Consider the following 142,841-nt stretch of genomic DNA (forward strand, 5'->3'; position numbering starts at 1 on the left):
TCAGTCTTGCCCACTATAAGAACCATGAAGATGATTCTGTAGACACTGCTTTCCTGGTGACCTGGGAGAAACTAAAAAGTTTCCCAAACTAGTCAACCTCAGGAGGATACAAAAATGACACTGCATTTTGCCATTTGTAAAATGTGGGTCTTTTTATTTGTTGGGAGATGCTTTCCCAGGCATGGTGGCTAGGAATGGGTTCCTCTGAGTCATTTATACATGTTTGTCCAATCTCCCTTGTGATTAACTGTACCCAAATATGAATCAACTGGCCAATGGGAGGGGTATAAGCCACAACTAGGAAACACATTTTCTCTATTTAAGGCAAACCAGCGCATACATAGTTCAGACCCACAACTTTGGACATCTTAGTCTTGCTCTTACCAGCTGAGGTTCCTGAGCCCAATCCAATCTCAGCAGTTAAGGACTATTTTCTTGCTAGTCTGGAAATTACATGAGGATGAGTGGACATCCAGTCATTGTATTATGTGCCTAGCCTTGCCAGCAGATGTCACTACACCAAACCACATTTTCCAAAGATATGACTGGAAGGAAAGGACAAGCTTTAGAAAGACCGAGTCCGACCATTGTGACCCTCTTCTCCCATCTTAATGGAAGATTGGTATTATTCTTCCATTAATACCCCTGGAAAACTATCAAGGATATGTATATATCCATGGTTCCCAACAGTCCTGAGGCCTAAACTCAGCAGGTCAAGACCCAAGGCTCTGGGCAGAGTCAGAGTTCTTATCCAGGGACCTTCTCCAGATTGGGTGGGGAGCACAGCTGCTGTAGGAAGGGTGGCAGGCCATTTAAATGGGGGATACGCATGATAGAGTTATCTAGGAACAAGAGCCATAGTCTTGGAGCTGTTCCAGATGTCATGCGGAGCTGATATCTCAGGCAAAGCACTCCACCCACCCTCTGCCCTGCCCTTCTGTCCACACGGGTGGGGGCTATCCCTTGTGTAAGGGCTGTAGGCTAGGGCTGATCCATGGGTTCTGGGGTCTCCCCAGTGACAGCCAGGCATAGCCACACCATGTCAGGATGCTGGGAAAGTTCCTAGCAGCTTAGACCATCATGACTGTTCTCCTTCCAGACAACTATAAGTAGCATTAGTAATCTGGGAGAAAGAACCGTTGGCAGCTCTTCTGTAAAGACCTTCATTCCACATGCCTGTCCATGGAGGAATAAAGACAGAAAGCCTTCCCTGGCCTGCAGTGTCCTGCGTGGTCTGTCTTCTGGCTAACTCTCCAGGCCCATCTCACACAAACCTGCTTCCTTCTCAGTGCTGCAGCTTCACTGGCCTTCCTGCAATTCCTTAGGAGTGTGCAGGTTTCTTCCTTCTTTGCACATACTCTTTATTCTGCCTGGAATGTTCTTCCTCCATGTTCTTCTTGGCCTATTTTCACTAATCCTTCAGATCTCAGCTCAAATATCATTTTCTCAGGAAACCTTTTCCTGAACCCTCCAGGCTAAATCAAGCCCCCCACTGCTATGCTCTTATAGCACACTGTGCTTTTCTTCATAGCACTTGTCTCAGTTTGTAATTATACATTTATGTGTGTGATATTTGGATTCTTTACTTTCTGTCTCCCCCAACACACACCCTAGACTGTAAGTTCCATGAGGGCAGTGTCCATTTTACTTACCATTGCGTTCTCAGGACCTGGCAGAGTTCATGGCACTTAGTAGGCATTCAATAACTATCGGATGTATGCATGAATGGCAAGTGGGTAAATGAAGAAAGTTAGAAAACATAGTGTTACTCTCATACATACATTTATATAGTATTTGCATGTGAAATATAGTGCCTAATTCTGGTCACTCTACCTGCAAAGGAAGATATATCAGAGTCGGAGAAAGTCATCTAAATTGATCTAAGTGGAGACTACTATACCAGGCAAAATGTTAAAAGATTGTGAAAAGATAAAGGCTGATATCATGATCCATGTATATGAAAATATAAAGGTGATACATGCATATTTGTTTTCCAGATCCCAAAAGTCAACGCTAAGGGTCATTTTTTAAAAACCGGACTGTGGATTCCCCAGAGGAGGGACCGTGTGTTATTTATCTGCGTATCTCCAGCACCTAACATGATGCCTGGCACTTAATAGGGACTCAAGAAATGTGTTCTGAACTATTTTTGTTGTTAGCTTAAAGGAGGTAGACTTGAGTCGAAGGATAAATAAGGTAGTATGCAATTATTCACTTGGGAAACCCCAGAGGCAAAAAAAGAAAAGTATGAATAGGGTCAAGAAGGGTTCCTTTACATGTATGGACAATAGCTACACAATGGACTGTTTCAGGGACATTAGGGCTATTCAAGGCCCATCCCTTGACCTTTTGAGATCATCCTTACGAAGGGCAATTACCGTGTGCTCCCACAAAGCGCATCTTCTTCCCACCAGGAAGGACCAAATTCTAAGCTGTATAAGTCATTGGTCTCACCCTACCCCAGCGCCTCCGTGCTATCGCCTTCAGTGCCCTCCACTCTTAGGCACAGACCCTTGGTCCCTTGGCATAGTCTACTCTGTTTCCCACCAGAGAAGGGAAAATCCCAGAAGGTGGTGCCCTTCAGTCAGAAGTAAAAATGGCTGCATCTCTCAGGGCAACCAGTGCCTGGGCCTGGTATTCCTGAGCCCACAGCAGGGAGGCCATTAGCCCCGGTCCCAAGAATCCCTGCAACCAGCATCCCTGGCATTTAGCCTTCCATCCCTGGCACTTAACCCCCTGGCCCCATAAGAAGGGACATTTCAAATAGTTTTTCTTGGAGCCATGGAGGGTTCAAAAGAATTCTTGAACATTAAAAAAAAAAAAAAATCCTCCAAAAACAGCTATTGAGCTGCTTGGCCTCACTTATTTCTTCCCTCTCCCAGCAGTGTGGAGCTTAAAGAAAAGGTTAAGGATTTGGACGTGTGTCCATTAGCCTCATTCCAGCCAGTTCCACAGGTCTCATACAAGATACTACCAGAGTCCCAGGCCCCAAGGGGTAAAGGCTGCATCCTGTCCCAAAGCTAGGTCTGAAGGAATAGGCATCAGGAAAAGACATACCTTGACTCTTGTCAGTGGTGCACTGGTGCCTCGTGAAAACTAGGCTTGGGGCTTCCCTCTTTGCTTCCCACCCCTCCCCTTCCAGCAACCTATAAATCACTGAGTATTAAATACTGTCTGGAGGGCCCTGTTCCCCCACCCCTACCCTGAGGCTCCCTGCCAGGCAGAAGGCTGCAAGCTAAGCAGGGAGAAAAGAGAGAATGGGCAGCAGGCAGGGGTGCCCATCATTTATCAACCAAACACAGCGGCCAGCCACTCTTTCCAGCAGCATTCTGGCAGGCTGGGCAGGCGATGCAGCCAGTGTTTTCTGGCAATGGAGAGCACAGTCCCGCAAGAATTCCCCTTATTTGGCTGCCCCACCCAAGAGGTGGGGAGACAGAGTCAAGGAGTGAGTCCTTTTCTCTTTTGATATTTGGTAGTTTCAGAATCCAAACACACTTCTGGTCCTGCATAGATTCTTACCTCCTCTTCTACCCCCTTCCGCCAAGTCTCCCCTAGGGCCTCCTCTTGCAGCTTCACTTTTGACCCCACGAAGAGCTTTCCTACTTTCCCTGGCACGTTATTGAAGTGTCTTAGGAGTCCCGGTTCCCTAGCTCTGGCAGGCTTTCTGAAAGGGCAGTGCCAGCCTCCTCCTCCTTTAATCTTCTGGTTTCTCCTTCATGGAAACCCCCCAGCTTTCCCCATCTTGCTCTCCTCCCCCAAGGTAGGAAGCTTGGAGAAAGGGAGTAGATTTGGTCCTAGGCTAGTCTTCTGGAGGCAGAGACATAATATTAAATAATAATCCTTTCAAAGAATAGTTCAACTCCCATACCAGGAGCAGCTAGAAACCTCTAGACGTACCTCCGTAATTTCTTAGCATTATAAACAAAATCAGAGCTCTAGAGTGTTTAGGGATGGGGAAGGCGACAGAGAGGCAGGGAATGACTGGTCTGGCCTGTATTTCTCACTTATCTGGGTCTGGGTCTCTCTGACCTAGTCCACTGAGCCCCTCAGTAGTGGTTGTGCACAGTCTTTGAAAGCAGTTGGACCTGTCCCTTTTAGCTATATAACCATCAGTACATTTTTTAACCTCTCTGTGCCTCGACTTCCTCACCTGTGAAATGGGGATGATTATACCAACTGTATAGGGTAGTCATGAGGATCAAATGAGACCATGTGTGTAAACTGCTTAGCCTGTAGTCAGCACCCAGCAAGTGGAAGCCTTCTGCGCTGTAAAGCAGGGGCATGTGGCCAGTTACATCATGGCTGTTGGCTGTGTTACTTCCTTCCTGGAGCCTTGATGTTACTATCTTCACAGGCGTATGAGGAGAGGGGGTGGTGCTTTTTTGGCATTTCAAGGAATGCAAACCCACCACTGGTTCAGGAATCCCATGGTTTCTAATCAGGAGAAGAATTCAGAATTGGGTGTACAGGGCAAAGAAATCGACAGGATTGGTATCTAAACCCTAACTTGGCATTCTGGGCAAACACCCAGGAGGCCAGAGAGTTGGACTGAGCTTTTGGGTGGGACTTCCAGGGAAGGTGCCAACTTGTGTGATATTATCAGAGTGGCAAGGAAGAAGCAAGGCCAAGCTGCTTCCTACCCCAGCAGAATACAGGCTACTTTGTAGACTACCAGGCCTTTGCCAAAGTTGAATGGAAGCAGGGGTCACAGAGGCCACTAGTGGAAGGTACTGGAACATTCCAGGCCCTTCTGCTGCACAACGCAACTCCTCAAGGCATTGAACCATCAGGGGATTCCAGAATTGGGTACAAGGTCCTCATCTTCCACCATGCACAGCAGGAAAAATCACCTGCTGAAAGGAGCACTGTTCTAAGAGCCACTAAGTTACTAAGTGGGAGGAATGTCAGTCAGCCCTTTGGGATTTTTTCATCAGATAGAGAGACTTGACTGCCAAGGCCATTTTGTTGAGCCAGGGCCATCTTGTGGAGTAGATGTATTGGGGACAGGAAATCCACAGTAAAAACCAAGAATAGACACCAAATTCAGTCAGGGTTGAAGTGTTGGGTGGGATATAACTGGGCTTCATTCTTTCAGTCAGAAGTAGATTTACAGTGGCTGGGCGCAGTGGCTCATGCCTGTAATCCCAGCACTTTTGGAGGCCTAGGCAGGCAGATCACTTGAAGCCAGGGGTTTGAGATCAGTCTGGCCAACATGGCAAAACCCCGTCTCTACTAAAAATACAAAAATTAGCTGGGCATGGTGGCACATGTCTATAATCCCATCTACTCGGGAGGCTGAGGTAGGAGAATTTCTTGAAACTGGGAGGCAGAGGTTGCAGGGAGCTGAGATCGCGCCACTGCACTCCAGCCTGGGCAACAGAGGGAGGCCAGAGGGTGGGGTGAGAAGTAGATTTACAGTGATGCTAGTGAAACTTAGGGAGTCAGAGCCCCTCACTTGCACAGACCCCTTCCAAGGCACTGTACCTAATTCTATGTGTCTAATTTTTTAAACTCTTTTACTGAATGGGGAGCCCCCAAAGTGATTTTTTTTTTTTTTTTCTGAGACAGTGTCTCGCTCTGTCACCCAGGTTGGAGTGCAGTGGTGCGATCTTGGCTCACTGCAAGCTCCGCCTCCTGGGTTCACACCATTCTCCTGCCTCAGCCTCCTGAGTAGTTGGGACTACCAGGCGCCCACCACCACGCCCGGCTAATTTTTTTGTATTTTTAGTAGAGATGAGGTTTCACCTTGTTAGTCAGGATGGTCTCATCTCCTGACCTCATGATCCACCCGCCTTGGCCTCCCAAAGTGCTGGGATTACAGGCATGAGCCACCATACCTGGCTTGAACTGGATTTTGATGCTACTTTTTTTTTTTTTTTGAGGCAGAGTTTCCCTCAGTTGCCCAGGCTAGAATGTAGTGACACAATATTAGCTTGCTGCAGCCTTGATCTCCTGGGTTAAGCAATCCTCCCACCGCAGCCTCCCAAATAGCTGGGACTACAAGTACACCCCACCATACCTGGCTAATTTTTAAAATTTTTAGTAGAGACCAGGTCTCACTATGTTGTCCAGGCTGGTCTCGAACTCCTGAGCTCAAGTAATCCTCCCACTTCAGCTTCCCAAATTGCTGGGATTACAGGTGTGAGCCACTGTACCTGGCTCTTTTGATGATACTTGATGCCTGATTTGGTGCATGGTGTGAAGGGAAGCCTGTAATCCAATTACCAAGGTGCCCGGCTGATTTTTTTTTTTTCAAGACAAAACATCAGGCCTCACAAAATCTGGAGCCTTCCCCACTATCAGCCTGCAGGACCATTAGCCTCAACTTTCAGGAGGGGATCAGAAATATTAGTTGGAGAAATAGTCAAATACTTAACTAACCAACACTGACTCAACATTGCTGGATGCACTAGCTTGTGCTAGTTGCTGATAAGAAATAACAGAGTTGACTGGGCACGGTGGCTCACGCCTGTAATCCCAGCACTTTGGGAGGCTGAGGCAGGCAGATCACGAGGTCAGGAGTTTGAGACCATCCTGGCCAATGTGGTGAAACCCCGTCTCTACTAAAAATACAAAAATTAGCCAGGCATGGTGGTGCAAGCCTGTAGTCCCAGCTACTCGGGAGGCTGAGACAGGAGAATCGCTTGAACCCAGGAGGCGGAGGTTGCAGTGAGCTGAGATCGCACCATTGCCCTCCAGCCTAGATGACAGAGCGAGACTCCGTCTTAGGAGGGGAAAAAAAAAAAAAGACCAGCCTAGACAACATGAGAAAACCATGTCTTTACAAAAAATACAAAAATTAGCCAGGTGTGGTGGCAACTGCCTGTAGTCCCAGCTACTCTGGAGGCTGAGGTGGGAGGAGGATTGCTTGAGCCTGGGAAGTTGAGGCCGCAGTGAGCTATGATTGCACCGCTGCACTTCAGCCTGGGTAACAGAGAGAGAGTAAAACTATCTCAAAAAACAAAAAGGAAAAGAAAAAAAGAAATACCAGAGTTAATGAGTTCCTTTGCTTTCAGTTGGGGAGAAAAGACAACCATGTTTAAAATGAATTGGAGAAATTATAAAGCTACCTTAAGGCCGGGCGCAGTGGCTCACGCCTGTAATCCCAGCACTTTGGGAGGCTGAGGCGGGCAGATCACCTGAGGTTGGGAGTTCGAGACCAACCTGACCAACACGGAGAAACCCCGTCTACTAAAAATACAAAAATTAGTTGGGCATGGTGGCGCATGCCTGTAATCCCAGCTACTTGGGAGGCTGAGGCAGGAGAATGGCTTGAACCTGGAGGGGCGGAGGTTATGGTGAGCTGAGATTGTGCCATTGCACTGTAGCCTGGGTAACAAGAACGAAACTCTGTCTCAAAAAAAAAAAAAAAAGCTACCTTAAGCCACTACAAAATTATTCTGGGCTACAAACTGAACACCTAAGTCCTGAAAGAATTAGTGCTGGTAAGGGCAGATGAGGAACACTTGGAGAAAGTGAGGTCTAATTTGAAGCTAAAGTAAATGATGGTGAAGATGGAGTTGCAGGGCAGGGGGATATCTCTGCCCTGGCACAGAAAATAAAATTGAATAAAAATCCGTGGTGATATTTTGTAGTCATCTACAGCAATTTATAGCTACAATATAAATGATATTTTTCTTTCTTTTTTCTTTCTTTTTTTTTTTTTTTTTTTTTTTTACACAGAGTCTCGCTCTGTTGCCTAGGCTTGAATGCCGTGGTGTGATCTCGGTTCACTACAACTTCCACCTTCCGGGTTCAAGAGATTCTCCTGCCTCAGCCTCCTGAGTAGCTAGGATTACAGGCGTGTGCCACCACACCTGGCTAATTTTTTGTTTTGTTTTGAGACGGAGTCTCACTCTGTCGCCCAGGCTGGAGTGCAGTGGTGCAATCTCGGCTCACTGCAACCTCCACCTCCCAGGTTCAAGCAATTTTCTGCCTCCGCCTCCCGAGTAGCTGGGATTACAGGCGCCCGCCACCACACACACCTGGCTAATATTTTGTATTTTTTTTTTTTTAGTAGAGACAGGGTTTCACTATGTTGGTCAGGCTAGTCTTGAACTCCTGACCTCGTGATCCTCCCGCCTTGGCTTCCCAAAGTGCTGGGATTACAGGTATGAGCCACCGCACCTGGCCATAAATGATATTTTTTGACTCTGAAAATAAGCTCTGGGGCCTATGCCCCAGGTCTAAATGAAATCAGACCACAGACCACTTTTCAAATTACTCATCTCTTTTGTTATATTTTCATATCTTTGAATTGGTTTTTTTGTTTTTTGTTTGTTTGTTTGTTTGTTTTGACAGAGTCTCACTGTGTTGCCCAGGGGGAGTGCAGTGGCATGTTCTCAGCTCACTGCAGCCTCTCCCTCCCAGGTTCAAGCGATTCTCCTGCCTCAGCCTCCCAAGTATCTGGGACTATAGGGGCCCACTACCACACCCAGCTAATTTTTTTAATTTTAATTTTTATTTTTTGAGACGGAGTCTTGCTCTGTCACCCAGGCTGGAGTGCAGTGGCGCAATCTTGGCTCACCGCAAGTTTCGCCCCCCAGGTTCACGCCATTCTCCTGCCTCAGCCTCCCAAGTAGCTGGGACTACAGGTGCCCGCCACCACGCCCGGCTAATTTTCTTGTATTTTTAGTAGAAATGGGGTTTCACTGTGTTAGCCAGGATGGTCTTATTTCCTGACCTCGTGATCCGCCCACCTTGGCCTCCCAAAGTGCTGGGATTACAGGCTTGAGCCACCGCACCCAGCATGAACTGGATTTTGATGCTACTTTTTTTTTTTTTTGAGGTGGAGTTTCCCTCATTTGCCCAGGCTAGAATGTAGTGACACAATATTAGCTTGCTGCAGCCTTGATCTCCTGGGTTAAGCAATCCTCCCACCGCAGCCTCCCAAATAGCTGGGACTACAAGTACACCCCACCATACCTGGCTAATTTTTAAAATTTTTAGTAGAGACCAGGTCTCACTATGTTGTCCAGGCTGGTCTCGAACTCCTGAGCTCAAGTAATCCTCCCACTTCAGCTTCCCAAATTGCTGGGATTACAGGTGTGAGCCACCGTACCTGGCCCTTTTGATGATACTTGATGCCTGATTTGGTGCATGGTGTGAAGGAAAGGGAGAGGGAGTGGATGTAGGATCAGGTGGAGAATGTCAAAGATACTGTAGCTTATTTGCCCCTGGGAACAATTGTAGTTTTGAGGCAGACTTGAAGAAGGTAAGTGGAAACAGTGGAGAAGAAAGAAATTTAAAGTGGGGCATGAAACAGATCTTTTGGTTTATACACAGTCTCCTGGGAATGTACTCAACCAGCATCCCCTCTCCAGAGACTTTCCTCTGGGAGGGGGTGCCTAGGAAAGTCAGGTGTGGAGGATGCAAACTGTTCCCACTAAGGCACTGCTCTAGAAACCAGCTGGTTTCTCAAGATACCCACATGACACAGCAGAACTAGAGTGTACTTTAATTCACTTTTCATGAAGCACCATCTGCATGCTGGTCACAGTGCTAGGTATTATGGAGAGATGACCAAGACATACCTGCTTTCCTTAGGAAGCTTATATATTTTAGTGCAGGAGGGCTTTTTTTTTTTTTTTAAATGAGAAATACCAGCCTGGATATTCCATAGTCCAAAGAGCCATCTCTTCTGTCTCTCACAGTGACTCTTTAGGGATATCTTAAGAGCAGGTATATTTGTTTCCTGGGATATTCCCCTGAAAGATTAGCAGAGTCTCCCACACATCATCAATCTCTCAGAGATAAATTTATCTAAATCCTTTTTTGTTTTTCAAAACAGCTTGGTTGAGGTATAATTTGTAAACCATAAAATTCACCCATTACTTATGTATAATTCTATTATTTATTTATTCATTCATTGAGACAGACATCTCGCTCTGTTGCCCAGGCTGGAGTGCAGTGGCACAAGCTCAGCTCACTGCAACCTCCACCGCCCAGGTTCAAACAATTCTTCTGCCTCAGCCCCCTAGTAGCTGGGATTACAGGCACCTGCCACCACGCCCAGCTAATTTTTGTATTTTTAGTAGAGATGGGGGTGTCTCCATGTTGGCCAGGCTGGTCTCGAACTCCTGACCTCAAGTGATTCACCCACCTTGGCCACCCAAAACGCTGGGATTACAGTTGTGAGCCACCATGCCCAGCCTATTTTTATTTTTACTTTTATGGGACAGGGTCTCACTCTGTCACCCAGGGTGGAGTGCAGTGGTATGATCGTGGCTCACTGCAACCTCCACCTCCCAGGCTCAACAGATCTGCCAGCCGCAGCCTTCCGAGTAGCTGGGACTACAGGCATGCGCCACCACACTCGGCTAATTTTTGTATTTTTTGTAGAGACAGGGTTTCACCATGTTGACCAGGCTGGTCTTGAACTCCCGGGTTCAAGTGATCCTCCCACCTTGGCCTCCCAAAGTGGTGTGATTACAGGCGTGAGCCACCACGCCTGGCCGATTCTATTATTTTTAAGTATATTTATAGAATTGTGCAACTATCATAACATTCTAGCTTAGGAACATTCCCATCACCCCAAAGAGTTTGAAAAAGTGTTGATTGGCAGGTAATCCCTGCTCCCACCTCCAGTCCTAGGCAATCACAAATCTGTTTGCTCTCTCTGTAAATTTGCCTTTCTGGACATTTCATGTACATGGAATCATATAATACGTAGTTCTTTGCCCCTGGCTTCTTTCATTTAGCATAATGTTTTCAAGGTTCATTCATGCTATAGCAAATATCAGTAGCTTGTTCCTTTTTGTGGCTGAAAAGTACTCCATCTAAATTCTTTTTTTTTTTTTTTAATACGGAGTCTCACTCTGTCAACTAGGCTGGAGTGCAGTGGCGCGATCTCAGCTCATGGCAACCTCTGCCTCCTGGGTTTAAGCAATTCTCCTGCCTCAGCCTCCCGAGTTTTAGCTGGGATTACAGGCACGCACCACTATGCCCAGCTAATTTTTGTATTTTTAGTAGAGACAGGGTTTCACCATGTTGGTCAGGCTGGTCTTGAACTCCTGACCTCATGATCTGCCCACCTTGGCCTCCCAAAGTAGTGGGATTACAGGCATGAGTCACCATGCCTGGCCCTAAATTCTTTTAGAAGTTGTTTATGTTTTTTTTTGTTTGTTTGTTTGTTTTTTTTTTTTTTGAGACGGAGTCTCGCTCTGTCGCCCAGGCTGGAGTGCAGTGGCCGGATCTCAGCTCACTGCAAGCTCTGCCTCCCGGGTTCACGCCATTCTCCTGCCTCAGCCTCCCGAGTAGCTGGGACTATAGGCGCCCGCCACCACGCCTGGCTAGTTTTTTGTATTTTTTAGTAGAGACGGGGTTTCACCATGTTAGCCAGGATGGCCTCGATCTCCTGACCTCGTGATCCGCCTGTTTCGGCCTCCCAAAGTGCTGGGATTACAGGCGTGAGCCACTGCGCCCAGCCCAGTTGTTTATGTTTTGAGGCAGCACTGAACAGGATGCAGAAATCCTGGTCCTTTGCTTGTCTCTGATTTGCTGAATGGCCTCTGACAAGTCCTTCCCTTGTCTGGGCATCTGTTTCTAATGTGAGAGGCTGAATCACATATAGTTTCTAATGTTTCTTCCAATTGTTTGTTTAAAATCTACTTTGTATTTTTTTTTTTTTTTTTTTTTTGAGACGGAGTCTGGCTCTGTCGCCCAGGCTGGAGTGCAGTGGCCGGATCTCAGCTCACTGCAAGCTCTGCCTCCCGGGTTCACGCCATTCTCCTGCCTCAGCCTCCAGAGTAGCTGGGACTACAGGCGCCCGCCACCTCGCCCGGCTAGTTTTTTGTATTTTTTTAGTAGAGACGGGGTTTCACCGGGTTAGCCAGGATGGTCTCGATCTCCTGACCTTGTGATCCGCCCGTCTCGGCCTCCCAAAGTGCTGGGATTACAGGCTTGAGCCACCGCGCCCGGCCCCTACTTTGTATTTTTCTTAGAGTGCCATTAAGTCCAATATTCTAGAGTTTTATTTTATTATTATTTATTTGTTTATTTATTTATTTATTTTGAGACGAAGTCTTGCTCTGTCACCCCGGCTGGAGTGCTGTGGCTCACTGCAAGCACCGCCTCCTGGGTTCATACCATTCTGCTGCCTCAGCCTCCCGAGTAGAGTAGCTGGGACTACAGGCGCCTACCACCACGCCCGGCTAATTTTTTTTGTATTTTTAGTAGAGAGGGGTTTCACCGTGTTAGCTAGGATGGTCTCGATCTCCTGACCTTGTGATCCACCTACCTTGGCCTCCCAAAGTGCTAGGATTACAGGCGTGAGCCACCGCGCCTGGCCTATTCTAGAGTTTTAATGTCTCTGATCCTACGTTTACCCTTTACCTGTTTGAAAACTTACACCATATCATTTATTGTCAAGGACGAGAATCTTCATTTTATTTATTTATTTATTTAATTTATTTTTGAGATGGAGTATCATTCTATCACCCAGGCTGGAGTGCAGTGGCACGGTCTCGGCTCACTGCAGCCTCCGCCTTCCAGGTTCAAGGGATTCTTCTACCTCAGCCTCCCAAGTAGCTGGGACTACAGGCGCACGCCACCATGGTCAGCTAATTTTTGTATTTTAGAAGAGACGGGGTTTCACCATGTTGGCTAGGCCGGTCTTGAACTCCTGGCCTCAGGTGATCTGCCTGCCTCAGCCTCCCAAAGTGCTGGGGTTACAGGCATGAGCCACCACACCCAGCCAAGAATCTTCATTTTAAAAGGGCTGCCATTTAGCAAGGAAAGTAGATGCCCACTGAGAGCAAAAGGAGACTGAAGGGGTGAATGTCAGCCAGTCTGAATGAAGAAGGAACAAGTGAGAGAACTAAGAAAGAAGACAGCATGTGGTGGGCCACAGCAAGGGACAAAATGAGTCAGAGAAAGTACTGAAGGTCAAAATCCAGGCCATCTGGCTACCCTGAGAGTAAGAGGGAAGGGATGCAGGGAGAGGGAGGCACCAGAGTGGGAAGAGATGCTGAGGGCTAGGACCCCCCCCTCCCTACTCTGTTCCCATAACCTCATTCATTCCCTCAACCCTCCTTCCCAATCCCTCTCAGGCTGCTTTGCTCCTTCAGTTCTGACCCCATTTCCTCAGGATCTTGTTCCCTGAGGAGCCAGTCCTGACATTTCAGACACAGGCTGAGTAAAGGAGGTAGGTCGGAAAGAGACACAGTGTATCTGCGTCATCTTATTTTCTGTTTTATTATTTTGGAACTTGGAGGGGGGAGCAAAGACGTAAGCATTTAGAATTTACTAGGAAGTTCAGAGACTGTCTTCCAGGTACCAAGGAATACCAAGACTTCTCTAGTCTGCTGAATAATTGCTACTGGGTATCATATTTTGAAGGGTAAAAATAGTGATTTGAAACTCCCATTCTTGTTGGTTATTGCGGCATAAATGGAGGCACAGGGTGGAATTCAAGGTGCCCTGGATGTAGGCCCAGCGAGGTCCTTCAGGAGTGGAAAGTTCCTCTCGATTCAGTAGCCAGCAGGGTAAGGCTTCCCTGCTGATCCTCTGATCTGCCAAAAGTTGCCACAGCCTTTTGCCCTTGGTAGTATCTTAGACTCTTGCAACTTTTAAGACTTGAAACCTCATAGGGACTGCTTGGGGAATGGCTATATCTCTGACTTACACCTGTAGGAAAAATAATGCCAATTCCTTGAGTCCTCATTTATTTCTGACATTTAGCTGTGGAAATCCCAAGAGCATGCTGCAGTCATGGGCCTAAGCATTTGCTGTTGGAAACCCATAAAGCAAATAAGTCTCTTATAGATTAAAAAAAATTATTGATGCACTTAGTATCTTTAATCCTCTGCTTTTTTTTGTTGTTGTTGTTAGACAGTCTTGCTCTGTTGCCCAGGCTGGAGCACAGTGGTACGATCTTGGCTCACTGCAGCCTCCGCCTCCTGGGTTCAAGCAATTCTCTGCCTCAGCCTCCCTAGTAGCTGGGATTACAGGCGCCTGCCACCATGCCCGGCTGATTTTTTGTATTTTTAGTAGAGATGGGGTTTCACCATCTTGGCCAGGCTGGTCTTGAACTCCTTACATGGTGACCCACCCGCCTCAGCCTCCCAAAGCGCTGGGATTACAGGCGTGAGCCACGATGCCCGGCCAGTCCTCTACTTTTGATGTTTTTAGTGTGATCCTCTGACCCAAAGTCTCTGAAAGCAGGAACCAGGTCATGTATCCCAAATGAACTAGCATCTAGCCCAGGGCCACTTCTGCATACAGGCTTCACGGCCTGCTGGCTTGTGAACTTCAGCACAGGGACAATGTCTCTGAACATTATTGTCATTCAGAGCTTAGTGCCTAGCTCAGTGTCTGGCACATAATGGTCATTTCAATAAACTTGTGATGAGCTAATTAATTAATGGCAATGATGTTGATAAGGGTGACAGTAAGGGCAGTAGCAAAGTTTTGTTGCAAGTTAGATGCTTTGTAATGAATGCAAGGCATCTCCCCTTAGCAGCACACAGCCTCCCCAAAGCCAAGGCTTCTTTCATTGGAGGAAGCAGACAGGGGTTCATCTTCAGAGGTAGTCCTTATCCTCCCATCATGCCCATGCCAGGAGAAGCTATTAGTGATAGAGAAGAGAATAAGAGACAGCTGGTTGAGCATGATACCTAGTAAGGAGAGGACCAAATTCTTCTATGCATGCCTCCCTTGTCACTCCTCCAGCTAAGATCAACTTTAGTGTCTTGCCAGCAACTTATCAAGAAAGACCATGACTTTCTGGACTCAGAAGATCCATTTCTTCAGCTTTACCACCTCCACTGGCTCTTTTTCTACTGTCCAGGTTCTTAATTTCTGGTACCTTGGCTTTGGAATAAAGTTTAAACACAGTATCCATGGAACCATGCATATTACTTCTCTCTCTGAGGGAAGAAAGCATCTGTACAATAATGTGTCACCTTATTTTTAGAACAAGTCTGTGAGGTTGATGGAGCAGGGGTGATTCTGGCACAGAGAGAGGAAGCCACTTACCCAAAGTGTTTCAAGATCCTCATCCTAGGGCTTTACTTCTAAACACACATTGTCTGGCTCAGCTAATAAATACCACTCATCATCTCCTAAGACTGAGAATTTACATGTTGAGGGGTCCTAACATAGTATAAGTTGTCAGACAAGAAAAGCTTTCAAAAGACCAACTAGTCTACCTTTTGCCTCTCAGGCAGGACCAGTGGTCTAGAAGTTGAGTGTTGGTTGGGAAAGCATTGAATCTGGAGTCAAAAGACCAAGGATGTAAGTCCTAGGTCTGCCATTTACTAAGATGATCTTGGGCAAGTCACCTAGCCTCTGTAGAACTTAACCTCCCGAAGAATGAGGACAATAATATCTGCATTTTCTGCCTTACATGCCTATTGTGATAATTAAATGAGATAATGTATGTGAAAGCTATAAAACACTAGACAGATGTTAATTTTAGCATCTTAATCAGATTTGCATCTTTGGAGACTCTTTATGTAAGATATAAACAGTAATTCTGTGTTCTTAAGAAAATTTTACACTCATAGAGATCAGGAACTCAGCTCTGGAGTCAGGCTACCTGGGTAACCTTGGGCATGTTACTGTACTTCTCCCTGAAGTTTCAGTGAAGAGGAAATAATACCCATTTCACAAGTGTGATCTTGAGCATTAAATAAGATAAGGTATGCATGGTACTTAACATGTACCTAGCATGGAGAGAGGAATTCAATGAATATTCGTTGCTAGCATTACTGATTTTATTAATGAAGATGTGAGGCAGGGTGGTTCAATATGATTGATGTGTTAGAGATTTGAGCTAGAAATCAAAAGGACTCACTTCTTTGGACTTCTGTTTCACTACTTGCACCATGGTAAGAATCCACGTTTTTCCTTTTCCAGATTGTCATGAGGATTTTTTAAAAGTATATGAAGACTTTGAACTACTTGAAATTGAGGAACAATATAAATGCAAGATATCTTTTTTCAACTGAGTTAATTAAGCTTATAAAGACTGAGTTTTTAATCAGTTCATCAATTTTTGTTTATTACAGTCTTTGATTAGGTTGTCCTCTTCATGGAAAAGTAGTACAGCAATTCTTCAATCAATAAAACAGTTCAAATGTCAGATCTTGAGGTAAATCCTTCAAAACTGCAAAAGTACACTCTTTGCAAAGAAAACCTTTCTTCAGGATGTTCCATTGCCTTAATTCATTCACTATATGTAGGCTACTTTTAATATTCAACCCACTCTTGAATTTCCACTTTGGGTATTATCTACTTTCAATATTTAATCCCAGAATGACCTCGCCTTGCCTCACAGCAGGCTCCCAGATTACCTCTTTTTCTCTGATTAGTTAGTATGGCTTCAGGGAATATCTTCTTTTTAACATTAAACTGGGCAAAAACAGAAATAGAAAGAAAAATCTGTAGCAAGATCAAAAATAGAATTCACAGCTAAATATAAATCTGGAGGGAATTATTCAATTATTTGGATGGTCCCTAATCACAGACAATCCAGGGTTGATTGACTTTTGCTTTTTCCATATGTAGAACAAAATGATTAACAAATACCAAGAGTAATTTTTTTTTTCTTTTGAAGCATAATGCTTTTCAATAGTATCTTAAATGTTATTTTCTTTCCCAAATCCCTTTATATATATTGCAGCATGTGCTTTTCACAACTGCGTGCATTCTCTTTGGGGACCTTCCACTCTCATTTTGACTTGTAGGTCAGAGAGCATTGATCTGGGAAGACCAGGATTTGTTAACGGAGTCACGGTGCAAACTTGGGCAAGTTTTTTAGTCGCTTTGTTCCTTTCACTCTGCTGAGCTAGACTTGGAGTGGACGACTCTGAAGGGAAATTCCCTGCTTCTTTTCAGAGTCCCAATTTAATTTACAGGCTAGCAATTGTTTTTTTAAGGTTGGATCAACACCAAGTAGGGACTTGGAAATGTGGAGAAAGACAGATGTGAGTGTCACATGAGGCAAGGTCGCCATTAAATGCACAAATATAATGCAAATCACATGTAAATAATATGCAAACCTTGCATTAATTTGTAGGCTCTTAGTTTGGAGGTTGTAAGTAGCACTGAGATCCTATAAGGATTTAAAACTAATGTTTTTTAGGTTAAATTAAATGTAATACTTTTTGAAGGTATCGCTTTCTGGGTGATTCAGGGACTCAACTGTTTAAAGTTTGACACTGCTCCCTACTCCCGCCCCCAAAAATTATTTCACTAGTGTTTGATTCCAACCTACACCCAGCGCCGCCCCCACTCTCCAGCTCAGCCTGACGTCACGTGACATTATATTTGCATACTACCTGGGACTGGGTGTGACGCTCCCCTATTCCGCGTCTTCTCATTGGTGGCGTTGGAGAACCAGCCCTCTTCTGTACAGGCCAATCAGCATCTCCTGGGATGTTGGAAAGCCGAAGGGGGCGGTGTGAGGGTGGGGTCTTGGCTTGGATCGCTAGGCACATCGACCAATCGTCCTCGGAAAGGGAAGGCTAAGCCGTGGATTGGTTGGGGTGGAAGGTCTGGGTTTTCGCAGTCCAATGACAGCTCTAGGATGAGGGGGCCGGTCCCCGCCCCGTAGAGCAGATAAGCAGCGGCAGCGGGGGTTGGGGGGCTGTGTGGGGCTCGCTGTGGGGCTGAGGCAGGCAGCCGGGCGGGCCATGGCAGGGGCCGCAGCGGGCGGCAGAGGCGGAGGTGCCTGGGGGCCGGGGCGCGGAGGGTCGGGGGGGCTCCGACGGGGCTGCTCTCCCCCAGCCCCCGCCGGCTCCCCCCGGGCTGGGCTGCAGCCGCTCAGGGCCACGATCCCCTTCCAGCTGCAGCAGCCGCACCAGCGCCGGGACGGGGGTGGCCGTGCAGGTGAGCCGGGCCTGGAGCGGGTGCCGTGGGAGGAGCCGTTGGGGGAGGGGGGGGGCGCGTGACCGGGGGAAGGGGACGGGGAGAAGTGTGAGGGGAAAGTGGATGGGGGCGAGGGAAGAGAAAGGGGGCGTTCAGAGTCTATGAGGGCGGAGGGAGCGAGAGCGAGGAGCCTTGAAACGTGGGGAGCACCGCTGGGACGGAGTGTGCGGGGAGTCGGGTCCCGGAGGTGAGGGGAGGGACCTGGCAGATGGAGGCTGGCTTTGGGGGCGTAACCGAAAAGTGGGCAGAGGTGTCGTGTGGGGTGAGTGGAAGATGCAGGGGGTGGGAGCGAGGCGTGAGGAGGAGTGGCGGGCGGTGGGGGCGCCCCGTGCGGAGGGCTGGCGCTGGGAGCAGGAGTCGGTGGGCGCTGGACGCCTGCACGGGGAGGGGGAGGGGCATGGAGCAGAGCCCCGTGCAGCCATGTGTTACTTCTCCAGCTTGAGTTTGGCCCCAGCATCCCTCTCTACTGCGCTGGAGTTCCATTCTCCACCGCTTCACGTGCGCTTCCCTTTATGCCACCTCCTGGAGCTGATTTCTTCTCAGCCCTTTGGAATAAGTTAGTTTAACGGCTTTTACCGTGGTGCAAATGCCACGCTCCCTACATTCTTCTCCCTGTGTCCCAGAAGTTGTATGTTCCCAGATTGTTGACCTGCTTAATATGGCTGTCTCATTCCAACCATCGTTTGTGTGCGAGCGTGTGTGTGTGTGTGTGTGTGTGTGTGTGTAGCGGGGAGAGACCTGGGCAGTTTTGCCCCCTGCCTTTCTACTCCCTTCATCCCCCTACCCACCAAGGCTGTTTTGTCCTGGGCATTGCAGCCAACGTGGCAGTGGGGTGAGGGCTACAGTCAAGTGCACGGTGGCAAGTACCCCACTTTCTGAACAGCACTGAAATGGGTTCTTAATAACAGCTTGATGTGGTGGCTGTGGGGAAACTAGGGAGAAGCAAACTTAACCTTGCTTTCATACTCCAATCTGTGACGGATCCCACAAATGCAAGTACTTAGGAACGGGAAAAGGAACCTACTTGCATGAGGAGGTTGGCAATAAGTTGAAAGTGAGGCTTGTATTTGATTCACACCAGATGTGAAAAGATCATTGCACACTTCCAAAGCCGGAGCCTCTACCAAATGTACAAAAGTCATGATCCCTGCCATCTTAACGGTTAATGACATTCTCTAAACCAGAGTCTCTTGAGCTTCTGATGATTACTAAGCCTAGTTACTGCACATCTTCCTGCTTCTGCGGGGCTATTACAGAGTAGTAGCTACTACAGGGCTACTCCTTGCTAGGTAGGAATGGGATTAAGAGGATCTCAGGTAGAAAGCCCCCAAGTCTTTCTGGACTTTTCACTGTATATGTTAGCATCACATCTTGGGATGCAGAAACTTGGTCAAATCCGGTAGCAAGATGGTGACCAAGTAGTAAAAGTATGTTTAGAATCTGGTGGTGCAGAGTAAGGCAATGCCCAGACTAACTCATGCCTATCATGAGTTATAAAGCAAACCACACGACTACAAACTTGTTGGTTTTGTTTGGGCTTCCTTGAAACCCCGGGAAGTTGGTAGAACAAGAACCAGAACCTTAGTCACTTTTAGTGGAAAACAACAGAAAGCCTACCTGTATAGCAGCTGGAAACTGATTAGCAATCATATTTTAAGATCAGTTATTTTGTGTCTACTATAGAACTAATATTAAAAGGACAATTGCTGGTGGATGCTGTGGAAGGGAGAAGAATGTAGGTTTGGATGTCTGGGTTCATTACACGGCCTGCTCCTTTTATAGAGCCAGAGGCCCTGGGATACTGGTAGAAATGTAGGAAGCTAGAGCTCTGCATAACTTGTCAGGTGATTTAGGGTAAGTTGGGTGGACTCTTGCTTATAGATTGTGCTGATCAATAATTTATCCACTTATTAATATCCCAGAAGCTTTAATAAGGCATTTGCCTAGTTGGTAGTGGGGGGGATTATTTGTAGATTTTCGGTATGGCAGGAGAGGGGAAAAAATAGGAGGAGGAGAGAGTAGCCAGAGCATATGGCCTTCTTTGTGGCCAGGCATTAGGGGAATATACCTGGCCTCTGTTTTGGAGGCACATCAGGGCTTTTACATGTTAACTTAAGCCCACGTATGTGTTCACATTATTTCTATTCCTTGGCCTTGGAAAGCACCAGAGGTGGTTTTCTCTAGGATAGTAGAGTATATGGGATAAAAGGAAACCCCTTGTAGTCATAAACCTTTAAGAGAATGGCACTGGGAGCTGGAATGCCTGGGTTTTAAATCCAGGTTCTGCCATTTACTAGTTGTGTGACTTTGAGGAAGTTCTTTCTGTGTCTTAGTTTCCTCATCTGTGGATAACAATATCTATATCATAAGAATTAAATGAGTTAATAGATAGAAAGTGCTTAAAACGTGCCTGGCACATGAGAAATTTATAAAAGTGTTTACTGCTGCTTATATTATTATTCCCTCTGCTCGCCAACGTGAGAGCACTGTTGGCCAGAGCCCATTGCCTTTTCAGGCTTCAAAGAGCAAACCCAGATTGATCTGAAACCAGTACTACAGGTTTCAGAATTTCAGGGCCTCCTCTTGCATTTTTATTCTCTCATCTTTTAAAATGAGCTTTCTAAACAGAGCTCTGAAACCCAGCTGTTTAAAAAGGCATGTGAGCTGGGACTGGGCTTCAGGAACAATTAAGTTCGTCCCTGTTTCTCTTGCCCATCTCAAAGTGATGTAACGCTCAGGGCTGTGCAGTTATCTCCCCACCACACATCCTGCTGTGTTCTTGACAAGACATATTAGACCTTGTGAAAAGGGTTATGGTGTAAAAAGCAGGATTTGCCTTCTGCAACCATTCATCCATAAGGTTTGTCTTTGTAAAATGAGGAATGGCTTCATTTTTATGAGCCTGGGCTAGGAGTGAGGAAGGCTGAAGAGAGTGGAGAGAAAAATGAAAGTCAGCTCTAGAAAAGCTAAGCGCCACTAGTGGGTAATAGAAACCTAAGATAAATTTCTTACTGCAATTCTCCCTTAAATTAAATTCTCTTTTGTGTCTTATGTCACTTAGAGGCTGCTAACTTTTATGCTCTTCCAGGACCATGATGAAGGACAAAATAGGACTAGGAGGTGAATTGTTCTGGGTTCTAGTCCTGCCTATCTTGTTTAGTATGTCTGTATGTTCTTAGGATGAAGATAATGTTAATCTAGCTTTGCAAATTATTTCTTCAGTGGACCAGCCCCACTGGGACCAGCTGGGTGCCGGGGAAGCTAAATGCTGCCTTGGAACCTCCTCTGACCACCAGAACCTTCTTTAACCAGGGATTGGCAGTTATGATCTACAGGCCATATCTGGCCCTGGACCTGTTTTTGTAAATAAAGTTTTATTGGAACCAGCCACACTGCTTCATTTAAATATTGTCTAGGGCTGCTTTTGTGCTGTTGGTGAAGAGTTGTGATAAAGACTGTAGGGCCCACAAAGCCTAAAATATTTACTATACGTCACTTTACAGAAAAGTTTGCCAACTCTTGTCTCAAACAGTATACCTGTTTTTCCTATATAAAGATCAGTTTCAAACGTGTGTAATATAAACCTCAGAAAATTCTAAGGCGGTAAAGAAAATGAACAAGCCTGTAGTCCCACTCATATTTTAAGGCAAAAGAAAAGAGGGTCACCTGCTTCCAGTCAGTTCTCAATCTTTGTAGAACATGGTCATGTGTGAATCCAGCTTCTCCACCCCCACCATTGTCAGGTGATATGTTCGGTAGACATAAGCTAATTTGAATTGACATAAAACCTTAACTGTTAGGCAAATTTGCCCCCTCTCGTCTCTTAACCCGTTTCCCCAACCTGACAGCCCACAACTGCGGTGAACACATTTCACAATCAGATGTAAATTACTTTAGGCTTATCTCCTGTTTTGAATTTTTTTCATTACCTTTTATTTTTCTGAACAGATTAAGGAGAGCTGGCAGTAGTCATGGTTGCCCTAAAATATTGGCTTCCCCACAGGGACATAAGAAGGGTAGTTTATATCAAATGTCGATTAGGTTCCCCAGGATGGCTGTTTCGTGAATACAAGGCTGCAGTGCTTATATTATTAAATTGTTAAACGCCTTTCTTTGCAATGCTTTGAAAACTTATTTCTTGGGGGATGGGTGTTTAGATAGGTCTGGAACCATAAAAAGGAGGTTGCATATTAGAGTCCCTAAGAGAAAGCCCACAGCAAACTAGTCCACATGGCTACTGGTGCCAGAAACAGGCTGGAGATTAGAAGAGAGTTCCAACCTTTCCATGCCAAGGCATCATCTTGCTATAATGAGGCCTGGGGGTGCAGTTAAAACCCTTTAAGAGCTACAATTGCCCTTCTAAAACCTGTGATTGAGGCAGCTTCTGTTTGGGAAGCATTAAAACACCAGACACTTCCTAGCCCAACACTGCTAACTGTTGCTTTTGACAGCTTTGCCAGCACCAGGCACATACATGGTCAGCAAAATGCACTGCTGAAGCATCTGACTCTTAAATGTTATCACCAGTGATGACATCCTTGAAATTGGGGGCTAGCTGCTTAACTGCTTTATCTCTTTGGTACCCAAAGGAGTGTGAGTCCATGTGTTCTTCAGTATTTTGGATAGCAAAGGATTATATAGTATGAGAAGGTCTCACTTATATAACATGGAGCTAAGAGATCTTAAACCATTTGAGGTCAGTGTCAGAGGGGTGAGAACAACAGTGGGCTGTGATGGCAAGAGGACATTGTTCTCTCACATTCTAGACATATAGATCTTTAGAAAGTTGGAGGCAGTAATGCAAACCTTTCATAGTGATGGTGCTAATTTAGGTGTTACCACAATGGTTGGTGGGCTTTAGTAGCCAAGAGAACACTATGCCTGTATTTTCTGCTGAATTCAGTTTATTTTGAATGGTGTGATGGGCATCAGGGCCACTCTATTCCTTGATCTTGGAAGAACTGTTAGAGCATCTTCCTCCAGATTCTTAGATGACTCACATAGAGCCTTCCTGCTAAAGGATTCAGACTTTAGGGTGTGGCATGTTCTGAGGGGCAGGTCTGGTTATGGAGTTCTTACTGACACTATCACGTTTGACTCTAGCTGAAGTGTTCTGACTAGACCTGCCTGGGCTTACCCTTACTCCACAGGCAGTTTGGAGCCTTTTATTTAATTAATTAATTAATTAATTTTATCTTTATTTTTATTATTTTTTTGAGACAGAGTCTCACTGTGTCACCCAGGATGAAGTGCAATGGCACGATCTCGGCTCACTGCAACCTCTGCCTCCCAGGTTCAAGCCGTTCTCCTGTTTCAGCCTTTCAAGTAGCTGGGACTACAGGCACCTACCACCACACCCGGCTAATTTTTGTATTTTTAGTAGAGATGGGGTTTCACCATATTGGCCAGGCTGGTCTCAGACTCCTGACCTTGTGATCCACCTGCCTCGGCCTCCCAAAGTGCTGGGATTACAGGCGTGAGCCACCGCGCCCAGCTTATTTATTTATTTTTTGGAGACAGACTCTTACTCTGTCACCCAGGCTGGAGTGCAATGGCACGATCTTGGCTTACTGCAACCTCCACCTCCAGATTCAAGCATTTCTCCTGCCTCAGCTTCCCAAAAAGCTGGGATTACAGGTGTGCACCACCATGTCCAGCTAATTTTTTTGTATTTTTATTAGAGACGGGGCGGGGGATTTCACCATGTTGGCCAGGCTGGTCTCCAACATCTGACTCAGGTGATCCACCCGCCTTGGCCTCCCAAAGTGCTGGGATTACAGGCGTGAGCCACCACACCTGGCCCTGGAGCCCTTTTAAAGCAATGGAAAGGAAAACCTTATGTGTCACTCCCAGTTCAGAGCAAAGGTAGATGTTCACCAGAGAGTGAGTTAGTGAGAATGGATAGTCTCTTCTTGGGTTAGTAAGCTCTGCCATCCTTTGAGATGCATGTTACCCTTCTTTGTCACAGAAGTGGGAACAGGGAAGAGTGGAAGCAAAGAAAGGATGGGTGGGAAATCTGGTCAGTTCCCCCCTTTGTCTAGGTTCAGTCTTCACAGAGGGCTCCATTATTTGGTTAGCAGGATATGAATTAACCAAACATTAGCCAAATCTACTCACATTATTAGGTCAAAAACAAATCCTGATCTCAGAAAGGGAAGAGTTGTGGATGATATTTGAAATTTCTAAGTTATCTGTGCCCCAGTTTTCTCCAGTTTGTGGAGCTCATGAAGGGGCCGTTGTTGTTGGCAACATCTGGATGGTGGGAGGTTCTCGTAACAGCTGGCTGCTAGTGTTCAGGCTCAGCTCATGGTCCCCACCAAACCTCCTGGTTTGGAAAACTCTGCCTGGCACTGTGCTTTCCCCTCAGGGGCACTACAAAGCTGAATGCCTAGCTTTGCAGTCATTTAAATGCTTCACCTTAGGCCCACATACGCCTTGATCGACCCTTACTGTGTGGGAGCACTGCAGCTAATCAAGGGTGGCTTTAATGAACTTAAAAGAATGCTATCGAAGTATTTCATAATAGAAAAAGTTCAAATCCAGGCCCTGAGGGACCTGGAACTGAAGTCCAGGCCATGTGCAGACATTTACCCTGCCCTGCTCAGGCATACAGGTTTGTGGATTTGCTCAGGAGCCCTCGAGAGTTGCTGGGGGAGTGGAGGAGGGATGGAGTGCCTTTAGCTCAGCTCTGCGTACATTAGCAGTTTGAGCTCCCAGCTCCCTAGTAAAAGGAGTGGAGGCTAGGGGAGGCCTGAGAATACTTGGAGGGTTTTGGTTGCTCTGAAGCAGCTGGCCTGTGATCAAGGGTTAAGGAGTTTTCTCTCAAAGACTGCCTGAATGTGGCTTCTTAGAGGATGGATGGTATTTGACAGAACAAAGCTGTAGGTTTGGGGTGCCTCTTCTCTCTCTCTCTTTTTTTGAGGCAGAGTCTCATTCTATATCTCAAGCTGGAGTGCAGTGGCGTGATCTCAGCTCACTGAAACCTCCACGTCTCTGGGTTCAACCAATTCTCCTGCCTTACCCTCCCAAGTAGCTGGGACTACAGATGTGAGCCACCATGCCCAGCTAATTGCTGTATTTTTAGTAGAGATGGGGTTTTACCATGTTGGCCAGGCTGGTCTTGAACTCCTGACCTCAAGTGATCCCCCTGCCTTGGCCTCCCAAAGTGCTGGGATTACAGGTGTGAGCCACCGCCCCCAGCCTTTGTCTCTTTTTTTTTTTTTTTTTTTTTGAGAGATGGGGTCTAGCTCTGTCACCCAGGTTGGAATCCAGTAATGCCATCATAGCTCACCATAGTCTCCTGGGCTCAAGCCATCCACGGGGTGCCTCCTCTCTGACTCTGAGCTCCCTATCCTGTAAACGAAGGATGACTTTTCCAGGGAAGCCATGTTTGTTAGGGGCAGCCTAGTTCACCCCCAGCTCTGCCACTTGAGTCCCTTATCATCTGATCCTAAATGAAGACATGCAGGAGAGCACCAAGATATTACATCCTCAAAGGTCAAAGGAAGGATTAATGTGCAACTCTAAAAGCAGATTGCTAACACATCCATAAGTGAATAAAATATAAATTCAAGCTGGAGGAGGCAAAGAATGAAGAAATACTCAGTGTTTGGTGAGGTTAATTAGAGAAAACTACTGGGATGTTTTGAGAAGGCTTTAAAAAAAAATTGTCAATGTATTATTCTCCCTAAGGTTAAATTAAGTTTTTACTCTCTCCTTTCCTTTCCCTTTCAAAAGTGACATTGTTTCGCCTTGTCTAGTCAGCTATATTCCTTATTTTTCTCAAACCTCTTGAGTCCCTTCTGCCCTATACTGGAAATTGTGTGCCTGCCTTTTTAAGAGTAGGCACCTCATGTTTCAAGTTCAAATGCAATGGAACTCACCCTGCAGCTTGAACAGATTTGAGTGTTTTTGCAGGGGGAGGGCCAGGGCAGATGGGGAGTGTCATGCTCAATAAATACTTGTTGGATTGAGTTGCTGGGGAGGCAGCAGAGTGGGGAGAGTAAGCCACACCTCCCCCAGGCTCACTCAGAATGGTCTTTCCCACTTCTGGTCCCCACATACTGTTCCCCCTCTGTAATACCTCTCTTCAGCTACTTACAAGGCAAAACCCCCTGAAGTGTTAGTATTCTTTCTTTCCTTAAATCACTGGTCACCTATTCATCCTGGTCATTCGGCTTGAAGCCCAGCTGGTGGCAAAGACGTGGCATTTCCATAGATGTCATTGCTAGGCCTGTAGGTTCTTTTCCCAACACACTTACAGCTAGAGGGTGAGCTTGGGCAGTTACCAGGTCGATCCATGGAAACAGCCAATGTGTAGGATTTTGTTATGATTTTGTTAAAAAGCCAGACTGCCTGGCTTTAGGCTTTGAAGTGGATATGGTGAGAGGCCAAGGAGACCAAGATGAATGCTAGCTGTCTTTTCACTCCAGGTAGATTTGTGCCAACTTCCTAGTAGTGTTCTGTGTAGCAAGGAGATGGAAGAAAACAAAATCTGGATCAGTGGCTTTTCTAGGCCAAGGAGGAGAATTATCTGTTGGCCCTGTGATGGCTTCAGAGGTGTGATCAGACTGGAAGTGCCCCCTCTCAAGCCAGCCACCATCCTGTGATAGCAGGCACTGCTATTTCTCCTCCCACCAACCACCAGATAGGGAAGTGCAAGAAAGAGATGCTTGTTATCAATTCACAGGCCCTGGACACTTAACACTGTTGTCCACAGAGTCTCTGTTCCCTGCCTTGAAGGTTGCCAACCATGTGTCTGGTGGCTTAGTGAAAATGACTTTTTTTCTTTTTTTTCTTTTTTTTTGAGACAGAATTTTACTTTTGTTGCCTAGGCTGGAGAACGATGGTGCCATCTCGGCTCACTGCAACCTCCACCTCCCAGGTTCAAGCGAGTCTCCTGCCTCAGCCTCCCAAGTAGCTTGGGATTACAGGCATGCACCACTACGCCCAGCCATTTTTGTATTTTTAGTAGAGATGGGGTTTCTTCATGTTGGTCAGGCTGGTCTCGAACTCCCAACCTCAGGTGATCCAACCCCCTCGGCCTCCCGAAGTGCTGGGATTACAGGTGTGAGCCACTGCACCCAGCCGAAAATGGCTTTTTTAACCTGCCCAGCTGGGTGTAAGTTTGAACAGAGTGAAAATGTGATTGGGAGCATAGGCAGATTATCTTACCCTCTCTTCCCTCCCCTCCTTCTCTCTACCCCACACTCCCTTCCCTTTAAGAGTTTGCTGTGCTTGGCCGGGTGCGATGTCTCATGCCTGTAATCCCAGCACTTTGGGAGGCCGAGGCGGACGGATCACGAGGTCAGGAAATCAAGACTATCCTGGCTAACATGGTGAAACCCCGTCTCTACTAAAAATACAAAAAATTAGCCGGGTGTGGTGGTGGGCGCCTGTAGTGCCAGCTACTCAGGAGGCTGAGGCAGGAGAATGGCGTGAACCCAGGAGGCAGAGCTTGCAGTGCGCCGAGATGGCGCCACTGCACTCCAGCCTGGGGGACAGAGCGAGACTCCGTCTCAAAAAAAAAAGGAAAAAAAAAAAAGAGTTTGCTGTGCTCTGTGCATGTCTGGTCGCCCACGTGGCTTTGGAAAAACCACTCCTGATAACACGTGCGCTCCCTGCCCCACAGCGGCAGGCTGGTGGAAAACTTGCCACACAGCCCCTGTTTGGGGATTGTCTTCTTAACTCCTGCCCATCAGATATGACATAAGCCAGGGGTGGGGTTGGGGTGGGAGTGGATAGCATTTGGTATGATAGAGGGGATGCAGCCAGAGGGCTTTCACAATATGGCATAGTCTGGATTTAGAAACTGGGGAGAGGAGGGCTATATGAACCACGTCCATGGGGGGTGTGCACATCTTAATGCTGAGAGCAGCACCTGGACTCTTTCTTATTGGAATCTGGGGTAGTTCTGTGTTCACAGAGGTAGACAAAAACAGTTGCTTCTATAGAAAGAAAGAGTCTCTGAATCTCAGCTCTAAAAGGCCCAAAAAATCACCTGTATTTTTCATTGAAATGGAGAATATAGATAGCATTAGGTTTTTTGTTTGTTTGTTTTGAGACAGAGTCTCACTCTGTTACTGAGGCTGGAGTGCAGTGGTGCAATCTCTGCTGACTGCAACCTCCACCTCCCAAGTTCAAGTGCTTCTCCTGCCTCAGCTTCCCGAGCAGCTAATTTTTATATTTGTAATAGAAACAAGGTTTCATCATGTTGGCCAGACTGGTCTTGAACTCCTGACCTCAGGTGATCCAACCGCCTCACCCTCTCAAAGTGCTGGGATTACAGGCTTGAGCCACCGTTCCTGGCCTTCATTAGTTTTGACAATATGTTCCATTTGTTTAAGTCTGTGGTGCTTCTGATGGGAACTCTCAACTGTTTTTCATGCATCTTCACCACAGTCCTGCAGGTGCAGGTGGCATTTCATTGTTTTTGCAGATAAGGAAACTGAGGCCCGGAAAGGAAGTACTTGTCCGAGACCAAATGACTAATAAACCCCTTTTGCTTAATTAGGCAAAGGGCATTTCCCACATATGCAGAAAAAGTCCATTGTGAATTTTGTCTCAGGCTGGCATCCACTGCTACCTGCCTAGCACACCTCCAGCATTTGTTTCTCCTCTGTTTATATATCTGTATTCCAGGAGCAAAGATTCATTTGTTAAGCTAAGCAAAAGAGAATTGGGGCTGGGTGTGGTGGCTCACACCTGTAATCCCAGCAGTTTGAGAGACCGAGGCAGGCAGATCACTTGAGGTCAGGAGTTTGAGACTAGCCTGGCCAACATGGTGAAACCCCATCTCCACTAAAACTACAAAAATTAGCAGGGCGTGTTGACACCTGCCTCTAGTCCCAGCTACTCGGGAGGCTAAGGTAGGAGAATCACTTGAGTCCGGAGGCGAAGGTTGCAGTGAGCCAAGACTGCGCCACTGCCCTCCAGCCTGGGTGACATAGTGAGACTGTCTCAGGAAAAAAAAAAAAAAAAAGAATTGGAAACTGGGCTGCAAAGAAGTCTGTTTCTTCCTTTAGCACCCCAAGGTGACTATCCACACCATAAATACTCACTTGGTGTGGGTAGTTGGAAGATGATGGTTACTATTAATACATTATTACATGTGTGATACGGTGGCAGTTTTTGAGTGTTTCCAGCTGGTTTGAGATATACCATTTCCATGTAGAATGAGTAGCTAACGAGGGACAGATAGGACATAGGAGGCAAACCAAGTTTTTCTGCCTCTGTGGGGTGGTCATGTTTACTGAGCTTGGGGCAAGGCCATGTTAGGGAGACATGCAAAGATGGATCTTACAGGAAAAGGTTTCTTTCTTATGTGTGATTATGTGAAATCCAGAAAAGCACCCGGGAATACATGTGGGTGATGTGTTCCTATGGCAGGGGCAGGGTAATTGCAAGTGGCATTGTGCCGTGATAATAGCTTAGTTCTCTCTGTAGGGGACCCCTGGTGTAACCATCCCCCTACTTCTAGTGGGAAAGAAGCCTGGGGGGCACAGGATCTGTCTGAGCATATCTCCCTCTCCTAGTTTAGGTTAACTGAAAGTGGAGTCATTGTAATGTATGATAGTGCTCTTCCGTGACAGGCATGTGCCCAGTAAGAGAAATAGGAAGGCCTTGAACTCTGGGAGAAAGCTCCATCTAGGGACTACGTATCGTGGAGAATTGACTTCTTAGAGGTTATCTAACCCTCCCAAGTGGATCACAGGCTGCTCTTACCTCCAAAGCAGACTCTGTATAGAATTTTCTCTCTCTCTTTTTTTTTTTTTTTTTTTTCCCCCGAGACGGAGTCTGGCTCTGTCGTCCAGGCTGGAGTGCAGTGGCCGGATCTCAGCTCACTGCAAGCTCCGCCTCCCGGGTTTACGCCATTCTCCTGGCTCAGCCTCCCGAGTAGCTGGGACTACAGGCGCCTGCCACCTCGCCCGGCTAGTTTTTTGTATTTTTTAGTAGAGACGGGGTTTCACCGTGTTAGCCAGGATGGTCTCGATCTCCTGACCTCGTGATTCGCCCGTCTTGGCCTCCCAAAGTGCTGGGATTACAGGCTTGAGCCACCGCGCCCGGCCTTCTTTTTTTTTTTTTAATAGAGATGGGGTCTCACTATGTTGCCCAGGCTGGTCTCAAACTCCTGGGCTCAAGTGATCCTCCTTCCTCAGCCTCCCAAAGTGCTGGGATTACAGGCATGAGCCATTGCACTTGGCCTAGAAATCTTTTTTTTTTTTTGAGACGGAGTCTCACTCTGTTGCCCAGACCAGAGTGCAGCGGTGCAATCTTGGATCACTGCAACCTCCACCTCCCAGGTTCAAGCATTTCTCCTGCCTCAGCCTCCTGAGTAGCTGGGATTACAGGCACCCGCCACCATGCCCGGCTAATTTTTTTGTATTTTTAGTAGAGACAGGGTTTCACCATTACTGGCCAGGCTGGTCTCAAACTCCTGACCCTGTGATCTGCCCATCTCAGCCTCCCAAAGTGCTGGGATTACAGACACGAGCCACTGCGCCTGGCCAGGAAGTCTTTAATATTCTAATAACCATATGCTTATGTGAAATCTTTTTTTTTTTTTTGAGACCGAGTCTCGCTCTTTTGCCAGGCTGGAGTACAGTGGCGTGATCTTGTCTCACTGCAACCTTCGCCTTCTGGGTTCAAGCGATTCTCCTGCCTCAGCCTACTGAGTAGCTGGGACTACAGGCACATGCCACCATGCCCAGCTAATTTTTGTATTTCTTAGTAGAAGTGAGGTTTCACCATGTTGGCCAGGATGGTCTTGATCTCGACCTCGTGATCCACCCGCCTGGGCCTCCCAAAGTGCTGGGATTATAGGCGTAAGCCACCGTGCCCAGCCTTTTTTTTTTTTTTTTTTTGTAGACAGTTGGCTTTTGTTGCTCAGGCTGAGTTCAGTGGCACAGTCTCAGCTCACTGCAACTTCCGCCTCCTGTGTTCAAGCGATTCTTCTGCCTCAACCTCCCAAGTAGCTGGGATTACAGGCACACACCACCACACCTGGCTAATTTTTGTGTTTTTAGTAGAGACAGGGTTTCACCATGTTGGCCAGGCTGGTTTCAAACTCCTGACCTCAGGTGATCCGCCTGCCTCAGCCTCCCAAAGTGCTGGGATTATAGGCATGCGCCATCGTACCCAGCTGAAACCTTTCTTTCCTAGTTATTTCCCAACTTCACAAGGTAAAATCCCATTACAACAAATATTACAAAAATGCTTCTGTATGATAAAGCTGTTTCCATGGTTCATGTAAATGCTTTGTTGTTTTTTGTGGGGTTTGTTGTTTTAAAAAATATAGTAACTAATAATCATATATACCAAGCACTTTTTCTGGTACCTGTGTGTGTAATAGCTCATCTTTTTTTGAGATGGAGTTTTGCTCTTGCCGCCCAGGCTGGAGTGCAATGGCACAATCTCGGCTCACTGCAACCTCTGCCTCCGAGTTTCAAGCGATTCTCCTGCCTCAGCCTCCCGAGTAGCTGAGATTACAGGCACATGCCACCACGCCTGGCTAATTTTTGTATTTTTAGTAGAGACGGAGTTTCACCATGTTAGCCAGGCTGGTCTCGAACTCCTGACCTCAGGTGATCCGCCCGCCTCGGCCTCCCAAAGTGCTGGGATTACAGTCGTGAGCCACCACGCCCGGCCAATAATAGCTCATCTCTAAAGCAGGAACACCTGAGTGCTTGCTGTTTGCATAGTAGACAAAGAAAAAGGAACAGAGCCGTGGAACCATCACGAAATAGCCATGCCTCCTTCGCTTCCTCTTCATCTTGATCCTCCCCTCCTCCAGTAGTTCCCTGTTCTTTTCAAATAGAACACCACACAAAAACCCAGTGAAGGAAAGTGTGTGTGTGTGCGTGTGAGTCTGAATATGAGTGTGTGTCTTGCATGTGGACATGTGGGTGTGTTTGAGCATGTGTAAGAAAAAGTACATGTGAAGAAAGCAGACAGTAAAGCAAATGGGGCAGCTGTTACAATAGGCAAATCTGTGTAAAGATTATATGGGTGTTCTATGTACTGTTCTTACTCTTGCATCTATAAATTTGAAGTTATTTCCAAATAAGATACTTAACACATGGATATATGTGAGACTAATTTGACTGCACTAGGAGTTCTCTGGAATGGAAATTTTCTTCTACATCATGATAACATATCTTACTCTCCCCATTTAACAGATGGAACAACTGACACTCAGAGAAGTTAAGTGATCTATCTGAGTTCACATAGCACATGGGGCGGAGGCAGTATGTAGGCTCAGGTATTGACCATTATAGTAGGCCACTTCTTAGGAGACCATAGCTGGTCCTTACTACTCTAGCTGGACCAGGTTGGCATCAGATTCTGAGAGCTGATTGGGTGCCCGCTGCTGTGTGTCCCAGCCCAGTCCATGCCCCCCATTGACCCAGCGGTGGAGTCAGTGTTGACCCAGCAGTGGAGTCAGCAGGGTTGCAGCTGTCTGCTGAAGCACACTGAGCATATTCAGAATGGCCAGGAACCTTCTAGAGAAACTGCTTCCTTAGGCTAAGAAACACTGTCACTGTGCTCTGCCCTCAACTCTCTTCAGTTCTTTTTTTTTTTTTTTTGAGACGGAGTCTTGCTCTGTCACCAGGCTGGAGTGCAGTGGCGCAATCTTGGCTCACTGCAACTTCCGCCTCCCGGGTTCAAGCAATTCCCCTGCCTCAGCCTCTCGAGTAGCTGAGACTACAGGTGTGTGCCACCACGCCCGGCTAATTTTTTGTGTATTTTAGTAGAGATGAGGTTTCACCATGTTGGCCAGGATGGTCTTGATCTCCTGACCTTGTGATCCACCCACCTTGCCCTCCCAGAGTGCTGAGATTACAGGAGTGAGCCACCGCACCCAGCCTTCATTTCTTAAAATACATGAAACCGGAAGGCCCTGCTGTGCCAGAGCCATGGGGGACTATTACCTCATTTATATAGTTGAGATCTGAGGGAAAAAGGAGTGGGTTTGGTTTACAAAGTGATGCCAGGTATAAGCCTAGGCCAGACAGCTTTCCTCTGCTATGTACCAGTCGATTGGTTGTACCCACTGCCTTGTGAGTGAGCAGGTTGCATGGTTCAGTGCAGCACATTGTATCAAGTAGATCAGGAGTTACAACTTCATGCACAAAGAGATGGCTCATTTTTAGTCAGTGAAAACCTTTCATTAACCACAGGGCCCAAGGAGGGGTGGATCTGGTAATCATTGCTAAGCAGACAGAGCTAGAGGTTCAGACACTGCCGCTTGTGTGCGGGCCCCTTTCCTCTCACACCAAACCACATGTTATGCATCTGTTTGTGCTCCTTGAAGGCCCTTGAATTATTCTTGTCATTTTTGCTTACTGATGTTTTCCCCCAGCTGCCAGAGTTGGGGGTAAGTGAATGAATATGTCCCACTCGAATTCTTTTTTTTTTTTTTTTTTTTTTTTTTTGAGACGGAGTCTCGCTCTGTCGCCCAGGCTGGAGTGCAGTGGCCGGATCTCAGCTCACTGCAAGCTCCGCCTCCCGGGTTCACGCCATTCTCCGGCCTCAGCCTCCCGAGTAGCTGGGACTACAGGCGCCCGCCACCTTGCCCGGCTAGTTTTTTGTATTTCTTAATAGAGACGGGGTTTCACCGTGTTAGCCAGGATGGTCTCGATCTCCTGACCTCGTGATCCGCCCGTCTCGGCCTCCCAAAGTGCTGGGATTACAGGCTTGAGCCACCGCGCCCGGCCCACTCGAATTCTTAACATAGATAAAACATTTTCCTGAAAATCTTTAGTTTTAGAATGCATCCTTTATCTGAAATGCCTACCTGTAGCTACCTTAGACTTAATAAATCCTGACCATGGTTAAGTTGTCATCAAAGGATTTTTTTTCAGGGGCCCAGCTAGTTGTATGAAATAGATCCATGAGCACTTACTATATTGTTACCGCAGCTTATATACTTAGATTGTTTGTCCTTAGGCAGTGATGAAGTTATACACCTTGCCCCCACCGTTCTCTGATTCCTCAGGCTCTTTCCCTCCCCTAATGTAAGTGCCCGGTAGTTGACAACCAGAATCAGGGCAAGATGCAGGAGGATGAGAAGGGGCTGCACCCAAATTCCTGTTGGGTTGTCTGAAGCTTAGAGGTCTGTGTTGGAGCTGCTGTGCAAGTGGCAATGCTGTCTGCTCAGAGAGGACTATGATAACTGAGCCTGGACCTTCTAATTCTTAGAGGTTTGGTTAGGACTTATTGGTAATCAATGTCCCAGTGTTTCCCTGGATCAATTTTGTTTTTGCTTCATGAGGATAAGCCTTTTTACTTAAGTTATAAAAGAAGGTGACATTACTGTTAAGCATTCCTGATCTCAGAACAGATCCAAAACCCATCGTATACAGGGGAAGAGGGTATAACTTACCTTCTGGTGGTGTTGCCACCCACTGCTCTGCCTCTGGAAGCACAGGAGAGGCGACCTCATAAGCACCCTTCTGATATGAAGCCATCGGCATATATTGAGGGTAGGAGGAATCTTTCCAATGTGATATCTTCAACACTCTTTCTGGAAGGGCCATCTAATCTTGCTTTTCAGACTAGGTTTACCCTGGAGGCACTACATAACCTTTGGGCTTCCCTTAGGAAATCTGAACAACTAGCAAGACCAGGGCTTCAAAGCAGGGTCTGCCCTGGAATGTTGCCCAATGCACTTTGGGGTTCTTTCACAGCTAGAGCTCAGCATGGGAATTTGCCACTGATTTGAGGTTTGTTCCAAAATATCAGGGCCCAGGTAAGGAATCACTAGATGGGATGTTGTGGTCTCTAAGGTAATCTCCCTTTTTTGAAGCTGGGGGCATGAAGTAGATAGAGCTTGACTACAGAGTTGGAGATGATCAGAGAATAATTTCTGCAAGTGGGTTGAGATGGTTCACACAAATTTTCAAGGATGCGGGGGTTGAGAAGAATAACCCTACTAGGGTCTTTGATCCTGAAGGCAGAGCAAATTCTGTTACTGTGACCTTCCTGGCCCTGAGGAACTTCAATAATTGTTCCTTATGAGTGCCCCCCAGCTTCCTCCCCATAGCCCAGAGCAAAATGAATCAGTCAGGGTTAGGAGCAGAGGGTCCTGACAGAGTCCAACCTAGTGAGCTGTAGCAAGAGAGCAAACCTCCCCTCTGAGTGTTCATGTCTACTTGATGGTTACTCCCAGCTTGCCCAGTCATGTGACCAGATGTCTGCTTGTGGCTAGCCACAGGTAAACTGAGTGCTATTTATATTCTCCTGCTTGGTGAAGGAGGTGGGAGAGATCATCTGGGAGCCCACAACACAGCTGTTTGATCAGCCTAGGTAAGGCAAATCTCCCTTTGACTTTGTGCCTTTTTTTTTTTTCCCCCTACTTATCTTGCCCCAGATAATAGCATGGGTTCTGAGCTTTCAATTTAGCTGATTAGTCAGTAGCCATCTCTTATTTACCCTTTAATAGTTGGGGAATTCTAGAACTAGAGGAGGCCCAAACTCATCTGGGTACAGTCTCCTGTCTTCAAGGGTAAATACTGAGACAGCTGGGGATGTGTAATTATCTCTTCCTGAGACTGTTCAGAGGCAGAGTCTAGCCACCCTCATTCAACCTTTTATCTATCTAGCTAGACTCTCTCTTATTCTAACTAAAGCCTTTTTACTGTCCTTTATGTTTGCATCCGCAAGGAAGACTACTGATAAATTCTAATTCATTTTCCTTCCCCCCTGGGATCAAGCTACCCTCCATTTAGCCATTTTTACCTCTCTCTCTGGGATCTCACTGGTTTCTGCATTCCTTTTGAAGAGCAATCATGACAAATGGTTGCCGAAGGACCATTTGGCTGTGTATATCTGAGGTTATATCCTACTCCAGCCATGTTTCTGGACTTATAGGAAGCTCTTAATTCTGCCTATAGTCTTAGTCTTGCTCCTGGGATGACATGACACTTCTTAATTTAGTTTAGTATCTTGATTCTACCTTGTATTAACTTATATCTTGTGAGTTTCAGTTCCTTGCCTCAGCCTTATCCATGCTTTTATTTCTTGCCTACCTTCAGTCCCCCAAATTAGAAGTCCAGTGACCCAGTTGAATTTGGCTATAACCTGCCAATGTTGAAACGCTAAAGAGTTTAGGTCCTTGCTGAGGAGTGAATTGAATTTGTCTTCCTCAATGAAGCCAGTATTTTTTTTCTTACAACTTTATTTTGGAAAATTTCAAACCTACAGAAAAGTTAGAAGCACAATGTCTACCTATTTATCTTTCACCTAGACCCACTGATAACTTTTGCCACAATGGTCTCATCTCTCTTTTCTCCTTCTGTTTATATATATGTGTGTCTAGACATACCCACATATGCACGTATGTACATCCATATGCACTTTTTTGGGTGCACAATTTGACAGTAAGTTGCAATTATCATGACATTTGTCACCTCATAACAGTGGCATCTCCTGAGAATAAAAACATCCTTTTCCATAATCGTAATACCATCATTATACGTAATGAAATGACATCATCTATTAGGTTGGTGCAAAAGTAATTGTGGCTTTGCCAAAGGCAGAAATGGACTAGAGATGTCATCTAGTCCATTTTCAAATTTTCCCTTTGATGGTTCTTGTTTTTGATCAGAACCCAGCCAAAGTCCCCTTTTGGTTATGTCTGTTTTAAAAGTCTCTCAATCTGGAACTACTTCCCACTCCTGTTTCTTGTTTTGTTGTATTTATTTTTTATGACTAACATTTTGAAAAGTGAGCATCAGTTGTCTCTAGTTGTCCCACACTGGATTTTTCTGTTTCCTCATGGTGTATCTAACTTGCTCCTATATCCCATGTATTTCCTGTAAATGGGAAGTTAGATCTGGGACCTGATTAGATTCAGGTTAAACATTTCTGACAAGAACATCTCATGGGTAAAGCTATGTACTTCATAAAATGTCACTTCAGGTGATACATAATGCCAGAATGTCCACTGCTAGTCAGGCTCAGTTGGATCACTTGAGGTGGTATGGTAGCCCCCAGGCTATAAAAGTGCATTATTCTCTTTGTAAGTGGTTTCTGGGGTAATACTTTGGGATTATATAAATCTTCTGTTTCCTATGACCTTTGACCCAGCAGTGTTGGCATCTATTGAGAACTCTTCCTGATAGAGATATTACTCTGGGAGTTGCATAAAGCCAGTTCTGAATTAACACTAATAGATGTGAGTGTTGACATGAGCAGTTCAAAAGAAGAATACCCAAAAAATTGTCTTTTGGCCTTTGAAATCACTGGAGGGATGGCAACAAAATGGGACCATCAAATTCTGTCAATGTTTGTAGGTTTTTAACTTGAGTATCAGTTGCTAAAACATATACCATCAGCCCTCTGCATCTGTGGTTTCTGCATCTGTGGGTACTACCAACTGAGTATCAAAAATACTTGGAAAAAATTGTACAGACTTAATTTTTCTTGTTATTTCTTTTTTCTTTCTTTCTTTTTTTTTTTCTTTTCTTTTTGAGACAGAGTCTGGCTCTGTCACCCAGGCTGAAGTGCAGTGATGCGATCACAGCTCACTGCAGCTTTGACTTCCTTGACTCAAGCAATCCTCCCACCTCAGCCTCCAGAGTAGCTAGCCCTGTAGGCACATACCACCACACCTGGTTAATTTTTAAAATTTTTTGTAGAGACGTGGTTTCTTTATGTTGCCCAGGCTGTTCTCAAACTCCTGGACTCAAGTGATCCTCCTGCCCCAGTCTCCCAAAGTGCGGGATGACAGTGTGAGCCACCATGCCTGGTTTCTTTTCATTATTTCTTAAATAATACAGTATGACAACTATTTATATAGCATTTACATTATATTAGGTATTATAAGTAATCTAGAGATAAAGTGTGAGATTGCAGGGAGGCCGGGCAAGGTGGCTCACACCTATAATCCCAGCACTTTGGGAGGCCAAAGCACAAGCATCGCTTGAGCCCAGGAGTTCGAGACCAGCCTAGGCAACATAGAGAGATCCTGTCTCTACAAAAAAATTTAAAAATTAGCTAGGCAAAGTAGTTTGCACCTGTTGTCCCAGCTACCCGGGAGGCTCAGGTGGGTCATGCCTGTAATCCCAGCACTTTGCAAGGCCAAGGAGGGAGAATCATTTGAGCCCAGGAGCTTGAGGTTGCAGTGAACTGTGATCATGCCACTGCACACCAGCCTGGGCAACAGAGCAAAACCCCGAATCAGAAGAAAAATAAATAAACAAATAATAAAGTATATGGGAGGATGTGCTTAGTCCATATGCAAATACTGCACTGTTTTATATGAAGGACTTGAGCATCCATAGCTTTTGGTATCTGCAGGAGGTCCTGAAACCAATCCTCCACGGATGCCGAGTGATGACTGTATGCTGCTGTCTGGCAGTTTAAGCCAGGGAGAAGGCAAGCTGAATGGAGCCAAAAATAAGTCATGGTTTGTTCATAAAGCAGAAATTATTTTGATTATCTCAAAGTTATCGCTAATCCTGTTCTGATTTCATTTTCCTTCTTTCACTTGCTTTCTACCTTCCTCACTAGAAAAGGGACCCTCCCACACCTCTTTTTTTTTTAAAGACAGGGTCTCACTGTCACCCAGACTGGAGTGCAGTGGCATAATCATAGCTCACTGCAGCCTCAACCTCTCGGGCTCAAGCAGTCCTCCCAACCTCAGCCTCCCCAGTATCTGGGACTACAGGCATGTCATGCCCCCATGCCAGCTAATAAAAAATTTTTTCTTTTTAAATTTTTTTTGAAACGGAGTCTCACTCTGTTCCCAGGCTGGAGTGCGGTGGCGCAATCTCAGCTCACTGCAAGCCCCGCCTCCCGGGTTCACGCCATTCTTCTGCCTCAGCCCCCTGAGTAGCTGGGTCTACAGGTGCCCGCCACCACGCCTGGCTAATTTTTTTGTATTTTTAGTAGAGATGGGCTTTCACTGTGTTAGCCAGGATGGTCTCGAGCTCCTGACCTCGTGATCTGCCTGCCTTGACCTCCCAAAGTGCTGGGATTACAGGCGTGAGCCACCGCGCCCAGCCTATTTTTTCTTTTTTGTAGAGGTGGAGTCTCGCTATGTTGCCCAGGCTGGTCTCAAGCTCCTGGACTCAAGTGATTCTCCTGTCTTGGCCTCGCAAAGTGCTGGACTTACTGGTAGGAGCCACCACACCTGGCCAATCCCTCATTTAAAAATTGTCTTCCTACCTTGGCCCACGCAACATGCCCAGTGGGTATACTAGTGTTCCTGAGACCCAGGTGTGATCATCCTGTTTCCAGCAAGGGAAAGGAATAGAACCCTTCCAACCCATGGAATAGTTCCTGAACCAAGGGTGCCAGGAGGTCATGACATAGTTGCGTCTGACAACAAAACACAGGGTAGGAAATGTACTTTCAGAAATCTTCTGTTTGGGTAATAAAAGGTCTCAGTTTGCTCTATGACCTTGGAGAAATCAGTTCACCTCTCTGCAGGGGGGTGTGTCATAGGCCCTGCATCACCTTGGAAGCTCAACTCCCTCATCCATAAGAGAATTCGTGAGCTTGTGGGGGTGCACATATCCAGAACAGAAATCAGAGTACAGTTTCAATCATAGTTGTCCTTTTGTAGGATTTTTTGTCTTTGAACTTCCCTAATCTTTGTTTTTCCTTCACCTTACTTAAAACACTACCTAAGAGCTGACTGGGCTTCATGATTTCTTTCCCACTTGATGGGAATCAGATTCCTGTGAGAAGTGAAGATATGAAGGGTTTATGCCTGTCCTTTGAGTTTAAAATAGCCGTCAAGGAATCCATCACTCCCAAATAACCATGGAGTAAGGTTGTGTTTTTTTTTTTTTTTTTTTTTTTTTTAGAGATAGGGGGCTAGGCTATGTGCTATTTATGCTATTCTTGCAAAGGCCATGGAGATCCCAAAGGAAAGTATGTTCCAATCTGTAACTGCTAGTGTTTTGTTTTTAAAATGTTGAAATCCTACAGAACTCCTCTTCAGAGAATTCAGATAAAAGGTGAAAAGTTCACACCACTTCCTTTTCTTCTAACTGCAGCTTCTTAAGAATTGAACAAATGTCTAAGTAACTGCTGTCTACTCTTTTTATATACACACATAGACTTTGGGTTCACCCTTTTTCTCCTTGCTGTTACAAAGAACCAATGTATTCCTTATTTTTTTCCCACAATGACATCTCCAGAAGGGTTTCTCTTGGCCTGTCTCTCCAGCTGCCTACAGATGTGGTCTGCATCTTGGGAAGTTGGACACACAGCCAGAAATGCTTTCAATGGCTCTCACTTAAGCTGTACACTTAAATAGGGAGTCAGTAATTGAGAGCCTGGCTGAGAAGTTTTTCATGTGTGTATAAATATCGTCACTTTTTTTTGTTTGGGGTGGTCTTATTGGTAGGGATAACATGGGGTGTTATCATTTTTCTTCTTTCTTTCTAATGTAGTTTCTTTAGTTGCTTCTACTTGTTAAGGATAGCTATTGAAAGAAGTGTTGTTGAAAGAAGTGTTTGGAGCTCCAGATTTAATTTTTTCAGCTGGGATGGATGGGGTCTCCTTGGGCTTTCCAAGGAGGGCTTCTAACTCTTGTACAGTCATATTGGAAATTTCAGTTTCACCACAACTTCCCCACAAACCCACCTATCCCTAGTTAAGCAGTTAAGCAGCACTGGACCACAGGGAGCTCAGAAGATGGCCTGCCCTGTTTAATCCCAACAAATGTGCTGAAATAGAAAAATAATCCCTGTGAAGCTGCTAGGAGGAACTTCCCATGCTTACTGCAAATCTGTTATTGGGGAAATGTTTAGAAATTCTGAATCTCTATTTTACTTTGTTCTTCTACTCCAGATTAACATTTCCCTCTAACAGAAATGCTGCATCACAACTAGGACAGGACAGGACAGGACAGGATCTCTGTCTAACCATGCTGCTCTGACCCTGCCTGCTTCTCCTCCTTAAGTGAAGATCACTGACTGAAAAAAAAAAAACAGGTTGTACAAAAGCACGTGTAACATGACCTCATTTTACTAAAAATACATATGCAGGCTCGTGCATGGAGAGAGATCAGGATTGGTGAGCACAGTGGTGATCTCTGAGTGGGGGCATGCATAGTTGGTCATTTTCAGTTTTTGTTTATCTGCATTTTCTTCTTTCTTCTAACATGTGTGTAGTTTCTCTTATTATAATAAGAGTTGTTTTCTCTTCAAGGGGAGAGGTGAGATCAAAAAAATGAAAATAAAAAATAAAAACAAAAACCGGGGAAATGAGAAGACTGTGCTAATAATGCTTCAAGTTTTGATGCCATGAGAAAATGACTCATAGCTTGTTTGTTGAACCAGCTAGTTGTTGAGTTTTTGCCATGTGTAAGATCTCATTGGCTGCCTCTCTCATTTTCCTTCTGTAGTCCTTCTTGGGTATTTTGGGATGACTATGATGGGTGGAGAGTAGCCTTGTCTTTATTTCACAGGCTTTTCTCTCCTATATCACCTCAAAGATAGTGAAATAAGTACATGCCCCCTAGATGCCCAGCCAGAACCCACTGGTCAGGGGCTTGTTTCCCCTTGTAAATTGCTAAGCCTCTACCCCACAGTCTATCTCTGGTCACGCTGAGAAAAGCGTCGTGCCTGGTAGCCTGGCACTCAGAGATCAGTTGCATCAGCCTTGCTCACTTCAATCTCATCAGCAGGTTCCTGTCTTACTCCTCCAGTGTTTATCACAGACAGATGGCTCGTAGTGAGTGCTCAAAATCTGCTTACCAAGGGCATCAGTCTGCTGCAGTGTGCCCGGCCCATCATTTGCTCATTGTCTTATCTGTTATTTGTGTGCCTTCTTCCGTGTTAACTTTCCTCCAACAGGCAGATACTTGACCGCTGGCCCTCTCCACTTATATAGCTCCCTCTCCCTAAAGCCATACTAGTGTAGCAGTTGGGAGACAGGACCAAGTGGCTCTGGAAGATAGCACCTAAGGCTTCTTATCTCCTGTGTGTGCTGTTTTGTTTTGTTTTTTCCATTTGCCGTTGCCCAAGAACCAAAGCATCCGCCACTGCTCAGCTGCATGGTGAAATGGCCTGGCTTGGTGCCAGGGTGCTTCACCAGGTGGTTGGGCCATGGAGGCTGCTGCATGCGATGGGCTGATAATACCCCACGGTGCTGTAAACAGGACACTCCACCCTCCTGCAACCACCCAGCTAGTGCCCCAACAGCCTGCTGCTTTGTCATGGCCTGTCATGATATGGGCTTCTCTTCTCTGATAGGGAAGCCTATTGTCATATTTCCCTCCCCTATTTCCTAAATCTGAGAGGGGTACTTTCCAGAAATGAAACCAGTTCGTCTTCCAACCACAAGCAACCGTTGTGACTTCTCAATGCTGCTTCTCCTTTAACAATAATCACACAAGTGCAAGGCAGAACCTGATGCCCAGATCTTTCCGGTATGTCCATGGAGGATAAACCCAAGAGCCTCTATCTCAACTAGGCTCACCTAGAAGATTTCTTAGGGGACGTTCTCTATTGAGGTCAGTCTCATTGGGCAGCAGAACTTAAGTGTTGACCTGAAGCTGCTGATGCCCCAGTCTGCAAGCAGCTTTATATTCTACCCTGCATCACTTATTCCTGGGTTGGACAGTCACTAATAAAGGAAAGGGCTTTGACATTAAAAATGGGCATCTTCCCAGGGGCCCAGGAGAGTGTAGGTCTACGGATACAGGGTCTAGGGCTTACTCTGCATGTCTTTGGGTAGTCTCCTCTTTCCGGACTCCTTCACCTACACCTTCAATCCTAAAGGACATTAATTGATTTGACATAATCTAACTAAGGCTTCAAAGTGTATTTGCATCTCTTCACTTCTTTACAACATCCCTCAGAGGTAACTTAGGCCAGGACTATGCCAGAGGGAGAGCAAGCCCAGTGAGGTTGGGTGGCATTGGCTGTAGTCAGACCTACCCTCCCCACCTCTTAGCTCCTATTAGATATCCAGGGGGGACATGCTGCATCAGCCTGCAGCCCCTTCAAGGATGGCACAAGACATGTCAGTGTCTCATTTTGGCTTTGGTTTGTGTTGCATTTGGGGGAAACTGACACCTTGGTTTTTGCATTTGGGGGGAAACTGACACCTTGGTTTAGCCCTTAGCCAATTTTGATGTCCAAAGCAGCAGGTGCTTACCAAACCACTTGCGAGGAGGTTTGTGAAATAAGTGGTAGATTTTTTTTTTAACTATTAAAATCTAATTTTTTTTTAAAAAGTCCCCTCCCTTATTTCCTAGGCTTAAAGGAAATACGGTATTTTAGTCTCCTCAAAAGAGCTGGGACATGCCAAGAATTTGGAGATTTAGGAGGGTAGTGGAGCCTTGCTAAGGACTCTGAGACAGAAGGTAATTCTGTCATCTCATGGCCAGCAAGGTGCTGTGCCAGCACCCTGCGCCAGGATGTGGCCTCTGTGGAAATAAGGCTGAGACCCAGCTGTCTCTTCATTTAAGGAAAAGAAACTGAGGCAAGTCCTCTTGTTTGATTTAGATGTAGTGAGATCCTTGCATGTCTGCCAGGGGAGAGCGAGTCAGGGGCTGCAGATTCTGGATTGGGGTTTCCTTGGTTTCTCCTCAATCCTTTTCACTCCCTCCTTTTTTTCCCTTTGTATTTCTTTTCTGCTATTTGTGTGGCTTTTTTTTGTACATGGAGGAACAAGTCAGGACCCGCCAAGTCCAGAGTCTTAATGGATAACTGGTCAGAGGGAGCCGGAAAGAATGTAGAGTTTACCAAAATGCGTTGGTTGGATTCTCACATCACATTCCAGGATTTTGGGTGCTCCCAAGCCCTGTGAGTACTGGGAGCAAAGTACCACCTATGACTATTGTCCTAGAGATTAGACTCATTGAATAGGGTAGGATATGAAGAGTGATGGAAACGAATATAAAATGGGTTAAAGTTATCCCTAGGAGATAATAGAGTCCTTTACTTCAAGTTTCAAAGACTTCCTCAAGAAACAAACAAAAGCAAAACAAAAAGTAGGTCATTGGAAACAATAGGATTGGGCCTGCCACCTCCTCCATTAGGTGCTAAAAAGAAGCTATTAATAAAAAATCTATTCATCCTAGGTGTCTAGGCTGGTGTCCCAGCAGCCTCAGAGGGTGTCCCTGATAGAAGAGGGATGTGAGCCTCAGTGAGTGGTTGGAAGACTGATTTAGGAGGAAGGAGGCTTGGATTTAGATGTGGGACTGCTGCACACTTACAGAGTGAAGGAGACTAATCAGAGACTAAGCTTCTTTGTGCCTTAGTCTTCCTTAACAGTCTTTCCCTATCCCCTTTTACAGCTGACAGGAGAGTAAAAGATTACAGCACACTAAAGTACTTTGTGAGGATGGGACAAAACTTGAAAGCACAACATAAACATGAGATAGCTTTAGGGTCTCAGTAAGGAAAGAATCTAAAAGAGATTTTTGCATTGACTTCAGATGAGGGGATGGGAGAAGTAGCTCCAGGAAACCTTTCTCCTGTCACTTATCCCTCAGCCCTGGAGTCCTACTCCTTTTCCTTTGAAACAGTGATGAAGCAGCCTTTAGGATGATGAGCTCCTACCCCTTATGCCAATCACTTGCTCGTCCGTGGCCGATCTGCCTCTTTGGTTATCTGTCATGTAATTTGTAAATCCGCTTTCTAGAGTCCCTGCCTCATCACTGGACTCTAACAGACAGTTTTGGAGGACAGCATTTTGGCCTGAGCTGGCTGCTGATGTGGGTCAGAAGCTCCCAGAAATATCTGGATTGCTACCTTTTGATTTTAAACCCAGGTTAGGAAAACGTGTGGTTGAAATGCTGGTGTAGAGATAAAGTTGCACGTTTAACCCAGCGTACCTGTCACCAACTTACTAGGCAACAAGGTTGGAGGAAGGGTAAGAAAGGTTGGGCCTTCCTGAGCCTCAGAGAGAGAAAAAAAGACAAGCAGCTATGGGATCTTTACCCCAAGTGGATGTGTTAAGCACGCATGCAAAGTCAGAACCCCTGGTAAAAGTAGAGCCAGTTGACCCTTCTTGTGAAGGTTTTTCAATTTTATTCAAATACTTAGGTGCCTGCCAATTGCCAGCCCTATGCTTTAGACATTGTAGGGGATACATAGAGCCCGCCCTTGGCCTCAGGCTGTTTGAGTTACAAATACCCTATTCCTCAAGAGAAGGTGCTCATTACTAGAAGAGTACAAAGTACTGAGGAAACAGAAAATTCCAAGACATTGCTTCCAGGGGATTCCAGTGGATGCAGAAGGCTTGGTGGAGTGGAGGCAGTAAGGCTGGTCCTGACAGACGAACAGATTTTAACCCTGGACCCATGCAAAACCTCAGAGGAGGGAAGGCTTGGGACATGGGTGGGAAATGGTATGCAGTATAGTTTGTCTGAGATTTAGCAACTTTGAGGAAGAATGAGGTGTAAAGGACAGGTAAGTGGGACTACATGAAGGCTTTACCTCCATCTTTGAAAGAGAGCCTTTGAAGAGGTTTAATCTAGGAATGTTAAGATCATTTAAAATGATGTGTTTTACATCAATATATATTGATTTGGAAAGATGTTTATAAGGTAAAAACATATACCGAAACAATATGTAGAGTATGATCTCATTTTAAATTGTAAAGCATATATACACACATACCCACACACACAGAAGAGGTAAGACCTGTAAGTTTATATTTCTCATAGCATTGGTTATCTCTGGGTGTTGAGAGTTGAGGGTTTTTTTTTCCGTTTGTTTATATTTATATATTTCCTGACTTTTCTACAGTTCACACTTACTGTTGTAGTTAAAAATTATTCACTTGTTTTAAATAAGCACATATATGATGGCTGAGTGAGATGATGTAGAACTATGCCAGGGATTAGATAAAAACACACAGTAAAAGTTGGCCATATAGTAACATTTTTGATATCCAAATTGGAGAGGAATCCCTCAAATGTTCAAAAATACAGGAATGGGTTGGGTGTGGTGGCTCACGCCTGTAATCCCAGCACTTTGGGAGGCCGAGGCAGGAGAATCACCTGAGCCCAGGAGTTCAAGACCAGCCTGGGCAACACAGCGAGACCCTGACTCAAAAAAGACAAAGGAAAAAGAAAAGACAAAAATACGGGAATGGCTAAGCAAACTAGTGTGCATCAACCTGGAGGAATATTATACAGTCTTTTAAAATAACAAATATGTAGATCGTTAATACATGGGAAAAGGTATATGAAATAGGTGGAACCAGGCAGAACATAATGTAGCACATTTCCTACTGATTACAACTATGGCAAAATGTATGTAAATGCTTCAATGAATTTGGAGAATGGAGGTAGTGTTGTTAGTGTCCTTTTTTTTTTTCATTTTTTCTTGAGATGGAGTCTTGCTCTGTTGCCCAGGCTGGAGTGCAGTGGCATGATCTCAGCTCACTGTAACCTCCACCTCCTGGGTTCAAGCAATTCTCCTGTCTTAGCCTCCAGAGTAACTGGGATTACAGGTGCACACCATCACGCCCAGCTAATTTTTGTATTTTTAGTAGAGACGAGGTTTCACCGTATTGGTATGTTAGTTTCTTTTTTTTTTTTTTTTAACTGTAGTAAAATATATACTTACTATTTTAACCATAAAAGCTTATGTTCACTGGCATTACATACATTTACAATGTTGTGTAACCATAACCAGGGTCCATTTCTAGAACCTGAATTTCATCATCCCAGAGACTGTGTATCCATTAAACAATAACTCCTACTCCCCCTCCTCCTCTTAAGCCCTTGGTAAAGTCTATTCTATTTTTTTTGTCCCTATGAATTTGCCTATTCTAGATACCTCAAGAAAAACACAATATTTGTCCTTTTGTCTTGTTTACTTAACTCAGCATCATCTGTATTGTAGCGTGTGTCAGAATTGCCTTCCTTTTGAAGACTGAATAGTATTCCACAGCATGGACGTGGTGCATTTGTTTGTTCATGGATGCTTAGGTTGCTCCCACCTTTTGGCTATTGTGAAAAATGCTTCAAGTCCCTGCTTTTGGTTCTTTGTGGGTATATACCTAGGAGTGGAATTGCTGGGTCATATGGTAATTCTGTGTTTCACTTTTTGAGGAACTGCCAACCCTTTAGTGTCTTTTTAATATAAAGTTCTTCAGGTTTATTTATACCTCCTAGTTCTTTTTGCTGTGCTAAATACACATGAATTATTAAGGGATTACTACAGATGTGAAAGCATTTTGTTCTGTTTAAAAGAAAGAGCCTTTATATATATATATATATATATATATATATATTTTTTTTTTTTTTTTTTTTTTTTTGAGAGACAGAATCTCGCTCTGTTGCCCAGGCTGGAGTGTGGTGGCGTGGTCTCGGCTTACTACAAGCTCCGCCTCCCAGGTTCACGCCATTCTCCTGCCTCGGCCTCGCAAGTAGCTGGGACTACAGGCGCCTGCTACCATGCCTGGCTAATTTTTTTGTATTTTTAGTAGAGACGGGGTTTCACCGTGTTAGCCAGGATGGTCTCGATCTCCTGACCTCATGATCCGCCTGCCTTGGCCTCCCAAAGTGCTGTGGTTACAGGCATCAGCCACTGCGCCCGGCCATAGATCTTAAGATAGTAGAGTGTTTTGAATGTGGCCATGGAAAACAGGGTCAACTTAGATGATTGCAACTTCCAAATGATTCCAGTACGCTTACATTTTTATCCACAGTTTCAACTTTTACCTCCTTCTAGAAAGCTTTAACCAAAGTAAAAATAAATGAATGGATTTATTTATTTAATTTATTTTTTGAGACAGAGTCTTCCTCTGTTACCCAGGCTGGAGTGCAGTGGTGCAATCTTGGCTTACTGCAGCTTCCACCTCCCAGGTTCAACCAATTCTCGTGCCTCAGCCTCCTGAGTAGCTGGGATTACAGGCACCTGCCACTACTCCTGGCTAATTTTTGTATTTTTGGTAGAGACGGGGTTTCACCATGTTAGCCAGGCTGGTCTCAAACTCCTGACCTCAAGTGACCTGCCTGCCTCCCATAGTGCTGGGATTACAAGCGTGAGCCACCACCTATGAATGGATTTATAATTGCTTTATTTTTGTCCCATTTATATAGAAATCAAAGACAGAGGAGACAACCAAAAAATTTGGATGTTTCTGTAAACTAGATTCCTCAATCCTCGATAATTGAAAGTAGTTCCAATATGTCAGCCACCGGGGTTCCCCAGGGAGCTAACCAGTCCTGAAGGAAGTATGAAGAGGAGCAGGAGGCCTTCAGTTAAGGGGATGAATTTGTGCAGCGCCTAAGCCCTGCAAAGGTGCTGGAGGAAGAAGGGCAGGAGATAAAAGACAGAAGAAAATTTGTTTTTTATCCACTTAGAGTTTTATCTTTAATGATGGGAAACAGTGCTGCTCTCAGGAAACTCAGTGTGGAGATCTAGGAGTTCATGGTTCATAGTCCATTAGGGGTAGGAAAAGGATAGAGGACATTTATAAAGTAATGTCCAAGTCCAAAGTAAAATGGTATAAATTGTTTCCCATGATAAAGGCTGGCTGAGTAGGTCAGGAAAGCTCTTGTCCGACCATATGTGCTGTTTCAGGCTGCTTCAAATTCTTTTAGGACAGTGGTGGGTATGAGTGAAGACTGGGCAGGCAGGCCACATCTCTTAGAGGAGGAAGGTGATTGCCACGTCTCCTTCCTCCATGCTGATGGCAAGGTGTGCGGGCTGTGTTCTCTTGTAGCCAGCGTCCCATGCTCGGTGGCCCCAGAAAAGTCAGTGTCTAGGCCTCAGCCACTTCAGGTCCGGCGTACATTCTCCCTGGACACCATCCTCAGCTCCTACCTTCTGGGCCAGTGGCCACGAGATGCTGATGGGGCCTTCACCTGCTGCACCAATGACAAGGCCACCCAGGTAATGAAGCTCTCTCCTGATGGGATAAGGGATAAGGATGGGGTGGGAAAGCTGGCTGAGGAGGCCTTTGGTCTTCCTCAAATCATTGCGATAATTTGTCTTGGGTTTTGGTTGTACATATTATCCACGTAATGTCTTATCTTCCTGAGACAGAGTCTCCTTTTGTCACCCAGGCTGGAGTGCAGTGGTGCGATCTTGGCTCACTGCAACCTCTGCCTCCCGGGTTCAAGTGATTTTCGTGCCTCATCCTCCCAAGTGGCTGGGATTACAGGTGCCTGCCACCACACCCTGCTAATTTACCACCCTGTTTTTCTTTGTAAACATACACGGAAATGAGTTTGCATTCCACCTGCCTGGTGGAAGAGAGAAGTCAATCTGGGTTTTTCAGTTTAGCTTTGAGTATTTGTGTTGGTGTAATCAACAGCTGACTTTAGAGTTTATTCTAGCTTTTTAAAAAATTAAGATTTAGGCCAGGCGCAGTGACTCACACCTATAATCTCAGCACTTTGGGAGGCCTAGGCAGGCGGATCACCTGAGGTCAAGAGCTCGAAACTAGCCTGGCTAACATGGCAAAACCCCATCTCTACTAAAAATACAAAAATTAGCTGGGTGTGGTGGTGGGCCCCTGTAATCCCAGCTACTCGGGAGACGAGGCAGGAGAATCGCTTGAACCCCGGAGGGCGAGGTTGCAGTGAGCTGAGATCGCGCCATTGCACTCCAGCCTGGGCAACAAGCGAGACTCCGTCTCAAAAAAAATAAATAAATGAGATTTACCTTGCTAAAATTAAACCAAGGCCAACATTCTATTGAGTTTGTATTCCCAAAGAAGTGGCCAAAAAGTACACTGAGCCAGAATAGATCCCGCTGGAGCCATAGGAATGGGAAGTTCTCAGATAATGGGGAATTCTTCCTTGCCAGCAGCCCCGTCTGGGATTTCAGTGTGCCCATTCAAGGACTGGGGAGCCAGCTTCCTCTTCTTCAGTATTTTCATTAAGACAGCCTTTTCATTAAGAATCCCAAGCTTGGAAAGAATCTCTGCAGATCATCCAGTTCATTTATCAGTTTTTGGATAAGCTAGCATCGGACTGAGCAGGAACCCCTCTCATATGTGAAATTATACAGACATTTCTTAATCTGATTCAGGACTTCATTCTTAGCAGCTAAGTTGTTAAGAGTCAAATCTCCCTTTTCATGCAGTTTAAACACACTCTTGTTCATCTTCAGAGCAAATGAGTTATTTCGAGATAGGCAGAAACAGGGTGGCCAGGACGTGAGGGTCTGAGTCAGCCCTTCATCCTGGGGGACATCGGGCAATTCAGCTCTTCCTTTGCAAACTGGGTGGAGAGTGCCTGGTCTGCCTCCGTGTAGGTGGCATGATGGCCAAATGACACGTGAAAGTGCTTGGTACTTCTTTTGACCACATCATGTCAGTTTCTTTATTTATTTTGTTAATGCGATCCATTTTCAAATGTCGTTAGTGAATGTTTGAATGCCCAGTACTGTTCTTGGCATGTTGGAATGAAGAATAAGGAAATGAGGACAAGATTTGGCCTCTATGAGTCTGGATTCCAGTTCTATGAGGGCCAGTGAACAGACAGCCAAGGGATGAGATGGAGCCAAATATCTGGCGAAGTTTAAAGAAGGGGAATTCTCATGGGAATACCCCACCTTGAACCAACAAGAATTTGCTGCAGTTAAAATCATGGCCCTCTTTGGATCTACAAATAGACTGTGAAAGGAGAATACCCTCCAGGAAGGAGAGAGACTAGGCTTCCTTCCTGGGAGCCCTGAGCACTGCCATTCCCTTTATCCTTTGGAAAAGGCAAGTAGGATAAATTATGCTTCCTCCTCACAGGCCTGGGAGCACACACAACTTTGTCTTTTGATGGGAGTGCTTAGTCCAGATATGTTTGTAGTCAAGGAGGGCTTCCTGGAGGAACAGGACTTGAGATTCCTTTGAGTGTGCAAGCCCATTATTCCATCCCTGTTTGTCAGATGGCAGGCTTCTGTGTAGCCCACCTGTTTCTGCCTCTGTCATTTCCTGCTTTCAACCTTTTAGGAAGTCACCATCCCACTCCTCAGATAGCTTTCTCTTTGTCAACTCAAAGCAGGGTTGGCCTCAGATGTTCCCTGGCTGGGTTTAGAGGCATAGGCCCTAGGCTGTGTGTTTTTGCTTAGGCTCCAGCTGCAGGCCAGATCTTTTATATAACAAGTCTGGGCTTCTTGCCACAGCAAGACAGAGGTCAGCGATGAGCCTCTGTGGGTCTGGCAAGGCCAAGCCATGCAGCTTTCCTCTTTCCCTGGGATGGGCTCCAGCCCTCGAGGAACTCTTAGCAACCTGTCAATATTGTGGCCGCAGTCAGGAGATGGAGAATTCTGATCAACCTAAGCATCCAAACCAAAATATGCACTCTACCCATCTTTCATTCCTGGTCTTCTGGGAATTTGCTGCTTCTAGGTTTTGGGCTCCATTCAAATTCCTGCTTAAGCCCCCTGGCCTGGTCCAAGCTACCCTCTTCAACACTAGTATTACACTGTGGAGGTCTGAGGCTTACCTGACATATTCCTAAGTAACTGGCGTTCCTTCCCTACTGAGCACTGGGATATCACCCAGAAAGGACTGGAGAGGAAAGAGAGGTTTGACTGGGAAGATAAGAAGGTGTAAGGGAAGGGAGGGTGGCAGGATCTACCAAAGTCCTTGAAAGCTTTTAAGCTGTTAAAAATGGACTAATACGGCCAGGTGTGGTAGCTCATGCCTATAATCCCAGCACTTTGGGAGGCCGAGGCAGGTGGATCACAAGGTCAGGAGATCAAGACCATCCTGGCCAACATGGTGAAACCCCATCTCTACTAAAAATACAAAAATTAGCTGGGCATGGTGGCTCACACCTGTAGTCCCAACTACTTGGGAGGCTGAGACAGGAGAATCACTTGAACCCGGGAGGCAGAGGTTGCAGTAAACCGAGATCATGCCACTGCACTCCAGCCTGGCAACAAAGCGAGACTCCATGTCAAAAAAAAAAAAAAAAAAAAAAAAAGACTAATGCCAGAACTTTTTCCCAGTTGCCTTAAGCCGGGGGTGGGGCTGTTCCTACCCCTGCCCTTTCTCTCCTAGTCATACCAATGCAGTAGTTTTCTGCTTCATCCTCCCTCACTGGCGGGCACTCACTACTACTGTCCTACTTGCCTAACCTCCCTCCACCCAGAGCCAGCAGCCCTGGCATTCCCAGGGCATGCCTTGCAGTGAGGTCAGCAGCTGCAGTTATGGTTCAGGCTAAGCAGTTCCTTCGTCTGAATCCCTGAGAGGAGACCAGGGCCCTGCCCATTGCAAGCCAGCTTCAGATCTAGGCAGCAAGCATGGAACACCTGCTGTCTAGATAGCTGGGCATGCCACAGACTTGAGGCTTCTTCACAGGGTAGAAGATGGAGCAAAAAGCTCTCAGTTCTCGAATATAGCCCAGTAGTGCCAACAATCTCATCCTATTATCTCCTTCCTTCCTCCTTGTGTTTTAAGATCTTAGGTGGTTACAAAGGATTGTCCTCAGGCCATTTACAGTCTGACATGGAGAGCTGGGTTACCCAAATATCTGGAGCAAGGAAAGAGGAAGGGTGTGGATATATGTTATTTGGGATATTGGTTGTTTTTGGGAGGAGGATGTGTGAACATGGTAATTGGGGAAGAAGTGCTTTGGAGAAGCTGCATGTTTTGAGCAATGGGAGAGATGACCGGGTCAGTTGGTAAACTAGAGCTGGCCACTGATTGCTTTGTGTTGGCCACTCCTAGTGGCTGGGCCCAGGCCAGGATGGGTGAGGGCAGTAGATGCTGGTAGCTGCAGTTACCCCTCTTCCTTCTTGCTGTGCAAACCTTTGAGTCTTCTTGTACTTTTCTGGAGGGAGGAAGTGGTCTCATCACAGCTGGAATGACTGTTTGAGCAGAGTTCCCCTGTTGGTCTCATCCTGCTGACGGACAGGACTCTGGGAACCTGCCCTGCCCAGCCCAGCCCCCCATTCTACTCATCCCCAGCCCCATTCCCTCTGCATTCCCCAGGTGAGGTGGGGAAGCTTCTATGATAGGATCTTTTTCTTTAGCCCCAATTTACCCTTTGGAAAAAAAAAAAAGCTTAAGTCTTGACAAACCACATGGAGTGTGAGGAAGGCCAGAGGTGAAGGTAGGCACGCTCGCTGGGAAGACTTCTCTTCCTGTGTCTTTCCCCTACCTGTGTACTATCCTCCCTATTTTCCCAAACCAGTGCCCCAACAGTGATGACACACAATTCAGTCTGACCATCATGGACCTTTGAAAAATGTTTTTCTTTGTGGGTGTGGGGGCCTGGGCACACTGCCTGTTTTCCAGATTGGCGAACAGGACCAGTTGTTCAGCATAGTTTGACAACAGTACCGAACATTTGAAAATGGGGCCATGATGGAAAATCTGAGGGTTGCATAGTCACTGTAGGGCCAGAGATGGTAGCCTTGGCCACTTGCAGCCAGTTTTCAGTGCTGACCAGCAGACCACCCTCAGAGCCTTTTCCGGCCTTTTTGTTTGGCCGGAGACCTAAGGGACTGATTCCCTGCAGAATTTCAGTTGAACATGTAGTCCTGATGGTCCACACCAGGCCAGGCACCATGCTGCTTGACAGTCCTGTGCAGGGACAGTGGGTTACGTTTCCAGGGCCTAGCCCAGCTCCACACATGGAGCTTACTCAGGTGCCAAGGTCACTGGAGACAGTGAGGGCCAGGACTTTGCTGCCTGTGGTCATGGAGTCTAGGTAGAAACTTTTGGGCTGGAGGCTGAGAGATTCCAGTTTGGAGGATTTTCAGCTTCATCCCACCCCTCCTCCTGATTATATTAGATGGCTCTTTGGGAAACTGTCTTCCACCCCCATGCCCAGCTGTCCTTCCACATGTTGCTCTGGGATCTCAATCCCAGGCAAGGCTTCCTTGGTCTGGCCACATCCAGTTTTGCATAATCTGAGTATCATCTGCACAGCTGGCCCATGCCACTCATGGTCAGAAGCTGCCCTATTTGTCCCTCAGCTGCTCCCACTGGGCCAGGGTGTCAAATCTGTTCCAGTACATGACTCCCCCTGACAACTTTTTGTTCTTTTTTTTTTTTTTTTTTTTGAGACAGAGTCTCGCCCTGTCACCCAAGCTAGAGTGCAGTGGCTCGATCTTGGCTCACTGCAACCTCCGCCTTCCAGGTCCAAGCAATTCTCCTGCCTCAGCCTCCCAAGAAGCTGGGATTACAGACATGTGCCACCATGCCTGGCTGATTGTTTTGTATTTTTAGTAGAGACGGGGTTTCACCATGTTGACCAGGCTGGTCTTGACTCCTGACCTCAAGTGATCTGCCCGCTTCAGCCTCCCAAAGTGCTGGGATTACAGGCATGAGTCACTGCGCCCAGCGACAAACATGACTTTTTGGTCTGCTGAGCTCCAGCTCTACCCTGCTTCCAAAGGGTCATCTAGAATGACTGAGCAGCATGGCTTGACCCCCCTATTGTGGCCAGAAGGTTAGTTTTTTCTTTTTCTTTTTTTTTTTTTTTTGAGACAAGGTCTCGCTCTGTTGCCCAGGCTGGAGTGCAATGGTATGATCATGACTCACTGCAGCCTTGAACTTCTGGGTGCAAGTGGTCCTCCTGCCTCAGCCTCCCTAGTAGCTGGGACTACAGATACGCATCACCATAAATGGCTAATTTAAAATTATTTCTTTTATAGAGATAGGGTCTCGCTATGTTGCCCAGGCTGGTTTTGAACTCCTGGCCTCAAGCAGCCCTCCTGCCTTGGCCTCCCAAGGTGCTGGGATTATAGGCATGAGCCACCACACCTGGCCAGGTTAGCTCTTTGAAGGGGAGCTTTTCTTAGCTGTGACTTTTCTGTGCTCCATAGTGAGATGCAGAAGAGGAGTCCTATCCAACCTTGGGCACTGGAAACTGGGGCATGGTCCCTACTTTGGGCATTCCCAGTTTAGGAGGGGCTATAGTCCACACCTGTGTACACTCCTGCCTTGAGAATACTCCATGTCGGGCGGGCCCGGTAGCTAATTCCTGTAATCCCAGCACTTTAGGAGGCTGAGGCGGGCGGATCACCTTAGGTCAGGAGTTCAAGACCAACCTGACCAACATGGTGAAACCCTGTCTCTACTACAAATACAAAATTAGCCAGGCGTAGTGGCACGTGCCTGTAATCCCAGCTACTTGGGACGCTGAGGCAGGAGAATCGCTTGAACCCATGAGGCAGAGGTTTCAGTGAGCCAAGATCGCGCCATTACACTCCAGCCCGGGCAACAAGGGTGAAACTCCCATCACATAAATAAATTAAATAAATAAATAAATAAATACTTGATGTCAGCATGTCAACAACTTCAAACACAGGATAACCTACTGCATTAGGTTTCTGAGGCTGCTTTAACAAATTACCTCAAACTTAGTGGCTTAAAACCACAGAAATGTATTCTTTCACAGTTCTGGAGACCTGAAGTCCAAGTTCTGTTCCACTGGACTGAGATCAAGGTGTTGGCAGGGCCATTCTCTCCCAAGAGGTTCCTGGGGAGAGTCTGTTGCTTGCACTTCTAGCTTCTGGTGGCTGCTGGCACTCTTTGGCTTGCAGCCACATCACTCAAGTCTCTGCCTCTGTGGTCATATCGCTTTATCCTCTTCGGTGTGCATACATCTAATCTCCCTCTTCCTCTTTCTTATGTAAGGATATTTGTAATGGTATTTAGGGTCCACCCAGATAATTTTGGATAATCTCAAGATCCTTAATACATCTGCAAAACTTTTACTATACAAGGTAACATTTATAGGTTCCTCATCTTTGAGGAGCCATTTTTTAACCTGTCACTGCATCTCCTGACACACTGTGCTCCAGCCACACTGGCCTCTTTATCATTCTCAAACATGCCAGGCTCATTGCCGCCACAGGGCCTTTGCACTGGCTGTTCCCTCTGTCTGGATTACTCTTACCTCAGATACCCACATGACTCACTCCCTCATCTCCTTCGTGTTTTTATGCAGATGTTAGTTTTTCATTGGGGGCCTCCCTGACATTTCCAATTGTATCCCCCACCCAGCATTCCTATCACTTTTCTTTGCTGTATTTTTCTCCTTGGCACTTACCACTGTTGAAACTTTCTCCCCAATGAGAAAATAAACTCAGAAGGGACAAGTGTTTGTGTTGTTTTATACATGGTTGTATGGCCAGTGCCTGAAACAGTACTGGGCACACAGTGTACATTCAGCCACTATTTGTTGATTGCATGAATGATGTACACTCAGAGCCCATCTGCAAGGAGGAGACACAGAGCAGAAGAGCAGTCAGCCCAAGGCAGACAAGTTAGGAAAGGCTCCCTGACAAGAAGAATGGGAATAGTTGGCCGGGCAGGCCGTCTTAGATCGGGAAACCAGGCTTGGAGGTTGGTGGTAAGAAAAAGGAGAGGGAGATGGGTTTGCTTGGGAGGACAGAGAGCCAAGGATGGAGAGCCCGTGGGATGAAGGGTCAGCTGGTGAATTCTATGGCCAAGGGTTGGGTGTTGACACAAAGCAATGGCCTTAGTAGTATAGTTTACACAAAGAACGCAGTGGTTGGTGGAAGACGTTGCTGAGCGGAGAGGGGTGGGGGTCACCTGCATTGAGAGAGGAGATGACCCTAGCTGCTATGATTTTCACATCCCTTTCTTTTTCTTTTCTTTCTTTTTTTTTTTTTTTTTTCTTGAGACAGTCTTGCTGTGTCGCCCAGGCTGGAGTGCAGTGGCACAATCTCAGCTCACTGCAACCTCCACCTCCTGAGTTCAAGCAGTTCTCGTGCCTCAGCCACCTGAATAGCTGGGATTACAGGCACCCAGCTAATTTTTCTATTTTTAGTAGAGACGGGGTTTCACCATGTTTGCCAAGCTGGTCTCGAACCCTTGACCTCAAGTGATCCATCCGCCTCAGTCTCCCAAAGTGTTGGGATTACAGGCATGAGCCACCACCCGCAGCCTCACATCTTTTAAAGTCCTGTGCTAGCCTGCATTTCTCTTTCCACCCTCTCGCATATCCCAGAAGAGGTACTTGAAGAGTTTGCAAGAGATGTTAGTAGTACCCATGGCAGCCTGAACGTGGCTGTTTTTTCCTCTCTGTTATCACCCACCTATGAGTATAGTATCTTCCCTGAGGAAGGGAAATGGGCAGAATTGTCCCTTTAGCTTTTGTCATCCCTCTATAGCCTCTGCCACCTTCCAGGGACAACAGGTTTGCGTGGGGAGTGCGGGGCTCAGCTTTGATTAGCAGAGGTAGTGATCGTTAGAGTTGGTCCTGGAGCCTTGAGGGGAGGATCCTTTGTGTGTCTGCTGGGTGGAGGTGGCTGGGAGAGATGGGCTTCCTCCTCACTTTTCAGTGCATGCACCAGCCTTTTCTGAGGCTTTGTCTGGTAGCACCCTGGTTGAGAGAGACACGGGCATTTGGAAGTAGCTTTCCATATACTGACAGAGCCAGCTTCATCTTGAGGGCTTTAGGGTTTGTGCTAAAGATTTGGGCCTGAAGGATATGCCGTCTGCCCTTTTCCTAAAGAAGGGAATTGTGGGGAAATGGATCTCTGGATGCTTTATTTAGCATTTGTCAATTCCTCTGTTACCTACTTACTCGTGATGCTCATCAGAACAAGAAAGTTAGGGCAGTTGTCTCTCCCTGGCTATGTTGCATGGCCCAGTAAAGGTGCTGATCCATGAGCAGCTGGGAGAAGGAAGAGCCAGGGAGCCCCAATCCCCAGTGGCCCCTCTCCACTGCAGCTGTCACATACGGCCGTCTGCTCTCACAAGCTTGCTCAGACTCCCCCGCCGAGCTCCTCTTAGCAGCTGTTGGGTGGCGAGTAGTTGGGTTTTTTTTCCCGTCCTCCCCCTTTTCTGTTTGCAACAACCTCTCGGGGGAGGTCAGCAGATCTCTTGGAGGAGACAGTTCCCAGGCCCTCATGTTTTTGGCAGCCTGTGCTTGTGCACAGAAGTTAGAGAGGAACTGGTTCCACTGGAGCGTTCCCCCTTGGGCCCCTCCCTTGGAATGGAAGTAGGGATACTGGTGGTGGGGAGGGATCTGGGCCTCTTTGGTCTCATGCTTAGAGGCAACAGCTTCCTCCCTTGGGTGGGGGCTCAGGAAGTAGTCGTGCAGCTCTCCCTGCCTCCATCTTGGACATTCTGTCTTCGGTGCAGCAAGGGAGAGGAGATGCAGACTGAGGGCCCTGTTTTTATGAGGGCTGGGCAGGCCCAGGAGGAAAAGGAGTGATAAGGCCAAGAGGGATCAGGAATCAGGGCTGGATTCAGAACTGTGGCTCTCTCCTTTCTGAAAATGTCTCCTTCCTGCTTATTTGCAGCCGGGGTGGGGGTCGGGGGAGCAACACTTACTCCATGTGCAGGGAAAAATGAGGCACTGCACTATATAGGAGTCCCCTGCTTTGGTCAAGGGACCTACGTTGACCTTTTTCCTGTTTTGCCAGTTAATAATCCCTTAATGCACTCCTATATATTAACTTGTTTTTATTGAGCTCCCAGGAACCTGGGCCTGTGCTAGACATGTAGAGGGCGAGAGAATAAAGAGTGCCAGTGATTCCCTGAGCCTGAGCCTATATTCTCTTGGAGCTGGTTGGGATAGGAGTGGCAATACTTGTCCTCACCACTGAGGATCAGCTGGAATAACTGGGATATCATACATGTATAGTACTCAGAAAAGAGTAAAGAGGAGGTTGGCCCTGTTGGGTCATCAGGGAACGTTTGCTGGAGGATGTGAACTGGGAAGGAGGCAGTGCAGGTGGAGAGGCCTCAAGAAGAACACCGACTGAGAGTGTTCAGAGGTTGATGAGCAGAGGAGAGAAGGGCTCAAAGGGCCATCACCTCTACCCAGAAAACAGTGTGCCTGTTCCCCAGTGCCTGCCGAAGAAGCTGCTCTGTCTCACTGTGTTTCTCTCCCTGCAGACGCCCCTGTCTTGGCAAGAGCTAGAAGGTGAGCGTGCCAGCTCCTGTGCACACAAGCGCTCAGCATCCTGGGGCAGCACAGACCACCGAAAAGAGGTAGCTACCCACTTTGACTCCCTGCCTAGGGTAGCGGCTTCTTCTTGATCCCCTAGTACCATGTGATGCATCTCCTCCACAGTGGAGTCACACTGCTCACCTCTCCTGTCTTGACCTGGCCTTTTCCTGATGAGATGGCTCCTTCCTAGCCGACTTCCACTCTCCAAGTGGCCAGGTCTTAGGAGCCCAGACCCTTCTGCTAGGAAGGGGCTTGGCCAGAGGCTGCTAGTGCCTTTCAGCAGCAAGCACAGGGCTGGAGCCACCATTGTTCTCGCTTTACTTTGGGGTTGGATCCAGATAAGCAGCTCAGAGACTGAAGGAAGACAGGGAGGGAGTTCCTGGGAATTAGGAGCTCCCAGTCTCATTTACTTCTTAACTATTCATCTTTTTTTTTTTTTTTTGGAAGCAGAGTCTCACTGTGTTGGCCGGGCTGGAGTACAGTGGCATGATCTCAGCTCACTGCAACTTCTGCCTCCTGGGTTCAAGCGATTCTCCTGCTTCAGCCTCCCAAGTAGCTTAGATTGCAGGCACCCACCACCACACCCAGCTAATTTTTGTATTTTTTTTTTTTTTTTAGTAGAGACGGGTTTCACCATGTTGGCCAGGGTGGTGCTGAACTCCTGACCTCAGGTGATCTGCCTCCCTCAGCATCCCAAAGTGCTGGGATTACAGGCGTGAGCCACCGTGCCCAGCCCTAGCCTTCTTTTCAAAAGAAGAGAAAAATAATGAAATGTTCCCAAACACTTTTTTCCTGGCCCTCCCTCTCCCTCAGGAGTGCTCAAGTCATTGAGGTTAAGGGGAGAAAGCCATAGGCTGGAATATTCCAGGGGTCCCCATCAGCTCCTCCTGACATGCTCTGTGGCACCTTCTGAGAGGGTCAACTCGATAGGACTCACCCTGCACCCCTTTACAAGAGGAAGTTGCTTCTGCCCTCTGTTGCTGAGAACAATGAGAAAATATGAAGTGAATACGTTGAGAGCTTAAGACGGGGAAATAAAAAATATTTAAACTTTTCAATGGTCAGAGTAAGTTATTCGCACTAAGAATGGGGAGATGTGGTATGAGTGACCCACAATAGCATATCGGAAAGTTCTTTCTTCTTGGATCTAGTCATAAATTTTATGGCTGTGGGCAGCAGATCTACTCTCTGAATTCCATTTAGTTTGGGCTTATATTTAAATAGCTCTTCATCCCCTGAGCATTTAACATTTGAGGGCAAGAAGGTCCAGAATTGCACATGTGATGGGATAATATTCAAAATTGTTGATGATAATCTGTAATAGTCTCAGGATATGAAAGTCAAGACGAAATCCAGTATTCCCTTCTTGAGTGTCTATCCCTGTTCCTAGTGTAGTCTGCTTTAAACAGGGGAGAATATCCCCATCCTTCTTGGTCTCAGGGCCTTTGAGATGTGAATGTACTCTGAGGAGTGAACTGCCCTTAGCATTCAGAAACATCATCTTCCATTGCTATTTATAGATGGGTAGGGCCAGGCACGATGGCTCATGCCTGTAATCCCAGAACTTTGGGAGGCTGAGGCGGGTGGATCACGAGGTCAGGAGTTCAAGAGCAGCCTGGCCAAGATGGTGAAACCCCATCTCTATTAAAAATACAAAAATTAGCTGGGGGTGGTGGTGGGCACCTGTAATCCCAGCTACTCGGGAGGCTGAGGCAGAGAATTGCTTGAATCTGATGGAGGTGGCAGTGAGCCGAGATCGCGCCACTGCACTCCAGCCTGGGTGACAGAGCAAGACTCAGTCTCAAAAAAAAAAAAAAAAAAAAAAAAAAAAAGGAGGGGTAGTTCATGTCTTTGGAATCTGTAAAAGACAAAATGGTTTCCATGTTGTGTATTTTTAATTTTTTGGAATCCAATCCATCTAGTTAAGTGAGGTATCCAACTCGTCTGAGGAACAGATCATCATAGTTTTAACACCACTGAGCTATTTTGAGATGGAAGATTAACTTCCATCCTCCTTGTATATATCTTCATGGGCCTCTGGCAGGAGCCACTCCTTGGAAGAGGGACCCAGTGCACTTTGGCTTTCCTTAATCTGCCTCTGTCTTCCTCTTTCTGGGCTGCTAGATTTCCAAGTTGAAGCAACAACTGCAGAGGACAAAGCTGAGCCGCAGTGGGAAAGAGAAGGAGCGAGGTTCCCCACTCCCAGGGGACCACGCAGTGCGGGGAGCACTGAGGGTATGTTTTCTCCCCAGCCCTCTCCCCTTTGTTCTCCTCCATGCAGGCTCCCGATGTGGGCAGAGGTTTCCTGGATCTTGGAGCTGCCAAGCCCCCTACCACACTGCATGCTTTGTGAAGTTTTAGTCCAAACTTGGTCTTGCTGTGTGATATTGGAAGGGCTTCTTACAGTTCTGAATCTCCCTCTCTCTTCTACCCACATCCCCATATGATAGACGCAACGACTCCACAGCACACAATAGACTCTGCAAAGCTCAAACTTTTGGAGAAAACTACGCTGAGTGGACCTATTGCAATTGTAACTGTCCCCAAATCACCCTTCATTCACTCAATTCTCCTGTGTAGACATGACCACTACCCCTGGTCAGAATGAATGACTGTCTAGGCCTGGTGGGGCTGTGTGTGATTTCCTCATTTGCCTCCTCCTCAGGCGTCCCCTCCCAGCTTCCCCTCAGGGTCCCCTGTCTTGCGACTCAGCCCCTGCCTGCACAGGAGCCTGGAAGGGCTCAACCAAGAGCTGGAGGAGGTGTTTGTGAAGGAGCAAGGAGAAGAAGAGCTGCTGAGGGTGAGTGGCGGCTGCACCCTGAGTGCACCCACAGTCCGTGCCTCACTTGGCCTGGGTGAGGGGAACTGGGAGTCCTGCTTTCTGGGGCCTCACAGGCTATGGCTATGCAAACAGCAGCATACAAACACCAGCCTGCAAAAGGAATGCAAATGGAGTTTATTAGTCTCAAATGGCCTTACCTGTGTCACTAGGACAGGCTTTGTGGTGGTGAGTACAAAGAGAGGGGGGCCCCCCCCGCTGGGAGGAACAGGCAGGGGTCATCTTCAGCCAAACTGCCAGCTCTCACTGTTCCCCATGTGCTCGGCACCAGCATGGGCATCTCAGTGCCTGCTGCTCCCTGCCCCTTCTCCATCTCTACCTGGTAACACGCGTGCTCCTACGCAGCCATCTCCCTGACTCCACTCCCAGGCAGAATATGTGCTACCTTTGCTGAAGTCTCAGGCATTTTTTTTTCTTTTTGAGATGGAGTTTCACTCTTGTTGCCCAGGCTGGGGTGCAATGGTATGATCTCAGCTCACTGCAACCTCTGCCTCCCGGGTTCAAGCAGTTCTCTGCCTCAGCCTCCCCAGTAGCTGGGATTACAGGCACTTGCCACCACGCCTGGCTAATTTTTGTATTTTTAATAGAGATGGGGTTTCATCATCTTTGCCAGGCTGGTCTTAAACTCCTGACCTCATGATCCACCCGCCTCAGCCTCCCAAAGTGCCGGGGGATTACAGGCGTAAGCCACCATGCCCAGCCCTTTTTTTTTTTTTTTTTGAGACATAGTCTCACTCTGGTCGCTAGGCTGGAGTGCAGTGGCGCGATCTTGGCTCACTGCAATCTCCGCCTCCCGGGTTCAAGCAATTCCCCCACCTCAGCCTCCCAAGTAGCTGGGACTACAGGCATGTGCCACCACACCCGGCTAATTTTTTGTATTTTAGTACAGGGTTTCACCATGTTGGCCAGGATGGCCTCGATCTCCTGACCTCGTGATCCGCCCACCTCAGCCTCCCAAAGTGCTGGGATTCACTCTTGTTGCCCAGGCTGGGGTGCAATGGCGTGATCTCAGCTCACTGCAACCTCTGCCTCCCAGGTTCAAGCAGTTCTCTGCCTCAGCCTCCCCAGTAGCTGGGGAAGCCCCCGTGCTGGTCTCAGGCACTTTTTTTTTTTTTTTGAGACAGAGTCTCGCTTTGTTGCCCAGGCTGGAGTGCAATGGTGCGGTCTGAGCTCACTGCAAGTTCCGCCTCCCGGGTTCACGCCATTCTCCTGCCTCAGCCTCCTGAGTAGCTGGAACTACAGGCGCCCACCATGATGCCTGGCTAATTTTTTTTTGTATTTTTGAGTAGAGATGGGGTTTCACTGTGTTAGCCAGAATGGTGTCTATCTCCCGACCTCGTGATCCGCCCACCTCAGCCTCCCGAAGTCCTGGGATTACAGGTGTGAGCCACCGTGCCCAGCCGGCCTCAGGCACACTTTTGTATTGACACAGTTTAATTGGGGAATGCCAGTTGGCCAGTATTAATATGATTCTAATGGGCACACTTCTCAGTTTATGATTTACCTACTAGTTGATTTTGAATTCGCATGTATGCAGGATTTCACATATACCCAAACACATGCACATAATTTGGTGAGCTACAGGTTCAAGTACCATTGAGTGTTTTTAAAAGGGGATGAGGAGGTATGTAATACATGCTAATCATCAGCATACTTGTTCTGCAATGGTTACAGCACTTACAGGCTCCTGGTGGTTTGCCGCTATTGTGCCCTCCAGCATACATTATCATCTTTGTGTTCCTAGAGCCCAGGGCGCAGAAGGTCCCTGCCCTCATGAGGCTTATAGTCTTGTGGGGACAACACATTGATCAAGCCCTACAGGTGAATATGTAATTATACATTGGACTGTGAGTGCTATTAGGGATAAGAGCAAAGTGCTATGGAAGAAACAGGAGGGAGTTTCTTCTAGATTGAGGGGTGGCCAGGGAAATAAATGGCTGGAGGAAATGGTGTTCTGTGGTTGTGTGTTACGGATAGAGAATGACAGCTGCAAGGGGAATACCCTCAGGGTCACTGTGCTGCTGCAGGCCTGAAATACTCAAGGCTGAGAGTCTTTACCGTCCTTCCCCGTCAGATCCTTGAGATCCCTGATGGGCACCGGGCCCCAGCTCCTCCCCAGAGTGGCAGCTGTGATCATCCCCTCCTCCTCCTGGAGCCTGGCAACCTTGCCAGCTCTCCTTCCATGTCCTTGGCATCCCCCCAGCCTTGTGGCCCGGCCAGTCATGAGGAACACCGGGGTGCCGCCGAGGAGCTGGCATCCACCCCCAACGACAAAGGTAAGCTGCGGAGGCTGAGGCAGCAGGGCTGACTCTGGGGCACACGAGTGGCTCCACTCCCTTTTCCACCTCTAGTCAATTCAGGCCCAGCATTCTCAGTACCCTACTAGAATATCTTTATGAGTCATCTTTCTTCTGCACATTATACAAATGATAATAATGGTCCCATACGTCCCGTTCTGATTGATAATTTATGAAGTCTCTGCATTTATACTTCTATTTAATCCTCACTGGGATCCAAAGAAGCAATCCCTGCCATCCCCATTTTTGGGCTGAGGTTCAGCAAGCTGTAGGGGAAAGCAGCGAGTCTTCATTCAGGTGTCCACTGTACTCATTCCCAGCAATGGTTTCAAAGTAGTTGTGAGTGATACAAAGTAAGAGAATACGGTCGCTTGCCCAGGGTTGTATAGTTTGACCTAGACCAAAACCGATTTTTTCTTTACTCCAAATCTCTACTTTCTACAATGCCCTATCTACTTTGCTGAGAAAATGAGATAAAATTCTTACCTCCTAATGATCCTTACATTATAAAGCAGTGTGCCTATATTGTCTGATTTGATTGTCACAGCAACCCCATGAGGTAGGCTGGTCAAGGGCATGATCTAACAATACACATAGGTAAATAGAGCATAGAGTAAGGGGAATAAATGTGAGATAAATACAGATAAAGTCAATATTTGCAACCTAGGCCAAGTACATTCACTGTGTGGAAAGGGAGAGGAATTTTATCCTACAAGTGGGGTTGAGTAAAGATTGCTTCTCTGAGTCAGAGAAGAACTCTTCTTGGAAGAAAGGATAGATTTTCAAGACTGTGGACAGGAAGAAGCCGTGGTATGTTGGCAGGGAGGGTGTTACAGTCTTGGAAGAAGGCAGAGAGAGACGCATTTAGGATTGCTTCAAGTCTGAGATTTGGAGTTCCGGTCCCAGTCTACCTCCTGGGAATATAGAATTGGTATGAGATCTTAACTTTCCATTCATTCAACTCCATTTTTTTGTTCTGTTATACACTGTGTATTTTTGTAAGCTGCCTCAAAGGTTTTTAAGGTACAGTATAATAATCACAGTGGCTAAGCACACCCACTATCCTCTTCCTTACCATGCGTCCCCCGTCTTGCCACTTTACACCCCAGTCCTGGACCCAGAAAAGTGGAGGCCTTCCCTTCATCTCCACTAGACTCAGCCTTGCTCTGTTCACAGCCTCCTCTCCAGGCCACCCAGCCTTTCTTGAAGATGGCAGCCCATCTCCTGTCCTTGCCTTTGCTGCCTCCCCTCGGCCTAATCATAGCTACGTCTTCAAACGGGAGCCCCCAGAAGGCTGTGAGAAAGTGCGTGTGTTTGAAGAAGCCACGTGAGTATACCAAGTAGACAGGGTGTGGGAGGGGAGGGTGGGCCTACATTCTCCCACCTGACAGGACTTCTTCAGTCTAGGACTCTCTCTTGTCATAGAGGTGTTGTCAACTTTAGATGATCAGTATTGCCAGCTTTCCATGATCAAACATGTTGACATTACCTACTCTGAGCACTTAAATCTTTGCTTATCATTATCTCCATAGAAACCTGCTCTCTGCCCACATGCCAGCCACAAGCGCAGCAGGAGCTGGAAAGAAAATATATCTGAAACCTAAGCCCTTTGTTTCTTCTATTTTTTTCCATCTCCGGGGAAGGTGTGAGAATTTGCTAGACCATAATGAGAGAGAGAGAGAGAGAGAGATGGGGGGTGTGGGGAGAACATACTAGTATTTCTCTTCAGTCAGAGATTAGAAGTGTTTCAGCACCACTGGAGTAGAATGGGGGGCCTAAACAGCTTAACAGTTTGAGCTTCAGAGTCAAGTCTTCACCCTGCGGCTGTAGTGGTTCAAGTGTCATGAACTCCCAGGCAGAAATTTCCAGTCCTTGCAAGTAAGGACTATGGAAAATTTCCAAACCAGATTGGATCATTCAGAAGCCATTCTTCTGTTGATTTCTTTACACTTCCCTCCCATTAGCAGAAAGAATTAAGAGCCAACCTTTCCAAATGCCCCTGTCCCTGTTAGCAGGCACCAAAGAGCTCATTTCATTTCCTGCTGCCAGCTTAATACTCACCAGGGCAGATTCACATGAAGTTGGGGTTTCAGTGGCAGTCAGGAAGTTTAGTCATGGTGTGCGAGTGAAGATGTAGCTGGGACTGGGTTTGGGTCATTGGGAGCACCATTTGTATCTCAAATAAGGGAGCAGTAACCCATGGTGGTAGCCGAAGGTACATACAGAAGCCACAGTAGGAGTTGCAGAGAAAACCATTGCCACTAGAGGTTTTGTTACTGTTACTATTGTTGCCTGGTATCCCTTCAAGACTTCTAGGTCCTCTGAGAAGCTGTGGAGGGAAGAGGCCAGATCTCTTAGCTTCAGCAGACTCTAGACTCTTGTACCCTCCCTCAATCCACATTATGGTGGAGTAATTACAACCTGGAAATGTGGGCGGAAATTAAGCTGTAGCTCGTCTTGGGTTTTTCATAGACGCAATGCCAGAAGAGGCCTTAAAGTCAGCTCATTTAACTTCCTGCCCCTGCATTAACCCTTTAAGAGAGGTGGTGGGCTGGGTGCGGTGGCTCATGCCTGTAATCCCAGCACTTTGGGAGGCTCAGGTGGGCATATCACCTGAAGTCAGGAGTTTGAGACCAGCCTGGTCCATCATAGCAAGACCCCCATCTCTACTAAAAATACAAACATTAGCCAGGTATGGTGGCAGGCACCTGTAATCCCAGCCACTCGGGAGGCTGAGGCAGGAGAATCGCTTGAACCTGGGAGGCAGAGGTTGCAGTGAGCCGAGATCACGCCACTGCACTCCAGCCTGGGCAACAGAGTGTCTCCATCTCCAAAAAAAAAAAAAAAAGAGGTGGTGATCAGCTGGGCGTGGTGACTCACGCCTGTAATTTCAGCACTTTGGGAGGCGGAGGTGGGCAGATCTCTTGAGGCCAGGAGTTCAAAACCAGCCTGGGCAACATGGCAAAACCCAGCCCCTACTAAAAATACAAAAATTAGCCGGGTGTGTTGGTGCACGCCTGTAATCCCAGCTCCTCAGGAGGCTGAGGCATGAGAATTGCTTGAAACTGGGAGGTGGAGATTGCAGTGAGCTGAGATTGCACCACTACACTTCATTCAGGGCAACAGACTGAGACTCTGTCTCCAAAAAAAAAAAAAGAGTGGTGGTGATCCATCAGTGATTTTCTAAGATATGCTGGGATTGAAATTCTTTTTTTTTTTTTTTTTTTTTTTTTTTTTGAGACAGAGTCTCGCTGTGTCACCCAGGCTGGAGTGCAGTGGCGCGATCTCGGCTCACTGCAAGCTCCGCCTCCCGGGTTTACGCCATTCTCCTGCCTCAGCCTCCGAGTAGCTGGGACTACAGGTGCCCGCCACCGCGCCCGGCTAGTTTTTTGTATTTTTAGTAGAGACGGGGTTTCACGGTGTTAGCCAGGATGGTCTCGATCTCCTGACCTCGTGATCCACCCGCCTCGGCCTCCCAAAGTGCTGGGATTACAGGCTTGAGCCACCGCGCCCGGCCGCTGGGATTGAAATTCTGTAGTTCACTGAGGTTTCTTTATTTAATCAACTTTCCTATTAGGAAGTTTGTGTGTTTAGCCATTCTTTTGCCATATTCCCCTCTTCTTAGCTATTGTCCCCTCCAAGATCATCTGGATTTTCCAGGCGAGGAGTCAAGGTATTGAGGGTCATGCTGGTTGCCATCATGTTCTCTGAGTGTTGCTGGGTCTCCTCTTGGTCACCTTCCTGACATGTACATGCACACACCTAGAACATTCTGTCTCTTGCCCATTCCCCATCCCTCCATAAAGTGGGACTCTTTTAAACCCTTCTCCATCAGAGAAGCCCTTGCCACTGTGGAGTCTCTAGGACGCCAGGCCTTCCCAAACACACCCAGCACACGGGCATTTACCCTCCACCTCTCCAGACTCTGCCAGATCTCTGCTCTTCTCTTCACACCTTGATCTTCCTGGGCTCTGGAATTATTGGAATTCCGGAATTAAGATGGTAATTGGCTGGGTGCAGTGGCTCGTGCCTATAATTCCAGCACTTTGGGAAGCCAAGGGAGGATCGCTTGAGTCCAGGAGTTCAAGACCAGCCTGGGCAACATACGGAGACACCCTCTCTACAAAAAATTTTTTTAAATTATCCAGGTATGGAGGTGGGTGCCTGTAATCCTAGCTACTCAGGAGGCTGAGGTGGGAGAATCGCTTGAGCCCAGGAGGCGGAGGTTGCAGTGAGCCAAGATTGCACCACTGCACTCCAGTGTGACAACAGAGTGAGACCCTGTCCCAAAAAAAAAGATAGTAACCAATTTATCGGTCTGTATACTGAGTGCATTTTTCTCTGAGTGTATATATTATACTTTAATAAAAAGTAAAAAAGAAAAAGCTGATTGGTGAGAACCATTGGTGGCAGAGCTTCACCATCTTCCCATACCTTTGTCTTCTCACCTGGGATCTTCAAACCGTCAGCTTCTTAGGGCTGTTTCACCCTCTAGGCTTTGCCAGACAGTAAGGAATCAGGGCTATCCCTTACTCAGGAACTCTCTGACCTGACCTTTTATCATTCCATCTTCCTAAACAATCAAAAGGGGAGGGATGATTCCTCTCACATTATAAAGGTGAGACATGCTGGGTGGAGTGGCTCATGCCTGTCACCCCAGTACTCTGGGAGGCCAAGGCAGGAGGATCACTTGAGCCCAGGAGTTCAAGACCAGCCTGGGCAACACAGTGAGACCCCATTTCTACCAAAAAAAAAAAAGAAAAAATTAGCCTAGAGTGGTGGCAGGCTAGTCTGTAATCCCAGCTACTTGGGAAGCTGAGCAAGAGGATTACTTGCACCTAGGAGTTTGGGGCTGCAGTGAGCTATGATCACACCACTGTACTCCAGCCTGGGTGAGACAGCAAGACCCTGTCTCTAAAAAAAAGAAATTAAAAACTTAAAATTAAAAAGGGGGGTGAGACAGACATGACAAGGACCACATGGTGAGTTAGAACCCAGATCTTCTGATAAGGTCTAGCTGCCTTTCTCACAGTTGTTGCCATGCTTTCCTCCCAAAGTTTTCAAAATCACACCTTTCTGGAGACCAGCCTGGGCAGCATACAGAGACCCCATCTCTACAAAATAAAAATAAAGTAATTAGCTGGGCATGGTGGTTCATGCCTGTAGTCCCAGATACTCAGGAGGATGAGGTGGGAGGATTGCTTGGACTGGGGAGGTTGAGGCTGCAGTAAGCCATGATCCTGTCACACTGCACTCCAGCCTGGGCCACAGAGTGAGACTCTGTCTCAAAAACAAAACAACAACAACAAAAAACCCCATACTTTTCAAATGTGCCCAACAATTAGATTCTTTAGGTCAGTAGATTTCAACTAGGGAACATTTGGCAATATCAAGAGACATGTTTAGTTGTCACAGCTGGAGGGGAGGAGTCGTGGTACTAGTGGGATAGTGAGTAGAGGCCAGGGACGCTGTTAGGCATCTTACAATGCACAGGACAATGCCTCCATCCCCACCCCTGCAACAAAGAATTATCCAGCCCAAAATGTCAGTGGTGCCAAGGCTGAGAAACCCCACTTTAGGTTAATAAAAAATCTTAGAAAGTCACTTGTCTTTGATCTCTGCTTTCAGGCATGCGGTTTGTCACCAAAACACCATTCACTAAGGAAATTTTTCCTTTCTTTCTTTTTTTTTTTTTTTTTTTTTTGAGATGGAGTCTTGCTCTGTTGCCCAGGCTGGAGTGCAATGGCAAGATCTTGGCTCACTACAACCTCCGCCTCCCGAGTTCAAGCAATTCTCCTGACTCATCCTTCTGAGTAGCTGGGATTACAGAAGCGTGCCACCATGCCCAGCTAATTTTTTGTATTTTTAGTGGAGACAGGGTTTCACCATGTCGGCCAGGTTGGTATCGAACTCCTGACCTCAAGTGATCCATCCACCTTGGCCTCCCAAAGTGCTGAGATTACAGGCGTGAGCCACCGTGCCCGGCCACTGATGAAATCTTTCGAATGAAAAGATTTCTTGGTCTCCAATTCTTGAATCACATTGTCAGGAAGTTCTCCTTCCTGTCTAGCTTCAATCCCTCCTGTTTTTAGCTAAAGTGCATTTCCTGTTGTTTAGCCATATTTTTTTAAAAATAGATTGCTGAGGAGTTTGGTTTTCGGTCAAGTTATGATTCTGTTTGAACAGAGACCCAGCTCCCCTGCTGCCCTGATGCTGTGACATCTCACCCTCTCTCACTGTGTGTTTCTCTCTGTGTGTACGTGTGTGTCTTGTATGTCTTTCTTCATCCTCCAGGTCCCCAGGTCCTGACCTGGCCTTCCTGACTTCCTGTCCTGACAAGAACAAAGTCCATTTCAACCCGACCGGCTCAGCCTTCTGCCCCGTCAGCCTGATGAAGCCCCTCTTCCCCGGCATGGGCTTCATCTTCCGTAACTGCCCCTCAAACCCGGGGTCTCCCCTTCCCCCGGCCAGCCCCAGGCCACCACCTCGGAAGGATCCGGAGGCCTCCAAGGCCTCCCCACTGCCCTTCGAGCCATGGCAGCGCACCCCACCATCAGAAGAGTCTGTGCTTTTCCAGAGCTCCCTGATGGTCTGAGGGTCCCATCCCTGCCCCACTTTACCATAGAGACCAGTGCCTTGGTGGCAGGTCCCTCCCCAGATCCCCTGAGATGGGGTATGGAGGGGCCCTTCCCTCTCGGCCTTTGAGCACTTTCTTTCACTTACCGTGTCAAAGTCCTGGGTCCTCTTTTTGATGGGCACTGGCCCCTCTGAACGTAATGGGACCTGCCTTCTCCACTAGCAGCTGGGCAGCTCACAACTCACACCTGTGTACCTGCCACATCCCTCACTTGGTGGAAAACACCCAGAAGGTCTGGAGTCCCTCACCCCTGGGTGTCAGTCCAAATGACTGTATAGGAGGCCCTTATTTTTGTCACAGAGCAAGCTGGCCATGAATGAAGGAGAGAGGACGCCACAGATTTCCTTCCCTCCCTTCCAGGAGACCATAAGATAGATCCCCCATCCTCTCAGCCCTATCCCCACGCCTCCCTCTCATTAGAGGAGCTGACCAAAGCAGTCCTAATGGGCCATAACACTTGACCAATTCAGCTGCTGGCAGAGGGAGGAAACAAGTGTTTTCCCAAGTGGCATTTTCATCTCGCTTTCACCCTGACTAAAGATTGTCTTAAGTAGCAGGCCAGCCCGCCCAGCCCCAGGTGGGTAGTGGGGAGGAGAGCTGGCATTCCTCCAGGTGGCAAATGGCAAATCTATACTCTCCGCCCGCCCCAGGGCTGGATTGGATTAGAAAAATGCCTATTTTTCTTGTATCGATGTAGAAACTCTATTTTCTCCCAAAGACACTATTTTTGCAGCTGTTTGAAGTTTGTATATTTTCCGTACTGCAGAGCTTACACAAAATTGAAGAATGTTAATGTTCGAGTTTTCTTATCTTGTGTTTAGAGGTTGTTTTTTGCAGATCTTGGTGTTAATAGACCAAATAAATAAATAAATATTCCCAGCAGCTTGAAGTTCTGTTAAATATGTGGGGAAGGAGGAGTGGGGTAGAGATTAAGGGTATTATACTGATCATTTTATCTTTGTCTTCAAGAGAAGGAGCCTCAATTCCCACATCTGGGTGTTGTTATGGCTGTACACAAGAGTTCCTGTCCTCTGGACACCATGCTTGCATACTTTACATGGACATAAACAACAGACCCATGAAAAGGCTGTCCAGAATGAAGAGTGTGGTTTGTCCTAGAGGTGGGGTGAGGGAGTCATTGGGGAAGTTAGCCATTCTTGTGTGAGTCTGAAAAAGCTCCCTAAGGAGAATGGATTTCAGAGAGGAAAAGCAGGTGACCAAGGGAAGACAGTTTGACATTGTGGGTGTTCTTTGCACTGGCTGGAACTCTCGACAGTTTGGGGGAAGCTTTGGTTCATCTCAGGGAGTACCCACAACATGGTGTGCAGCCTTGAAGGGAACAAAGAAACTATACAAAGACACTATTCTTATCTTTTCGCAGCCTTTATAATGCTGCACCTGTAAGAGCTCTTAGGCTTTTGGGGAAAATGGGAATAACCATCCCAATATTTCTTTTTTTTTTTTTTTTTTTTGAGACGGAGTCTCGCTCTGTAGCCCAGGCTAGAGTGCAGTGGCCGGATCTCAGCTCACTGCAAGCTCCGCCTCCCGGGTTCACGCCATTCTCCGGCCTCAGCCTCCCGAGTAGCTGGGACTACAGGCGCCCGCCACCTCGCCCGGCTACTTTTTTGTATTTCTTAGTAGAGACGGGGTTTCACCGTGTTAGCCAAGATGGTCTCGATCTCCTGACCTCGTGATCCACCCGTCTCGGCCTCCCAAAGTGCTGGGATTACAGGCTTGAGCCACCGCGCCCGGCCCCATCCCAATATTTCAATGATGCTTTGGAATTTCCAAAGCATTTTCACAAAAGACATATCCCCATTGTATGGGTGAACAGTTGACTACCCCAAGGGCAGTAATAATAAGTACAATTGTATCTACCTCATAAGACCTGACAACAAACTCCTAAACCAGGCTATCCTAACCACCATTCATTGGGCTGGTAAGAACCAGCTACCATGTTAACTGCTTTACATAAAATGTTATTGAAATATGACAACCACCCAGTAAGAGAAATATGGTAAGTCCCACTGTACAATCAGGGAAGGACAAATAGATTGAATAACTTTCCCCAAAAGACACAGATATGAAGTGGGGTAGCTAGGATTGGAAACCTGATCATTTGAATCCAGTGCCCATGTTTCTAACCACAGCGCTCTCCTGCTTGTTATTATATTCCCATTAATTTCACATGAGGAAACTTGACTCAGAGGACAAGGACAAGGGAATTGTTTGAGGTCCCAGCTGGTAAAGAAGCAGAGCTGGCAGGTCTCTCCGCCCAGCTATTTGGTGCCCTGGCATCGCGGGCTGAGCCAATAGAGTAAGCTACTGAGCAAGAGAGCAAATGTATGGGGATTCCCATGCCACTAATATCGAGGAGACAGTGGGCTGGGGACAGACCCTATCTTCTATCCCTTACCCCTCCCTCTAAAAGACTTCTGGCTCCCCCGCAAAGCCTTAGTGAGTCAGGCCCAGAGCAACGGGTGTGGTGCTGCCCAGTATTTCCTTCCTTTGCCCGAGGCTGTGCCAAAAGAGCAGGCTGCTAGAAGAGAAGGAGCCTCGACCTAGAGAGCAGCCCAGAGTCCACCTGGTGGCCGGAGATTTGGGCCAGTTAAGTAGGGGGTTGGAGGTAGTAGTGGGAAGACCTTAGGTCAGTCTTGCCCTGGCAATTCGTGCCAGCAAGTGGAGACCCAACACTTGCATGAGGAAGGGATCCAACGAGGTGCTCATTAATGGGAAATATTCAGAAGCGCGGCCGAAGGGTTTAAGCCATTGTTGGTGAGTTAAGACTTGGAAGAAAACTCACTTCAATAAACTTCCATTTCCACTCCTCGATATGAGGAAATAAGATCAGGGCTGAGAAACAGTGATGACTAATAATACCTTAAACTTGCACAGCATACTTTACAAAACACTTTCACCAACCTCAATTCATTCGATCCTCACAACAGTCAAGAGGCGACAAGGTGGCTATTGCTAATTATCCCTAGTTTCCAGACCTGGAAAACTCTGGCTCAGAACTTGGGTGACACGGGTAGGTTACCCCGCCTTTAAGTGACCAAGCCGAGACTTACTGTGCCGCTCTCCCCCTTGGAAGCCTAGTGAAGTGCCTAGGTAATGAGCAGGTAAAGTCGCTGACGCTAGGCAGCAGCTAGACGGCGCTGAGGTTCCAGTAAGAGATTTTGGCATTAGGACCCAGCAGAAGCCTGGCCGCCCGCCGCGGAAAAGACTATTGGATTTGCTCTGCCGGCCGCACCTCCTCCTGTCCCGCCTATCTGTCCGAGTTCGCACAGCGCAGCCAATTGGTGGCCTCCACATCCCTATACGTCATTATTCTACGCCCGGGTGGCTCTAGGACACCCTGTGGTGCTCTGGGTAGCAGTTGTCCTCAGAGTTGCCTGATTGGAAAAATCTCCAGGTCGAGAAAATGGTCTCGAGGCTGCCGGTTCCCCTGGCCCTCAGGGATGGAGCCAAGGTCCCAGGGCGGGTTTTCTTTCCTAGGAAGTGGTTGCTGCGTTCTGAGGAGTTTCCCCCTTGGCAGCCCTGGGCTGGCAGTTCCGGTAGTGACTGCTGGGCCCTGCTGGACGGCGGTCGCATGCAGCTCCTATGAGGCCCCTGCCGCCGGTCGGCGATGTCCGGCTGGATCTGTCGCCTCCGCCGCCGCTGCTGCCGGTGCCGGTTGTGAGCGGGTCTCCAGTCGGCTCCTCCGGGCGTCTCATGGCCTCTAGCAGCTCCCTGGTGCCCGACCGGCTGCGCCTGCCGCTCTGCTTCCTGGGTGTCTTTGTCTGCTATTTTTACTATGGGATCCTGCAGGAAAAGATGTGAGCGACCCCGGGGGCGGGCGGACATTCTCTCCCCAGTCTGTGACAGGGGTCCTGGGCCTTCTGCCTCTGGACCTTCTGCCTCTTGTCCTCCTGCCCGGCTGTCGCCCTCTTAGCACCCCACTACTTTTGCAGCTATGGCTGAACCTACCCAGAATTCCAGAACTCCAGGGTTATTTTCTGGATTCTTTGGACTTGGTTATTTTCTTTTCTTAGCTGTTTTTCCCTGCTTGGTTCTAAGAGCCTGCGTTTTACAGGCTGAGACTTCTACCCCTCAAAGAGGACCCAAGTCGGCCCCCTTTTGGTACTCCCAGATGCTTGCAAACAACCTATTCGCCCTCGGCCTTGGTGCCGTAGCCCAAATACCGTCTCCTCCTGCCTGGGGTACCTGACTTCACTATCTCGTTTTGCATGTTTCCTCTCCGTCTTTTTCGGGTATTCTTTCCTTAGGCTATGGAATCAGTAGGCTGGAATGTCTAGTTTCTAGATCCAGTAAAATCAGCCCCTTTTGCAGATGAGCCTAGTGGTCCTTGCAAACTCTCCCTACATCCAGAGAGGCAAGATAATTTTAAAGTTTTCAGTGGTTCTGGATATATTAGATGACAGTGACTGAAATATACTAATTTTCCTCTCTTTTGTCATGCATTTCATTTCTAGAACAAGAGGAAAGTATGGAGAGGGAGCCAAACAGGAGACGTTCACCTTTGCCTTAACTTTGGTCTTCATTCAATGTGTGATCAATGCTGTGTTTGCCAAGATCTGTGAGTACCTAGATAGTAATTTGTTGGGTACCCCATCACCCCAAGTTCCTTCAGTATGCTAGGCATTAAACATTGATTCAACCTTAAAGGCTAACTCATGATCTCCACCTCATTTTGTACTCACACAGCCTCTCTGTGAAGTCTGTAAAACTAATGACTTTGAAGTGGAGTAAAATATTATTTCCCCAATTTTTATCAACTTCTGAGTTAGAAATGTTCAGAGAATGGGTCTTCTGTATTCCAAATCCCCATTGAAAATACTTGAAACATTTTTTTCTTTCTCTTTGAGTTTCTTTTGTGTGTCAGCTTCAAGCATGCTTTGAGCATTCTCTCTTTGTTCCCTGGGGACTAGCAGCAGGGCTGACTGGTCCCTTGAACTGAATGAGGCCCTCACCTCCACCCTGCATGTGGTCTTTTGTTGGGCTTAGGCAGCATTGGAAAGATGAATAATTTTCAGAGATTTCCCAGTGTAAGAGGACAGAAATAGCTTGTGTCTTATTTGACAGACAAGTTCCTTTCATGTGGCTTCAGCTTTGCTTAGTGGTCCATCCTAGCCCCACCAGGTTTCTCTTGTTTTTTTTTTTTTTTTTTGTCTTTTCTTTTCTTTTTTTTTTTTTTTGTCTTCTCCCAGTGATCCAGTTTTTTGACACTGCCAGGGTGGATCGTACCCGGAGCTGGCTCTATGCTGCCTGTTCTATCTCCTATCTGGGTGCCATGGTCTCCAGCAACTCAGCACTACAGTTTGTCAACTACCCAACTCAGGTGAAACCTCAGGGTGGGAAGACGGTTGGTTCAGATACCATTTGAAAAGGACTAAGAGTTCTTCCCTCAGGTCTGTGAGTTAAAAAATAATAATAAAAAATAACGGTCCTTGAGACATTAGGAGTGTATAGAACCATAGAACTTGGGTTTAGTGGTGGTGGGTTGGGCCATGATAGGGCTGCTTTCTGAGGCTGAAGTCTCTGGTGCAGGCCCTGTGCTTACTCATCTTAATCAGTGTGGTACCTAGCATAGTACCTGACACATCACAGATGCTCAGAAATTATTTGCTGGATTTAATTTCAGGTCCTTGGTAAATCCTGCAAGCCAATCCCAGGTAAGCAAAAAAGATGGTCTTCCTCTTCTGTCATCTCTCTTCCTATAGTAAGCTCTCTCTACTACAACTGTGTCCCTCTCAGCTTCATCATCCCATTATGGCTGTCTCCAGGGACTTTCCCCCAGCTCTCTCTGCTGTCCATCCTGTCATCTGTGTCACTTCTTGTGATGTTCACAGGCTGGTAATCCTTAATAGGAGCTAAAGGCTGACCTAGCCTGCTTCACTTGGTCAGCCATTTCTATGTTGCATGTGTGTACATTGTCATTAGAGGAACCTAATTCCCATTTTGATCATCAGTTTCTTTGTCTCAACTTATTTTCCTTCTCCACTGTTCCCCACCCTTGCCCTGTCCCTTCCTGGACTTTTCACCTTTGTTCTCTACCTCCTCCCTGTCTTATACTTAACCCTGTTGCTCAATCCTTATCTAGGTGCCAGCCTGGCACCCTCCTTTTGTCCTCTCTAAGCCTTCCTTCTTAGTCATTCTTTTCTCCCTGAGTCTTTTCCTGGTTCCTGGGAGAGAGGGTTTTGGGGTCATCAATGCCTTATGGATGCCTGAATTTTCCACTCTGTTTTTTCCCTGTAGTCATGCTCCTTGGGGTGACCCTCTTGAAGAAGAAGTACCCATTGGCCAAGTACCTGTGTGTGCTGCTAATTGTGGCTGGAGTGGCCCTTTTCATGTACAAACCCAAGAAAGTTGTTGGGATAGAAGAACACACAGTCGGTTATGGAGAGTTACTCCTGGTATGAGATCCTTTTGAGGATGGCAGCCTTCTCCAGCAAACGTAACCAAAAGATAGCCTCACCTAGGCAGGCAGAAGGCCAGTTATGTGTCAAGGGAGGTTGTGGTGCTCCTTGTCCCCATATCTGGTCTTTGCTGCAGGCCCCTGGTTCTGTTAATGCCATAGTGGGAAACCTGAAATATTTAACTACAGCTCAGCCCTCATTCTGGAGAAGAGATAACTCTGAGGGTTGTGGCTGAATCCTGGTGTGAGGTCACAGAGACCTCAGAGCAGGGAGGGAAGGAATAGTGTCTCTCACTGTGGCTTTCCAAGAAACCTGGAAGCCAGAGTTTAAAATAATATGATAGTATCTGGTGTGTATGCATTAGGCACTGTTCCAAGTGTTTTACATGTTAATTGACTAATTTTTACAACAATAATCTCATATGTAGTATTATCTCCATTTTACAGATGAAGAAACTCGGCACAGAGAGGTTAACTCGCTTGCCCATGGTCATTTAGCTATTTAAGTGGCAGAGTCAGGATTCCAATCCAGGCAACCTAAGTACAGGATCCAGTCTCTGGAGCACTGTACTCCAAGCTAGGAAACTAACCTGCTGGGACTACCTTTCCCCTCCCTTATGTTGGGCAGTGAGCTTCCTGCTCTACTCTGATTACAAAATCACTACATAGCTCAGTTAGCCTGTCAGTCCAGTACCTGGGCCAGGGAGGAGAGGGTAGGGGAGGCAGTCAGCATGGTCTCTCCCCACCTTCCACCTGTGACCAAATGGCAACATTTTGTTCTGAGGACTTTAAAGGGAGTGGCTTTCTGAGGAGGCTGAGAGAGAGAATCCTGTGTCCTGGGTTAGGAAAGGGCCCTGTTGGCCACTTCACTGCAGGCTGCACCCTTTCTTTCCCAGCTATTATCGCTGACCCTGGATGGACTGACTGGTGTTTCCCAGGACCATATGCGGGCTCATTACCAAACAGGCTCCAACCACATGATGCTGAACATCAACCTTTGGTCGACATTGCTGCTGGGAATGGGTGAGAGCCAGTTCTGCTGTTCTTCCCATGTATCACCAGAGGGCAGGCTGCCCTCATCCTTTTGATCCCTCTAGCTGTTAGTTGCCCAGACCAAGGACCTGAATTAGTTCCAAGATGCCCTTTTGTTCAAGCCCTTGAGAAACCTTCCTGGAAAAACCTGCACCAGCAGGATTTGTTTGCTACTTGTTACTGGCACAATGAAGGAGAGTCGTGTGTCAGGTGTCACGGGAAGACACTCAGTAGTAAAACACAGGGAGATACCTGGGAACGTTCCCTTTCGTGAAGGAAATGAGACACGTAGTGCTCACAGGAAACAGAGTTAGCTGTACGCTGAAAACAGTTCAAATGTGAATGGATTTGCTTTGAAATCAGTGCTTCCTAACTTTTCAAATTTGGGCATATGTAGAAAGTATTTTTTGAACAGCACACTGGGGTTAATAGTGGAGGCTGCTGATGGCTGGAGGTGACTAATGCAAGGGGCTTCCTTAAGCTAAGGATGTGTGGGTCAGCATCTCTACAGCATCTGAGGATTTCTGCTTGTAATCACTTTGGTAGAAGTAACTCATAAACTTTCAAGCTTTTCTCACAAAATTCTCTTTAGTTTCTCTAATCGGAGAAAAATATGAGAAGAATCCATGATGAGACGATGCAAATCCACGCCATACACTTTCCCGCATCCCACCTCCTTTGCAGTTCTTTAACAGGCCATGTGCAGGAGTTTGCGTGTGTGTGTGCACACCCGGGGGTAAGAGCACACAAAACGCGCCGTACATTTGTTGACATGTTTTCTCAGGAATCCTGTTCACTGGCGAGCTCTGGGAGTTCTTGAGCTTTGCTGAAAGGTACCCTGCCATCATCTATAACATCCTGCTCTTTGGGCTGACCAGTGCCCTGGGTCAGGTGAGTGCTTGAAAAGGGATGGCTTCCCTACTCTGGCAGCTGGTTCCCTAAGAAAGACTGGCCTGGCTGGAAGAAGAGGGTGGCAAGATTAGCCCTGAGGTCTGCTTATAGACTTTAGACCAATGGCAGATACCCAAGAACCCTCCGGACCTCACCTTTATCTTTCTCTAGAGCTTCATCTTTATGACGGTTGTGTATTTTGGTCCCCTGACCTGCTCCATCATCACTACAACTCGAAAGTTCTTCACAATTTTGGCCTCTGTGATCCTCTTCGCCAATCCCATCAGCCCCGTGCAATGGGTGGGCACTGTGCTTGTGTTCCTGGGTAAGTGGCCACACAGAGACACAGCTGGATTTTGTCTCCTCAGATTTACTTGTATATTTATGAAATTTGTTTAAATCTTTTAGTGAAAACTGTTTTTTTTTGAGACGGAGTTTCTCTCTTGTTGTCTAGACTGGAGTGAGTGCAATGGTATGATCTCAGCTCACCAACTGGGTGAGCCTCCTCCTCCTCTTGGGTTCAAGCAATTCTCCTGCCTCAGCCTCTCAAGTAGCTAGAATTACAGGCATGCGCCACCATGCCTGAATAATTCTGTATTTTTAGTAGAGACAGGGTTTCTCCATGTTGGTCAGGCTGGTCTCGAATTCCCAACCTCAGGTGATACGCCCGCCTCAGCCTCCCAGAGTGCTGGCATTACAAGCGTGAGCCACCATGCTCAGCCCAGAGAAAACTTTTTTAAAAGAGAAAAGGGGCTGAGTGTGGTGGCTTATGCCTGTAATTCTTGTCTCTGCAAAAAAATACAAAAATTAGCTGAGCATGGTGGCACACGCCTGTGGTCCCAGCTACTCAGGGGGCTGAGGTGAGAGGATCGCTTGAGCCCAGGAGGTGGAGGCTAAGGTGAGCTGTGATCACACCACTGCACTCCCACCTGTGTGACAGAGTGAGAACCTGTGTCAGAAGAAAATAAAAAGAGAAAAGGAAGCTTTATGTCTAATCCAGCCTTCCTAGGGTCTCCCTCTATTGCTCAGGCTGGAGTGTAGTGGTGCGATGATAGCTCACTGCAACCTTGATCTGGACTCAAGTGATCCTCCCACCACTGCCTCCCAAGTTGCTGTGATTATAGGCATGTACCACCATGCCTGACTAGTTTTGTTTTTTGTTTTTTTTTTTTTTGTAGCAATGGGGTCTTGCTGTGTTGCCTAGGCTGGCCTTAAACTCCTGGGCTCAAATAATCCTCTTGCCTCAGTCTCCCAAAATGCTGGGATTGCAGGCACGAGTCACCACATTCAGCCATAGCCTAGAAGTTTTGACTCTTAAATTTCTTTTAGTCTTGCTGTATTATAAATATATGTATGTATCTGTATCTATCTATATAGATACAGATATCTGTAATAACTAGTATCCTGGTGCCATTCTCTTGTCTCTGAGGAAGTTACATAAAACCAGTGTTCTGACGTGTATTTTATTGAAAGCCCCCATTTTGGAGATACAAGGCCGACTGCCCCACCCCACCACAATCATTGGTAAGTTTCATTTCCCCTCATAAGGCTAAGCCCATTTTCTTTCTTTTCATAGGTCTTGGTCTCGATGCCAAGTTTGGGAAAGGAGCCAAGAAGACATCCCACTAGGAAGAGAGAGACTACCTCCACATCAAGAATATTTAAGTTATTGTCTCAAACAGTGACATCTCTTGGGAAAATGGACTCAATAGGAATATGGGACTGAGTTCCAGTCTTTTTTAAAAAAATAAAATCAAGCAAAATCACATATTCTAAAAAATGCACTTGGATTTTAACAAGACAGAGTTGGTGGTTTTTGTTCTTCATATCCTGGAGCACAGTCTATGGTAAATAAAGAGGGAGGGAAGAGGCAGAGCCGGATGTTCATTACTCAGGCTGCTCCTCTCGTGGGTGTGGTTAGCATGGTTGAGTGGGTGATTCCCCCAAGAGCCTGAGCATTATAGGGAGGAACTCTATGAGATCGCAGAATTGTGCTAACGGCTTCTGTTCCGATGGGTGAGGCTTGTCCCATTAGAGCTGGTCCCATTTGAGGACAGGTGGCTCTCCATTAGAGCCAGAGAATGTAAAAGTCACTTTCTCTCCTAAAGCTCCTGTGGGCAAATATTTCATAAAAAAAAAAACAAAGTTATGTTCTGTCTTTTTCTTAGGCCTGGTGCAGTGGCTCACACCTGTAATCCCAGCACTTTGGGAGGCTAAGGCGGCAGGATCACTTGAGCTCAGGAGTTTGAGACCAGCCTAGACAACATAGTTAGACCTTGTCTCCACTAAAAATCAAAAACAGAAAAGAAATATTCATTGAGGTTGGGGTAAAATGAACCCAGAGCTTCAGAATCTACTGTTTTGCCATTTCCCCACTGCCTCTCCTTCAGCCACAGCTCTGTCAAGACCAGAGTGGAGACCCAGTGCATACATCATGGTCAGCTTTGGAAGGTCTGTGATGTACTTTTCCTGTTTTCCCCTCCATCTGTCTGTCTGTTCTCAGTCTACCTGGTCCCTCCAGGGAGGCTGGATTAATCCCTCCTGTTCCCCTGCCTCCTCCAGCTGCTGAAGCATTGCAGTCCTCTGCCATCCTTGCTGTGCCAAGGTGTCACCATGCCAGCTTCTGCCTGTTGAAAGGGATGCTGGCGCAAGTCATGGTGGCTGAGTCCTGGCACAGCCACTGTCGAGTTGTCTGGGTGGCAACGGAGGGAAAAGGCGGAGTATGGAGCAGAGCCACCTGCCCACTGCTGCCTTTAGAGCTGGAAATCGCAATCCTCCAAGGACCAAACTTTACACATGAAAGTGCAGTTCCACCAGCTGCAACTTTCTCTCCATCTGTTCAGCAGCCCCAGCCCCTTGGCTCTCCAGATGGGAGCCCGGCCTCCTTCCTGAACGGCTGCTTTGCCACCCCCCGCCCAGCCTTTCAAGCCCTGCCTCACTTGTGCTCATCTCACTCTCTGGGGGCCCAGGTGTCACTGCAGCCCTGCCCCAAAAAGCCCCCTATCATTTTGAACTGCTGGAGAGAGAAGATGTTTTAAGTACATCTGGCTGAAATTCCTTCCTTCCTTTCTCCACCCTCTTTCCCCTGTCTTTTTTTTTTCATCCTGAAAGTTGCATCAATTAGCTTCTTACCTGCTAGATTTATAGGTCTTCGAAACTGTCTTCTGTGGATTGGTTAGGTAGTTAGAGCATGTTACTAGGGCCAGAGACCTGCAGGTGCAAGCAGTTGTCATCTGGGCCTGTTTTAAGAGACGTCTTCCCAGCTACCAGACCAATTCCCTCTACCTCTTCCTTCTACCATTTTCAACCAGCTGTCTCAAAAACGCCTAATGCTAGTCATGAGCAAGGCAGGGTTTCAGTAGCTCAGCATGGCTCTCACCTGATGTTAGAGAAATGGCTTGTAGAGCAAGCCTGTCCTACCCAGGGTGGGCTGGGAGCCCAGTTCTAGTGTATTTGTTCAGTCCCCTGTCCATCCATCTTAACATTTACTTCCTTTTGGGTGCCATGTATTGTGAACATGCTGGGAGTTCAAAGTTAAGTAGGGCTAGAATTTACCCTCTAGGGACTTCATGGTCTAATAGGGAGACAGGAAAACACATTATCACATCTCAGAAATGCAGGGATAACAACGAAGGAAGGTGTCCGGGCAAGGTGAGGCATGAGCTGGAGAGTGTAGGAAGATGAAAGGAGGAGGAGGAGGAGGAGCTGGAACTTGGGCTCCACTACCAAGCAGGAAAAGGGGTGCCTGACTGCCTTTCACCCCTTGCTCCTGCCTAGGTCAGTTCCGTAGGGAACATATGGCAGGAGAGCAGATTTTACAGGAGGCATTGTTTTGCTCAATTTGAAGATACCTGAAAAGGTTCTGTGAGCTGCCAGCTTGCTCGGGGTGTCAACTTACCTGCAGGATCACAGGGACTGGGAGTGCCAAAGTTGACTAAAGTCAGTAACACTGTTAACTTATAATAGGGCTGATAAATGTGAAATACCAGACAAGTTCAAACAAAAGTGATGGTGATGGCTAACCCTGAGCGGCCTGATGCCTCAGATTTCTAAAGATCAAAGGACTTTCATCTGCAGTTAATTCTCAGCTATGTGTCGAAGGGAGGGAACTGGCACACAAATTTCCCAAGACACTGTTTTTTGTTTGGGGTGTATGGTGCTTACAGCTATTTTGGTCAAAGCATCTGAGCCACCTCCTTTACTGTTCATGCTCAGGTACATGACAAAGTGATTTTTCAGTCCCTGTTCACCCTTTCGTCTGTGGCAAGGGGAGTAACCCCCTGCCCCCCACTGCCCCGCCGCAGTGTGATTTGGGGTACAATCGTGGGGAAAGCTATTCTGGAGTTAAACATTAAAAGAAACTAAAGTCCCATATTGTTTTAAAAAGGACTTAAGGTGGCAGGAATTAAACATGAACGGTAGGTAATCTATCAAGTGAGGTATTTAGGAATGGATTATGTGTTTTCTCACAGCTTCGTATCACCCTTGTGAAAAGGGGACTCAGCAGACATCCGCACTTTTTAGAGATGGGAAAACCTAAATGAGGGAGAGTTAGGTGACCTGCGGTGGGTCCCTAGGTATGTCCCTGAGACACAAACTAGAACTCTAGGCTTCCTGAATTCGAGTTGCGTTTTGGACCTGTGCCCTCTGAGGGAGGAAAGTGAAGCCCACTGGGAGACCCTTTGCCTCTGTCTGGCCCCGCTTGTCAGAGGAACAGTTTGCAGGTTTTATGAGTAGTGCTGGTCATTTTCCCTGGATGCCCTGGCAGAGAAATTGTCCTGAGTCTCTGTGGAATCATTCAGCCCTTCCCACTAAAAACACACCAGCTGTCTTTGGGAACAGTAATCTCATATATTTATAGAGCTCCTTCTTTCCCAAAGCTCTTTAGTACGTGACATTTTATCCTTAGAACACTCCTGGGAAGAGGTTAGGCCAGAAACCAGTCTCCCCATATTTGGAAGAGGGAGCCTGAAACCCACCAGAATGCATCAGCTGAAGGTCGTGTTGCACTGCCCCGCAGGAGGGCAGGAGCTCCGTGGGTGGGCCTCCCATTTCACTTCCCACTTCCCGGGGTCAGGGAACCCTAACCCTCAGTGGGTTAAACAAGTGGTTTCCAGCTGTTTGGATTTTCTGAAAATTCCCAGTAGAATTTTCAAATAATTTGGAGGTATGCTGGCTTTTAATTTTTTCAAGTAAGGACATTTTTTAAAAATCAAATATCACCATTGTGGTTTCAAAAGATTTTTTTTTTTTTTTTTTTCTGAGACAAGGTCTGGCTCTGTTGCCCAGACTGGAGTGCAGTGGTGCTATCATGGCTCGCTGCAACCTCCACTTCCTGGGCTCAAGCCAACCTCTCACCTCAGCCTCTTGAGTAGATGAGTCTACAGGTGCATGCCACAACACCTGGCTAATTTTTGTAATTTTGGAGAGACAGGGTTTTACTATGTTGCCCAGGCTGGTCTCAAACTCCTGAGCTCAAGGGATCCACCTGCCTCAGCCTCCCGAAGTGCTGGGATTACAGGCATGAGCCACCACTCTTGGCCTAACTCAAAAGATTTTAGGAAAAGCTATCCAACCTCAGAACAAAGGACCCTTCTTCCAAAGAAATTATGATTGGAGGCCTGGCGCGGTGGCTCATGCCTATAATCCCAGCGCTTTGGGAGGCTGAGGCAGGAGGATCACCTGAGGGCAGGAGTTTGAGATCAGCCTGACCAACATGGTGAAACTCCATCTCTAGTAAATACAAAAAATTAGCTGGGCATGATGGAGCATGCCTGTAATCCCAGCTACTTGGGAGGCTGAGGCAGGAGAATCGCTTGAACCCAGGAGGCAGAGGTTGCAGTGAGCCAAGATCACACCATTGCACTCCAGCTTGAGCAATGAGCGAAACTCCATCTCAAAAAAAAAAAAAAAAATTATGATTGGAAATCATATTACTGTATTCATTAAATTAATTTTTAATTGTAGAAAATGTTCAACATAAAACGTTATTCTACAATCGTGCACTGTAGGGTATATCACTGTGATTGTTTGCTTGATGCACTTGGTCATTTGGGGCACCGTATTCCACAGAGCAGTCCAGCAGAGCTGAATGTCACATAAACATGCTTGTCTGACAGAGACAGAAGCAACCTGAAATGAGATTTTTCTGTAATTTAGATCCTTTAAGAGATTCTGGAAGCCACATCCTCCTGGCCTTGGCCACTTCTGTCTTTCTTCTATAAGGCCTGGAGGACAGCAGGCTATGGAGGCTCAGAGAGCTTTCCAGAAAGGGCCATAAGGAGACTCCAGGCATGCCTGCTGAGATCTGCCCCCCGCGTGTTCAGACCAGGGGTTTGATCACCCAGCCCAGAGCGTCCAGAATATATTCTGGAGGGTTGCCACCAGCTGGTGACAGTCAGTTTCTGACAGACATGGTCCTCAGAGTGGGAGCCAGTGGGCTATGCCTGCCATTGGCAGGAAGGGTGGGAAGGGGAGTGAAGAGGGACTTGGCATGAAGCGTGACTTCATTCAGTGCCCTCCACTCTGTGGCAGCATGAGCCCGCGAGGATAGGTGGGCTTTTGGTCTGAATATGCCTGACTCCCCGTGATTTCTGGGAGAGGTAGAAGAGGGAAGTGGTTCAAGCCATTCACCAAGGGGAGGGATGGTATGTTTCTTCCTGCCCGCTTCTGTGTTTTGTCATGGTGTGTGGGTGGCCAGAGCTAACAGAAGCACTACGTTTCAGCTGAGGTTACCGACAAGACGCCATTTCCTCCTACTCAGAACCCAAGAACTGCCACACTCAGACCACAGCCCTAGAGGGAATGTGTTACTCTTACATGAAGGCTGGGAACTCCCCGAAAACTCTGTGTGTGTGTGTGTGTGTGTGTGTGTAGCTAGTAGGTTCATTTTTCTGTAAAAAGGGCCCACAGTTCTCTTCATATTCACGAAGGAGTCCATACACAGGATGCACCATCATCATGGGACTAAATTAAAAGTGATTTCCCAAATAGAATTATACAACTAAAAGCCACTGCAAAATATGAGAAAGCATCATCTCCAGCTCTGCCTGCTTAGGTGAGGTTGAGGTTGCAGAGATACCCAAGGAGAGCAACCTGTCCAATTTCACTTCCAGTTTTCTCTTGACCCCGCTACACACTATCTAGAATTGTCAGATTTAACAAATAAGAATATAGGATGCGTGGCTGCAGTTGAATTTCAAACAAACAACACACATTTTTCATGTAAGTATGTCCCTGGTTTCAAATTTAGCTGGTGTTCTGTATTTTATCTGGCAACACTATTGTGGCATTACTCATGATCACAAGTGTTCTTATGGGCCTCTCTCTTCCTAGGAAAAGGAAGGCACTCTCAGATACATCACGACTTGCAGTTCTGTGCACAAGCCTTCCAGGTGCTTTTTTGTTGAGGGCCAAAAATTTTTTAATTTGCCTGATGGCCCTGGGAGGTGCAAGCCCAGGCTTAGTCAGCAGGGGGCACCATTCTCTTAAAATAGATTCCCAGACCAGTTTCAGGGGGTTCAAAACCAAAGGGGAAGGTGCAGGTGAGGAGGGGAGTTTGAATGGAAGGTTCTGTTTGCTGCTTGTCTCTCCTCTGGAGCCCACATCTCCCACACTCCCACCCAGCCAGAGCTATTTCTACACAACAAGAATCTACCTGATCCTGTCCCTCCACTTCTCAAATCTCTTCCAAGGTTCCACAGTTACCTTCTTAGTGCAGCACAAAAAGCCCTTTAGGATCCCACCGGAGTCAATTTTCCCTGCTTCAATTCCTGCTGCTTCCACCCTGCTTGATCCCACCCACCTCACACTCCCAGCACTTCCACTCACCAGGAACTATTTGCAGTTCCCTGTATGCTATTTACTGTCATGCTTTGATGCCCAACGTTCCCTCTGCTTGGAATTCCCTTTTCCATTTGGCACTTCTAGCAACTCTGCTCGTTCAACACATTTCACGAATAGGTATTGAGACTGACCCTGTACCAGGCTATGCACCGGAGACCCCGTGGAGAAGGCAGCTGACTGAAGCCCTTCTCTTATGAGTAGTCTCACAATGAGGGCGGTGGGGTAGGGGGACAATAAACAAGTAAACAAATAAATAAGGAACTTGGACTTAGTTCAAAGGCTAACTGATCTGCTCTCCTCGCGCAGAGTTGACTGTTCCCTCCTTTGGGTCCTGTGATGGCTTTCCATTTTAAGGGTCCTCAATTCTGACACCTGCACAATCATTGCAGGGATCACGGATGAATGAGGCAAGCTAGTTTAGGTCAATAGGAAAAGGGGTGGGACGCAGCCTGTGAAAACAGTATGCGTGTTCCATCTAAAAGATGCTGTGTTCTAAATGGTGAGTTTTAGGAGAGAAAAAATTAAAAAATAAATAAATTTTTAAAATGTGTGGTGGTCTAGAAGAGCCCACTATGCTAAGTAAAAAAAATAAAAATAAAATAAAGTGCTGTGGCTTTTCACCTCCTTCCCATTGTTATCTTCTTTTTTTTTTTTTTTTTTGAGACAGAGTCTTGCTCTGTTGTCCAGGCTGGGGTGCAGTGGTGTGATGTTGGCTCACTGCAACCTCCGTCTCCTGGGTTCAAGCAATTCTCCTACCTCAGCCTCCCGAGTAGCTGGATTGCATGTGCCTGCCACCACGCCCAGCTAATTTTTGCATTTTTAGTAGAGATGGGGTTTCACCACATTGGCCAGGCTGGTCTCGAACTTCTGACCGCAGGCAATCCGCCCGCCTTGCCCTCCCAAAGTGCTGGGATTACAGACGTGAGCCACCGTGCCCGGCCCTTTTTTTTTTTTTTTTGGGGGGGGGGGGACAGAGTTTCACTCTGTGACCCAGGCTGGAGTGAAGTTTCACTATCTCGGCTCACTGCAACTTCCACACCCCAGATTCAAGCGATTCTCCTGCCTCAGCCTCCCAAGTAGCTGGGATTATATGCACCTGCCACCACGCCTGGCTAATTTTTTAAAAAATATTTTTAGTAGAGATGGGGTTTCACCATGTTGGCCAGGCTGGTCTCAAAACTCCTGACTTCAGGTGATCCACCCGCCTCTGACTCCCAAAGTGCTGGGATGACAGGCATGAGCCACCACACCAGGCCCACCAATTTTTTTTTTTTAAGAGAAGGTGGAAATCCCAATTTTTAAATAAACTCGCCCGAATTTTTGAATTCCTTGTCAGTTTTATTTAATTAATTTATTTTTTTGAGATGGAGTATCGCTGTGTTGCCCAGGCTAAAGTGCAGTGGCAGGCTCTCACTTCACTACAACCTCTACCTCCTGGGTTCAAGTAATTCTCTTGCCTCAGCCTTCTGAGTAGCTGGAATTACAGGCGCCTGCCACCACGCCAGGCTGATTTCTGTATTTTTGATAGAAGCAGGGTTTTACCATGTTGGCCAGGCTGGTCTCGAACTTCTGACCTCAAGTGATCCACTGGCCTTGGCCTCCCAAAGTGCTGGGATTACAGGTGTGAGCCACCATGCCTGACCTAAATTCTTTGTCAGTTTAACTAAAACGTGCCTGCAGGTCAAATTTGGCCTAGGGTCACTAGTTTGCCACTTACCCTATTGAAGTACTTATATCATTGCCTTGCATCTGATTAGCATTTATGTGTATTTCTCCCCCAACGCTGTATCTTTGTATCTTTAGCCCCTATCATGGTGGATGGCACACGGTAGGTGTTCCATAACTGTGGAAGGAAGGAAAGGAGGGAGGAGAAAGGAGACAACCTGGGAACAACAATTTGTTTTTGTTTTTGTTTTTTGTTTTGAGACGGAGTCTCGTTCTGTTGCCCAGGCTGGAGTGCAGTGGTGCCATCTCGGCTCACTGCAAGCTCCGCCTCCCAGGTTCACGCCATTCTCCTGCCTCAGCCTCCCAAGTAGCTGGGACTACAGGCATCCACAGCCACGCCCGGCTAATTTTTTTTTGTATTTTTTAGTAGAGATGGGGTTTCTCTACTAAAGAGATGGGTGAAATCCAGGTGAGCCACCACACCTGGCCTAGACTATGGAAACTTCTGTCCCATGATTCTCTCCCTAGTGAGAGGTACTTTGAAAGTCAAAGCCACCCCCATCCTCCATGGTACCTTGTGCTTGGCCAGTCAGAAGCTTTGAAGCCAGACTTCCCAGGAAGCCATCTCTCCCACAGACAGTCTCCCACAGTTGACTCAGCCCAGACTCCAAGTTCTAACTCTGGTTCCTGTCCCAGAGTGGCCAACAGAGGCAGAGGCACATAAGGGACTGTGGTACACGCTGTGTCTGTTCTCAGAAGGGGGAATGTGGGGTTGGAGAGACAGTGGAGCATGGACCTTCAATTGTTTAGGGCCTCTTTTGCTAAAGGAAAGGAGAGAGTGAATTAACAGTGTCTTGAGTCCTCTGGGTTCCAGCACTCTTTGACAAAATCTTTTTTTTTTTTTTTAGATGGTGTCTTGCCCTGTTGCCAGGCTGGAGTGTAGTGGCACGATCTCGGATCACTGCAACCTCTGACTCCCTGGTTCAAGCGATTCTCCTGCCTTAGCCTCCCGAGTAGCTGAGATTACAGCCACGCGTCACCACACCCAACTAATTTTTGTATTTTTAGTAGAGACGGGGTTTCACCATGTGGGCCAGGATGGTCTCAATCTCCTGACCTTGTGATCTGCCCGCCTCGGCCTCCCAAAGTGCTGGGATTATAGGCATGACCGTGCCCAGCTGACAAAGCCTGTCTTTAGCCAGGCATGGTGGCACACGGCTGTAGTCCCAGATGCTTAGGAGGCTGAAGTGGGAGGATCACTTGAAAGGGGGGTCGAGGTGCAATGGGCTATGCTCTTGCCACTACACTCCAGCCTGTGTGACCCAGCGAGACCCTTCCTCTAAAACAGCAAAACAAAACAAAAAGCCTATCTTTCCTAAATCCCCAGGAACAGGAATGATGGCAAAGTCTGTGCCTGGAATTTGGGAGTGAGAACATTCCTTCCTGTCTTCCCCAACTCTCATTTCTAATCCGACATCCAGATTTCTAGTCACATCTGAGGGTGTGACTGACCATCTCTCTGGGGCTTCCACCTGACTCTCTAACGCCCTCTCTCCCCAATTTACCTGACTTGGATCAAGGGGAAGATGCATTCTTCCCCTTCTCCTTCCCCTTCTCCATAAACTACCGGTGATCCTTCCATCCTGCAGCTTCCCACTTTCCTCCCACCATCCTCCCTTCCTCTGGTCTTTCACTGTCTTTTTCCTCTCTTCACACTCCTCCCTTCGGCGCTCTCTCTCCCGCCCTTGCTCTCTGCAGTGCTGACAGTGAATCCTTTCCCTGGCAAAGGCTCTCAACTTGCTCACCAGCCCTGCTGTGTTACTCTCCTCAGCCTTGTAGCTTCTGTCCAATTATTTCTCTGACCAGGCTCCTTGGGAGCCCCGCCCCCCCGACCACCCTGCTTCCTTCCATCATCCAAGATGAATTTCCATTTGGAGATGGGGGTGGGAAGCCAGTTTGAATAAACTGGGAGCTGTTTGGCAATCCACTGTGCTCTGCCCTGCCTGGCAGAGTTAAGAAATCATAGGGAAGATGACACCATTGCACAGATCATTAAGAGCTGCAAGATCTAGTTTTCACAAATGTGAGATCAAAAGCTTTTTAGAGTCAGCCAGTCCTTAAAAACAAGGGCCCAGTAATGGGGAGGAACTGAGGCCCTTGCCACGGAAAACAAAGCTGTGACTCAAACGCATCGCAGAGATGCTTCCTTGCTCATCCGCGTTCCTGAGTGTAATGTCTTTGGCTTGGGAATTGACTTTGAGGCTTTCCAACATAGATAAAAATAGAGCTCATAAATGCCTTCACAGGCACTTTCCGATAAGGTGGCCTTTTAAGGGAAGACTGGGCTCCCAGCAGAAGGTCTGAGTCAAGGAACCCCTTGGATGGGTATTCAGGGTTGTCACGGGCCTCTGACCAGCCAGCCCACTGACCAGCCTGAGGCCAAATAATGGATGCAGGAAGAGGAAGGCTCTGGAGGCTTCTGTGCCTAAAGCTCCTGGAACCAAGTTCCTGAGAGGAATGTTTATTTCACTCATTCATTCATGTATTCATTCCACAAGTACTTATCTGAATACCTGTGATGTGCTAGGAATGCTGCTTGGTGCCAGAAATACAATAGAGAAAAAGAAGCCGGGTGTGGTGTCTCACGCCTATAATCCCAGCACTTTGGGAGGCCAAAAGCAGGCGGATCACCTGAGGTCAGGAGTTCCAGACTAGCCTGGCCAACATGGAGAAACCCCGTCTCTACTAAAAACACAACAATTAGCCAGGCATGGTGGCACATCTGTAATCCCAGCTACTTGGGAGGCTGAGGCAGGAGAATCGCTCGAACCCGGGAGATGGAGGTTGCAGTGAGCTGAGATGGTGCCACTGCGCTCCAGCCTGGGCAACAGAGAGAGACTCCGCCTCAAAAAAATAATAATAATAAATAAGCAATAAAATAAAAAGAATAAGTCCCCAAAGAGCTTACAATTTAGTAATGAGCAGAGAGGGAAGGACTCAGGCACCCACAATCCAGGGTGACATGCAGTGGGAGGAGAAGTTTAGGAAGACCTGGCTCAGGGCTGTGAGACACTTGCACAGTTTCCTGGAGGAACAGATGGATAAGCCAAAGCCTGAAGAATCAGCAGGAAATTAACAGGGGGAAGGCGGTGGGGGCAGGGAAAGACGCAGAGAAGACTCTTCTGGGAAGAGGGAACAGCATGTGCAAAAACAGAGAACTTGGTTCACTCAGGGAATTGAAAGTAGATCTGTGTACGACTGGAAACTGTATTGCTGAGTGGGGTAGGGGAGGGTAAGAGGGCACCTAGAGTTAAAAGCACAGGTCACTTTTAGAGAGCCTTTCACCCCTGTTAAGGAGTTTGGATTTTATTTTCCCGATGGCAGTGGGAGCCAATGAAGAGTTACATGCAAAGTGACTTGATCAGATTGTCATTTTATTTTATTTATTTTTATTTATTTGTTTATTTTGAGACGGAGTTTTGCTCTTGTTGCCCAGGCTGGAGGGCAGTGGCTCGGTCTTGGCTCACCGCAACCTCCGCCTCCCCAGTTCAAGTGGTTCCTGCCTCAGCCTCCCGAGTAGCTGGGAATACAGACATGCGCCACCACGCCCAGCTACTTTTTGTATTTTTAGTAGAGAAGGGATTTCTCCATGTTAGTCAGGCTAGTCTCAAACTCCCGACCTCAGGTGATCCACCCTCTTCGGCCTCCCAAAGTGTTGGGATTACAGGCGTGAGCCACTGCGCCTGGCATATTTATTTACTTTGAGACAGAGTCTCGCTCTGTTGCCCAGGCTGGAGTGCAGTGATATTTGTAATCTCAGCTCACTGCAATCTCCGCCTCCCAGGTTCAAGTGATTTTTGTGCCTCAGCCTCCCAAGTAGCTGGGATTACAGGCTGTGCCACCATGCCCAGCTAATTTTTGTATTTTTAGTGGAGATAAGGTTTCATCATTTTGGCCAGGTTGGTCTCGAACTCCTGACCTCAGGTGATCCGCTGCCTCAGCCTCCCAAAGTGCTGGGATTACAGGCTTGAGTCACTGCGCCCAGCCAGATTGTTATTATAGAGAGTTCACTCTGGCTGCAGGGTGGAGAATGAACTGGAGTGGGGAAGATCAGAGGCTGGGAGGCTGGTGAGGAGGCCGTTGTGATCCAGGGAAGAATTGGGGAAATGTCAGTGGAGATGGAGGGAAGTAGGCAGAATTGAGAGATAACTAAAGTATGAATGTCAGAATTTGGTTATTAATTGAATGAGGGCTGAGGAATCAAGGTTACTCCCCAGTTTTCAGGCATGAGCAGCTTGGTGAGATACTAGAGGAGAGCCAGGTGTTAGATCTGCTGAATATTAGGTGCCTGTGGGACATCTGACTGAAGCTATCAGGTTGGTAGTTGGGTAGGTAAGTCTGGGGCTCAAGAGGAAAGCCTGGCTCAAGACGGACTGGGAATATTCTCTAGCAGATGGATGGCAGGGGAGCTGTGAGAGTGAATGAGAGATCTCAAGGAAAGTGAAGACAGTGTGAAGAGGAGAGGAACTGAATGGAATCTGAGGAAAGCAGATTTTCAAAGGATTGCTAAAAAAAGAGCTTGTAAAGGACACAGAGAAGGAGCAGCCAGGGAAAGGGGAGGAAAACCAAGAGGAGTGGTCTTGCATTGTTGGCCTCTGCATTCATTTCCCGCTTTCCCCGCCCAGAGTGCCCTGACTGTGCTTTGGGGAAATTCATTCCTCCCCTACTCTCAGGTCCTGTGGTTTGGATCCCAGGGGAAAAAGGCTGGCTCTGCCTTGCCCTCCTGACCCACCTCACACCACCCTCTTGCTCACTCTCTATCCTCCAACCACATAAATAAATAAATAAATTAATTAATTAAAAAAAAATTTTTTTTGAGATAGGCTCTCACTCTGTTGCCCAGGCTGGAGTGCAGTGGTGTAATCACAGTTCACTGCAGCCTCGATCTTCTGGGCTCAAGCAGTCCTCCCACCTCAGCATCCCAAGTAGCTAGGACTACAGGTACGTGCCAACACACCCTGTTAATTTTTTATTTTTTTTGTAGAGGTGGAATCTCACTATGTTGTCCAGGCTGGCCTTTAACTTCTGGCCTCAAGCAATCCTCCCGCTCCAGCCTCCCGAAGTGCTTGGATTACAGGCTTGAGCCACTGCACCTGGCCCAACCGCACTAATTTTCATGGAGTTTCTAAAAAACTTCAAGCCCTCCCTGGCCTTAGATTATCTGCCTGCCTGGACTGTTTTTTTCCCCATTCCCCTTCTCCGCCCACATTACCTATCAGCCTTCCAGTTATGCTTCCAACTTTTGCTTGCGTCTTCTCTGACATTCCAGGCAAGGCTAAGGCTAAGGCTTCCTGTTATATGTTTATTCATTCAGTAAGTACAGAGCACTTCCTGTCCACATGTCAGCATGTGCTGCATGCCATTTCCTTTCTTTTCTTTTTTTGCTGTTGCTTCTTCTTTGCCTGGAGTGCTACCCTATAGATACCGTGTATCCCGGCCATTCCCTAGGTTAAGACCTCAGAACTTCTATGTCTGTAAACATATTGATCAAATCCTCAGATAAGTACACCATTCCATGCCTTTTTTTTTTTCTTTTCTTTTTTTTGAGACAGAGTTTTGTTCTTGTTGCCCAGGCTGGAGTGCAATGGTGCAATCTCAGCTCACTGCAACCTCCACCTCCCGGGTTCAAGCAATTCTCCAGCCTCAGCCTCCCAAGAAAACTGGGACTACAGGCATGCACCACCACGCCCGGCTAATTTTTTGTATTAGGTAAAGACAGGGTTTCACCATGTTGGTCAGGCTGGTCTTGCACTCCTGACCTCAGGTGATCCACCCGCCTCAGCCTCCCAAAATGCTAGGATTATAGGCATGAGCTACTGCACCTGGTCGCAAGGCTTTTTTTTTTTTTTTTTTGAGACGGAGTCTGACTCTGTTGCCCCAGTGGCAGGATCTCAGCTCACTGCAGCCTCAACTTCCCGGTCTCAAATGATCCTCCCACCTCAGCCTCCCAAGTAACTGGGACTACAGGTGCCCACCCACACCCAGCTAATTTTTGTCTTTTTCTGTAGAGACGTGATTTTGCTATGTTGCCCAGGCTGGTCTCAAACTATGCTAGATGCTGGGACATAACGGAGAGCCAGCCAGCCAGGTTACTGTCCCCATGGAGCTGACAATCCAGTTAAGGAGACAGATAATGAAAGAGTAAATTCACAAAAACAATTACAAATTGTTAGCGGTGTTGTAAAGGAAGTAAATGAAGAACCGTGATAGAAAATAACAGAAAGTTCTTATTTTGGATATGGTGGGAGGTCAGAGAAGGATATAACAATTAAGCTGAAACCTGAAGAAGAGACAGAACCAGGCAAAAAGTATTCCAGGCGGAGACAATGGTAGCCACAAAGGCCTGGGGAGGGAAAGAGCTTGATGGGTTCTAGGAATCTGTAGATGGTCAGGGTTGCTGGAGCAAGGACAGGAAAAGAAGCAACGTGAGATGTGATAGTTGAAGATGAGGCTCTGGTAGTTGGTGATACAAAGTTTGGATTTTATTCTTGGTACAACAAAAAGCCATTCAAAGGTTTTAAGCCAGATTGCAATGTGGTCTGACTTAAATTTTAATTAGATTGCCCTGGTTGCTGAGTGAAGCATGGATTGAGAGACAAGCAGAGAATTAGGAAGACTAATTAGGACCCTCTTTCTATGGTCCAGGCAAAAGAGGATGGTGGCTAGAACTTCAGTGGGACAGAAGAGAAGTAGACAAGTGGATGGATTCATGAGATACTTTGAAACTAGAACTTAACAGGAATTCCTGAAGGATTAGGTGTGAGACATTGGGACTAGAGGAGCCAAGGATGGTGGCTAATTTCCCTCCCTCCCTTCCTTCCCTCCCTCCCTCCTTCCGAGACAGAGTCTGGCTCTGTCGCCCAGGCTGCAGTGCAGTGGCGCGATCTTGGCTCACTGCAAGCTCCACCTCCCAGATTTACGCCATTCTCTTGCCTCAGCCTCCTGAGTAGCTGGGACTACAGGCGCCTGCCACCACGCCCAGTTAATTTTTTGTATTTTTAGTAGAGACGGGGTTTCACTGTGTTAGCCAGGATGGTCTCGATCTCCTGACCTTGGGATCCGCCTGCCTTGGCCTCCCAAAGTGCTGGGATTACAGGTGTGAGCCACCATGCTGGGCCTCTTTTTTTCTTTTTCTTTTCTTTTTTTTTTTTTTTTTGAGATGGCACCTCACTCTGTTGCCCAGACTGGAGTACAGTGGCACAATCTCGGCTCACTTCAACCTTCACCTCCCTATTTCAAATGATTCTCCTGCCTCAGCCTCCCTAGTAGCTGGGAGTACAGGCACGCGCCACCATGCCCCCCTAATTTTTTTGTATCTTTTAAAATAGAGACAGGGTTATACTATCGTGGCCAGGCTGGTCTCGAACTCCTGGCCTCAAGTGACCAGCCTGCCTCAGCCTTCCAAAATGCTGGGATTATAGGTGTGAGCCACTATACCTGGTTGATGATGGCTACTTTCTGAACTGAATGGGTAAAAAGACAACCAGATTTGCTTGGCTTGGCCTGTCCTGGCCCCATTTGGTCCCTCCCTCCCCCACTTCCTTGGAGCCCCCCGAGGCAAGTCTTCAGAAGCCCAGAGCTTGGGAAGCAAGCACCATTTGAAAACCACTGGGTTGGAGAAGCTTTAAGGTCTCTTTAAGTTATAAAATTCTTTTATTCTAACTTGAATAGTCTGTGAATAGGGACAATATTTCTATTTCTTTTGACTCACCCTGTAGTACCCTAGTAGAGCTCTGTACCTGGGGAGCACTCAGTTGACTTTTCACTTTGGCACAGATCTTCCGTAATTGAATTTTAGATTAAATTCTTTTTTTAAAAATAAGATTCTAATGTAGAGTAAACTTTCAATTGAAATCAATTCACCTTGATAAAGTAGAGCCATGGCAAGGATAATCTAAAACAGTAAAATCCAAAGAAATTCTTATTTGAGTTGATGTAGAAAAAAAATTTGTTTTTGCTAAACTAATTATCTACATTTAGGTAAATGTTATTTTCGGGCAAATGCCAACAGATGGTAGATCAATCCCATTCAGAATAGGACTAAAAAACCCACAGGAAATAATTCGTGACAGTGAATAAAATCTACTTTTGATAATATATTATTTGTTGAAAGCAAATATTGACCTTCTAAAACTTATTTTGAAGTAATGACTTCAGATAACTTTCAGACCCGTTTTAAAGATGAATGAAATGGAGATGGAGTTGTGTTGCTAGTCCAAGACAAAAGTAAAAGAAAAACAGGCTCAAACCTGCCATTTCCTTTCCTTTCTTTTTTCTTATTGTTTCTTCTTTGCTTGGAGTGCCACCCTGTAGATATCATGTATCCCAGCCATTTCCCAGGTTAAAACCTCAGAACTTCTATGTCTGTAAACACATATTGATGAAATCCTCAGTTAAGTACACCATTACAAGCCTTTTTTTTTTTTTGAGACAGAGTCCTGCTCTGTCGCCACAGTGGTACAATCTCAGCTCATTGCAGCCTCAACTTCCCAGTCTCAAGTGATCCTCCCACCTCAGCCTCCTGAGTAGCTGGGATTACAGGTACCCACCATGCCTGGCTAATTTTTGTATTTTTCTGTAGCGATGGGGCTTTGCTATGTTGCCCAGGCTGGTCTCAAACTGCTGGGCTCAAGTGATCCTCCTGCCTTGGCCTCCCGAGATGCTGGAATTACAGGCATGAGCCACTGCGCCCAGCTGTTTTGTTATTGTATTTTACTTTATTTTATGAGTTGGAGTCTTAGTCTGTCAAGCAGGCTAGAGTGCAGTGTTGCAGTCCCAGCTTATTGCAGCCTCTGACTCCTGGACTCAAGCAATCCTCCTGTGCCTCAACCTCTCAAGTAGCTGGAACTACAGGCACAAACCACGGCCCGGCTCCCTTTTGTTTTATTTAAGACAGAAGTAAAGTAAAGGAATCCTTTTGTGTGTCAAGCCCTTTTGAACAAATATGTCATCCAATGCTGCTTACTACCCTATGATGGAATGCCCCATTTCACTGATGGGATGGGGACCTAGAGGTCCAGCATCTGATCTGCTTCCTGTTTGGGATGTGTCCTCTGTGTGGATTGCATCAGTGAGGAGGGTCACACATCACACTGCAGACACCATGGCAGGGAGACTTTTCCTTGTTACCCACTATGGTAGTCAGGACCCAAGAGGTGGACTAGGATTGGCCAACCGGGTACTTCCACCTGGAGCTGTGGGTTTGCAGCATGAGACGCAGATGAAGAGAAGATTAGACATCCTTTGCTGCAGCAGCAGCAGCAGTGGTGATGTGTCTGCTGGTGGCACGTTATGGCAGTGCCCAGCATCTGGGCCTCCTCCCCAGACTGTCCTGCTAAAGAAGGTGGTTGTCCTTCCTCCACCAGCCATTGGTTTCCAGCTGAATTTCCAAGTTGGACTCTTTAGCTCCTGTTAATTCTCAGAGCCAGCAATATTTCTTCAGTCAATTCCAGTTCTGATTGATGTAACCAGAGTTGATGCAGTTCTTGCAACTGGGAACTCTGGCTGATGTTTGAGGAAACAGGTTCTAAGGTCGAAGAGCTTGTGCAGGGGACACAGCTAGCAAGTAACAGTGTTCTGGGTGAGAAATCTGTGCTATTTTCTTGATTCTACACTCCCCAAAGAATTCTGAAGAAGGGCACAGAGGCAAGGAGTGACACAGTGCACAGATGAGAGTGGGACTTGAAGGCTAGCAGGTATGTAAACACTTACTCCAAAACATCCACATTCAGTGACACATTCATAAATAAGTTGAATCTACTATATGCCAGAGACTGTGCTGTGTTCAAATACTATTTCAACCAGGCACGGTGGCTCACGCCTGTAATCCCAGCACTCTGGGAGGCCAAGGCAGGCAGATCACCTGAGGTCAGGAGTTCGAGACCAGTCTGGCTGACATGGTGAAACCCCATCTCTACTGAGAATACAACAACAACAGCAATGCGCCAGGTGTGGTGGCAGATGCCTTTAGTCCCAGCTACTTGGGAGACAGAGGCAGGAGAATTGCTGGAACCTGGGAGCCAGAGGTGCAGTGAGCCGATATCGCACCACTGCACTCCAGCCTGGGCAACAGAGCAAGACTCCAACAACAACAACAACAACAACAAAATATTATTTCAGTTCATCCTCCCATAGTATATGATAAGGTGGGCATTATTTTGCTTATTGTTCCAGTGGAAAAATTGAGCCCTAGAGAGGTTTGTCCAACTTTATATTGTAGTAAGTGTTAGTGCTGGGTTTGAACTTGAGTCTCCAGACAAGGGGGCTGGAGCCCATTCATTAAGCCACAGCTGCCTCACTATGCAATTTCATGAATCAATCAAAATTTCTCCACTGCTAATATCTGTGAGCTCCATAGAGGCCCCAGTATAACATCATAAATGTGTTATTCTTGTTTCTTTGTGCATGTTCTTACACCTGTGTCCTGGGGGTATGTCATTTGTCTCTTTTCCTTTAGGCTGGGTACCTCTGGAGCACAGGACTCTGTCCCTGCTAAAGATCTTCCTTCCTGTGTATTCATCCCCAGTGTCCATGAAGGGCTCCAACAAAGGAGCCACTGGGCCGGAGGACCAACTGCCCAACTGAAAAGTTGATCACTGACCCCCCAGCGGAAGAGCTGTAGAGTGAGGAAAGACTTCAGCTTCTTACAGCACTTACAACCAGAATGGGAGTCTGTACTCATTTTCTGTTCAGTCCTGCCTGCCTCCACCTCCCCTAGAACTTCAAGGAAACCACATCTTTGCTTGCTGGACTGTAAAATGGAGCCGAAGGTCCTCGTTGGCATAATCAATCAATACCAGGCATCTCAGAGCCTTTGGGGAAGATACCACACCCAGACCTGGCTCCTGACAGCCAATGAACACTTTGTTGTCTGTGTTTTGGATTAAGAAAGTGAGTTCTGCATGTTGCTTACCATCACAAGGAGCAGTGAACTGAATTGGTGCCATTGTAAGCTTGATTGTTGTTGCATAGATAAAAGCCTCATTAAGTCCCTCAGGAGGAGACAAGAATTTTATTTTGAGGAAAGAAGAACAAGAAGCGCTTCTTGCTTGTTGTCATTACAGCAACAAAACATTAAATGGAGGAAATAATTAAATAACTGCACTTTTTTTTTTCATTACCCAAACCTCGTCAAGAGGCTGGGTGAGTTTTTAATTAGTGCTGCATTTTCAATAAATCCGTATCTGTATGTGGTGCCGATTCTTTCCTGGATAAGGGAAAGATAATAATGAGAATCCTATTTTTCAGTCCCACACTAAAGGGATGCCTGGTATATTTAATCATGCTGTAGAAATCCTGGCAGCTTTCTCTGAGCCCAGCCTCTGCTCTAATTACATTTCTAGATTTTAGTAAATTGAAAGGGAAAATGTAGGAACAAAATAATTAAAACCGAAGAGGAAGTGCATATTAAAAAGGAGAAGCTGTTTAAAATTCTTCCACACAGTGCTTCCAAGGACATCTACAATCGTTTAATCAGTTCCACACCAAATCAAAGTCCTTTGTACAGAGTCTGATAGGATCACATCTCAGGTGGGAGGCATGGTCCCCACAGTATAATAGGAGCTTCGTTGCACCAGGCTACAGATGGGATAAGACCTCTCACATCCTTCCAGATCACTGGGGATTCAGGCCCAGCTTGGACAAGCTGTTGGCACAGACTCACTTTCCCCGAGGAGTCCCCTTCCAGGTCCTGGATAGAGTCTGGCGAAGCTGTTACAATTAGCTCCAAATGTGAGGGAGCTACAGTAGGTTGTCCATGCATCCAGTTTCCTTTTCCTGCACCCTGTTCCCCACTTCCATGCTCCTTCCTGCAAAGAGTACCCCTTTTCTTTTTTCTCTGCTTTTGTGTGAACTCTGAAGTCAAGAGAATAGGTAATTCAGCAACCTCAGTGACACCAGGAACCAGTTACTTGTTACTGGTTACTGGATTATTTCTAGGGCATTCTGAATTTTCACAGGGACCAAAAACCTTGCTGGCTTCAGCTAAAGGAATCATGTTTGTCTTTAACAATGATAAGTTAAATCTCTCTTTTTTTTTTTTTTTTTTTGAGACAGTCTTGCTATGTCATCCAGGCTGGAGTGCAGTGGTATGATCTTCGCTTACTGCAACCTCTGCCTCCCAGGTTCAAGTGATTCTCCTATCTCGGCCTCCTGAGTAGCTGGGATTACAGGTGTGCGCCACGATGCCGGGCTAATTTTCGTATTTTTAGTAGAGACGGAGTTTCACCATGTTGGCCAGGCTGGTCTCGAACTCCTGACCTCAAGTGATTCGCCTGCCTTGGCCTCCCAAAGTGCTGTCACCGCACCCGACTGATAAGTGAAATCTAACTGGAAAGTTTCAAGCATCTGCCTAATAGGTGACACAGGCTCTTTTTGTTTTGCAGTGGGGCAGGTACAGTCACTACATCATTGTAGAATTTAGGATCTACATTTCTTGATCATTCTGACTGAAAAATCAGTTGTATAAACTCTAGGAGTCTGGAATGTTTTGTCCGTGATTCCTAGGAGATTTTAAACTGTGAGATTGTACGGCTTGCTTCTGTATTTGAAAGTGGAAGACAGCCTGGCACTGTCAGGGGCTTTTTTTTTTTTTTTTTCCAAACCCCTGGGGTTTTGCTCATGGGCTCCCAGACTTCCCGACTGAACAGACTCACCAGCCACCTGGCACCAGAACGCATATGGCAGGAGACAGTGAGCACTGTCTCCTAGAGACAGTCACATAGGCCTGGGAGACAGCAGGGCTCCCGGAAGCTGTTCTCAAAGCGGGGCCCACACTGTCACCTCCCAATCTACAGGTTCATTGGGTCGCTCTCGTATCCAATGCTGTGTGTGTGTGTGTGTGTGTGTATAATGATACCATTCCAGCAAGAAAGAAGGAAAATGACCACTCTGGATTATTTGGCTTCATTAAGAATGTTAAAAACTTTTTCTTTTTTTTTTTTTTTTTTTTCTTTTTTTTTTTTTTTTTTACAGACAGGATATCACTTTGTTGCTCAGGCTGGAGCACAGTGGCATGATCATGGCTTACTGCAGTCTTGAACTCCTACACTCAACTGATGTGATACTTCTACCCAAGCCTCCCAAAGTACTGGGATTACAGACACAACATAGTAATAATATTTTTTTTAATAAACAAGGTATTACTCTCTCGCCCACTTTGGAGTGCAGTGGCACAATCAGCTCACTGTAACCTTAAAGTCCTGGGCTTGAGGGATCCTCCTGCCTCAGCCTCCTGAGTAGCTGCGACTACAGGCAGGTACCACCACACTTGCCTAATTTTTTTGTAGAACGGAATCTTGCTTTGTTGCCCGGGATGGTTTCCAACTCCTGGGCTCAAGGGTTTCCAACTCCTGGGCTCATGGAATCCTCCCACCTCAGCCTCCCAAAGTGTTGGGATTACAGGTGTGAGCCAGTGTGCCCAGCTCAAGAATAATTTTTTAAAAGTCTGAGCTAAAAGAATCATAACAACTAATACACAACACTAACATTATTACTGTAACACCGAGACAACTTTTTTTCTCCAAGGGCCAAGGTGATCCGAGGCCTTTTCTTTCACTCAACTCAGGAATCACTTATGGCCCATTGGGGCTAAAATGTGAAGCCGACAGGGAACTCAGGTGTCCAAGGCAACAAATTGTTACTGAATTAGCTTCCTTTTATTGATTGATTGATTGAGATGGAGTCTCGCTCTGTCGCCCAGGCTGGAGTGCAGTGGTGTGATCTTGGCTCACTCCAAGCTCAGCCTCCTGGGTTCATGCCATTCTCCTGCCTCAGCCTCCCGAGTAGCTGGGACTACAGGCGCCCACCACCATGACCAGCTAATTTTTTGTATTTTTAGTAGAGACAGGGTTTCACCGTGTTAGCCAAGATGGTCTCAATCTCCTGACCTCGTGATCTGCCCCCTTGGCCTCCCAAAGTGCTGGGATTACGGGCGTGAGCCACTGCGCCTGGCCACGCCTGGCTAATTTTTATATTTTTAGTAGAGATGGGGTTCTGCCATGTTGGCCAGGCTGGTCTCGAACTCCTGACCTGTGATCCACCCACCTTGGCCTCCCAAAGTGCTGGGATTACAGGCGTGAGCCACCATGCCTGGCCAGCTTCCTTTTAGTTAGGTCACCTATATCTCCTACCTTCCCCTGAAAGGATAGTCCTTGTTTTTGTTTCTAAGTGCTAAATTTTGAAAGTTACCTAAAAGGGTCTCTAGCATCATCATAAAGTCCAAAAAATATTTTACGGACAGGGCTGGCTTTTAAAAAATGAGTTAATACATATAAAAGTGGTTGGTATTCCATAAACTGCTTGCAGACCTAAATCGCTGTTGTGAAATGCCTTTAATTGTTACGCTGCCCACTCCCACCCTTGGCTTGCCACGCCTCTATTTGGTCCTCGCACCTCGGCGCGGCCTCCCAAGCCCCGCACGCGACCCCCTCCAAGTTCCCGCCTCTTTTTACTCAGGCCCCTCCTTCCACTCATATCCCCGGGCCCTGGCTTGGCCCCGAGACGCATGCGCACTAGGGAAGGTAGGCGGAGTCTTAAGGACGAGGGAGGAGGAGCAGGGAAACCCAGGGAGGGGAGGGGAAGAGAAGGGAGTAAAGGGGAGGAGGCCGCGCGGGGTGGGGCCCGGCGGTACGCGCTGGCTGCGTCGACGTGCTGACGCCATGACGCCCCGGCCGGTGTGTGTCGGTGTGTGTGTGTGTGTGAGTGTGCGCGCTCCGAGTGTGTGTGTATTTGTGTATCGGCGGTCCCGCAGGTCCCGGATGTTGCGGACAGTATGAGGCGAGCGCAGGGGGACGGGGACCAGCAGCTGTCGCCGCCGCTCTCAGGTGAGTGGGGGGAGGAGAGTCGAGGGAGGGGGTTGTCCTGTCGGAGTGGGGGGGCACCTCCCTGAAGAGGTGACTGACCCCCACTGCCCCCCCACCCCCCGCCACACACATATACTCTCCTCAGTCCCATTTCCTACACCCGGATTACGTGGCCTGCGAATGCCAAAGCCGAATCAGCCGTCCCTTCTCCCTATCTCAAGCATTCAGGAGACACAAACGCGCCCCCTGCCTTCAGCCCCCCCCCCCCATCATTTCCCAGCCCCATCCCCCTTGCCAAATAGTGAGCTGTCGCCTGCGGCGAGATGGGTGACTGCGCATGCGCGAGTGTGAACGAGCTCGGGGTGCTTCTTAGCTGCCCCCGGGGCGCATGCGCATCGTGGTGTTGCAGGGACCTGCGGGATAAAGAGCCGGTGGAGCACGAGTCCGCCTTCTTCCCAGGCTGTGGGCTAGACTTGCTGCCAGATAATGAGCCTGTTGCTCCTGCCCAAAAGGGAGAATTTAAATTATGTGAAAGACTTACGGACAAAGCACTATTCTCATCTGGTGTTGCCCTAGAGACTCCCAGGCTACAAACGCCTCCCAGAGCCAGCGTGTCCCACACTGACCCTTCTTTTGAAACTGTCACTGCGTCTTCTAGTTGTAGGATTACTTTTCCATTCCTATACTCCATCGTCGTGCTTGTACCTTTTAGTACCAGTTTACCCTAAATTTAGGAGTAGGTGCTCCATTCCATCACTTGTCCTGGCAGGGGATTTTAGAAGCTTTGCTAAAGAAGACTAAGGGTCATAAAAGAAACTAAGTGAGGCATTTCATTTTAGTAAAATTCTTGATTCGCAGAACTAGATAAGACAGATAAAGGGCACACTCAGTATAAAGCTTAGGGTCCTAACTATAAATCAAGACATCAGGAATCTCACCTACCAGCCCTCTTACTTTGTGTGACCTATGTGTCTTTTTATTTGGTCAAAGATCTTCCTTAGCACTTTTAATTTTATCTATACCTTATTGGTGCTCTGTGACGTGAAAACAAAGGCAATCTGAAACTGTTGGTGGACAATAACTTATTCAGTGGAGGTTTTAAGTAATGTGATGTTTCTTTCACTTTGGCAGATAACAAAAAGAAATGTAAATAACGAACTCTGAAGAACAATAGTATTTCAGTGATCTAGGACCTGGGTTTTCAGTTGGCGATTATATGTGACCCTGTTTTGGGATACTTTGCTGCTGCTTACCTCTGCCATCAAAACAGAGAGAAGAAAAGATAAGCTCTTAATAGCAAAAGGTTTTCTAGATAACATTGAAATGAATAGCTAAATTGTTGTGGGGAGGGGAGTGCGAAAGGAGGGGCATTTTTTTGTGTTTTTCAGTTCTCCTTGCCAATCCTAGTCTCCTAGCTGGATAACTGGGAAGGGACCTTACTTTCAATTCTCTTTAGTTTGTATTCTTTGATGTTCTTCTCTCAAGGCTTTTTTGGCTGCCACTGTTAACTCCAAAACCGCTTGTTCTTGGGCCTTAAAGTATATGTATTTTTCACTTCCCCTTTTAACCCTGGCCCTTACAGGGTTCAGCTGTCTTTTGTGCTGTTTCCTGTTGCCATGGTTACAGTTAGAACCAAGAGATGACACACAGGGAGCAGAGGAATTTGGGGTGCATGTATCTTTCTGGGAAAGAGCTGGAAACTCATCTTTTTTTCCTTTTTTCCTATTTTTCCTAAGGAGTAGAAGTTATTGTAAGACTACCCCACACTTAGGGTTGGGGCAGTTGGTATCCATTTGGTACTTTATTTTAGAGCTGTTCATAGTAGCTAATTTGGTATTTGGAGATGTTTACTGTTCCCTATGTCCATACTTAGGATAGGATAGATTCTGGTAATATCTAGAAGTGAAACTATTGTAGTAAGTGTCCATCTTTCTTCTCAGTAGGTTTCAGCCATTAGGATGCTTCAATTTTTTCTTTTTTCCTCTTTTTTTTTTTTTTTTTTTTTTTTTTGAGATGAAGTCTTGCTCTGTCACCCAGGCTGGAGTGCAGTGGTGTGATCTCGGCTCACTGCAACCTTCGCCTCCTGGGTTCAAGTGATTCTCCCGTCTCAGCCTCCCGAGTAGCTGGGATTACAGATGAGTGCCACCATGCCTGGCTAATTTTTGTACTTTTTGTAGAGACAAGGTTTTGCCATGTTGCCAAGCTGGTCTCAAACTCCTGACCTCAAGTGATCCACCCCCGCCTTGGCCTCCCAAAGTGTTGGGATTACAGGTGCGAGCCACCGTGCCGGGCCTGATTTTTTCTAGAAACATTTTGTCTAGTTGAATTCACCGAAGCCTCATTTAAAATTTTGATGGCATGTAATGCTTTTAGATTAAGATGAATGTTGTTAAATAATTCGTACTGGTGCAGAGCCTTTTTAAAAAAATCACTCTTTAAAATGGGTAACACATGTACATACATATGAAACAAAATTCAAAAGGTACACAGAGAGTGAAGTCTTTCTTTTCTTACCATCCTCTTTATCCATGAGTTCCCTTTCCCAAAGGCAGCAATCTTGTTTATTCATCCAGAGACAGTATATCCTTTTACAAGCATATACACCTATATATTCTTCACATTTTTTGTTTTTGTTTGTTTTACGCAATAAGACATTATGCTTATTCTGCACTTCGCTTTTCTCTATTTATCTTGGGGATCATTCCATGTAGTAAATACAGTCCCTCTTCCTTTTTGAAAGATGGCAGATAATTCCATTGTGTAGATGTACCATCATTCAGCCAACACTTATTGGACATTTAGGTTGTTTCCAGTGATACAGTTAATTCCTTGTATGTACTTATTATGTGTACATGAGTGTCTGTTGGTTTAAATTCCTAGTGGACGCGCTGGATCAATGGGTGTGCATTTGTAATATTGTTAGATATTACTAAATGTTTTCCACAGAGGTTGTATGAATTTATATTCCTGCCAGCAGTGTGAGTCTGCCTGTTTTCTCACCAACACTATTATCAAAATTTTTGATATTTGTGCCGTCTTTTATCTAAGATTTTAAAGTTCATTATGTAGTTTGTTAAGCTTCACTGCACTGAAGAGTTGTGTATAAATACCTCACTGTTTTGCAGATTGGGGAGGGGTCATGGAGGATTTTGTTTGAAAAATAATGTCATGAGAATAAAGTCATATGTCTGGATAATAGCAAATCCATGACAATGCTAGGAAGACATAAAAAACCTATATTCCAATTTCTTCCTTTAACTCCTAGATGCTAGTTTCTCTGTAATTCTGTAAGCCTGTAAATGATTTATGATCTCCTTTTGATAACTGTGACTTTAAATTGTTTATCCAAATGAACTGCTGTTATTCTGGTGAGAAATTGAAAAGCTAATCTAGTTAGTTGAGGTCTGCCTTCTTGGTACAGAATACTGGTACTAGCATTTTTTAAGTCTGCTGATTGCAGAATACTTCACTATGAGCTTCATAGAAGTAGAAAAGAATTAAATATGTGCTTGAAGAGAGTTTACAGTCTTGTTGGAAAACCTAGAAGAAATTAATAACTTTCTGGACACATGTAGTCTACCAAGATTGAACCATGAAGAAATAGAAAACCTGAACTGATCAATAATAGTGAGTATCAAGATGGAAGCAGTAATAAAAAGTCTCCCATCAAAGAAGAAGCCCAGGACCTGACAGCTTCATCGCTGAATTCTGCCAAACATTTAAAGAAGAACTAATACCAGTTCTACTCAAACTATTCTAAAAAGTTGAAGAGAAGGGAATACTTCTTAAACTCATTCTGAGGCCGGCCTTACCCTGATGCCAAAACCAAAGATGTAATCTTTTTATTTATTTATTTATTATTTATTATTATCTTTTTTGAGACCGAGTTTCGCTCTTGTTGCCCAGACTGGAGTACGGTGGCGCAATCTTGACTCACCGCAACCTCCGCCTCCCTGGTTCAAGCTATTCTCCTGCCTCAGACTTCCTGAGTAGCTGGGATTACAGGCATGCAACACCATGCCTGGCTAATTTTGTATTTTTAGTAGAGACAGGATTTCTCGATATTGGTCAGGCTGGTCTCGAACTCCCGACCTCAGATGGTCCGCCTGCCTCAGCCTCCCAAAGTGCTGGGATTACAAGCCTGAGCCACCACGCCTGGCCCAAAGACATAATCTTGTTGTAAAGCCACACCTACTGAATATAGGAAATAATAAGAACAATTAGAAAACAAAACTGTAACACTAATACACTATGTTCCATGCTGAGAGGACCTTGTGAAGACATGATTAAAGGTTAAAGGAGAGTTCATTTGGGAGGCCTTCCTGGAGGAAGTACATTTGGAGCCCTTTTTTTTTTTTTTCTATAATGGTTTAAGTGAAAAATTTTAGACATACAGCCGGGCGCGGTGGCTCAAGCCTGTAATCCCAGCACTTTGGGAGGCCGAGACGGGCGGATCACGAGGTCAGGAGATCGAGACCATCCTGGCTAACACGATGAAACCCCGTCTCTACTAAAAAATACAAAAAACTAGCCGGGCGAAGTGGCGGGCGCCTGTGGTCCCAGCTACTCGGGAGGCTGAGGCAGGAGAATGGCGTGAACCCGGGAGGCGGAGCTTGCAGTGAGCTGAGATCCGGCCACCGCACTCCAGCCTGGGCGACAGAGCCAGACTCAGTCTCAAAAAAAAAAAAAAAAAAAAAAAAAAAAATTTTAGACATACAGAAAAATGGAAAGAATAGTACAGTTAACATCTTTATATCCATCACTTAGATTCAACAGTTGTTCACATTTTGCTATATTTACTTTATGTATGTGCACATATATTTAAATGTATACATTTTTGTATTGCACACATCATGACACTTTACCCTAAAATACTTTAGATGTATCTCCTTAAAGCTTATAATACTTGTCACAGTTAAGGCAATTAACAGTAATTCTCTAATACCATCTAATATCCAATTCATGTTCAGATTTGCTCAGTTGTCTTGAAGATGACACTTCTTTTTTTCCTCCAAACATGTCTCTTTAGTCTCTTTAAATCGAGAACAGTTTAGAAGCCACATGATACTGTTTTTTTTTTTTTTCCGAGATGAAGTTTCCCTGTCGCCTAGGCTGGAGTGCAGTGGCACGATCTTGGCTCACAGCAACCTTTGCCTCCAGGGTTCAAGCGATCCTCCTGCCTCAGCCTCCTGAGGAGCTGGGATTACAGGTGCCCACCACCACGTGGACCTGGCTAATTTTTGTATTTTTAGTAGACACGGGGTGTCACCATGTTGGCCAGGCCAGTCTCAAACTCCTGAATTCAAGTGATCCGCCTGCCTCAGCCTCCCAAAGTGCTGGGATTACAAGTGTGAGCCACCATGCCTGGCCTCATGATACTGGTTTTTAAAGAGTCTGAGCTGTTTGTCTTGTAGAATGTATCACTTCTGGAATTTTCTGGTTATTTCCTCATAGTTTCATAAACAGATATTGAGCTCTACAGGTCTGATTAGATTATCGTTAAACATTTTTGATGAGACTACTTTGTATGTGTTTCTCTGCTCCTCGCTGCATCATAGGAGGAGAAACATGATGTCATACTGTCCCACTATTAATGATGCTGAGTTTGTTTGATCATTTAAAGTGATAAATACCAGACTCCTTTGTTGTAAAGATATTTTTCCCCCTTTGTAATTAGTAAGTTATCTGTGGAGAGGTGCTACTTTGGCATTGTACTATTACTCTTCTCCAGCAACATTTCACCTCATGATGATGATCTTTGCGTAAATCAGGTAATTCATTGGTTTTTGGAAATAGTGATTTTTCTGATTCTGTCATTTCTTTTACACTGATTAGCTTTCAATCTTCTGTAAGGATTTTCCTCACCGGTTGGGAATAAATTATAATTCTTTTTTGTTTTTTGTTTTTTTTGAGATGGAGTCTCAACAAAATTGAAATTGTGTGTTGAAATTGTGTGTTTCTTGCTCTGTCTCCCAGGCTGGAGTGCAGTGGAGTGATCATGGCTCACTGCAACCTCTGCCTCCTGGGTTCAGGTGATTCTTGTGCCTCAGCTTCCCAATTAGCTGGGATTACAGGTGCCTGCCACCACACTCAGCTAATTTTTTGTATTTTTAGTAGAGACAAGGTTTCACCGTGTTGGCCAGGATGGTCCTAATCTCCTGACCTTGTGATCCGCCTGTCTTTCCCTCCGAAAGTGCTGAGATTACAGGTGTGAGTCACCACGCCCAGCCAATTTTTGTAGTTTTAATAGAAATGGGGTTTCACCATATTGGCCAGGCTGGCCCTGAACTCCTGACCTCAAGTGATCCTCCCGCCTCTGCTTCCCAAAGTCTTGAGATTACCGGCATGAGCCACCGTGCCTGGCATAAATTATAATTCCTACTAAAAAATTGAGATAAATTCTTAATTTTTTTCCTTTAACACTTTTCTGAGTAAGGAAATGGTACACTATCATCTCTAATGGTGGTAAATGAGTTTTTCACTCTCATTGTTTTAGTGTCATGGATTTTAGTTTATTCTGTGTTTTACCAACATTTACATTCTTTTTGATGCTCACACTGTTCCGTATTTGGCCTGTGGGAGCCCTTTAAGCTTGGGCTATGAGTGTTTCCTTGCTTTTTGTCACAAGCAGTTCCTAGCTCACTTTGTATTTTTCCTTTCCTAGATGCAGAACCCTTACCCTTACCTTTATGTATATGACATTTTCTTCCCTTTCAGTAAATTATGAGGTTATTTGTCTACCATATGCAGCTTCTGGAACCAAATTCTAAAAACTAAAGGTGCTTTAATTTTAACCCGATGTACTTAGTGTTTGACTCACTTCTGTGTCACTGGCATTGCTGGATTCTGGATGTTAGAACTCGCAGCTTCCCTGACTTGAATATTCTTCGTGAAAGGCAGTATCTGAAGAGAGCATTGACCACCCCCTTGTCCCCGCCTCTCATGAGCAAACTGGTTTTTTTCTAAGATGAAAGGCACACAGAATAAAATTTAGAGGTTGAAATTGTGTGTTTCTAAGCTTTGGGATGTGGCGGTTTTATTATTATATAAAAACATCTGTGCGTCTATGCCCAAGTATGTCTTCCCTTTTCCTCATCTCTACACAGAGTGTTATGTAAGATTATGCTGTAATCGCATTTTTTAAATTATCACTAGATTTTCATCATAAAAAGGAAGTGAGGCAAATTGTTCTTAATTAGGGAAAATTTTCAGATAGGCCGTAAACTCTGATATCTAGCTGTCTTAACTCAGGGTCTGGAACAGTGCCGAATCCTGTGGCTTTCTGTTATGTACTGTAGACTCAGGAGGAAAGTCAGGGCAGCCACAATGTTTTCTGAAAATTCATCACACTAATAAAGGTTAATACAAATGAAAGATACAGCAGAACTGCATTCTAAAGTGGGTTTCGGGGTAGACTAATTCCTGTCTTAGCAAAAAATGTTTTGTTAGACTTCTACAGTGTAGTGGTGTTTGAGTAATCTTACTGATTTCAGGTTACTCAAAGCCAGACAATAACAGTATTCTGATATTTATCTGAAATTCATATTTCAGTTGCTTTTTACCATTTTGTCATATTTATAAGGTTATTCTCAACCTGGTTTCATAACAATACTGGTCCCAAATTAAATCCTGCTTGTATATTCAGGGAAGCACACCTGTTTCTTGTGTTTGTTTTCAGGCATAGTGAATCTCTCTGAAAGCCTATTCTGACACATTTGCCAATAAGACCTAGTAGCTGCTTTTATTTTTGTTTTTGAAAAGCTCCCATTACAGGAAAAAGAAATTCTAAAGTACACATTCTTGAGGAAATGCTTAGGCTGTCATTCTTCCAACTATGGTCATGTTTTAATAGAACTGTCAAGGAGTTGCCTAGGTACTCTATGACAGAGCTGGTCATGCAGCTTTGGGAGAGCTGGATATAAACCTTAGGGAATTAACCATTCACACAGCAACACGTTCTTTTTTTTTTTTTTTTTTTTTTTTGAGACAGAGTCTCGCTGTGTCATCCAGGCTGGAGTGCAGTGGCGCAATCTCGGCTCACTACAAGCTCCGCCTCCTGGGTTCACGCCATTCTCCTGCCTTAGCCTCCCAAGTAGCTGGGACTACAGGCGCCCGCCACCTTGCCCGGCTAGTTTTTTTGTAGTTTTTAGTAGAGACGGGGTTTCACTGTGTTGGCCAGGATGGTCTCGATCTCCTGACCTCGTGATCTACCCGTCTTGGCCTCCCAAAGTGCTGGGATTACAGGCTTGAGCCACCGCGCCCGGCCAGCAACACCTTCTTGATCATGAAGACCTTTATTCCTGACTTTTGATTTTCTGAAAAGCTGTTAGTGTAAATCTCCTTGCCATGTCAGTAGTTCTTTGAAAACCTCTAATCTCCCCTATCTATATATCTATTTATTTGTAATAGGAAAAATGTATGTGTGATCATTCATCTCCTCAAACTGAGATTTATGTATTCCTTTACTTGATATTTGGAAACAGATAACCGTGTAGAAATTTGCTGTAAATAAAAATGACAGTTTTTCGGTGAACATCTTTTATGCTGTCTTAATTTTTTTTTTTTTTTTTTTTTTGAGACGGAGTCTTGCTCTGTCACTAGGCTGGAGTACAGTGGCGTTATCTTGGCTCACTGCAACCTCCGCCTCCCGGGTCCAAGCGATTCTCCTGCTTAAGCATCCCAAGTAGCTAGGACTACAGGCACACACCACCATGTCTAGCTAATTTTTGTATTTTTAGTAGAGACGGGGTTTCACCATGTTGGCCGGGATGGTCTCGATCTCCTGACCTAGTGATCCGCCCGCCTCAGCCTCCCAAAGTGCTGGGATTACAGTTGTGACCCACTGCGCCTGGCCTTAATTTTTTAATTATAAAAGATCTTAGACTGGGCGTGGTGTCTCACGCCTGTAATCCCAGGACTTTGGGAGGCTGAGACGGGCAGATCACCTGAGGTCAGGAGTTCAAGACCAGCCTGGCCAACATAGTGAAACTAAACATAGTCTCTACTAAAAATGCAAAAATTATCCAGGCGTGGTGGTGGGCACCTGTAGTCCCAGCTACTTGAGAGACTGAGGCAGGAGAATCACTTGAACCCGGGAGGAGGCGGAGGTTGCAGTGAGCTGAGATTGTGCCACTGCATTCCAACCTGGGCAACAGAGCAAGACTCATCTCAAAATCTCAAAAAAAAAAACCAAAACATATATGTAAATATATATGTGTATATATGTAAATATATGGGTGTGTATATATATCTTAAACATATAGAAAATATAAAGAATAATACCATGCATATACTTATCACCCAGCTTTATAAAATCTTAACATTTTATTATATTTACCCCCAGATACTTTTTCTAGTAAATAGCACATTAATGAAATAGCAAAGCCTTAGTGTATTCCTATTCTCTTCTTCCCTCCCTCCTTAGAGGTAACACCTATCCTGAATTTGGTGTTTATTATGTTCTAACTGTGCTGTAATCCAATATGTACTATATACTCCAATCTATACCATTCTTTACCTTAATATTTTTGCTTAGTATGGTTTTTTGAGATTTACTTATGTTGCTACATGTAACTTGAGTTCATTTTAACTGCTGTTTAGTATTTGGTTGTATGAATATCTGTACTACCATTTATCCGTTTCCTGTTTAATAAACATAAGGTATTTCCAGTTTTTTATTATTATACATAATAAACAATCTCTTATTTTTATTGTGGTAAAAAACTTAATGTTAAATTTACCACCTTGGCCAGGCGCGGTGGCTCAAGCCTGTAATCCTAGCACTTTGGGAGGCCGAGGCGGGCGGATCACGAGGTCAGGAGATCGAGACCATCCTGGCTAACACGGTGAAACCCCGCCTCCACTAAAAAATACAAAAAACTAGCTGAGCAAGGTGGCCGGCGCCTGTAGTCCCAGCTACTCGGGAGGCTGAGGCAGGAGAATGGCGTGAACCCGGGAGGCGGAGCTTGCAGTGAGCTGAGATCCGGCCACTGCACTCTAGCCTGGGTGACAGAGCGAGACTCCGTCTCAAAAAAAAAATAAATAAATAAATAAATAAATAAATTTACCACCTTAACCATTTTAAGTATACAGTTAGTAGTGTTTAGTATAGTCACATTGTTGTGCAACAGATCTCTAGAACTCTTTCGTCTTGCAATACGGAAACTCTGTACTCATTAAACAACTTCTTGTTTCCTCCCTCCCCCAGGCTCTGGGAACCACCCTTTTACTTTCCGTCTCTAGGAATTTCACTACTCTGGTGTAAGTGTAAGTGGAATCATACAGAGTTTGTCTATTTTGTGATTGGCTTGTTTCATTTAGCCCAGTGTCCCCAAGGTTCATCCATGTTGTGGCATGTGCTAGGATTTCCTTTCTTTTAAGGCTGAATAATATTCCATTCCAGGTTTTGCTTATCGCTTTATCTGTTGATAGACATTTGTGGTGTTTTTACCTTTTGGCTATTGGGAGTAATGCTGATATGAACATGAGTATACAAACATCTTTTCAAGACCCTGCTTTCAGTTCTCTTGGGTATATGCCCAGAAGTGGAATTGTGGATCATGTAATTCTATTTCTGATTTTTTGAGGAAACTTCATACTGTTTTCCATAGTGGCTGAACCATTTTATATTGCCACCAGCAGTTCACAAAGGTGCCAACCTCTCTGCAGCCTAACACTTTTTCTTTTTCTTCTCTTCTTTTCTTTTCTTTTTTCTTTCTGTTTTTGAGATGGAGTCTTACTCTGTCGCCCAGGCTGGAATGCAGTGGTGTGATCTCGGCGCACTATAGCCTCCACCTCCTGGGTTCAAGCGATTCTCCTGCCTCAGCCTCCCAAGTAACTGAGATTACAGGCGTGCGCCACCATGCCCAGCTAATTTTTGTATTTTAGTAGAGACGGAGTTTTACCATGTTGACCAGGCTGGTCTCGAACTCCTTACCTCAAGTGATCCGCCTGCCTCGGCCTCCCAAAGTGCTGCAGGCGTGAGCCACCACACCCGGGTTTTTTTTTGTTGTTTGTTTGTTTGTTTGTTTGTTTTAAAGGCTTTGGATATCCCTTTTAGGGCAATATTTATTTTGTTAAAAAAATTTTTTTTTTTTTTGGTAATAGTAGCCATTCTAATGGGTGTGTTTTAATTTGGTTGTTTTTGTTTTTGTTTTTAGACAGCGTTTTACTCTTGTTACCTAGGCTAAAATGCAATGACATGATTTCGGCTCATTGCAACCTCTGCCTCCCAGGTTCAAGCGATCCTCCTGCCTCAGCGTCCCGAGTAGCTGGGATTACAGGCTTGTGCCACCATGCCCGGCTAATTTTTGTATTTTTAGTAGAGATGGTGTTTCACTATGTTGGCCAGGCTAGTCTCGAACTCCTGACCTTAGGTTATCCACCCACCTTGGCCTCTGAAAGTACTGGGATTATAGGCATGAGCCAGCACGCCCAGCCCTTTAATTTGTTTTTAAACTTAATTTTATCTTTTATCAAACTGAGTTTTAGATTTTTTTTTTTTTTTTTTGAGATGGAGTCTTATTCTGTTGCCCAGACTGGAGTGCAGTAGTGCCATCTTGGCTCAGTGCCACCTCTGCCTGCCAGGTTCAATGATTCTCCTGCCTCAGCCTCTCAAGTAGCTGGGATTACAGGTGGCCCGGCTAGTTTTTGTATTATTAGTAGAGACGTGGTTTTACATTGTTGTCCAGGCTGGACTCAAACTCCTGACCTCAAGTGATCCGCCTGCCTCGGCCTTTCAGAATACTGGGATTACAGACGTGAGCCACTGTGCCCGGCCTTGAGTTTTAGATTTTCATGCAATCAGATTTATTATATTGTTCCTATATGGGGGTGGGTGTGTGTGTGTGTGTCTGTGTGTGTGTGTGTGTGTGTCTTCATGAAGGAATCCTCCCCTATATGGAGGTAATGATTTCATCTTATCTTCTAAAAGTTGTTAAAGTGTGCTTTTTACCTTTAGGTCTCTAATCCACCTGGAATTTATTTTTTTTTTTTTTTTTTTTTTTTTTTTTTTTTTTTTTTTTTTGAGACGGAGTCTCGCGCTGTGTCACCCAGGCTGGAGTGCAGTGGCACGATCTCGGCTCACTGCAAGCTCCGCCTCCCAGGTTCAGGCCATTCTCCTGCCTCAGCCTCCGAGTAGCTGGGACTACAGGCGCCCGCCACCACGCCCGGCTAGTTTTTTGTATTTTTAGTAGAGACGGGGTTTCACCATGTTAGCCAGGATGGTCTCGATCTCCTGACCTCGTGATCCGCCCGCCTCGGCCTCCCAAAGTGCTGGGATTACAGGCTTGAGCCACCGCGCCCGGCCCCACCTGGAATTTATTTTGATGTTTCGTGTGAAGTACAGATCATATTTTTTTTTTCATAAAGATAACCCTGAAGTATGGATCCAGTTTTCTTTCCATAAGGATAGTCTAGTGGCCGAGCATCCTTTATTGAATAGTCCATCTGTTCCCTACAACTTCATAATGCCACTAATATGTTTCCATATATATGAGAGTTTGTATCTGTATTTTCTCTATTCCATACCGTTGGTCTGTTGGCCTATCTTGTACTGGTACTGCAGTGCCTTAATTCTCGTAGGTTTATAATAATTGTTTATATTTGATAGGGCAAGTCTCACTCCCTTGTTCTTTATTTTTCAGGCTTTCTGTCATATTGGTATTTTTTATTTATTTGTTTATTTTTTTTTGAGACAGAGTCTCGCCCTGTCGCCAAGGCTGGAGTGTAGTGGCTCTATCTCGGCTCACTGCAGCCTCTGCCTCCTGGGTTCAGGCAATTCTCCTGCCTCAGCTTCCTGAGTAGCTGGGACTAGAGGTGCGCACCACCATGCCAGGCTAATTTTTATTAATTTATTAGAGATGGGGTTTCAGCATGTTGGCCAGGCTGGTCTTGAACTCCTAACCTCAGGTGATCCACCTGCCTCAGTCTCCTAGAGTGCTGAGATTACAGGCATAAGCCATCGCGCCTGGCCAAATTGGTGTGTGTATTTGTGTATGTGTGTGTGTGTGTCTGTATTTTTTTTTCTTTTTGAGACAAAGTCTTGCTGTCGCCAGGCTGGAGTGCAGTGGCACCATCTCGGCTCACTGCAAGCTCCGCCTCCTGGGTTCACGCCATTCTCCTGCCTCAGCCTCCCCAGTAGCTGGGACTACAGGTGCCTGCCACCGCGCCTGGCTAATTTTTTTGTATTTTTAGTAGAGATGGGGTTTCACTGTGTTAGCCAGGATGGTCTCTATCTCCTGACCTTGTGATCTGCCCGCCTGGGCCTCCCAAAGTGCTGGGATTACAAGTATGAGCCACCGCACCTGGCCCCAAATTGATAAATTTTAATGAAGCTATTTGTTGTCCAATATATATTCACATGATGTGTAACGGACTTTTCCTAAAGAAGAGAAAAATTATACCTTCCTTACCTAGTAACTTATCACTTGTTTTGAATGAGCCTACAATTTCCATTCAACTTTTAGTTTTGTTGGAGTGATTTTATATAGGGATGTCTTCAAATGGAAGGGAACCTTATTGTAATTTGGTGTCTTGTATAAGGACTGGGTAAAAACATTGAAGTTTTATGGTGTCAAGGCTTCCTTGATCATAAGGAAATTAAACCTATTCAAACCAGTTCATATAAAAGAGTTTCCGATGTCACATGCAGGGTTGAAAAAAACATAAACTGGGGGAGATTTATCTGAAGGAAAAAGGAAATAGCTGTTGCAGAATCTAAGGAAAAGCTGAACAACCAAACCTCAAAAAAAGGCTGGAACCAAAACAGTAGCGGGTTCTTCCGCAAGAGTTTGCGGACTCTAGTGTTCTGCTGTAAATAGGCTTTAGTCTCCGTGAGGCATAATTCAGATTCCTGGGGGAGATCTGATTTGGTCAGTTGAAAGGTTGATTTTTCCCTGGGCCAGATATCTGCCCCAGGTTCAACTCCAGTTGGGGGTGAGGAAGGGGAAGATTTTGGTACAAACAGAGCAGTTTTGGGAGTGGCTGGAATCAGAGGCGTATCTTTCTTAGAACAGTGATTCTCACTTTTCTCAGGAGTTTTTACACTGGTAAAAATTTTTGAGGACCCTAAAGAGCTTTTGTTTATGTGGGTTATATACGTTGATATTTATTATATTAGATATTAAAATGGAAGACATTTAAAAATATTTGTTACTGGCCGGGCGCGGTGGCTCAAGCCTGTAATCCCAGCACTTTGGGAGGCCGAGACGGGCGGATCACGAGGTCAGGAGATCGAGACCATCCTGGCTAACACAGTGAAACCCCGTCTCTACTAAAAAATACAAAAAAACTAGCCGGGCAAGGTGGCGGGCACCTGTAGTCCCAGCTACTCGGGAGGCTAAGGCAGGAGAATGGTGTAAACCAGGGAGGTGGAGCTTGCAGTGAGCTGAGATCTGGCCGCTGCACTCCAGCCTGGGCAACAGAGCAAGATTCCTTCTAAAAAAAAAAAAAAAAAATTGTTACTATAAAATAATAAACCTATCTCATTAACATACATAATATATTTTTATGAAAAAATAAGTTTTTGAAAAATTAGAAGTGGCTTTTTTACATTTTTGCAAATCTCTTAAATATCCAGCTTAATGGAAGGCAGCTAGATTTTCATATCTGCTTTTATTCAGTCTGATGTGATAATTTGTTTTGATTGAAGTACCTAAAGAAAATATGGCCTGAAAGAACATGTAGTTGGAAAAGGGAGAAGTATTTTACAGCCTTTTCAGACAATTGTGCATATTCTTTTCTGATACTACACCAAAACTTGACAAGTGTTAGTTTCTTATAAATTAAGTTGCAGTATGAAATCTGAAATCATATTGATGTTACTGTTACATTAAAATCCATTGATCTGACTTGCACTTGAATGGATCTTTTACCCATATGTGATTTTAGAATATCGTGCTGCAGTCTTTTGGGAAATACTTGTTAATTGAGTTAAGCAGATATTCTAAATGTTTAAACATTTTATAATACAATATCCAAAAAAAGCTATATTAGTTATTATCACCACCCATTTCATCAGCAAAGTCTGTAAGTATTGGGAAGCTGTCAAGTAGCTACAAGTTTTCTACAATTCTAGGATTTCACTAGAAACCTGGATTTTATCATTGGCAACAAATACTTGTTTTCCTCAAAGTGACAGACTCCATTTTCAAGAAAATGTCTGCTAAATATTCGTGTCTAAATAACCAGTTTGTTCTTTGTTCCAAGTAAAAGTAGGGTTCCATGGAAAAAGCAGCTAGTTAACTCACAGCTCAGAGTCACAAGTGCTTTTCCTGGAGACAGCCCATTGTACTTGAGTATCTTGCGGAAGTGCTTTATGCATACTTCCCCGTTTTATTACAGACTATTTAAAAGACCTACACTCAAGGGTTTAGATTTAATTAATAATTTTTATTGCTTCATCAAGAACATTCTTAAGTGCAAGCAATTGTTTTTTAAAAAATCACCTATGTGTGATGGCAAAAGACAATGACTGTAGCACAGTTCGATGTCATTACTCATGCTGATGAGTAATTGTTCATGCCGATGAGTAATAGCTCATGCTAGCAGTGGTCCCTAACCTTTTTGGCCCCATGGACCGGTTTTGTGGAAGATAGTTTTTCCACGACCTGGTAGTTGGGATGGTTTTGGGATGAAACTGTTGCACCTCAGATCATCAGGTATTAGATAACTGATAAGGAGCGTGCAACCTAGATTCCTCCCATTTGCATTTCACAGTAGGGTTGAGGCTCCTATGAGAATCTAATGCCATGGCTGATCTGACAGGAGGCACAACTCAGGCAGTAATGCTTGCTCGCCCGTCCACCACTCACCTCCTGTGCGCCTGGTTCGTAACAAGCCATGGGTCGGTAAGGTCTGCAGCCCTGGGGTTGGGGACCCCTGTGCTAAGGCACCAGCAGTTTTACCCATTATTGCCTTTGTACTATCAGCACAAATATCAACATAATGAAAAAGGCAAACAGTTTCTTGGTATTGTTATGAAAATAATGTTGCCTTCACAGACCACTTGAAAGAGACCTCCAGGAATCTACTGGGACCACACTTTGAGAATCACAACCTTAAGAGAGGTTTTGGGTGGGGAAACAAAGGTCAATACTTGAAGCACAGGTGTTTCCTGATAGAATTTTACCGGATTGTAAGTGCAGTCACTTAGCATCACTGAACATAATGTCAACATGAATGGGACATTTTTAAAGATCATAAAAAGTTTCAAATTTCTTTTGAACGGAAATGTTTTTCTAGGAATTATCATTTACTTTTTTTTTTTTTGAGACGGAGTCTTGCTGTGTCACCAAGGCTGGAGTGCAGTGGCACAATCTCGGCTCACTGCAACCTCCGCCTCCAGGTTCAAGCGACTTACTTGCCTCAACTTCCCGAATAGCTGGGATTACAGGTGCCTGCCACGTGGTGGTGCCCAGCTAATTTTTGTATTTTTAGTAGAGATGGGGTTTCACCACGTCAGCCAGGCTGGTCTCGAACTCCTGACCTCAGGTGATCTGCCTGCCTGGGCCTCCCAAAGTGCTGGGATTACAGGCGTGAGCCACTGTGCCGGGCCTGGAATTATCATTTTCTAACAGCAGAGTTTATGGTGTTTGGATTTTCAGCCAGATGGTCTTTCAAGTATATGATAATCTTAGGGCAAACCATTTTAATGAAGCTTATGGAATTTGTCTCTTGTAGTAGTACATACAGCTTAATGGTTTTTTTCAAACACTTCAATATATTTTGAAAATCTGTCACAATCTGAGGGGGGCAAAAATCTGAGCTCTAAAAATTGCATTTGGGCAGGTCCTGCCTTTCTGGAAAAGGCATAGAAGAGAAAGTTTAGACTGAGAATCCTCCATTCTAGCTTTGTATCTTTTGGTCATTAAAGGGTCTCTCTAAAGAGGAAGAGACCTCCCTACCCACAATAATTTATTTATTTATTTATTTATTTTTTGAGATGGAGTTTCACTCTTGTTGCCCAGGATGGAGTGCACTGACATGATTTTGACTAACCGCAACCTCCGCCTTCCCTGTTCAAGTGATTCTCCTGCCTTGGCCTCCCAAGTAGCTGGGATTACAGGCATGCGCCACCATGCCCAGCTAATTTTGTAATTTTAGTAGAGACGGGGTTTCTTGATGTTGGTCAGGCTGGTCTTGAACTCCCGACTTCAGGTGATTCGCTTGCCTTGGCCTCCCAAACTCCTGGGATTACAGGCGTGAGCCACCGCGCTTGGGCTTAAATATGTTTTATGGTAGAGAAGGGAAGGGAATAGTGTTAACTGACTTTTCTTTTTAACGGATACCTGTTGAGTGACTATAAGCAAAAGCATAGAAGGTCAGGGAGGGGTATGTTCTGAAATGAGTGGGGGATTAAACCAGTATTATATCTTTGGTGCTTAGAAGAGGAAGAGATCTTTGGGGAAGCTGGGGTAAGACTCAGGACTGTCTTTGTGAAGGTTACATTTGAACTGAGCTTTGAAGGGTGGGTATTTTGAAGGTTGGAATTTCCATTGGCATAGATGGGGAAGGGAACTGAGGCAGAAGAAATGTCATGAGTGAAAATGTGGAGGTGGGGAAGTGCAGTGTTAGCATAGGGTGTGTACTAGAAATGATGAAGAGCATAGCGTGGCTGAAGCAGAAGATGGGATAATGGAGGATAAGACTGGAAAATAAATGGGCTCAGAGCATGGAAGGTTTTCGACTATGGCCAAGCAGTTTGGGTTTAATGTGGTAAAGCATGAGAGATTGAAAATTTTTGATTGAAGAAATAACATGATTAGGGTGTGCTTTCACAAATTTTGTTACTGATTTATTGACTATTTTTTTAGTAGCTACTCTGTGCCATATAAGTGAGGCAAAGTTTATATGATGGTGAGCCTCATAGAAAATCCCCTGTCACAGAATTTGTAGTCTAGAAAAGGAACTTCAACAAGCTAATGTAGTTATAAATTATTGTAAATGTAATGAAGGAAAGGAATAAATTATTATTATTATTATTATTATTATTTTGAGATGGAGTCTTCCTCTGTCTCCCAGGCTGGAGTGCAGTGGGGCAATCTCAGCTCCCCGCAAGCTCCACCTCCCGGGTTCACGCCATTCTCCTGCCTCTCAGCCTCCCGAGTAGCTGGGACTGCAGGCACCCACCACCATGGCCGGCTAATTTTTTTGGATTTTTTAGTAGAGATGGGGTTTCCCCGTTAGCCAGGATGGTCTCAATCTCCTGACCTCGTGATCCACCCACCTGTGCCTCCCAAAATGCTGGGATTACAGGCGTGAGCCACCGCACCTGGCCAGAATAAATTATTAAGGAAAATAATGGGGAGATTAGATTTAGTTGGAGGAGTCAGGGAAGGCCTTGCTGAGGCATTAAATATTAATTGGGTACCAACTGTGTGCCAGATGCTATTCTAGATGCTGCGGACAAAAACAGACAAAAATCCCTACTCTCATGGAGCTTATGTTCAGGTAGCAAACGATAAATAAAATATATGGTATATTGGAAAATGATAAGTTTCAAGGAGAAAAATACAACCCGAAAAAGGGATAGATAGGGAATGTTGGGGTGGGAGTAGGTGTTGTGATTTTAGATAGAATGGCTAGGGAAGGCCTCACTAACACATCAAAGGTAATGCTTGAATAAATATCTGTAGAAGATGAAGGAGTGAACTAGCACTTTAGACAAAAGAAATAGCAAAAACCATAAGGTATGTATGTGCCTGCCATACTCAAGGAACCAGCAAGAAGACCAGAATGGCTGGAGTTAAGTTAACAAGAGAGAAAGTAGTAGAAATGAGGTCAGAGAGGTTGATGGAAGTCCAAATGTTGTAGAGCAGTGGTTCTCACTTTTAGCTGTTTGTTAGAATCACCTGGGGAACTTTTTCTACTGATGCCTGGGCTGCACCCATACCACTTAAATAAGAATCTGCAGGTGGGACTTAGTGACAGAAGAGATGGAGAGAAGTGGATGGATTTGAGAAGTATGTTAAAGAAAGAATTCATTTAATTATAGATTGAATGTGGGGGTTGAGGAAGAGGAAAGTGTCAAGAATGACTCCCAGGTTTCTGGCTGAAGCAACTGGATGGGTAGACGTGTCACTTACTGAGATGAGGGTGGGAGATAGGAATGGGAGGAGTAGGTGTGGAATTTGGAGGGAAGATCAGAAATCAGGAGTTCAATTTTAGACATGTTAAATTTGAGATGCGAATGAAGCTAAGTATAAATATGTTAAGTAGGCAGATATATGAGTGGAGCTTGAAATGAAATCAGAGCTTGAGGTAATACAGTTTTATATCATCCACTTATTGATGGTCTTGAAAGTATCTAAATAACATCATATAGGACAAACTTAATGGCGAAAGAACTGGAGATATGGAAACTAGCCTACTTTAGTAATCTGAACAAGAATTGGTGCTAATTTGAATCAGGATAGTGTCAGTGGCACTAGAAAAGCATAAGTAGGTTGGAGGTTTAAGGACTGAGGAGCCTGTGTGTAACAGAGGTGGACAATAGGCAAAGAATGAAAGGTAACATTGAGATATAAAGCCTGGGTGAATGATCTGTCCATTAGCAGATATGAAGCTGTCGGAGGGGCTGATTTGGGAAAAAAGGTAGTGCTTGGCTTTGGTTGTATTGATGTTTAGGAGAGGCTGCCTAGCAGGCAGGCGGTTGGGTCTATTGTACCAAGTTTTGGAAGAATAGATGAGGTTTCATTTACATGAAATTGATTCACCATGGGAGCAGCAACATTTATGAAAATAAGATCCCCAGATGTATTCTGACCTGTTCGGATCTCTGCGATGTGGTCCTTGCCTGTTTCTTTTAGTGTTTTCCTTTGATGACCACGTTCAAGCTGTACTGTGTTTCTTTCTATTCTTCCAGTATACCCAGCTAGGTCCTCCTTTGGGCTTTTGCACTTTTTTTTTTCTCATTTTAACTCTTCTCTCCTTCTTGGTAGAGGGATAAGAGGGCTGAGAAAAATTCAGAAGTTGTTGTCTGGGAAGTGGAGAAAGTCCCAAGCAGATCTTTGCTAAGGTGTGGGAGCATGGATGAGCACATGAGGTAGAATGGCTGTGGGAGCCCTTGATGTTGACATTTGGTCAACACAAAGACACAGAGTACCATGTTGGTCTCAGTGTATCCCAGTAGTCAAATCTGTTGACCAGAGATGCTACAGCAGTGGTAGTTCTTCTCCACTTGGTTGTCTGACGATGGTGGTGGTGATGCTCCACCTTTGAAATATAACTTGACTTGGTGATGACTTGACTCATTGCTACCTGTCCTGCCACTGCTGATGGAAACATCTTCTGCATAGGTGAGAAACTCCCTGCAGGGAAAGCTATGGGTAAATTATTTCAGAAACTTGCTGGCTTGAAGAAACAACATGAGAACAGGGAAGTTCCTTGCAGTCCACTTTGACATATTGTTAGGAATTACTTCTCATTAGGAGCACCTATGTGGCTCTTTAATTGGTGGTGTTAGTAGTAAATGGGAGTAATGCACTCCACATGAATCCTTAAAAAGACTTGAGATTTAAAAATCAACATGGTATTTTTTCAGAACAAAAGTATTTGCTTTTGCTGATTATAAAATAATTCTTGGAAAAAAATAGAAAAGTATAAAGAAAAAAGTAAAAAATTACCCCAAATCCCACCATACAGAGTTAACTACGGTTAACATTTTCTGAACATCTTATTGGGCATTTCTCTAAATGTGTATGTGCATGTAGATATTTATATCTTTACAAAAAAATTGATTGTTTTTAAAATTGCCTTAAACATTCAGCATATTGTAGACCTCTTATACCAGTAAAAAAATAACTTCTCAAAGTAACTACATAGAATTCTGTTGTATGAATTCATCATATTTTATTTGGCCAATTTCCCAATAATGAACTTTTTTCCTCCAGTTTTTCCTTATAAATTTTGCGGTGACAGCTGGGTGAGGTGGCTCACGCCTGTAATCCCAGCACTTTGGGAGGCCGAGATGGGCAGATCATGAGGTCAGGAAATCGAGACCATCCTGGCTAACACAGTGAACGCCCCCCGCCCCGTCTCTACTAAAAATACAAAAAATTAGCCAGGCGTGGTGACATGTGGCTGTAGTCCCAGCTACTCAGGAGGCTGAGGCAGGAGAATTGTTTGAACTCAGGAGGCGGAGGTTGCAGCGAGCCAAGATCACGCCGCTGCACTCTAGCCTGGGCAACAGAGTGAGACTCCGTTTCTTTTTAAAAAAAAAAAAAAAAAAGGCCGAGTGCAGTGGCTTACGCCTGTAATCCCAGCACTTTGGGAGGCCGAGGCGAGTAGATCATAAGGTCAGGCGTTCAAGACCAGCCTGGCCAACATGGTGAAACCCTATCCCTACTAAAAATACGAAAATTAGCTGGGCGTGGTGGCGGGCACCTGTAATCCCAGCTACTTGAGAGGCTGAGGCAGGAGAATCTTTTGAACCCAGAAGGCAGAGGTTGCAGTGAGCCGAGGTCATGCCATTGTACTCCAGCCTGGGTGACACTGCAAGACTACATCTCAAAAAAGAAAAAATTTGCAGTGATGAACATCCTTGTACATAAATCTTTATACATCAATCAGATTGATTCCTTAGGATTTATTCCTGAAGTAGAATTGCTGTACAATATTAGATTTTTCCTAATTATTCCTTAAATATTCTCATAATTGAAAAAAATATGTAAACAGCATTAAAGGACATTTTGATAAAGGGAAAAAATCAACTTTATTCTTTTTTTTTTTTTTTTTTTTGAGACAGAGTCTTGCTCTGTCGCCCAGGCTGGAGTGCAGCAGCGCAATCTCGGCCCACTGCAAGCTCCGCCTCCCAGGTTCATGACATTCTACCTCAGCCTCCCAAGTAGCTGGGACTACTGGTGCCCACCACCACGTCTGGCTAATTTTTTGTATTTTTTTTTTTTTTTTGCTAGAGACGGTGTTTCACTGTGTTAGCCAGGATGGTCTCGATCTCCTGACCTCATGATCCACCTGCCTCGGCCTCCCAAAGTGCTGGGATTACAGGCGTGAGCCACAGCGCCTGGCCTAAATCAATTTTATTTGTGTAGCAACTGTTTTCTTCTTTCCATCTGATAAGTTGATTTTTAAGTACCAATTCCTAGATCTTACTAGACCTATAAAAGATAATTTTGGAGTGGGGAAAAACATAGAGAATTAAAATTCTGGGCATCTTATGTTAATTGGCAGCTAATGGGTTCTTAGTCACATTTGTTAACTGCCAAGAAAGTGACACTAGGAATTTAGAGTATACTGGGGCGGTTAGGAAATGCTTCAGAACAAGGTAGGACTTGACTTGGACCTGGAAGAGTAGTATTCAGATAGGAGGTAGAACATTTCTGGCTTTCAGAGTTTTGTATAAATTTGAGAAAGGCGTATGGTTGTATGTATGAGCTGGCAAACAGGCTAGGGTCAACTAATTGGAGAGGAGGGTTTGTGTTGTGGTGTAGTGGAGAGGTTTTTATGGGAGTTATGTCCCAGAGGACTGATTTTATTTTTAGTACATCTGAAGTTGTGTAGTATGCAAGTGTAAGATAAAGCAGAAAGCTAGATGTGGCCTAATTTTAAGCAAACTGGATACATTGAAGTCTCTTTTTACAAGAAATACCCGAGAAAGGTTCTTTATATGTAAATTATTTAAATAATGATCTTCCCAATACTTAAATATTTATTTTACTCTGTAGTTCTCTCTATATAGACATGTTGCAACTTTTGTGGATAGCAAAAGAGTTTGATATTATAAACTCTTTTATAATATCAAAGAGTTCAGACAAGGTAGTTTGTGAAGTTCTTTCTGATGCAGAGATTATTACATCACTTTTAAGAATACCTGGCCGGGCACGGTGGCTCACACCTGTGGTTACAGCACTTTGGGAGGCCGAGGCAGGCAGATCACCTGAGGTCAGGAGTTTGAGATCAGCCTGACCAACATGGAGAAACCCCGTCTCTAATAAAAATACAAAAAATTAGCCAGGCGTGGTGGCACGTGCCTGTAATCCTAGCTACTTGGGAAGCTGAGGCAGGAGAATCACTTGAACCCGGGAGGTGGAGGTTGCGGTGAGCCAAGATTGCGCCATTGCACTCCAGCCTGGGCAATGAGAGTGAAACTGTCTCAAAAAAAAAAAAAAAAAAAGAAAAGAAAAGAAAAAAGAAATTTTCATTCGAAAAATATTTTATGGCTAAGACTGAGCTGCTAGAAGATGCTGTGAGATCAAGAGGAATTATTATATAATAGTTTTAAATTATCCTCATATACATTATCCATCAACATTTATCTCATGCTGAGTCCTATTTTATCTTGAATTCACTCCCATGATGTCTTTTAATCTATGTCCAGGCTACGTAAATAATTACTATTATTTTAGTCAAGATAGAATTTTGGATGTAAATCTATAGGAAAAATTACATCATGCGTTCCAAAGTAAAATGTTAAGGATTTCTTTTTTAATACCTGTTTTGGAATATTTATATCACTTTTTACATCCTTTAGTATTTCAATTATGATGATAATTGAGAATTGACTGGTACTTTTTTAAACTCAGGAACTTTCTTTTTAAAGTATATAACCATGTTCAGAGCTTAATTCAGGGGCATACATTAAGTATCTCCTTCCTAGCGTTACATTCTTTTCACTCAATTATACAACTTTTGACCAATGTAAGGCACCATGAGGTGACTGACTGGCTCTTCTGACAGGCCCTCTTAGGATGCTGTTAACTTGGTGGGATCTTGAAGATTCAGGATCTGTTCCTCAGTTTTGCAAGTAAACTCAGTTTCTTCATTGTTTCCAGAGTTAATTGGTCTTGGGGAAAGTAGTTAACTAACCTCACTAACAGTTGACAAAATAAACCAGAATGCCATTTTATTTTATTTATTTATTTTTTTGAGACAGTCTCACTCTGTCTCTCAGGCTAGAGTGCGGTGACACGATCTTGCCCACTACAACCTCTGCCTTCTGGGTTAAGGCGATTCTCCTGCCTCAGCCTCCTGAGTAGCTGGGACTACAGGCATACACCAGCATGCCCAGCTAATTTTTTTGTATTTTTAGTAGAGACGGGGTTTCACCATGTTGGTCAGGCTGGCCTCCAACTCGAGATCTCAAATGATCCACCTGCCTTGGCCTCCCAGAATGTTGGGATTACAGGCGTGAGCCACTGCTCCCGGCCATGAAAGTCAAAGTTTTTAGACATGCAATACCTATAGAAGTGATTGGGTTAATTATAAATCTCAAGAACATTGGACAACAATTTAAAAACTTACTTTGGAAAGTTATTTGTATAGCCAGGTGCAGTGGCTCATGCCTGTAATCCTAGCACTTTGGGAAACCGAGGCAGGTGGATTGCCTGAGCTCGGGAATTTGAGACCAGCCTGGGCAACACGGTGAAACCCCGTCTCTACTAAAATACAAAAAATTAGCTGGGCATGGCGGTGTGTGCCTGTAGTCCCACCTACTTGGGAGGCTGAGGCAGGAGAATTGCTAGAACCTGTGAGGCAGAGGTTGCAGTGAGTGAAGGTCGCGCCACTGCACTCCAGCCTGGGTGACAGAGCGAGACTCCATCTCTTTAAAAAAAAAAAAAAGAAAGTTATATGTATTACCTGATCTGATTGGATAAACTTTTCTGACAGCTATAGGCAGTAACCAATAAATACGCACTTTGATTACTAGACTGTTTACAGCCTATTGTGAGCTATTGTTTTCTTTTATGTCATAGTAGTTTGCTATGGCAACCCCAGCAAACATTGCTTTAATTTGTTCTTGACAGTACGAGCAAGCTCAGTGTTAAATTGTCTTTGGATTTGATTTTTGGGTTTGTTTCATGTCATTTATTTTTTTCTCCTTGGTCCACTGCCACTTAATACCAATCTCAAGTCCAAGAAACAGATTCTTGTGTCTTGGAAACAGTAGATTGTATTGAGGGGTGTGATTCCTTTTCCTCAGTCCGAGGCCTGTTTGTTTAATTGTTGGTTGGAATATTTGTGAGGTTTTTATTGTTTTGTTTTGGTGTTGTTTAAAATTTTTATTTGAAAACACTTAACCTAAAATTTTTATTTACTAATCTGTGGAATTCAGTCTGATAAATGGGATGTTGACTGTAATAAGTAGAATTTTCAAGCACCTAGAAGATTTTTATTTTTCTTCAGCTGCAACTCAAATCATATGCCTGCAGGTAAGGGTTTCTTTATTAGTGATAGAATTTGGGGACCTCCCAGATAACTACCAACCTCTGCCTCCTGTGCTCAAGTGATCCTTCCACCCCAGTCTCCCAAGTAGCTGGGACCACAGGCACGAGCCATCACGCTTGGCTAATTTTTGTATTTCTTTGTAGAGATCGCGTTTTGTCATGTTGTCCAGGTTGTCTCGAACTCCTGGGCTGAAGTGATCCTCCCACCTCGACCTCCCAAAATATTGGGATTACAGGCATGAACCACTGCACCCAGCCCAAAGTAATTCTTTTGTTTGTTTGTTTGTTTGAGTCTTGCTGTCGCCAGACTGGAGTGCAGTGGTGTGATCTTGGCACACTGCAACCTCTGCCTCCTAGGTTCAAGTGATTCTCCTGCCTCAGCTTCCCTAGTATCTGAGACTACAGGCGCACACCACCACGCCCAGCCAGTTTTTGTATTTTTTTAGTAGAGATGGGGTTTCATCGTGTTGGTCAATCTCTTGACCTCATGATCCACCCACCTTGGCTTCCCAATGCCTGGGATTACATGCATGAGCCACCGCGCCCGGCCCCAGAGTAACTCTAATATTTGACTTTCCATCCCATTTAATTCAGCTCATCCTCCCCTTTCCAGTTCATGCCCTGTTGGATACCTGGAAGTATTTGCTCTGAGCCCAGTGTCTGCAGTTGGGCCCTACCAGTAAATTGTGGTGTAGTCAGAGCAAAGCCTAGAAGACCGCCTTCATTTTGAAAGAGAGATTTCTGGTTCTCAGCATAATACCAGTTGGTTTTATGTGTAGGTATATATAAGGTTGGCTTTGATTCTGAGTTCTTCCCACTGATGCTTAAAATTGTGAGGTTTGTGTTTCAGTGACTCCTGATAGTAGAAGAAACCGGGGGCAAGTTTTGTTGTTGTTTTATTTAGTTATTTATTTTAAGAGAGGGGGTTTTCCTATGTTTTCCAGGCTGGACTTGACCCCCTGAGCTCAAGAAATTCCCCCTGCCTCAGTCTGTCTCATAGCTGGGCATGGTAGGGGGCAGTTTTCTTAAGAGATTTAGTGTTGGGTGTAGTTGGTATACTTGGGTGAGGAGAAAAAATAATGTGTTGGGAATAGTCTCATATGAATTTTCATAAATTGTATTTTCCTACTTACAAAATTAGAGGGAGCTTCAGTTGAAAACAAATATACCACTTTAGATATACTAAGTTTCTCTGATTCTAAAATATGCAGGTTTTTTTGCATTTCAGTTTAAGAGCAAAGTATTGCTTTTTTCTTTTCCTCCTCAAAATTAATAGCATGTTAAAATCGAAGATGTAATAAATATTTATAATAGCAAGTTACAGGAAAGGAAAATGGGAACTTCACATACATTTATTTTGATTTTAGGAATTCATATATTCCTCCTCACCACATACATACACACCCACCCCTAGAATTGCCTTGTGTTTACATAGTCCTTTGCAAATACTTTCAGTTAAAACTAAGATGATACTCAATAGTGTGTGCCTGTAGTCCCAGCTATTAGGAGGGCTGACGCTAGAGGATCCCTTGAGCCCAGGAATTCAAGTCCAGCCCAGGCACCATAGGAGTACCTTGTCTGTCTCTCTTTTTTAAAGATACCTCTCACTCTATTGCATAGGCTAGAGTGGCTATTCACAGACACAATCATAGCAACCTGCAGCCTTGAACTCCTAGCCTCAAGTGATCCTCCTACCTCAGCCTCCCTAGTAGCAGGGACTACAGGCATGTGCCACCATACTAGGCTCCTTTTTTTTTTTTTTGCCCAAGCTGGAGTACAGTGGCACGATCTTGGCTCACTGCAACCTCCGCCTCCGGGGCTCAAGGGATTCTTATGCCTCAGCCTCCCGAATAGGTGGGACTACAGGCATGCGCCACCACGCCTAGCTGATTTTTGTATTTTAGTAGAGATGGTGTTTCACCATGTTCCCCAGGGTGGTCTGGAGCTCCTGAGCTCAGGCAATCCACTGGCCTCGGCCTCACAAAGTGCTATCTTTTTTTAAAAAAAGAAAGAAAAGAAAAAAGAAACTAACATGCAATTTCCAAAGTGGATGCCATGAATTAATTTAATAATTACTTATTCAGTATCTACTACATGCCAGACATTGTAACAGTTATTTAATTAAACATTTAGTTGGGTGTGGTGGCAGCATACCTGTAGTCTCAGCTTCTGGGGAGGTCAGGGTAGGAGGATCACTTGAGTCCCTGAGTTTGAGAACAGCCTGGGCAACATAGCGAGACACTGTCACTAGTAAAAAACAGTTTTAAAAGTGCCCAAAAAACAGTTTTAAAAATAAACATGTACTAACATGTTTATCACCTCTGGAATCGTGCACTGTCCTATTTAATTGGGGGTTAATGGCTTTGTCAGGGACAAAGACGAGGAACTAAATTCACTTTCACTGTGCTGATAACCATTTCTGGGTGAAAGAGGCCAGATTATATGTAGTGGAATTTAGTTGTACATTTAAATTCACGTCCTGATCTAAGACAGAATTAGGCCTTCTTGGGATTCATAGGATTTGCAATACAAGTTGCTCACCTACTCTCCTTGAATAGAAAAAACTTTTTTTTCCTGTCTATATCTTCGTTCAGAGCTCCGCAAGGAAGCATCAACACTTAAATCTTGTAAACAAAGTACCACATATCATATCTATTATATACTTATATATTGTGTATATTATATTATATATTTATATTATTTTTGTATTTATAAAAGGCATTTTTGACTTTTTCTTTTTTTGGTCTAAATCTCACTGGCTCTTCTACTTAAAGGTTTTTTTTGTACCCACTCTTCTGTGACTATCTCTGACCATCCTGAATGTATCAAAGAGGGTAGATGCTCAAGTGGGAGTCACATTGGAAGTACGTATTGATATATTTTGGAGGGTAATTTCAAAATATCAAAATAAACAGCGTGCAGGCTATTGGGCCTACTTGTGCTTATGTTTAGATACACTTGTTGCTGCATTGTTTGCAGTAGCAAAAGCATGGAAACCATTCAGCAGGGTAACAGTGGAATTCTGTGCAACCATTAGAAAGAATAAAGTGTGTCTACAGGGAAAAAAATACATGTATATTTATATTTTTTATATATATATATATGCTGGTAGATGCCTGTTATGTTCATTTTTTTGTTGTTTTTTTCCGAAGATATAAAAAATCCCTCTCTAAAAGCTTTAGAGAGGGATTTTAAATCTAGAAGGAAACTTACTTTTCAATTGTAACTTCTTGTAACTTCTGAATTATTTAAGTTACATATATATATATACTGCTTTTCTTTAAAATAAAATGCATATATGAAAAAAGGTAGAAACAATTTTAACAGTGTTTCCAAAGGGGCATAGAACTTTAGCACTGAAGGGACCTTAGAGATTCTTACACAGTCACCCTCAATTAAAGATGAGGGAAAGAAAAATGAGGAAATTCACATTCAGGAAAGTATCTTCAAGCCTGCACTAGAATTCAGGCCCTGAGAATAGCAATAGCTTATGAATATATTGACTTGTTCTTATTCTAGCAGTTTATTTAACTGATGTCCATTTCTCATTGTGAAGGATTGATTTTTGGAAGACCCAATAAAACGCTGACCTTTGTAAGACAGTTCTTAAAGCAACCACCTCTGGCAATAATGATAAAGTGGTAGTGTTAACTCTTCCCCATGTTTTGTAACTTTGAGGGGCCCAATCCTTAGAAATATATTTATAAGTTCCTTAAGTATTAATTTGAAGTGAATTTGTGTCTAGAGTCCAAAGTTTCCCTTCCTGATTTGAATTCCTATCTGACTATTCTAGATGTTTAAAATTGGTTTTACTGTGTTTTTGTTCCATTTGGTATGCAGGGGTGAAAGGGTCGGGTATAGTCTTGGTGACTTTTAAATGGCTTGCTATTTAAAGGAAGAATTTAAGAGATGGTAGGAAATTGTCTAATGGAGGAAATTTTATGTACTGAAGAGAAACTCTACATTCTTGAAAATATGAGTTATTCTTTTAAGTTGAGTCTTCTCCTGGGTCTTCAAGGCCAGAAACACTTTCTCCTTATTCAAACCACACAGAGACATTGGCAATGGTGAGATTGGCAGTTCAGCCTGGGACTGGACATTCAAACTGCATCCAATGAATATTTTTTTATGTTGATTGACAAAGGCACAAGCAATAGAAACACATTTACTAATGTTAAGATTAGTTGTTAGCTTTAAGATTAAAATCTGTCTGTAGTAGTGACTCTACTACAGGTTGAGCATCCCTTATCCAAAATGCTTGGGACTAGAAGTGTTTCACATTTTTAATTTTTTTCCTATTTTGAAATATTTACACTCCTAATCTAAATATTAAAAATCCGAAATCCTCTAATGAACATTTCCTTTGAGCATCATATCCGTGCTCAAAAAGTTTTGGACTTTGGAGCATTTCAGATTTTCAGATTAGGGATGATCAGCCTGTAGTAGTATAGGTAGGGAAAACTTATTCTTCCAATTTTTTTTTTTTTTTTTGAGAGTGTCACTCTGTCGCCCAGGCTGGAGTGCAATGAATGTCACGATCTTCGCCTCCTGGGTTCAGGCAATTTTCATGCCTCAGAGTCCTGAGTAGCTGGGATTACAGGCGCCCACCACCACGCCTGACTAATTTTTGTATTTTTAGTGGAGATAGGGTTTCACCATGTTGGCCAGGCTGGTCTGGAACTCCTAACCTCAAGTGATCCGCCTGCCTTGGCCTCCCAGAGTGTTGGGATTACAGGCATGAGCCACAGTGCCGGGCCTATTCTTCCAAAATTTAAATGATCCATAGGCCTATCACAAAATGGGTACTCTAAATATTTGATACTAATTTGATTAAGATGATAGGATGAATCTTTGCTTTGAAAGAGGAAATAAAGGATGCCTTTTATTCAAGAAATAAAGATACCTTTCACATCTTAAGAATCAGTCAAATTATGTCTGTGTTGTTTTAATCAGTAAAGTTTGGTTGAATTGAAAATAAGAAAAGGTTATAGGAGCCAGGAACAAATAGAGTTGCAAATTTATCTTTGTAACTCCATATCCTTAGGAGGAATCCAGTTTGTATAGCCACTTTAATTTTGTTGTGAATATAGACTGAGCAGTGGAATTGAGTAGCTTGACAGTTGACTTAATTTGAACAGTCACATTAGACAAGACTGGAAAGCTAGGTTGAGGGAAGGCAATTTTGTGTGTGTTTTCTGGTTTTGTTTCTAGTATCCTTTCTGATAATGGAGAGAATTTGGTAGCCCATTTGGACCTTACTTAATAGGTAACTATAGTGCCTCACCAATATCTTTCTTGTGCTATTCCAATTTGTCAATCATTATTGGACCCAGTGTCCTGAATTACAGTCTGATTATTTTTCACCAGTCTTTTATCTTTCATTTACCCACACTGAAATTCTTGAACCCAACATCTCTTTTTTCCCCCACATAACTGTGAGGAGATAGTGTGATAGCTAGTAGCTAGGTACTGTTCCGAACTCTGCTGCTGGCTTCCTGTGTATTATTATCACATTGGGCAAGCCACTAAGCTGCTTTGGGGTTCAGTTCCTTGATCTGTAAAATGAAATCATTTGACTGGGTATTATTAAGTCCTTTTATATCTCCAGAGCTATTTTATTCCTTTATTCACCAGACTTTTCTTGTGAAGCACCTTCTCTGTGCTAGGCACAATGCAGGATGTTCTGGGTACAAACTTCTCGCCCACAAAGAGTGTTAATAACTTCCATCAGTTTATTCAAATCAGCTTAGTCTTTTACTCTGGAAAAATTTAGTATTAGCAAGTTTCGTCAATTTTTACTATCACTGTATAAGGCATTTGTTAAAATTGCTGGTATTATTTAGCTCTTCATCTCCAGAAATACTCATATCTCTACTTTTTGTTTTTCTGCTTATTTATTATTATTATTATTATTATTATTGAGACAGAGTCTTGCTCTGTTGCCTAGGCTGGAGTGCAGTGGCACGAGCTCGGCTCACCACAACCTCCACCTTCTGGTTTCAAGCAGTTCTCCTGCCTCAGCCTCCCAAGTAGCTGGGACTACAGGCATTCACCATCATGCCTGGCCTCTTTTTCTTTTTTTTCTGAGGCTGAGTTCCACTCTTGTTGCCCAGGCTGGAGTGGAATGGCTCAATCTTAGCTCACTGCAACCTCCGCCTCCCAGTTTAAGCGATTCTCCTGCCTCAGCCTCCCGAGTAGCTGGGATTACAGGCATGCGCCACCATGCCCAGCTAATTTTTGTATTTTTAGTAGAGATAGGGTTTCGCCATGTCGGCCAGGCTGGTCTCAAACTCCTGACCTCAGGTGATCTGCTCGCCTTGGTTCCCAAAGTGCTGGGATTACAGGCATGAGCCACCACACCCCAGCCCATAGTTTACTTTCTATCAATTAAAGAAAAAAAAGACTAGTCATAATGGGACACCACCGCTCCTGGCTGATTTCTTTAAGGCAAATAAAAAAATACAGAATCTAGAGGTGTGATGTAATTTTTAAAAAGAGAGACCTAAACAACATCATAGGAAAATTTTCTAAGATTAAGTATGGCTTTGTTTAAAAATTGTACACCCAAAGTAAAAAGAGTTTAGTAGGTACTCTGTTGGGCACTGAAAAGAAAAAGACCAGGGGGCTGCTTCAGACTTAGAAATGGGCATTCTTTCAAGAGAGGCCCCATTGTCTAGGTTCTGAGTCTCAGCCCTGCAGGACCACATGTGATTATTATAAGTGCACCTGAATGATCAGGCTATAGACTGTAGACAGTGTAGAGGATTAAGTCACATGAAACAAATTCATAGCAGGTGTAGGCGTAGAGCTACTGCTTTTGGCTGTGCTCAGAGAAGACCTAAGTAACAAGAAGCAATGTGAATATCTGGAAGAAGTTTCTTCCAGCCTGAGGGAAAAATGCAAAGGCCCTAAGATGGAAACAATCTTGGCTTGTTTGTAGAGAGAAAACCCAGTGTTTTTGGAGTAAAGTTAGTGATAAGGGAGAGTGGTAGGTGATGAATTTGGTATAATGGGCCAGCTCTTATAGGACTCTGTAGGTTCAGATAAAGAGCTCGAATTCTAAGTGTGGTTAAGTGAAGGAGCAATATCTGGATTTACATTTTAAAAGCCCACTGTGGCTATCATGTGAAGAATACATAAATTGGGCTACAGAGGAAGCTGGGATATCAATTAGAAACCAGTAGCTATTCAGGTGAGAAAACTCTGGCTTGGACGGAAATGGATAAATATGGAATACATTGAGAAGCAGGACAGCTGACGGGACTTCCTGATAAAGAGGATAGGAAAAGATAGGGTTTTTAGCTTAAGCAATTGAGTCGAAGAGGTACGAGTTAGTATTTTAGTCATGTTAGACACCTGAAATGAGTATAATTAAAGAATGGTAAAAATTGTGCTTTTTAATTCTGTAAGCTTGTGGCGAAGGAGAGGAAGATAGCTGTGGAGAAAGACGCTGGTTTCTTGAAAACTTAGACTAGAAAAATTACTCTGGCATGTTAAAACAATAGATATTTTATTTGAAAAAATTGATTATCAGGTGCTAAAGCATGAAAAGTCATTCTGAAATAATTACAACATAGGAGGGCCAGGCACAGCGGCTCACACCTATAATCCTAGCACTTTGGGAGGCCAAGGCAGGTGAATCACTTGAGGTCAGGAGTTTGAGACCAGCCTGGCCAACATCGTGAAACCCCGTCTCTACTAAAAATACAGAAATTAGCCGGGCGTGGTGGCGCACCCCTGTAATCCCAGCTACTTGGGAGGCTGAGGTAGGAGAATTGCTTGAACCTGGGAGGCGGAGGTTGCAGTGAGCCGAGATTGCGCCACTGCACTCCAGCCTGGGTGACAGAGCAAGACTCTGTCTCCATCTCAAGAAATAAAAAAATTTTAAAAATAATAAAAATAATTACAACATAAGATTCGTTCCCAGGATCTAGTCGTGGAAGTAGATATGAACCCATTAATGATTTGTTGAGGTCTCCATTAATAATGGTGATCCAAATTCATTAGAACAAAATAATGTACTTTTTTTTTTTTTTTTTTTGAGACGGAGTCTCGCTCTGTCGCCCAGGCTGGAGTGCAGTGGCCGGATCTCAGCTCACTGCAAGCTCCGCCTCCCGGGTTTACGCCATTCTCCTGCCTCAGCCTCCCGACTAGCTGGGACTACAAGGCGCCCGCCACCTCGCCCGGCTAGTTTTTTGTATTTTTAGTAGAGACGGGGTTTCACCATGTTAGCCAGGATGGTCTCGATCTCCTGACCTTGTGATCCGCCCGTCTCGGCCTCCCAAAGTGCTGGGATTACAGGCTTGAGCCACCGCGCCCGGCCTACTTTTTTTTTTTTTTTTTTTTAAGACGATGTCTCACTCTGTAGCCCAAGCTGGAGTGCAGTGGCATGATCTCGGCTCTCTGTAACCTCTCTGCCTCCTGGGCTGAAGTGATTTTCCAGCCTCAGCCTTCCGAGTAGCTGGGACTACAGGCATGTACCACCACACCTGGCAAATTTTTTTTTTTTTTGTATTTTTTAGTAGAGACAGGGTTCCACCATGTTGCCCAGGGTGGTCTGCAACTCCTGAGCTCAGGCGATGTGCCCGCCTTGGCCTCCCAAAGTGCTGAAATTACAGGCATGAGTCACCTTGCCCTGCCAAAAGAACATACATTCATACTGAGTTGCCACTTGAAAATGAAATTGGAACTGAAAGCTAGGGAATGTAAGTATCTTTCTCAGGTATTTTTCCCATTCCTACATGTTGAATAAAAGACCATACCTGATCTAAGAGTCACCCCAAAGGAATTGCAAAATGTTGGTTTAGGAGTTAAAAGACTTTGTGTTCTGAATTCAAGCCCATTAATAGCCATGTGACCACAGCAAATTGGAACTCTGAGCTTCTGTTCCCTTATTTGTAAAATACTTGCTTGCTCTGTGTGCCTCACAGAGCTGTTGAAAATCCCAAATAAGATCATAAATGTCAGAGTACTTCGAAGACTGTGAAACATTGAATACTGCTTATGAGGGAGTGGTTATATAGCTTAAAGCATTTAACTGGAAAGGACCTTGGAAATCCTTTTAAAGGAGGATGGGGGTGGAAATGCACACATTGCTTCTCTGTCTCTTTTTTTCTTTCTTTTTTTTTTTTTGAGACAGAGTCTCACTCTGTCGCCCAGGCTGGAGTGCGGTGGCGTGATCTTGGCTCACTGTGGCCTCCGCCTCCCAAGTAGCTGGGATTACAGGCTTGCCCCATCATGCCGGGCTAATTTTTGTATTTTTAGTAGAGACAAGGTTTCACCATGTTGGCCAGGCTGGTTTTGAACTCCTGACCTCAAGTGATGTGCTCACCTTGGCCTCCCGGAGTGCTGGGATTAAAGGCATGAGCCGCCACACCTGGCCTAGGTTGTTTGTCTACTGTGAATCTTGAGGTTATGGTTTCCACTAGACTATAGTGCTCAACTATAGTGGCCTATTTTACGTGGCCTTATAATTCCTAACCAAAGTGACTTGTGAAACAGAGCACCCTGGATAAATTTAAATGTTATAAAGATGATAAAACGTACAGGTAAGTTTGATTTTGCTCTCTTGTTTGGCAATTAGAGCTTTATTCCTAGCCATAATACAGAAAGGAAAGGCATCAAAATATGGTTAGTACTTTTTACATAAATTTTTTCCCCTTTATTTGATGTTTGGGCTGTGGAGTGGAAGCATCTTTTCCTCAAAGAAGTGAAAAATATAAATATGCCAGAGGCTTGCTAGCAGTTGAAAGCAACTGTTGGTGAGAGAATGGAAGGAAAAAAAAAACAACAACAGGTTGGAGATGGGAAAAGTCAAGGAAGAAGGAGGAAAAACATATTTGAAAGAAGGAAAAAAAGCTTAAGTCAATTCAAGAAGGAAAAAAAGCCTCAAGTGTTGTTTTTATAATCTGTCTTTGAGTTTCAGGTACTGAAATTTGAGATGATTAAAAGAGAGATTGGTTCTTAGAGGAATAAACAAAATTAAGGCAAAATATAAGGATTTATGGTCTCAATGAAGATATGTTGGATTACTATGAACATTATTTTTATTTAAGATGTGCTTTCTGGCTGGGCACGGTGACTCACGCCTGTAATCCCAGCACTTTGGGAGGCTGAGGTGGGCAGATCACAGACGTCAGGAGTTTGAGACCCGCCTCACCAACATGCTGAAACACCATCTCTACTAAAACAAAAAAAATTAGCCGGGCGTGGTGGTGCGCACCTGTAATCCCAGCTACTCAGGAGGCTGAGGCAGGAGAATTGCTTGAACCCAGGAGGCAGAGATTGCAGGGAGCAGAGATCGAGCCTCTGTACTCCAGCTGGGTGACAGAGGGAGACCCCGTCTCAAAAAAAAGAAAGAAAGAAAAAGATGTACTTTCTTATTGACATATATAAAGTCAGTCCCTTTAGTTTCGCTGCTTAAGGAACCCCAGTGCTGTATAATTCCCATCAGCTATAGAAAAAATATTTACCAACACAGGATTTTCATTAGTGAGATGATCTGGACTGAATTCATTGGCTCTTTTTGGTTTGATTTAGGCTGCATTAGTATCTATTTAAAATATTGCTTTGAGCTATTTAGCTTTTTTTTCTGTATCACAAGTCATTAAGCAATCTTTAGCTTTTCTAATTTACCATTTTTCCTGAATTCATAGATTTGAAAAGCTTAAAAAAAGAAAAAGCCAAACAAAAAGAGACTGTGACACTGTCAGCTAAAGTTTTATTTATTTATACTTTCTGTTCTGTTTCCATCCTTCACTACCAGAGACCACCTGTTACCGTGAATTTAGCGTGTATCATTCCAGTGCAATGTAGATGTGTATGTATGTGTGTATGTATGAAAATGTATTGCTTTATGTGCTTAATTTTTAGACAATTATATACGTGTGAGTACATATGTGCATATGTGTGTGTGTTTATATATATATATAAAAAAGTTCTGCAGCAGTCTTGTTTTCATTCTTGTTTTCCAAAATCTGTACATGTTGGTAGATTCAGATCTAGGTCTCCCATTTTAGCTGTTTTGTTTCTATTATACAGTATGAATATTTCACAGGTTTTCCACAGTCCCTTGGATATTTAATTTGATGGATATTTAAATTGTTTTCCTTTTTTCCCCCATTACATTACAGACAACCAGTGAACAACTTTGTACATATCTTTTCTGGTCTTTGTCCTCATCATCATCTTCTTCTTCCTCCTTCTCCTCTTCTTTTGTTTCAGTGGTTTGATTTTGTCCTAAACTATCTCATTATTTGAGTTCTCCCACTGGGTCCAACACTTTGGTATTTATAGTCATTATTTGAGGGAGGGAGAGGGATGAGGAAAACCTTCCATACTTTGGAATAATGGTCTTCTTTTATCAGAGAATGAGAGGCTCTGAAATTTTCTTTCCTTATGGATTCTTTTTGGAATCTGATAAATTTGGCAACTTCACATTTTATTTTAATTTAATTAATTTTTTAGCGACAGGGTCTCACTATGTTGCCTAGGCTGGTCTTGAACTCCTGAGCTCATGTGATCCTCCTGCCTTGGCCTCCCAAAGTGTTGGGATTACAGGTGTGAGCCACAGCACCTGGCCAGCTTACATTTTAATATTTTGCATTTCTGTTGTCTCATGTTATTAGGTGTTTTTAAATAAATTTCAGTTACTGCTCACCTTTTATTCTCCTTATAAGCTTTCTTTTACTACTTTTTAACTCCTAGAATACCTTCTTTCTTTCTTTTTTTTTTTCTTGAGACGGATTCTTGCTCTTTCGCCCAGGCTGGAGTGCAGTGGCACGATCTCAGCTCACTACAACTTCCGCCTCCAAGGTTCAAGTGATTCTTCTGCCTCAGCCTCCCAAGTAGCTGGGATTACAGTCACCCGCCATTGTGTCTGGCTAATTTTTGTGTTTTTGTAGAGATGGGGTTTCACCATGTTGGCCAGGCTGGTCTTGAACTCCTGACCTCAGGTGATCTGCCCACCTGGGCCTCCCAAAGTGCTGAGATTACAGGCGTGAGCCACCATGCCCAGCCTTCTAGAATATTTTCTCCCTACTGAGTGTGGGACTATTTAGTGATCTCCAATCCAGTTCATGTTCTTCTTATGTTACTTTCTAAGTTCAGTATGATCCAGACATAGTTGATATTTATAGAAGGGTTTCTTGAAGCATTCTTAGCCAAAGGAAGCATTTAAAAAATATGTCTTCACCTTGATATTTGATTAGAATTATTACATTTAAATTTTGTTCAAGGACCATATGTTTCAATTACCAATGATTTTCATTTATAAATTTTTTCTGGAGTCTTTAATCCACTGTGCCTTATTCATTATTGTGAGGTTGAGTATATTTTTAATTTTTTTGCTCTGTGTTTTTTCACCCTTTAAACCTGGCTCCTATTCAGAGCTTTGAGCACTTGGAATCCTGAAGTGTTACAAATGAAAACTGTTACTCTTCTCTAATAACACACTCTGCCTGCTGCAAGCGTTTGAGTAGGACTTCCTTTCTTAACAACTAGTTTGGGCAGCCACCTGTCTCATGAATATATCAACTATCTTTAAGAATTTGAGAATTTATGTGCTGAATTTTTTTTAAGACAACCAATAAGACCTTCAAATAGAAATCAGAGTAATAAATAGAACTAGTATATCAGATGCCTGTGTATTTTATCTCAGATCTGTTCTTGTCTTAGGGTTTGGTTCAGGTAATGAGTATTGTGGTTGGAAAGTAACCTTTGGATCTAGGCTTATGCCAACTTTAACATAGATGACGTATTCCTTCAAAAGTATAAGCACTATATGTATACTCAGAAGTATCTGTCATGTCACCCAGTAGGCAATCTCGTTTAGTGAATTATCTTCCCTATGTCATCGTAGTCACCAAGTTTGAATGGAATTGTTTACCTGCTTTTTGTCACATCAGTCCCACATTTTATGCTACAGAGAAATGTTCCTATCTTAAATCTTTCTTTAGAAGAAAATTGTGCTCTTATGTGGAACACTAACACCGTAGAGTTTGTTTTCCCTTCCACTCTGGAAACTGCTATAAAACTTTTTTTAGTTCCTAAGTAAAAAACCATTATTTTTCTAACTGTAGTTACCCTCTTGAGATATTTCATCTGGATATGTAACAGAAGACTTTATTGCTTTTGTTGGAGTCAAAATACAGTATAAAGAACTTTCTTTTTTTTTTGAGACAGAGTATCACTCTGTCACCCAGGCTGGAGTGCAGTGGCATGATCTCAGCTCACTGATCTCTTCGCATGCCACCATGCTTTGCTAATTTTTGTATTTTTTGGTAGAGACGGGTTTTCACCATGTTGGCCAGGCTGGTCTCAAACTCCCGACCTCAAGTGATCTGCCTGCCTTGGCCTTCCAAGGTGCTGAAGAACTTTTTTATTGAAATTATATATTTTTTTGCATGATTCTTTCTTCTAAAAAACTTTTTTTCTGACTATAAAAGTAAAATGTGCTCACTTTTTACAAACTTAAATAGTATATATAGTAAGTACTCAGTCTTTATGCTACATATTGTTAAGTAATTCCCATAATAGTTATGCTGATTTACACCGCACCAGCAGTACATGAGAGTTCTTGTCTCTTTGTGCCCTCAATGGCATTGTTATCATTAAAAACAGGTATTACACTTTTTTTTTTTTTTTTTTTTTGAAGTGGAGTCTCACTCTGTCACCCAGGCTGGAATGCGGTGGCGCCATCGTGGCTCACCGCAACCTCTGCCTCCCAGGTTCAAGCGATTCTCCTGCCTCAGCTTCTTGACTAGTAGCTGGCACTATAGGTGCCCACCACCACACCAGGCTAATTTTTGTATTTTTTGGTAGAGACAGGGTTTCACCATATTGGCCAGACTGGTCTCAAACTCCTGACCTCAGGTGATCCACCCATCTTGGCCTCCCAAAGTTCTGGGATGATAGGCATGAGCCACTGTGGCTGGCCAATGTTACACATTTGTTTTTTTTTTTTTTTTTTTTTGAGACGGAGTCTCGCTCTGTCGCCCAGGCTGGAGTGCAGTGGCCGGATCTCAGCTCACTGCAAGCTCCGCCTCCCGGGTTCACGCCATTCTCCGGCCTCAGCCTCCCGAGTAGCTGGGACTACAGGCGCCCGCCACCTCGCCCGGCTAGTTTTTTTTGTATTTCTTAATAGAGACGGGGTTTCACCGTGTTAGCCAGGATGGTCTCGATCTCCTGACCTCGTGATCCGCCCGTCTCGGCCTCCCAAAGTGCTGGGATTACAGGCTTGAGCCACCGCGCCCGGCCTACACATTTGTTAAGGGAAAATATAGTTATGTTTGTATCAACTTTTTAGAAGTCTTAATCTTCTGACTCATTAATAGTAAGTGCATAAACCTGAAACTTGTTAGCAGAATAAACTTTGTTAATTTGACATACAGAAGGGGGAAACATTCTGGGTTTTTTTTTTTTTTTTTTTTTTTTGTATAGAGTTACTGTCTAATCTTTCAAGCAGGGGAATCTAAAAGAAAACATTAAT

At 45.2% G+C, this 142,841-nt stretch overlaps 3 protein-coding genes across 8 annotated transcripts in view; all 3 read left to right on the forward strand.

The window, feature by feature from the left end:
* The first annotated feature begins 17,573 nt into the window (after positions 1–17,573).
* Positions 17,574–71,349, forward strand: FAM117A (family with sequence similarity 117 member A). Its single transcript, XM_025363217.1, has 8 exons — positions 17,574–17,832; positions 48,523–48,692; positions 58,633–58,728; positions 60,812–60,922; positions 61,353–61,487; positions 63,601–63,802; positions 65,000–65,150; positions 70,118–71,349. Exons 1-8 carry the CDS (start codon positions 17,637–17,639, stop codon positions 70,416–70,418), a joined length of 1,362 nt encoding a protein of 453 aa, XP_025219002.1. The 5' UTR covers positions 17,574–17,636; the 3' UTR covers positions 70,419–71,349.
* Positions 71,350–74,003: 2,654 nt separating this feature from the next.
* Positions 74,004–80,958, forward strand: SLC35B1 (solute carrier family 35 member B1). 2 transcript variants are annotated; one of them, XM_025363218.1, is made up of 9 exons: positions 74,004–74,278; positions 74,936–75,039; positions 75,671–75,801; positions 76,105–76,135; positions 76,719–76,876; positions 77,775–77,901; positions 78,695–78,801; positions 78,973–79,126; positions 80,378–80,958. In XM_025363218.1, exons 1-9 carry the CDS (start codon positions 74,064–74,066, stop codon positions 80,428–80,430), a joined length of 1,080 nt encoding a protein of 359 aa, XP_025219003.1. In that variant the 5' UTR covers positions 74,004–74,063; the 3' UTR covers positions 80,431–80,958. The 2 variants fall into 2 exon arrangements, with proteins under 2 accessions (XP_025219003.1, XP_025219004.1); XM_025363219.1 differs by having other exon boundaries at positions 74,055–74,278; positions 75,696–75,801.
* Positions 80,959–102,887: 21,929 nt separating this feature from the next.
* Positions 102,888–142,841, forward strand: part of SPOP (speckle type BTB/POZ protein) — an 85,723-nt gene continuing 45,769 nt past the window's right edge. Inside the window, exons 1-2 of one of the 5 annotated variants that reach the window (XM_025361390.1) lie at positions 102,917–103,193; positions 105,186–105,259. The gene's annotated coding sequence lies outside the window, so the exon portion shown is untranslated. Of the gene's footprint in view, positions 103,194–105,185; positions 105,260–137,072; positions 137,902–142,841 lie in introns of those variants that run through there. The other 4 variants (XM_025361389.1, XM_025361387.1, XM_025361388.1 and 1 more) reach the window with 4 other exon arrangements.

The sequence above is a fragment of the Theropithecus gelada genome, chromosome 16 (assembly GCF_003255815.1).
Source record: "Theropithecus gelada isolate Dixy chromosome 16, Tgel_1.0, whole genome shotgun sequence".
Classification (NCBI taxonomy): Eukaryota; Metazoa; Chordata; class Mammalia; order Primates; family Cercopithecidae; genus Theropithecus; species Theropithecus gelada.

Coding starts and splice junctions, on each gene's coding strand:
- FAM117A (XM_025363217.1), top strand. CDS start 17,637: ATGGCAGGGGCCGCAGCGGGCGGCAGAGGCGGAGGTGCCTGGGGGCCG. Junction 17,833..48,522: donor GGACGGGGGTGGCCGTGCAG/GTGAGCCGGGCC, acceptor GTTCTCTTGTAG/CCAGCGTCCCATGCTCGGTG. Junction 61,488..63,600: donor GAGAAGAAGAGCTGCTGAGG/GTGAGTGGCGGC, acceptor CTTCCCCGTCAG/ATCCTTGAGATCCCTGATGG.
- SLC35B1 (XM_025363218.1), top strand. CDS start 74,064: ATGAGGCCCCTGCCGCCGGTCGGCGATGTCCGGCTGGATCTGTCGCCT. Junction 75,802..76,104: donor TTGTCAACTACCCAACTCAG/GTGAAACCTCAG, acceptor ATTTAATTTCAG/GTCCTTGGTAAATCCTGCAA. Junction 77,902..78,694: donor GACATTGCTGCTGGGAATGG/GTGAGAGCCAGT, acceptor ATGTTTTCTCAG/GAATCCTGTTCACTGGCGAG.